The 144,179-nt window shown below is 36.3% G+C and overlaps 2 long non-coding RNA genes across 6 annotated transcripts in view; one reads left to right on the top strand and one right to left on the bottom strand.

Moving 5' to 3' along the window:
- Positions 1-1,259, bottom strand: part of LOC106019521 (uncharacterized) — a 4,485-nt gene extending 3,226 nt beyond the window's left edge. Inside the window, exon 1 of the long non-coding RNA XR_001194404.4 lies at positions 1,120-1,259. This is a non-coding gene — a long non-coding RNA (uncharacterized lncRNA). The remainder of the gene's footprint in view (positions 1-1,119) is intronic.
- A 45,603-nt stretch (positions 1,260-46,862) lies between these two features.
- Positions 46,863-98,280, top strand: LOC106019518 (uncharacterized). 5 transcript variants are annotated; one of them, XR_011809009.1, is made up of 7 exons: positions 46,863-46,878; positions 48,247-48,356; positions 50,407-52,437; positions 64,456-64,543; positions 67,447-67,530; positions 77,720-77,802; positions 81,174-83,670. It is a non-coding gene; the product is annotated as an uncharacterized lncRNA (long non-coding RNA). The 5 variants fall into 5 exon arrangements; XR_011809007.1 differs by lacking the exons at positions 46,863-46,878; positions 81,174-83,670 and adding an exon at positions 97,904-98,280 and having other exon boundaries at positions 48,210-48,356; XR_011809008.1 differs by lacking the exons at positions 46,863-46,878; positions 81,174-83,670 and adding an exon at positions 84,436-84,687 and having other exon boundaries at positions 48,210-48,356.
- Positions 98,281-144,179: the final 45,899 nt, after the last annotated feature.

Genomic DNA, 144,179 nt, shown 5'->3' with positions numbered 1-144,179 from the left:
ATTATTTTATCATATAATCTCCCCTGATCTTTTAAACATCCTTTCAATGTTTCCATGTATTTTCCTGTGAGATACATGAGATAACTGTTTATCGATACCACTGAGCACTAACAAAAAGCTCTTCAAATTCAGCTTGAATGTCAACCTAATGTGAAACCAGGGAAAAAGACAATGTGTCTTGGGATCTTTACTCTTAGTTTCTGCTTTTTTAAAAGTAAAACTTCATGGAAAAAATACATTAATCTTACAAAGATGAAATTGATATATCAAGTACAAACAGTGAGAACCAAAAAGTAGTTAAATGAAATTGGATAGTTAAGGTTAGCCAGCACAATGCAAACCTTTTCACCTCTATGTTGTTGGTCTGAATTTAGCTTGGCTGGTTTTGACTTAACTGCTCTGCAGATGCTCCTTGTTTGTCTTGCCAACCATAATCTGTATCCTGCTCAGACTCTCTGAGGAGCTGACTGTTTTTGTGTCCATGGTATTGATTTAGGACCCATCCTATTCTATCATCCTGTTTTAGGCATATTTCCTTCTCTTCAGCATCTCAGGAAATTATTTCCTTGCTTTAAGAGTGGGCAACCTTTATTCATTTTTCTAAAAGACCTAAAATTAATATTAAAGGCAAGAAAAGCAAATAAAAACAAATTATATATCTAATATTAGGTAAAGTCTCAGTAATAAAAGCAATAAGGCTTAAAGTAGGAAAAGATGGTTCAAACAACTGTTTTGTCCAGCTTCTATTGGTTACTTTTATTTCTCATTTTCTTCCAAACTGTGTCCTATGCCTTCTTAAATGTTTTTCTGGTAATATCTGAAATACACTCAAGTCAGTATTCCAGGTAGTAAAAATGCTTCCTGTCAAATGCTTTTCAATCATATTTTTCTACTAGAATCTTGATTTTGCTTTGCATCCACAATTTAATCAATTCTTTGTAGAGGAAGGAGAATTTCCACTGTAAAACAGAAGTTCCCTCTGAGTTGCTACCAGCTCAGAAAAAAAATAAAAATAAATCAATAGGTTGTTAACTTTCTCAACAGCATGTTTCAAAATTTTGAAAACATCAATCTTCTTTCATATTTTTAATGAAAATATTTTGTACATTTTAGTATTACCTGACTCCATCAGCCTGCTTTTAAAGCCTGCTGAGCCTTGCATAAAACAATACTGCAGTAAAAATGAGGACTGAAAGTGAAGGAAGGAAAAAAAACACTACTCTCCTTCTGAAAGAGACTTTCAGACCAGCAGCTTAAGCGAAATTAATGCAGAGAAGATATTTTTCCCTCTTTTGCAGCAATAACTACCCACACCTGATAAATACTCCCCCTCCCAAACCCACCTGCCAACTCTTAGTTTTGTCTTTTTTGTAGCACCTAAACTCATTTAATGAAGAAGATGAACAAAAGTGGAAAACAAATGATTACTCATGAGCCAGACCAGCTTAGTGTGCACACTTGTCTGAAAGACTGATGAGATAATACCTGCAAAAGAATGGTCTGCTCTGACAGGAAAAGGAGAACCAATGTATCCAGAACACCCAATAGCTCATCTGGCAGTAAACGAGGGGTCAAAATGTCAATCTTCCAGTCCTGCCCCTTGTGGTGTTAGAAATCTATTAAAGTACTAACATCTATTCAATCGTATTATAGGCATTTTACTAACATGGATGGAAAATTAAAAATAGATGGAGGTACAGAAAACAAACAGGTATTCTTAAAGGAAAAATGAAACACAGTTGGTGAAAGTTGGAAAAATGCACTAGAAAAAAAAGTCAGTGAGAAATATAGAAACTAACATAAGGCAGGGAGAGGTGCTTGAAGATAGATGAAGAAATAGCAAAAAAAAAAATAAAACAAGGAAGAATCATGAAGGTGTTTACTGTCTTATTTTAGTCTTTCCCTTGGAGATTGAAAAATAATTTCTTAAAAAATGTGGTAAGTGTGGCTGAGAATTGCCTGCTTGTGATTGATGATACCAGGCAGGCATGGTTTCTGTTTGGCTACAATTCTTGGGCACAGAAGAACACTGTATTATAATACCCTGCTAGATAAAGACATGCTGAAATTCGTAAGGCTGTTAGTTGAACCTAATCTCACGCTGGCAAAAGCTGTTACTACAGCAAGCCAGATTGAATCAGCTATTAATAATGCAAAGATGTCATTGCTTCCCAAAAGAGATTCTTAGCACAGCTTGTAGAAGAGATTAATAATATTCATGTTATTAGAAGCAGACCTAAACAGAGACATTGTCTACTGTGTGAGTAGAAAGGCTTTTCTATTACCTAAATGGCTTTTGAAAGACTAAAGAAAGGACCCAGGCTGTAGGAGTTAAATTACCTCATATTTTCCTCTCAATTTTCCATTAAAATTTAAAATTTGGGTTTTCATTTAGATAAAATTCTTATGGATACATCTTGGCTTTGAACAACATAGTGGAGAAGCAGGTAATTTTTTTAGAGTGAATGTTTACTTTAGGACATATTTGCTTATGCCCTGATGACACATTAATGGGCTTGTTAGAGACCCTATGACTTTAATGGGCCAGGATTGAGGCTGGTGTGTAAATATCGTCAAGCCAGGGTAAAAAACATAGTTTTCAACCTTCTGAAATAAGAGAAGACTTTTGGTGCAGATATCAAAGTTATGACTTTACATTGTTCCTTCTTATCTCCCTAGATTTTCTTTATTTATTTCCAGGGTTTATTAGTTAACCTGTGGATTTTGGAGACAGTATCTTACACTTTCTACTCTTGTGAGTGAATTTCTGCATGAAAAATTTGAACCACTGTCATAGTGTTTCTAAGTGGAAAGGGTTGAGGAAGATAGGAAGACAGCATGTTTTTATGAGCGTGATGGACCATGAGGCCAGGAAAAGGCCTCAATACCTCGAACTTGGTATTGAGATATAATCAACTATTTTCAAAACAAATGTAAATATAGCCCCTTCTTAATGTGATAATTATTAAGCAGAGTCTTAAAACTGTTGTTAGCCCTTTATGAATGAGATTAAGAAAGGTAATTTGAGTCCTCACACAAGGGCTTTTCACACAGGGCCCAAACTTGAGGCAGTCCCCTACTTACAAGTGTCTGTCTCTGTGCTTAAGAGTAACTTAAAAAAAAATAAAAAATAGTCCTTTTCCCTCATCTTCATAAAGATGAATAGAACATAGCTATGACTTTCTAAAGACTTAACAGAAACATCCTGTTGGGCGCATTGTTTCTTTAAGAGGTGCTGATATAACATAAGAAACACAATTTGCTTTTTAGTTATTTCAAAGGTTTCTGTGATAGGTATTCCTCCTGGTTTTCCTCCTGCTACTGGGTGTTGAGGAAAAAATAGGCACGTGTCCATTTGCATACAGAACAGCAGGTAGTTCCCTATAAGACGCTTCCACTGCTTTGTTACAAAAACCGTTTATTTAGAGTTGAGTTTTTTGTAAGAAACATTTCAGAGATGGCTGCCACTGAAGGGGTGCAATCACAAAAAGATTACAGGACTGCAATTTTATGATGCTGAGGGAATTTTAGTGAAGTTAAATAGAGTTCTTGGGCAAATGGAAGTCAAACTTTCAATTATTCTAAAATAGATTCTGGCTCATTCGATCTAGCTGACACTTTGATGTGTTTAAATCTTTGCAGACACTATGTAAGAACTGAAACAAGGCCAACTACACCCCCTCTGCTCTTGCAAATGTAGAAGCAGAGATATCTAAACAGTAAGAGGACCAGCTCTTTCAAGAAGGAAATTTGTAAAGATAACATGAACAGTGGCTGTCATTAAAAGTCAAATGACTACTTTTAGATGTTGTTGGTGAGGGTTATCAGAAGGCAAATATGGCACATTAGATTATGCAACTTCATTCCAGGGTTTTGCTGTGTTTTCCTGTCTTAAGAAGAGCACCTTGTGCTTCTTGATAAAACAAAGACCTGATTCAGCACAAAAAAAAAAAAAAAAAAAAAAAAAAAGAGAGAGAGAGAGAGAAAAAGGCAACACACATAGTAATAAAATGTATTTGTTTTACTGTATTGCAACAGCAATTCCATAATCAGAGGTAACTTCTAAAGCATAAACATTTATCATTCCTACAGCGAATATCTTAAAACTGAACATCCATAGCAGTACTTTTACAATAATCAATACAAATCATTTATGCATCATGGTATTTACAAGATACAAAACCAAAAATTGTGCTCTCAACAACTTTTTTTTTTTTTTTTTTTTTTTTTTTTTCCTGAACTGGGCACAGAAAACCCAGGAAACATGAGGAAACCCAAAGATAGTGTAATTGTAGCACTTGGTTTTAATTAAAAACTTTTTTAGACCTTATGCCACATGGTACTTTAATATATTATCAGAATAGAGGAACAGAGTAGAAATTTTACTACAGCTTGGTAATCCGATATTCAAGGCAGTACAGTGAAGAGGAGACCAAACAAACAATAAATAGGTGGGCTTTGAAGTTCAGGTGAGATTCCTTCAGTAAAATCAGAATGATGACAATTCATAGCATAGGATTCCAGAAACTGACATAATGCTCTGTAAGGACAATTAACCCTTTATTTTGTTTCATAACAGTATTATTCTGAGTGTATAAAACATCAGGAAGAGCTGCTTGCTACATTTAAAAGGACGTCAAGTAATGAAAAATTAAGTCTTTCCTGAAGAAAATGAAATGTTAGTTGTTTGTCAAATGAAGGTACTATATGTATCTTGCAGGTTTGTTTGTTTGTTTGTTTTCCACTTTGCATTTCCACACAGCCTGTAATGTTCTGCATTATTGTCCTAAGCAGAATTTACTGATTGCAAATAAAGCGGTAATAACAAAATCTGTGATTCACCAAGGGCTGGTGAATAGCATGAAATTCTAACTCATTCTATAAATATACCATTAAATGATAAAGGATTTTAGCCAAATAAAGTTCTGTCTGATGGATTTCCAAGTAGATAGAAAGGTGGATCAGCTGAAAAAAGTTATCTGAAAAAGGATTGACTTCCAAGGTTGCCTGTGAAATAGCTTTAGCCATGAAATATGTGCTAGAACAAGAAAGGAAAACCACCAGATGACAAAAAGGGATGGATAAAGTGTGTGACACAACAAAACAAAAAGCTTTCCTTATAACTCCATTGTCATAACATATTCTTCCACTGGGTCCGTGAACAAAACACTTCACAGGAAGTGCAATGCAAGAGCAGGAGGTCGGCGAAAGTTGTAGATGTGGAAGCAAATGCAGCTGCTGTAGATAGAAAATGAGAGGTTCAGAATGGGATATACAGCAAAGAGCTGTGCATAGGAGCAGCACTGGATAGTGTGCTGGGCATAGGAGAGAAAAGAAAATGGGAATGAGCAATTTTGGGACTAAGCTGAGCTGGGTATAATTGAATTCTAGGAAACTAACTACTTTAAGAAAAAAATGATGTCACTCTTTTTACATTGCAAAAATGTAGTCTAGCATACCCTGGTGATGGGGAGTACAGATATAGTGATAGGTCCAGGAGAGCTATGCTTGAGGTTAACTGAATGCCTAACATGTGTGTCCAAGTGGGAGGAAGCTGTGGTGAGACAAGAAATGAGAGAAATAATTCATTTAGTGTCTGGCATGATGACTGTGAATTTCTTTAAAGATGATTTCTGTATATTGTTTAGGTTTGTGTGCTTTCGTGTCTTTCTTTACTGCTGCTACAGAGAAGTACATCTCTTTGCTAGGACTAAATTATGATCACTTCAGTTTTGTGACTATTAATCAAGGGAAGGCATTTGCAAGCCTTTCCCAGCCACATATCCTTTGAGGGTTTTGAAAGCTATAGAATGCAGTTTGTTATCTGTCATTACAAGGCTGTGCCAAGTTCCATGATGCAGTGAAAGCTCAGTCATATGCTGCAGCTGACACTTTCCCACTGACCTCAGCTTGTTACACTGCATAAACAGAAGCTATTACAAGTCTATATGGTTCTTGGAGCAGTGTTATGCTGAAAGCTGAAAGCGGCACAAGAAAGTTTTTCACATTTGTGCAAGGTTCAAAGCGAACTATGTGCTTTTTTGGTCACATAAACAGATGAGACTGTCATATCCTCAGTTCACCTCATAAATAAACACCAGGCGTAGAGGATTGCTGTATAAGGCTGCAGTTCAAAAGGACTGAAATCTGACAGCAGACACTGCCTCTCCTCGACAAGCACACCTTTAACCATGCTTACTCGTTGGTATGTTTTGCTTTGATATGTGTCCATCTGCTCGGTGAATCAGCACCCAGACTTTCAGCCAAAAGCTCACAAGGGGAAGTTACTGAGGCAAAGGACAAGGAAATAATCATTGTGCATGACCTGGCAGCAACATGGCAGGTTCTGAGAGAAGATGCAGACCTAGGAGCAGGCAATGGGGGTGGAGGCCTGTCACAAACCTTGCCTGGGTTGGTGGCATAAGTCAGGGAAGGAGATTGAAAGGAACAGGTTGCAGGCTCCAGGGAGCCACCAGAGATCTGGAGGTGGCAGTGACCAAGGGGTTTGTTTTGTTTCCCACTCCACCTTGGCAGTAAATGAGAAGGACTGGAGAAATAAACCTGGGATTTATTGGGAGGGAGCAGATTTACTAGGAACTCATGGGCAGGGGCACACTAACCTTCTGCTCCTTCTTTGAGCTGATCTGATTTTGGAGTCCATGGCTCTTCTCCTCCCTGTCTGTTCACTCAGGATCTACAAAATAGATGGTGGGGCCATTGCACCCTTTGCTTCAGTTCCTCCTTGCCCCCCTATGATCTGCCAATGTAAACAACTGCTTACTTTTACCTAAACCAAAACTCAGGTCTGCCTCTAATCATGTTGGGTGACTGCTGACACGTGTAGAGTTTGATATTTTGATTATATTATATGTCCATGATAATACTTCATTACAATTATGTCCTTGGCTATAATTCTTTCAACACAGTCACTTTTGTACAGCCCTTTGAGTTACAGGATAGCCTCGTAATGCCAAGCTTTGCAGTGATGATCACATTACAATTCAGAAGATTTGGAATTAATTGCTATTTGATATACCTCCGACAAAGAGCTAGCAATACATTTATTTCTCTTGCATTTTCTTCTAGAGGAAATTGTGTGTGTGTTTCAGGGAAGTAGAGAAGACTATTTTTATTTATTTATTTATTTTTTCCTGCTCAGCTTTCCTTGTAATGTGAATCCATTACTGGATTGTTGTCTTATAATATTCTACTCCATTTTACAGACTTTCAGTTATTTTCCTAATCACTTGCCTAGCTAGAGACATTTACTTGAAGATTACTGTTCTGATCAACAGGCTGTGTTATGAATATGTAGTGTTTATTCTCTGTGTATGGAAAAATGGATAATAGATTGTGATTTTAGCTTAATTTCTGCAAAATAAACTGTCTTGTGATTTGAATAGCAGGATTTTGTTCTTACTGAATGATCAAAACAGGTATCTAACCATATCTTCTGCAAAATGTAAATGTTCTGCCTGTATCCTGTCTACAGATTGTGAATTCACAAAAGCTCCAGAGAAGACGCAATACAATATTTTATGGTCTTCTAAGACGAAAGTTTAGATCTAGTTTGAAAATCCATTTTGTGAACTACAAAATCATTAAGAATATTTCCAGGATTTTTGAAGTAACATTTTCCTTAGGATTAATCAAACTATTTTATTTGTTACATGAAATTTCATTGTAATATGATATGCATTGTGATGATGCAGACTGATTTTTAATAATCATATAAAGTAAATTTAAGGTGGCTTTAGAAATTAAGCATTCTTACACTTGAAAATATTTCTAGAATTTCTGAAAGCAGGATATTAATAATATTAGCAAAGTTGCCCAATATTTTCTAGAAGTTTCTGAGCAAACTACACCATTAAAAAATATTTCTATTCTTCAAAGAAGGTGGGGACTTAGTGTTTTTTTTGAAGATCCAAGGTGTAGTCTAGAACACAGTTTCTATAGATGCATCTAATTTCTAGGAAGAAGAAGAAAAGGAAAAAGAAATAGAAAAAGAAGAAAATAAAAAGAAAAACAAAAAGAAGACAAAGAAGAAAAAGATAGAAGAAAAAAAAAAAAAAGAAAGAGGAAGTGCTTGACATATCTCCAGTGTCCAGCATTCTCAAAAGTTGAACACTTTGAGTTTGCTAGGGCATACATCTGATACATCTCCTTCCTTGTAATTCTGAGCCTGTAGGGCAATAAAGACTCTTTTTCTTTATTTCAGCTTATAATGGGAGATGGAGGTGGACAAATCTACACAGGAGCAACTGGGATTGTGGTGACTTAATGAGAACTGTAAGAATGTATTTCTTATGCAATCTTATCATTAGACCATCATCAGTAGTCAAGACACCACTATAATCCTTTTAGAAGTAAGCATGATTATGGCCTTTCTCGGTTCATTTAGATTCACTTTACTACTGATGTTTGGCCTCAAGGCAGGGATATTTCAATGTCTCCAGATGGTACAATATCTGCCTACTAAGACCATTATTTCAAAATATTAAGCATGGGTGGTATTTTTTCTGCAGTAAGGCCTGTGTTCTCTCAAAATGCTTTCCAAGGCCTGAATGTTGCAATTTCAGTTAGAGGAGGTAGGTCCTACGTGGATGTTATGAAAGCAAACCTGCAGACCATACAGATTCAAGTATCTCCTCGTGTGCAGAGTTCAGCTTAAATCTTCATCATGCAAATATTATGCACAAACATTATGCATAAATATAATAAATTTCATGCCACTATTTTCTTGTACAATGGCTTTCCCTAACCATGTGGAGGTTTGCATCTGAATTCCCATCATAGTTGATAGGGAGATGTTCATCTCAGACCTAAAGTAGGACTGATGACACATGCCTGAACATTATCTACTGCTCCACAGTATCTCTACAAGAAGGTCACTGTAAACATCTAACATCTAACTTCATCTAATGATGAAGTGAATGCCTCTTCTCTCCACAGATCTTTTCATTTGCACCATCAAAAGCTATGAATGACTACCTGTAGGTTTGAGATTGAGCTGCAGACATCTTTTTTTTTTTCTCATATTAACCTGATCTAGCACATCTTATTATTTAAATTTATTGTTTTATGTCAGACATAAAACAATCAGGAGACAGTTGTAAAGACCAATGCTGACTCTGCGTCTTGGATGCTAAGTGGAAGACACAAAGACCGAAAGCTTGAAATGACAACATCTTCAGTCCTTCCTCTCACTGGCCATGTTAGTGTTTAACCTACTGGGAAAAGAATGACAGGAAACAACTAGAACTACTGATCTCTGTGTTCCCAGTGAGTACCCAAACCACTGAACTTTTTCTTAAAGTCTCTCTCCCATTTTGACTTTATCCAGCTCATCCATCTTGGGACATTTATTTATTTATTTACTTTTTTCCCCCAGCAGATATTAAATCAAAACCAACTTTTTCCTTGCAAGAATTTTATTTTGATGATTCAGGCTGGTCTGAAAAAGAAATGAAAACATTCCCAATTAGCTTAGTTAGACAAGCAAAAGCATAAAGTAGTGTTAGGAGAATATAATTGACATAGTATTTATCCTGGCTGATTACAATGTCAGCTGCCGTTTTTTCACTTACTAAATTAAATATTCATGATCTCTTTTTCACTTAGGTGTTCAAACTAGGGATGGATCTTTTCTTTCTCAATGAACCTTTCATCCTTTTACTGACATTTATTCTTCTTTTTATTTAATTAACCCAGAAAGAGAGCTTCTGGCAAGGCAAGTCAGCTGTTGTCTGCCAAAAAGAGACATACAAATCTTGTCACATAGCTTTTATTTTTATGGTCAGGAACCCTCAGGCCTGGTATTAAGGCAACTTAGGCTTGTGTGGAACTTTGCTGTCTCCTGCACACTCTGAAATAAGATTACATGATGGAGAAGATCAATTTACTGAGGACATTTAAACTCAGAATATTAAGCTTTTTGTGCAATCACATCTCCTTTCTATCTGTGTGGCAAAGCTAGCCACAAAATCCTTGACAAATTAGATATTACCACATCTAACTGTGTATATTTAAGCTTATCAAACTGAATCGTTGCATTGTAACTGTGCTCTTACGCAGACAAAGACTCCATTTAATAAATGCAGTGCCATTTAATAGCAATTAATCACCCAACTAAAATGTCACATTAAGGTCAAAGAGACCAGAAGACAAAAAGAAGAGAACATTAAATTCAGCTGACAAACATAGGAAAGGAGAATATAGAGCCAAAGAAAGTTCTGGGACATTGGCACTGGTAAAACATTTGATCCAAACTTCTTAACTTTCTGTTCAGTTCAGAAGTAATCACATTCACTTGGTTCAAAGCAAGGTCATTTTTGTAACTTTTTAATGAAATTTCCTCTTTGTGCGTGCATTGACAGCCCATTGCAAGCTGGAGTTGTTGGTGCATTTTACAGATGTTACATTCTCAGTATTTTCTGTTTCCTTCCTCCCGGCTTCTCTCTTCTATTTTTTTTTTTTTTTTTTTTTGTTCTTATGATGCTCTTCATTTGGGTAGAATTTTCTCAACATATTCTGAAATAGAAACATTTTGGAAATACAGCTTTTATGAGGAAGAATGAAATAAGTATGTACAAATGAGGAGAGAATAAAATACCATCTTCAGTCATGGAACTTACTTATCTGAGAAGCAATTTAGAAACAAATTGCATCCTAACATTTGCAAATTGTGGCAAAGTTCAAAAGCGTGCTGCAGAAGGTTTAGATACAACTGCTGTTGAAACCAGTGGTAATGATGAGAACCTCAGTCTTTTGGAGTATATAACACAGAAGTCTGTAAAACTTTAGCATTCAATAGCAGAAAAATAAATTACTGAGATGAATAAGAGGATTATACACAATAAATATTCTGCTTATGAACAGAAAGTCTAAACAGAGGGTTTGATTTTAGAGTGAGTGCAGAAGTACAAATTTATGGAGTTCCTTGTATTCAAAATGGAAGGTTGCAGAAAAGGTAAATATCCATTGTTAATTTCATTTCATAAAAATTATATTTATCAACTTCAGTTTAACAGCGTGAGTAGACTTTTTATATGCATATATATACATTTACATTCATTCTCACTTAGTGTCTTTTTTATTTTCCTTACTTATAAAATGCAGAAGTAAGCAAGCGTTACCCATATTCTGAAGTGCCAAGGGCTAAATATACTACTTTCTGTGAATGAAGAAATGAGCTAGCAAACAGAGCATGAGAATGTATTATTGTCAGTGGACATTACAGAACTCAGACAAACTGCTTCTAAATAGCATCTATCATTTCTATTTCTTGTTCCAGAGTTCTCAGTTTCAAGTCCAAGAATTTTTGTATTAATATGGTGAAAATGAGTAATTCTTCAAAAATTACTCTACATTTGGCAAGATCTATTTTTATAACTTCTGCTTCATTCCAAAGGATTTTGGCCTTTCCAAAGGCTAAATATTATCTTTCAAAATTGTGTAATTCCGGCTTTGTCAGGAAATGTGTCCATTTTCTCAAATAACCTCTTTTTTTTTTTTTTTTCATTAGGAAAAAAGTTCTAATCAGTCAAACAATTATGTGATTTGTTCTAATATGAGTGCCCAAAATCATTATATTAAATTATTTGGCATTAATTTCTCATATTTACCTACGTAATAATTAACTTACTATTGGTCATGACTGTGACACATTGACACATTCAGGCAACTATGCTCATGCATGAAACAGAACCTCATTTTACAGTGCTTGTTACTGTTCATAGATATACATTTCAGTCTTTGATGAAGGTTCTGAAAGAAGATTCTGGAAGATTTGAGAGTTCTGATGTTAAAATTGGAGTGAATCTAATAGGGCAGATAACAAACAAACAAACAAACAACAACAAAACAAACAAAAAAACATTTCCTTTGGTTTATCTGTACTGATTTGTACAGCACATTTTCCTTCACACAGTTCACTGTAATTTTTCTCAGCTTCTGCGGAAATCCTATAGACAAGAGTCTTCCTCTCAGCCCTGACAGTTCTCCAAGAAAAGCTCTCCTTTGCATGTTTGGCAGAATGGATTAAAAGATTATAGTCTTTATTTCATAATTCAGTGATTTCCAAATTGTGGTCTGCATTCCAACCTAGCAGGCCATTTTAGCAGTCCTTGGCTGACCGTGATCTGCAGCAAAACCTGTGCTCAGGAGGGGCTCTGTTAGGGAACACATCCTCCAGCCAGAGTGCAGCACCACAGCCTTTTCCAAAATGCGTGACCGATAGTGCCCAGCACTACAAGTGCTACATTAGACCTAGCACATGTAAGAATAAGCAAAGAATGAGCAGTCTGGGGAAAGGGGGAGGGACGGCGGGGGGGGGAGGGACGGCGGGGTAAGACACTTGCTAGTCACAAGTTGAAATGGAAGTTACCTGGATTACCTGAGTACTAGAGATTCTCAACACTGGAAAGTAACTTCTGAAACGTAATTTTTTTTTTTTTTTGCTTTGTTTATTAGAAACAACCAAAAAAACCCACCCAACCATCCAACCAAAATCACAAACGGACAAAAACAAACAAAACACAAAGTACTATCAGGTGGGAAAACGTGCAGTGCCAAAATATATTATGGGTAGTAATAAAGACTTAAAAGTAATAAAAGTCCTTAAAGCCTAGATTGTCCTTTGTTTTAACAAAAGAACATTTGGCCACATACAAATTGGTAGCTGTAATCATGGGCTATTTGCCTTGTTTAGGCTATTCTGAACAGCTACTGGAAAGTTAGTTATTTTGTAAGTGCATTTCAAAGCTTATAGCACAAGAAGTTTGGAAACTTTTGACTAAAGTAGGACATTCACCAACATTTACAACTTTTCTGCTCCTCAGCATCCCTGTAATGACTCCGCCTGTAGCCCTCTTGCTTGCTTCTGGCATTCATACTTTCATGCACCCTGGATCTGGCCCTTCTCTTTTTCTCTGGCTTCATTTTTGGTTTCTGCTAGTCCTTCCCATCCTATTTCCTGCCCTCAATCATCTTTCTGCCGTATAAACCTGATACATCCCTAAATATTCCTCTTACTTCTCTTGTGAGCCAGTCATTTTCCTCTCCTATGTCTCAGCCTGGAGCAAACAGAAAATGGAGCAGCTTTGCTCTCACCTTTGTCCTTTTTGGAGACCACTCTCTTCCTATCTGTTCCTTCAAGGAAAGCTTTATTCAGCTCCTTGGAGACTGAAATGGAAACATACTCTTCTGACAGGCTTCTCAGGAAGTAACTAATTCCTGTATGTTCACTCTGAGCATATACAACATAAAGTTTTGTACTTTGGCTAAATATGGGTGTAAGAATATTCCCGTTGCTTGGATAACATTGCCAAAGTACACTGCTAAACAAACAAGAACACAAAAAAAAGAGGAAAAAGAGGAAACCAGAAGGGGATATTTGCCATGATAAATTTTAGCTTAGCGTTTAGCAATACTATAAGCAAATGTGGTGATGGGATGCTTTTGCCCTTGCTGTATTGGTTTTAGTGATTTTGTCTGTAACATGTTTGTCTACTGGAAAGACAGAGAGCTCTCTCTATGCATGTTTATTTATTATAAATTGGCTTCCTAAGACATGCAAATCTGAACATATGACAAGGAATAAATTATTTTCTTTCTTTATATTACATATATTAGAAGAGATTTAGATTTTTTTTTCTTTGTGAAAAAGACTTATTGAGCTAAAATTTTGTTATAAAATATTTTGTTTTCTTCTGCCGGAAGGCTTGGCTGTAGTGAATATAACATTGTGCTGCATTTTCTTGCACAAAACTAACATGGACTGCAAAATGGTGTCTTTACTTTCTATGTGTGATTTGCCCGTGTTCTGCACAGCTTTTCCATGGAGCTGTTACCAGAAGCTGGGGCTTTATAAACTCAACTAGGCACAGAGTAATTTGCTCACTAAATGAAATTATGCTTGACTTCCATCTTCCTATAATCAATTGTCACTGTGAACGGAAAAAAAATACTTTTAAGATTAATTTAGTTAAACAAACAAACAACTATTGAGCTTGTATCTCTGTCTCGTATCTCTCCTGCCTGCATTCAACACTTTTTATAGTGACATAAACTGCTATAGTTACCTCACTTCAAATTCCTGAGAAGTTATCTGCTAAGCAGATCTCAGTGCAGAAATAAACCAAGATCCAAAGACTAACTTCATCTTCACTAAGTATTTGCAGGGGGTGATGATGTCAGTGCCTACCCATAGCTAGTGAATACTGGAGCACTCCCCTATCTGAACTCCCACCCTCACTATCACCACAGCCTGATTTAATTGGTTTCTATTTTCTGAGCTGAGATTAATGTGCAAATCTACCCATGATATCATGAATCTGGACAGATGCTTTTAAAATCCCTGAATGTTACACAACCTACTCATAACACAGACTGCTGCCTTACAATGTGGGATTCATATGCCCTGGATGTGGTCCTCTCTTGAGGCTTTGGTGACACTGGATTCCTTAGAAAATGTGGCCTCATGATTTCTGTGATAGGGCTCACATGGCACTGAAGGAAATGAGGTGCAGAAGAAAGTTATGGGTGCGCACCCAATGCACACATCATTCCTTTCCTTTTGAGGGGCTTTTCCAACCTCCCAAGCCCTCCCCAACCTACTAGGCCTTTATGAGGCCTTTCTGCCCTCCCCAGAGAGCAGAGCTTCATGGCCTGCCTGTGTGGGACTGTGCTGGGTGCTTTTTTATTTGTTTTCTTTCCCAGATGCATCCAATGCTACCCTTAGTGGGCCAGCGCATGAGGGAGATGGATCACACTCAGGTAACCGGCAGTTCAAGGAAGCCCATCCTGGGGTTGTTTACACCAGTGCCTTTTAGAGCAGCCATTTAGCTCCCACCCCGCCCCGCCCCACTGACCAGCTGTAAGTGTAAAGGCTGCCAGCGGGCCCACAGGTCGCTGATAAACGAAACCCCCATTTGGCAGGCAAGGAAGCCAGGACGATAAGGATGTTGATTTATGTTTTATCTGTCAGTACATTTTCAGTAAAGCTGGGCAGCCAGCCTTAACGGAGTGGAGGTTGTTATCACCTCCCCTTAGCTCTTTAAGTGCAGCAGGCTCTTTGGTTTCCCTTGCCCAGCCCCACTCTGTTAATTGCGAGGGTAAACAGGACACGAGGTGCTCAAGCCGCCCTCAATGCTAAACCAGTAACTTTGGGCAAGGGGAGGGGGTGGGTGAGCACGAATCAGCACTCATACAAGTGTTCACCGTTTCCTAGGCTTGTTTCTATCATTTAAAATGTATTACATACTTTGAAGCAAATGTAATGGCTGGCTTAATTGGAGATAACTTCACCAGAGCGAGCTGTGGCTGCCGTTTATGTCAGCGGTGAATTTGCCCTTTAGCTCTGCACACCTCAGGTATGACTAGTCAGTGGAGGAAAAATCTGACAACATTAATTACCAGAGAAATAAATGTTGTGAATTATATGTATGATTATGTACCATTTTCCCCTCATTTTGGAGGTGAGCGTTATTTTTCTGAAAGCATTGTAAGATTTTACACATTATATTTAATGGCAAACACATTTTTCATTCTGAGAAGAAACGCATGCCTTTGGAGGCCAATAGAAATGCCCACAGAGAAGAAGGTGGAAAGAACTGGGAGAAAAATGGGAGCATTAAAATACTGAGGTATTCTGACACAAACAGAATGTGGAAAATCTGAAGAAAAAATGTTAAATTGTAAACGTTAAACTATGTAAAATGTTAAAGATACAGTTCTTTCTTTTCCCCCATACCCTTCTGATCTCTTTTTCCTTTATCCCTATTTCTCTCTCTCCCCAAATATTTCATCTTGCCTTTCCAGTCCGTCATTTTATATATATATATATATATATATTTTTTTTTTTTTTCTAAACAAAACTAGTAAGAGAAAAAGAAACTAGTTCCTGCTTGAGGTCAGTGGGAACTTTGCCATTGACTTTAAATAGGTCCAGAAGCAGGCCCAGCAGAGCATTTTATAGCTTCCTTTATTTATCTTAGGTTTTATTTTGAGCAATGTGTCTTTTGTATGACTGCATTATTTCCACAATGAACACCATAATAATGGCCTCGTATACATTATTATATACACACGTACTGAACAAAGCATTATTGATAGTTATATTCCTTTAAACAAGAGTAAAAGACAGTTACGAAAGTATGACACTAGGATGCTTGTATGGTGCTGGTTCTGTACAGGATTAGTGTTCCTTAATTCTGTGCATAGGGTTATTCCTATTATGCGCCTCTGAAGAAGTACAAACAAGCATATTGTTGATTACTGAGAAATAGGTAATCCGGAAGATGGTAATTAATGGTTTACTCAAGGAGGCCCAGGCTGCAGTTTCTGCAGTATTGTTAGTGATGCCTACATCTCTTCTTAATGTGGCAGAAAGGGAGGAGTGGGTAACCACTCTCCAAACTGAAATACGTCAGGAACTGTGCCAAAATGTTTGAGCTTAATATCATTAGGTTGGTTGGCCAAGGGGAACAATACAAAGTTTGGCAGAAATTTGGCTGATATCCAGAGATGTCAGCCATGGAGTGTGCTGGTCATTTGTTACACACAATTCACAGGTACAAATGATGTAGGTTCTATTTCTGTTTCTTGCTGATGACAGTTATGAACCTTGCGTTCTTCTGAAAGCTGTGTCCAAGGAATCCCCAAAGAGCCATCTCACATATTGAGATAATTTATCACAATTACAAGTGCATCATATTAAAATAATGAGTAGAGTAACCAACAGCACAACTAAATGAAAGAGGTGAAGGCATTTCTGCAGCACAAGTGGATGCAGCCATGAGCCCAACAGCCTCTCTGTCAAAAACTAAGGTAGACTGCCAGCTGGAAAAAAGCTTCAGCTCACACGATAAGGTGACACTTCAGTTCTGGCAATAAGGATGGATCAAAGGCATATTTTTCTCTCCCAGTCCTATGTAAATGTTCTGGATGCTCTGCATCTGTAGTTCTTGGGACACACTGATCTGAGGGAGCTGCACCTTTTCTTTCAATCCAGTCAGAAGGGCCGGGTGGATTCATCTATGTGTGAATACACTGCAGAAGCAAGACAATGTCACTGTTGTACCCATTTCCTTCAGCTTAGCTGAAGTTAAAAATTAATTTTCCCAGCCTCAGTTAGTACAGTTACATTACACTACTTGTAGAGGAGCATTGATACTGCTGGGTTTGTCTTCCACAATAAATTACAGCAGCTGCTTGGAGAACATATAACCCATTTACTTCTGGTTGTCACGGAAAGAAATCCACTGATAGTTAAAACAGAAGCATTTATGGAAAACCATTGGTGAGCAGAGGCCATGGAGCCTGGGGCTTTGAACAGCTGTAGTCCTACTCTGAACGGAGGCACACAGACATTATCAGGCACCCAGGGTGAATGCTGACAAGTCATAACATCCACAGTGAGACTGGTGACACCGCTTATGTTTCTGAAGGTGAAAACAAAATGTGGTCGTTAGTTAGCATGAAAATATGCTGTGGGCAATGAAATAACACTCTAGAAACCTCCAGGAAGGGAGCAAGTTGAGGGAGCAGCCCTTGCAGCAGCATATCTCAGCAGCCTAGTATCTCTGTTAGACTAGAGTTGAGTAAGAAATTTTATGAGTATTTATTTATTTATTTATTATTATTGATAAATTTCTCACAAATCAATCACCATGGTTGATCCAGTATATTTGTTTTCCCAGGAATCTGCAAACATATCTCTGGCATTCATAAATAAATTTGTCTAAATGCATGTTTTCCTAATATTTTTATTTTTATATTTATTTATTTATTTATTTATTTTTGCAGGAACAAATGTGTCCCTTAGAATTTGGATCTTATAATAAATATATTGTCTGGAAATGTAATATATTCTTGCATAGGCTCTAGTTTCTTTTTATTATTATTATTATTTTTTTATTTTTTTTTCTGAGCTTTACTACCAGTAAACTGAATATTCATGGAAAGTAGATTGAGTAAGGGTGTCAATAACACTGAAATAAATCCAGTGCTTTATTCAGGATTATCCAGGAACATTTTTGAGGCACTTAGCCAATTTCTATTAAAAAATAAAAAAGATAAATAAGCTCTCCCATTCATTTATGAGTTAAGACATTTTTTAAGTCACTGTATTCATTACAGTCCCACACCCCAAAACGGTTTGCCCCAAAACAGTTTGCTACTAGCTGGATCCAGAGCAGCCGTCTTGCCCCAGAACAGCTGCTGGTGTTCTATATTTGCAGCTTCCTCTTGCTCTATGATACTCCATAAAACTGTTTATATTCACCGTAAAAGTATTTTCACTCTGTTTGCTTAGTGACTATGCACCACAAATATTCCCTTTAGCACCAGCAATCATGAAATGAAAATGTTTTCAAACCTTTATTTAGTGCCAGTAGATGCAGAACCTAATAAACTATATAAATGTTCAGAAGTAAATGTGTGCACACTTGGATATGGACAAAGTATTCGCCTAATTTTTCTGTGCAGCAGAAGGGTGGTGATGCACTTTTACTAGGATTACTCTGAAATTGCATGCATTTGGTGTCTGCTGCTTGGTTTTATAACTCTTTGAAGCTTATTTATGGCCTGTGGAAGAACTGACATGTGAACTAGGCAAACTATTTTTGAAGCTTTTTTGAAGCATACCTATTCAAGATCATGTGTGTATGCCTCATCAAAGTGAACATGTTGTTTCTCCTACCTCAGATCAGGTATTTTGGCGTGTTTGTCCTGCACTGTTTTAACACTAAAACATCATAAACAGTTTACACATTTCTCCCTGCATTGTAGTCTGACATGTTCTGAAGGCAGAATCAGTCCACAGCTTTTATTATGCTGACACGTTTGAAAACATTTGCTTCAATATTTGGAGTGCAAATATTTGCCTTCACAGGAATCCTGTTCCATGAAAAGGAATGATAAAGCACATATTAGTTCATTAAGGTAATTTCTACTACCTTGAGTCTGAGATAGACTGGTTTGCTATTCTGTTTGCAGCTGACTGTTCTTTCTCAGACGATACACAGGATGGCTAGGCAACACTTGGTAGCTTTCATCCATTCCTTTTCTACTTTCATTTAGTATCTCACACACAGTATGCATTTCCAATGCCAAATCCTCTTTATCACATGCACTGAAACAGGCTGTGATGTGTTGCCAGCAGGAACAATGTGCAAATGGGTAAACTTTTGGAACGGAAAGCTTTGCTGCTGCATAAAAAATATTCAGATCCAATACCAGAAAGATTTGTAAGTCAGCTGATCTGCTCTTGAGGCAGAATGGGATTTAGGCTGGAAAAAATGCGGTACCACATCTCTCTGAACTTTGAGGATTGAGAAGCTGATTGTTTTTCTTATTATTTTGGGTATTTTTTAAGCATGAGTTTTAAGCATAAGTTTGGCCTAGAATATTTATTCCTTCTCTTGTGACCCTAAAGCCTATGAATACTATCAACATAGTAACTGGAGTTTTTGGATTTTTTTTTTAATTTAAAAATAAATAAATAAATAAATAAATAAATAATTTACCATGGCTAATGCAGGGTATAGCCCAAGAGCCTTCAGTTGAATCTAGTGCTGCAGTTCCTTCTCATGCTCTCATCAAGTGCAGAAACCAACACAAGGAGAGGTGCTGTTCTCATTACAGAATGGGAAGTTTTTGTTTCACAAATACTCCTCTTGCTTCCTGCATTAGAAGAGTCTCACACTCCAAAAGGTAGAGACCTTCACCTTGCACAGCAGATAGCTGCTAGTCCTTGGAGAAGAATGATACCTGCTAGCATTGCAAGACTTTCTGTCAGTGGCACTGTCAGGCATTCTGCTCTCCTTCATGGATGTAAGAAAACCAGACCTTAATAAACTGACTCCATGGACAGACAACTTCAGACTAAGAAAGCTTATAACATGCCAGCACATTATATATATACATAAAATTATATAAATATATAAATATATATATTTATTTATTTTCCCTGGGATTTCTGTAGCAGAACTGTCCTGGAAGCTGCAAATTTTGTGTCATGACAATTTCTGAAGTTTCATGATGTGTTTGTGTTCTGTGTTGTAATGAGCATAAAATCTTTCAAAATGTCTGTGAAGATTGTCTCCAAATTCTTTGTTTTCCTGGCCATAAATACCTTGTTTAAAGGAGGCAATTTTAGTCTCTCTTGATAGTGGGGAGGTTGTTTTCTTTGAAGCATTGAAGACATTGCACCTGCTTCTATTCCTTCTTTTACACTGTACAAATAGGTGTGTGATACTCCTACCCAGTATTCTTCAGTATTCACACTGTAGCAGGTACTTCTGTAGTTCAATTAAGACACCACAGATAAATTGGCTTTTGTGCACTGAGGAGCAGGGCTTACATTCTCTATGTTTCTCTTTGTCTTTGGGAAAGTAGCCAGAGCTACCTCATGTACCCTAAATTTAGAGGGGCCTCTGTTTGGCTGAAGCAGTTCAGAATATCTGATACTATAAAATATGTGGGAGAGATGTTTTTTATCTCTTAAGCAACCCACCCATAGCTTCAGGAATAACTAACTTTTCCTTTAAACCTGTAGACTGCATATGTTTTAGATTAGTTTCATTTGTGTTTTTGTAGGCTTTATGAGTTTTTTTAAATAATTTTCCTGTTTTCTGAGTAAATTATATGAAACATCTGCCCTAAATTTAATCTATCAACCTCATAAAGGGAAAAGGCAGACGTTTTATGAGTGATATTATAAAATTTAGATAATTATCTTGTTTGTTTTAGCAGTTTCTATTTTGGTCTCTGTACAGTATTCTTCCATTAAAAGACAATTTTTATATGGTGTACTGGTTGAGGGGAACAGCCAGTGATCACGTAAAACATACGTATAATAATGCTTATGTTAATCAGTAATACTCAATGTATTTTTAACTGAGCTATATTTACTGAATAAGCATAAGCCTAATTTCAAGCCTGTTATATGCTTCTCTGTCAGATGAAAAAGAAAACAAAAGCCTCTGCATACATAGCATATAATTCCAGTAATCTTCACTAACAATGGTACTTATGAAAGTGTAAGTAGGATATATAAAATTATGCCTAGCGCAAAGAATACACGGTATATTCATGGCAGTCTTTTCCAATGCCATTTTCATCAATGCACCGAAGTTCTGCCATTTTATATCTACTGTATATAGAAATGTTTTTAATGGAAGATGGAAAAATATTCTGGAAAGACATCATATGCACGCTTGATATAGTGTTCTTTGCTAGACATCTGCCACTGTCTGCTGTCAAAGACAGCACACCCTTTGGTATGCCCTGATGTGGTTATCCTTGCTCCTTATGTGGTTATTCTTGCCTTTTTTATTGTCAAATGCAGCTCCTTCCATTAACTTTGCTAAATAGAACCAAGTATTGGAGTTAAGATCCTAAACCAATGACAACAGTATTTTATTTTGGAGAAGATACTGATGGTTTAGCTTCAAACAGAAAGACTATAGGGCTCTGTTGCCCTATCTGTGCAAATAAGCAGGAAACAAACCTTACTAGAGTTGTAAGTCATCTTCTTTCACTTACAGCAGGATCACAAACCTTCAAAGCTCATATGGATTCATAATAATGTTTTGACTGCCTTTGTCTGGTTTTGGATGGCACTTGCTCCAGCCCTTCTTAGGACTTTATGCTCTTCTAAGTGACATATCACTTGCTTGCTCTCCGTTTAGTTATTCTTTCCTGATTTCTACAATTCTTTTCCCAACCAAATAAATAAATAATAATAAAAAAACTCACACTCATGTTTTGCTGGGACATGTTCTCAGATAGTGCCCTGGGATTCTGTGATTGTCAGGAGTCCCAACATGCATTGAAGTAACTTCTGCACTAGGAAAAACTGAGCATTTCTGGCTTCAAAAGGTTCGCACAGTCTTTAAAAATGAGGCCAAAATGTAAATGAGAAACAAATGCCCAGTAAAAAATACAGCATTTTTTTTTTTTTTTGTAAAAAATGTGAAATCAATGCATTTTCCTGATGGTTATGTATGTTGCAGAGATGAGAGGAAGGTCAGAGAAGCATGTGCTTTTCAGTGCAGAGTCTCCATTCTTTTTTTTTTTTCTTTTTTTTTTTTCTTTTTTTTTTCTTTTTTTTTTCTCTTTCCTTCTTTTTTCCCCAGTATATATCAATGGATAGAGAATTCATTCATTTGGAACTTGCTAACTGGTGCCAGAAGGCAGCAGAAAATAATAGCAATGCAAAAGGCTTGGCTGTATGAATGATATGCAATTTGTGTCCAAAATCTACTATAGTGCATTGGAACTTTGTTGTCTAAGAGATAGGTTTTTCAGACTTTTGTGTTAATCTAAAGGCCAGCACAGCTCTAGGGTTATGAACTAGTTAAAATTCTTCTAACTTTGCCTTATGAGTAGAATATGCTGTAGCAGAAATTCCTAGTTTATTTTCTCACATTAGCAGTTAGGAATAACTGAAAAACTCTCAACAGATATCTGAACATTTTTTCTTGCTTTCTGTTTGAGGATTCTTGATTTCCACAGATTCATTCTTTGTACAGATTTACTGAAACATTTTTTGTATGTTTTTCTGACCACTCAATGCTTTAAAATCAGAGTTTTGTTTATTAGCTTCTCTTTGTTATCTGTGTCATTATTCCTGCTCTCCAGTTGGATAAACACAATAATTTTTAACCACCTTCCTGATCAGTAAGTTTAAATGAAAGAAGCACTGCAGACCAGAGAGGTCTGTGACCCCGTCTGAATTTCAGGCTCTCACTATGAGCTGATACCACAGCTTCATGTTGAATTTAAAATACGCAAACCAGTAATGTCAGTGAGAGATTCAGTCCTGCTCTCCCTACTTCTCCAGCATCTCCTGTCCATCACCTTGCAACCCTGGTGGCACAGCACTCTCAAAGCTGTGCAAAACCTGTGCCAGCTTCTCCTGCAACCGTACCCACTACCTGCTGTGCCACAGGCAAGGGGGACAGAGGAGGAGCAGCTGGTAGGGGCATTGAGATTTAACTTTGCAACAGCAGTGGTAGACTGTTATCTTAAGCTGATCATGAGACAGCAGGCTGAGTAACAGCAATAGTAAAATGCAGCTGTCTGCCTCAGAACATGGCTACTTGCGTTTTTTTCTCCATTACATTAATCTCTGGTAGTGGGCTTTGATATTTACATTGTATAAGTATGGCCAGTCATTTAGGCTTTGATTTTTAGAGAAGCTGCACTCCCCAGCTGTCAATGCCTACTTCCCAGCAGAGTCAGGATCCCTGAGAAATCGGTGGTCTTTTCAGTATTTCACACTGAGAAAGTCACTCTTGCAATCATATGCTGGGAATAAAAGTGTTAATTGTGCATATTGGAATTAGGAAGGGGAATTTTTACCTCAGAAGCCAGGGAAGGAATGGGAGTTTAAATAAAATGCTGGGAGATTCAGGGGCTTCAGTTATGTCACAGTGTGAATGGAGCCAGAGGGCAAATGCCTCCCTCGTCCTCAGCCTCATTATTCTGCTCTCTGTGTATCTGAGTAGCCCCTTGACATCCCAGTCATGGAAGGGAAAAAACACACTTTCAGGCGAGGTGACTGAGCTTTCTCATTCTCCAAATGTGTAAATCTGGTATAAGCCAAATCAGAGTGCAAAATTAAAATATTTTATCCTTTATATGCTTTCTATAATACCATTTCTTTGAGGATTTGAAATGCCAGAAAGGATTGCCAAGCTTTCATCTGGTTAGCTTACACACTAATTGATGAATTTGATAATATGTGTAGGTTAATGATATTTACGCTGTTTGTCCAGCAAGGTATATTAAAAGAATGTTAAGAAAATAGTAGACGTGCTAAAATCCTACGGTAACAGCTCATACATTAGTGGTGTTTCGTTGTGAACAAAGTCATTTTTCAGCCGAGTCATAAAGTAGCCTAAAAACAAGTGTGGCACTGTTTGCTTCAAATGAGACTGTTGCCATGTGACCACCATTCATCTGACATCATTACTGACATAGCTTTCGTTAGTATGATATCTGATTAAGGCTCCCAGCCATGGTGGAGCCAGACTAAGTAGTCTGAGCGAGGTGGCTGAGGAAAGTTAATGTGTCAATGTTACTATTGGGTGAGAGTGTCTGCTCAAAGTTTCCTTTGGAGAACTATGATAGAAATGGTTGATGATCTTTCTAATGGGTATCTTCTGAAAATATTTGAAGATCTGGTAGTAATTAAAGATATGCTGAACTCCAATGGGAGATGTAATCTCTTCAACAAATCATTTCTGTATGAGGAAATGTGCGTATGACTGAGAATTCAAAAACAAAAACAAAATAAAACAAAACCTGTGAGCAAGAGAAATGCAATTGATCACACAGTTGCAGAAACTAATTAATTAAATATGTCTTGCATGTGAATAAATGCCTGGCTTGTATATATACAATATACAATCATTTTTGTTTAGGTCTAGATTTCTATTTTGTATATAAAAAAAGGCTTGATGAATTCTTTTTACCTTAGAAACAAATAGTTTTCAACAACCATGGTAAGACATGCATGCAGTGTCCATCTGCAGTCAGATGAGCTTCACTGTTTCTTCACTGGTTTTTAAAATCTTCAATGATTGGTATTGTATCTAACAATTTAGAGAATATACTGACTAGCCTGTTACAGTAAAAAGAAAAGAAAAGAAAAGAAAAAAAACAACAAACAAAACAAACAAAAAAACCATTATTTTTTAATCTCTATGCAGTGGAATGACAAAAAATATATTTTGGTGATTCTATTCTAAAGTCTGATATTAAGGTGTGCTCCAATTTTATTTGGTTTTGAACAAAGTTTTTCTGCTACTGTTGTTAACATTTTCCTTTTAAAACTAGACTATATTAGGTTATTTTTCCATGCATGGATGCTATAATGCTTGATATATCTGTTATGTTTTGAACTGTTTTGGGACTAAGACCTATCCTAGATTATAATGGGACTAAGACCCATAACCCTAGAGCTAGAAGCTTTAACTTCTCATACCTGAAACTCTATGACGCTCAAGTGAATTTAGAACCTACTCCACACTGTCAGAGGTGACATACAAGCATAAAACCCAATGAGATGTATGATTGCAATTACCTATGTCCTTTTGAAAAAAATAACTTTAGATGCCAAACACAGTTAAGGATTTGGCATGGGAAAGATGTGATACTTACCAAAGTATAGTTTACATATTGTTTTAAGAAACATTTTTAGGTTAAAATAATATCTAATTCTGACTCTAAATGGGGGTCTGACCTGTAGTGTCTAAACGCTTTGTCTAGATGACCAAAAGTCAGCAGTTCAGGGGGTATACTGCATTTGTATGGCACTTTTTCTTAAAATCATGCCTGTTGCCATTAAGTGTTGCAGCCTATTAGAAATCCAAGAAGGAAAATCCCAGAGAATATGGCTCCAAGCAACATTGTTCAGATGAATGTTTTGTTTTCCTAAGAATAGATTATATCTCAAAGTACTGAAATCTTCATGGTATAGATCATTCACTCATGTTCAAAATATTTAGTTGGTTAGACCCAAATTAAGATGGCTTAGGTTAGACTCAAATTAAGATGGCCTTAAATTCTGTAATAAATTAGACTGCATCCACTAATGGAAAATACAAAGGTTTTATGTGGGATTGAATTGGTGTGATTTGGATACTACTCCTCTAATAGACCCAGTGTAATGAATGGATAGACTTAAACATTGAGCTACTCTTTATTTCTGCAAGGATGAATAGTAGAGTCTGACCTTCTATCTTCATATAGATTATAAAAAATAATAAAGGATATTTGTTTCAGCTCACAGAACTAATGACAAAGTCACTTTGAAATTGCTAGAAAAAAATTCTGAGTACTAATCTATTACAGCCTTAGAATTATTTTTCATATAAATTCAATCTTCTTTTCCTTTAATTAGAAAAGGTTGTAAAGTGATGTTATTTGACGTTAGACTCAGCAACACATTACTTAGATGAAATCACACTTAAGAGTGCTGTACACTGGATCTGAATAGCTTAGCTGATAAGGCACTGGTTTGTCATCCACAAGACAACAGTTCAAGACTTCTCTGATTTCTTAAGTCAAATTAATTTAGTTATGTCAGCTATGCTGCCATAAGATGATAATCCAAGCCATGTGGATGCCAGACATACTTTTACCTTCTTTGGCTCGATTGAAACTGTCAGAAACATTGGGGGTAGCTAGAATTCATTTCAGGTGTGATGAGAAAACTGGAACTGAATTGCATGAATCATAAAAGAAGCATATATATATATTGACTGGTCAGGGCATTTTTCCTGTAAGGCCTATTAAAACACAGAGTGAAATAGTTCAAGCCTATCTGAAGTCTGATTGAATCTAGGATATATCTATTTACTTCAAACAAACAAACAAACAAACAAGGCTAGACTGACTTCTTTGTGCAGTGTCCTCGCATGCCTTACTATCATGACTTAGAGGAGTTGGTCACTTTGTGTATTTCTAGGACTAGCCAACATCTTGCAAACCATTCCTCTGAAGACATACAGTCTCCTCTGCAAAACACTCTCTTTCCTCTATGAATTTCCACTGAACTCACTGTGACAGTAAATCTTTTCAGGAGAGATATGAGGATAACAGAGCCTAAATGCTTACAGAGAAAACACAAACATTCTTGTGCAAAAGTGACTCACTCAGTAAGAGATAAAGGGGCTGGAATTTTCCTACGGAAACGTCTTATTAACTTATGTTTTCTGTCTGTATCTCTGTCAGAAATGTAGTCATTCCCTTTACTTCCTCAATACCTTCCATTTTATTTTTTTTTTATTTTTATTTACTTATTTTTTTTTCAAAGAGAGAAAGGTCTGAGAAATGTAAAATACTTAGTTTTGTCAAAGTAGGTAGCTGGGTAGAGAAATAAAATATTTTAATTATCCCACTGATAAAAACAATTTTCAGCATGAGCCACTTTCAAAAGAATTGTTATAAAGATTCAAACTACAACAGATATGCTGACTGCCTTGCTAGAATTTTGCATAGATTGCTGTCCTGAAGTAAGAAAGTGCAGTAACTTTGTCTAGGAGAGCATGTTGACAGAAATCAGTATAGGAGAATAAAATCACATTCTGGAATGGACAACCCAGTTGTCCATTACATAGTGTTACCTGGAGATCTGGAAACCCTGGTACCATTCAGTAATATTAAACCTGGAAATAATAAAGATACAATAATAATAATAAATATTAAATAAATAATAAGTAATAAAATAATAAAGAAAAAAGAACATCACTCCCTATTTTAGTGGTAGGAGAAGTTGTTTAAACCTGTTGCAAAAGATTAAGAAATCAGGGATAGAAAGAGAAAGACAAATAGAACTTTGGAAATTGAGTTGCTTATACGGATTTTGTCAGTTTGGACTATATGCACAACTGAAAACTCAGCTTGAAAGGTAACCAATGTCCTGAAAATGTGCCATTGTAATGTAATTTCCAAGAAGCCTTGACTGCTGTGGAGGCTTGTAATTGAAATTCTCACTCACTACTAAAAACAAGTGGAATATCAGTCTTCTCATACATCTTCTACATTGATATCTCAATTATACGATTTACTTAGCTGGTAGCATCGCTTCAGTTTTTGCAATAGCCCCAGCGATGATCAAATTTCTCAGGAATGATTGTCCACAATCCATCAGAGCTTGTAAAACTTTTACATTTATCATAGAGCAAATAATCTGGTAAGCAGCCAAGCCTTCATTTTCCACCAAAGAATACTAAAAAGAATCCAATTCCTGGAAACTGATGCAAATGTGTTTTCCGTGAACTGTTCTGTATCCATACACAGTTCAGAAGACAACATCAGAGAAGTTATTTAATGAGTAAAATATTGTTGTTTCTCTCCCTCACTCCACTAGAATTCCACATATCAAGTTTTCCAAGACACATATGCTCTTTTTAATGACTTGAAATACTTTCCTAATGATTAAATTCTTCTTAGCTGTAGTAGGCTCTTCTAGACCTTTTAGAAGCCAAAATAATGTATGCAACTGATGATAGGCTATAAACTTTCATTTTAGGCAACTAAAAGGAATATTTGGAAAACTGATTGAGTTGTCCATACCAAGTTTGCTTAACAGCTTGTGTGATCATCATCCTTAAAATTATATATTGTAACTCAATAAAGCCACTTGGCAGTGCAGCTCTTCATCTACATGAAGACAAAAAGCTTAAACTGTCCAGTTGAATTTATGTAATACTTCTGAGTTATGCAGAGTATTTTTGCCTTGACTTTTAAAAGGCTCTTCAATATTTGATGAGTGGAAATAGATTACTGTATGCAATGTGAAAGTAGTATGTTGGTAGTGATTTCTGTTCTCTATACTTTTCCATGTATCTGTAACTTCCAGTTTCAAAATTGTGTCTTTTTTTTTTTTTTTTTTTTTTTTTTTTTTTTTTATATAGTGCAGCAAAAGCTGCTCTCCAGCATTTTACATCTCAAATGTTTCAGCAGGTAGCTGTTATGTGCACAGACAGGCAACTAGGTAAAGGCCAAGTTGGCCAAGGACAAGTACCCCTGTGACAACAGCCTGTCTCCAGTGCATCTCCTGTGGCAAAGCAATCAGCCTCATTTTTTTAAAGCACACAATTTTTTGTTAACATGCAAAATTGTTATCTCTGCCGCATGTGGAAATTGGCATAGACTGCTGTCCCAGTTAGCATCTTCTATGCTCTGTGATGACTCAGACGATAGTTACTGAGAAGGTGGGCATTGCTGCAAAACTAGGTATCTATTGTGTATACACAGGTACTATCTTTCTTAGTCATCTTCCTGCTGCTTCTGACAAGGAACACTAATTTATATGTAGCAAGGGAGTTTCTTTTTTACCCACCCAACACCTTATTAAATAAGTTGAAGCATTTACTGTAAAATCACCTTGTTAGTTGCATGCTTTTTTTATTCCAAGTGTTGTGAAGTAGGGACAGTTATGACATGGAAGTGATGGAGATCTCAGTATGGAGATTAAGCTGTGTGTAAACATGCATCCTTCCAAAAGCAATTTACCTCCTATGCATATCTGTTTCTGAAAGGATTAGGAGAACCTATCAGGATTTCACCTGACAGAGATGGCACAGGAATAGCACACTGATCCTGTAACCAGAGCAACCTAACTTGCCCAGGCTCCCTTTCATTCCTCTGCATTCACATCTTAGTGCTCCCAGCGTGCTCTTACCAACTCTTAATTTCAGTAATTCCTTTCATCCTTTAGGTATGCCAAGAATTCTGTAGATCAATCACATCCTGGTTTCCACCTTTGACGAGTAGGGACGTTCTGGCATTCCCCTCTTTTTCCTAGATGGAGAATTTTCTAATTCTTCTTCTGTCTTGACTCTCGATGCCTGCTTTGAAACTTGTAAAATTCTTCTAATATTTAATTAAGTTTTCCTGCTCTGTACTCTTGAGTTCTTGCCTTTTGCTCATGTTTCCAAGTTCATTTTTCACTACTTCCTCTTCATTCCACATCTGCCATTGCTCTGGTGCCTGCTGTTTCTGTCTTCCTGCACTGGAGTTTTTGCTTCTTCTCACAGGCCTCTAGAAAGCTCTTTTTTTTTTTTTTTTTTCAGTTGACTGAGCCATTATCTACTCAGTTGTAAGATTAATATGCTGCCTTTGAGGTATGCGGGCAGTAGAAGGGAGCAGTATTAGTATTAAACAGTCTGGAGAGCCTGACTGTTCTCTAAGCAAGGTTTTTCTCGTACTTTAAATTGCATGGAAATCAAAAGATTTGTGCCTATGGGTTCCTGGAACATTTTGACACTTACCAGCTGAAGCACTCTCAAGTTGCCATCTTACAAAAGAGCAACTGGGCTTGAAGTTGTTTTCCTACATCATGCCATCCAGAAGCCAATGGTGTGATATATATATATAAAAAAAAAAAAAAAAAAAAAAAAAAAAGCTTTGACTACTGTGGAACTTTTATGAAGGTTGTATTATTCTCTTGTATGACCAAAGCATTTTTTTTTTCAGACTTTTACTGAGTACTGTTTAAGTATTCATTTTATCAAACTCCAAAACAAAATGTCTGATAGTCTCTTATCAGTGTTTCAAAGTTTTTTGATTAAATTTAGTGCATTGTATCTGCAAAAGAAATAACTATGTTTATTAAGTATTAAAACAACAACAAAAATAAAATCTGGACATGATGTTTTGTTTGCAGTACAACTGTAGTTCTTTAGATCTCGATGTTGGGATGTTTTGCACACATTCTGGAAGGACACCATGAATTAAGAGCTCTGCAGATTATTTCATCTTCTTATATATCCCATTATTCTACTGTGCAAATCCAGCTGAAACCTTGAATCTCAAAGAAAGATAGAATAGATTTGAAAAGTATTCAGTGAGAGGGAACAGGGTTGACTCAAAGCAAGAAAAGGAAGAAAGGAAGAAAGGAAGCAAGCAAGGAAGGAAGGAAGGAAGGAAGGAAGGAAAAGATATAGAATAGGAGAGACAGAACATGAAAGATTACAATTAAACCGTGACTAGCATGGCATCATGCAGGACATCAGTTGTTCACTATTTTTCCAAATATTAGAAATACAAAATGTTAAAGGAAATAGAAGGAGAAGAGGTTCTCTGTGCAGTTGCATAGTTTAGCTGTGGAACTACTTGCCAAAGGATGTTGCAAATGATAAAAATGTACATGATTTATAGTAAGGTTTGATGTGTTCAAGGAGGAACAAACTATTCAGTAAGACTGTACATATAGAAATTAATTCTGGATCAGGAAATCCCTTAGCTAAAAATAAACAGATTCAGAAACACTGATTACAGTAAAGACATCCCATAAGGATTACTTTCATTTTTCATAACATTTTTTATGCATTTCAGTTTGGAGACTAGGTACTAGACTACATGTGTCATAAGTAGCATAAGTAGTGTGCACAGTACTGTTGTACTCCATCACTTCATGGAATTATCTGCCAGATGATTCTAACAACTGTGGTTCTAGCAACTGTATATCTACCCAAAATTTTTTTAAAATGTATTGTATTGCAAATATTGTAATGTGGAGGTTAAAGAGGCAAGAAAAAAAGGGGAACAAAAATGTTACAGTTTTATGGTTTTATTATTGTGTAGCAAGTGACACTTCGAAAGATCTAGGTTCCAGCTGACTGTCATCTCTTGTCTGTTTCATTTCAATAGTTTGGGGGAAATTTTGTACTTTATAGGCTCTCTTCAATAACAGATATATAACATCCATTGCTGAACTCACGCATATGAGAACCTTTTGAATAGGGGTAAAATCATGAACATGCCCCAGAATGGCAGAATATTGACTGTGACAAAAAGCTGAAGTTTAGGAATATACAGATACAGCTGCTGGGAGGGCATTTCCTGTTCCAGTTCTCAAGACAAATTTGGCAAGATGCATTAGCGGGACTCTGCTAAAGCAAATAGACTTTTCCTGCAGGCCTTTAATCTTTGCCACTCTCAAAGAACATGATCAACGAGAAAAATTACCTCTGTATATTCATTATTTATTTTACTCCTCTTTACTCCTCTGTTCAATTTTGTTTTCATGAGTACTGTTAGATAATGTGAAGTATAGGAGTAATGTTGGGTTCCTCCTGTTGAAACTTTAATATTCATTTTGATCTTTTACATTTTGCCTACTGCTATCTTCATATTTTCCATGTCTTTACAGTTCTGCTTAAGAAGAATGTAAGGAAAGTTCTGCTTAAGAAAATTCAAAAGAAACCTGCTACAAAAAAAAAAAAAAAAAAAAAAAAGGGAACCAAACAAGCAAATAAAACCCAACACTCAGAACATAACATACAAAGGTGTACTGTGAGCAAAGGAAATACCTTTACTAATAAATTTATTGCACACACTGATAATGAAACCAATTTTACCTATTTTTTTCCACTAAAAGATGTCTACATGTAGACTTTTAACTGATTGGACATTCTTCTTAATTTATGATTCAATAGCAAGCTAATAGAAAACAAAATCAAGACAACTGTAGAAATAAGAATTAGGTTGTAACTGAGAAAAATACATTTTTTTCTTTTTCTTTCCCTAGGGTTGAGAGGTATTACAAGTGATAAAGCAGTAAAGGTATCTTGAATTTGAACCAACATGGGTGCAGAATTGGGGTGCCAGCTCAAGTTTTTAGTTAGCATTAGACCCCATTACTAATCTGTCATGTGTAATTTGGTACATGCCTGAGCTAGGTCTGTGTGTAGATTGTATAGAAAGTGAACCTGGCAGAAATTTAGGTCAAGAGATGGCAAAAAGAATGTGGAATTGTCTCTAGTGCTCACAATTAATTTTCAGAACTATACAGATGAGAACATTGCAATGGCAAAGCTAGGCAGGCCCTCACGGGGTGAACAAAGCCTCAAAATGCCTATAAGGTTTGGGAGGTGAAGGTCATAGAAGCAATACTGGGCCATTCCAAGTCTATGTCATAAACTGTCAATAAAGAGCTCTTGTGCGAAGCAGACCTTATGTTTTCTCTGCCTATGTTTGTTTTTCACCAGCACCCCATCAATTCACAGTGCAGGGTTAATAAAAATCCACACAAGTCTCAAGGTGTTTCCTTTAAACTTCTTTGGAGGTTGTGTAGATGGACAATAATACACAGATAACCAAATGCTCGGACCCCTAGTGGTCTGCATTTTATACTGCAGTACATTTTAAGCTAAACTGCAAGTATCAGATATGATTAAACTGTAAGGCTGCATTTTTAAACTAAGTTTATCTGAACAAAAATTTTGTGCATAACATAAATCCAGGGAATCTGTCATGAGAGGAAGACCTGAATCATCTTGGCCACACTGCCAGCATATCTAATCCATTTTATCACTGCTCGACAAAGACTAACCTCCCAAGACTGGTTAAAGTGAAGATGAAGTTCTTCTGTCTGTTCTTCTTGGCCCTTGATTCATTTTTATTCAACTTTTTAAAAAGATATCTATGACCTTTACTCTCATTTTGTCTTCTTGAACATCTTCTGGCTGTCTTCAGATTCCATGATGTTTTACAACATTGTGTTTGGGTTGAAAATTCATATTAATAGCAAAGTTGAAAGAAGTAAAGAGTAATACCTTGGAATCGCAGCAGTTATTCATCAAGTTTAATTGCCATCAGGTCTACTTAAAAGATAGCTGATTTACCTACACTGATTTAGACAGTAAAGGAGTATTTTATGGAAAATACCAAAAGGAGACAATTATTTTAGCAGGTGCACACATATTTATGGTTGAGCTAATTTCTAAGCTAATGAGGCAAGTTCCCATGTTTTGTCTTGTTTTATTTTGTTTTTAATAACATTCTGAAAAAGATTGAGGTTTCCATAGCTTTTTTTGACTTTATATAGGGTAAAACCACAAGGGAAAAAATACTCTTTTATATGTCTGTTAATTTTATCAAGGATTTCTGTGACAATCAGAATATTATATCCATAAATAACAGAAAGACAGATTGATGCTTTTGAAACTTGACATTTTTTTTTTCTTTTAAATCCCAGTTCATTAAGGTACAGATAGAAAAACTGAAATTCATTTGATCAACTGACTGTCAGCTCCACGGAGCTTCATGATGCTTTATCTCCAATTCAAGTTACTTAAAAGGTCAAATGATTTTAAAACAAAACAAAACAAAACAAAAACAACAACAGCAACAAAACAGCTAAAGCATAGTGTCAGGAAATGAGATAAGGAAAGCCCTTTTATGTTTGAAAATATAGTCTTATCTTGAAGTTCACTATTCACTTAAAAATAAAGGCCAGCTCTGAAAAGAACTGTAAAAGAAGCAAATATGATTGGTGCATTTTTTCAGTAAGAACACAAACGTTGTTTTCTACATCTGTCAGTCCATCACCTTTCATAAGAACTGTGTTTATATATAGACACAAATACTTAATGAATCGCCTTACCTTTGTGACAAAGTGTAGCTACTGAAAGAGAAATTAGACATGAAGTTTTTGATAAAGATTTGCTGTGAACAAACCAGTTCATCATTGGTTTTGCAATATATCCTGTAGAAGAGGAAGCTTTAATAAATTGGAACTAATAAGATTAAAGCTAAGAAAATTATCTAGACCTCTTTATGATTAAGGATGTCTATTTCTCACAAATTATCATGATAATTTATTCCTAAAACAAATATAACCCTTTCTATGTCTTCTAAACAATGTCAGACCCCAACCTTCAAAAATTGACTGTACGTCACCACCCCAAGTATTACAGTTATGTATAAAGTGAAATATATATAGTATATATAAACATAAAGTGAGATAACACCAATGTGGGTAGTGAAATACCTGAATCATATGCATATTATTGAATGTACTCCCAAGCCTCACATCCTGATTAATAATGAATTACTACAGCTGCATACAGAGCTGGCAACAAAACTTAAAACCATTTGAATCTTTAAGTTTTGGAACACAAGCCTAACCAACTGAAAAGTTTTCTATATTTTTTACAAATTGTTTAACATAGGCTTCCTTTAACTGAAGTTTGGTGAACATGTAGCTGTGAAATAAAATCAGCCCAAATTATCTAGCAATACTAAACTCAGAATTGTAATTCAGCAGAAGTAAATTGGTTTTCTTTAAAATCCAGGGTTCATTTTAGACTTCAGATTTAGTATCACAGAGATGTGATGCAGCTAGTATGATGTATATCTGACTGGGGGGGAGTATGAAGATTAGTGATGAAGTTGTGCATGAGTTCATCCTGAAGTACAAAAGTACAATGCAGTTCTGAAGAGTTCTACATTTTTATAATAATCATATTTCCAGCTTTAATTTAAACTGGGCTCTGGTTGAAGATGCAAAAGTTCTGCAGGCTAGTGTAGGCTGTGAGAGGAACTCATGAATTTATACACATGAAAATATTTTTATATTGAAAGCATACCTTTTTTTTTTTTTTCCCTTTCCTTTATATCCTAAGATTCTCACCAAGGTGTTTTTTGTCTCTTAGGAAAATATTTTAATCTAATTTGGTTAATTTGATAAGCAAATCTTATACAATAATTTTCTAGAGAGCAGTGATTTCTTCAAAATATTGCCTGGGTGCAGAGTTGTTTTTACATGTTTCTGTTTATTAGTTGCTGAAACATCCTCTTTATCTACTTAAAGTTCTGTCTTGCATGGAGCTTTTGCAAGAAAGAAAGTAACAAATCCTTGCATGATCATGAGCTCAGAACCAAACAGTGCACATTTATATTGTTTCCAGATTGTTCTTCCACCGATGTTTCATGTCCTGTAGAAATCATTATATTTTTACTCATTCTGATTAAGTTAATGCATTCTATTATGATTCTAGCTGAATTGATTCCATTCTACAAAAATATTCTGCAAATGTTTGCTAGCATTTCACAAGAAATAATTCCAGCAATTTGAGACTTTTTGTGTGAAATTTTCATATACTTTTGAGAAATAACTCTTTCTGTAGACAAAAATTTATTTATTTACAGGAAAAAAATCACACTACTTGTCTGACTTTAAGATCTTAATGATTATCCATGAAGCAATAACATCAGATGTTACCAACACAGAATCATAAATAATAACTGGAGAGAATTATTTTGAATCATTCCACTGACATAAGAATAATTTTCTACTAACCTTGATAGCAAATTCCATCATCTCTTTCTGGTTCCTCTTGAGTGATATTTTCAGATGAACAACTAAACCATGCTTGTTTAATGAATAATCCATTACAAATTATTCCCGTAATTCCAGTCATCAGGTTAAACCTTTATTATTGTCTAGCAAAAATCACTTGCAATCTATCAAGCACTCAAAATGTTTACCACATGAAACAAGAAGGATTATATTTTGTTGTTGTTGTGAAAAAGCAAAAAGAAACAATTCTGCAGAAAACAACATTCAACCTTCCAAATCACCCTTCAAGTGAAAGTTAATAAGACCTATCAAAAACTTAGCTTCTTCTCTGTTTAGTGTTTTATTACAGAAAGGTGAGGTGTTTTATTGAGCTACCCCCAAAATTTAGTATTCTCTCAGAAAAGAATGAAAAGAGAATATTTGTACCTTTATATTGGCAGCAATGTCCTATTTCTCCTGTTGAAATATATGGGTAAATTAAATCCTTACTTCTATATAGATTTCCTGCTTCTTGCATTAAACATATTTTGTTAGATGCACAAGCCAGACAAGCAAACTTGCTTTTTTATTTAAAAAATAATGAGAGATTAAAATTGGCTACAATATGGTCAATGCTTTAAACTAGGTTTAGGCAAATGGTTTGGCAAAAATAAAACTGATCTAAAGCTTTATGTAAAACTGAAGTCAAACATGGTGACTTGCTAAAGTCAGGTTTAAAATAACCTATAAATTTAATATGTTAACCTTGGGAGAAAAAAAACCAACAACAACTATATTTGTGATACTGACAAGAAAAGTTGGAAGAGAGGCTTCTTCCAGGCCTACAGCCTGAATTATTCTGTAGTTGGACTCAGATCTTTGTAGGTCCCTTCCAATTGAGCAGTTCTATTCTATTCCATAACCTTATTTTGGGGGACGGGATTTGGTTCAGATAAGTATCCAGACATTTAGATGCTTATTTAATAGAACCTCTAAACCCTTTAAGGTTTGCCCATCTCCAATTTAAAATTCCCCTCTGGAGGAAAGTAATCCAGCTGTAAGTTTTACAAAAGCACACCTGGCAAAACAACATCTGCCTGACAATGACTTAGTGGGCCTCAGTAAAGGCTGACATATGTGCACATACAATTGGACCTCATAGCAACAAAGCATTTTACATATTAGTGTACACTGGGGAGTCCTGACTCCTGACAGAAAAGTATGATGGCTTTTACACTTTAAATTACAGTGAAGCTTTATCTACAGATGGCGCAGGTACAACATGTGCTCCCATACAGATGGCAGGTAACGGAGGTCATTTTCATAACTGCCTCTTTCTGATTTCCAGCGTTTGTTTCGATGTGGTTGTTGCAACTTGAGGTCAGCATTTTCAGTGGGAGTTAGTTCCAGCTGTTGATACTGTGCTGGCTTAAAGCCTGCAAGCTCCGGTACCAATGCAGATGCTTCTGTTAACACTTCAAGGTTATGAAATATCATTCCCTCTCCTCTGTTACTGTGTCTCTTTCAAAAGGTGTGGGGCACAGTTTGTTGCGGTTCAGTCAGCTAGAGGAGACAGACAGTGAGTAAGTTAACAGAGTTGATTTGAGATTACTCAGCTGGAGAGCTCACAGGACCATTATGGTGTGCCAAATGGCCAGGCTTTGAAGATAGGGAAAGTAAATCTTACATGTTCAGGTTCTTGAAAACTAACAAAGAAGCTTTAATTCTGAAGGGAAAAGGACTGATACAAAGCCTGTTTTCTTGTTCTGACCTCTGTTTTAAGATTATAACAAAAATTCCAGGAAATATTCACACATGCTAGAAGCAGAACAAGAGCCAACTGACCAGTATCTAAATGAGGGTGGGATAGAAGGAAATTTACCTCCATCAGGCCAAGTATCAGTGCTATACTGTCTGCTTTGGAGCTGCAAAGCTGCAGGAGCCCTCTGACTAAGGGAAGCTTGCCTTCCTTTTTCCTCTCCTCTCCTCTCCTCTCCTCTCCTCTCCTCTCCTCTCCTCTCCTCTCCTCTCCTCTCCTCTCCTCTCCTCTCCTCTCCTCTCCTCTCCTTTTTTCTCACCTTGCCTCGCCTCTCATTTTATTTTATTCCCCTGAGTAGTGTACTCATCTGCATACCCAGCCTCAGTCTTTCTCTTGTTCTCAGCCTGACAGAAAGCTTTATGTTTGTGAGAGGAAGGGAGAGAGTTGTATATCACAGAGGTCCGTTTAGTTTTAGAGGACCAATACTGCATTTTAGAAGAGCAGGCTGTATGCAAAATCTGAGCCATCTCCTCCAAAGCATTTCATGTGCGACCTGGTGGTGTATTAACCAGCTGCCCCTCAGCCCACTTCCATACTCCATGCTTTTCCAAAAGCATATGTGGGTTGGTGGGATGCAGGATGAGGTGTGACCAGGTATAATTCAAGTTAAACCATTGAGCAACACTGCCTGCAGTGAAGGGGTACAGCCGCCTTCTTAGTAAGAATACCACTGCTAATGATGTGCACTGTGCTCTGTCCTCTCTTTTCTATTCAAAGTAAGATTTTGTTGTTGTTTTAAAGTCCTAAAGTCTGATTTCTTTTTCTGGAAATTGATATAAGTATTGAGAAAATGCAGGCTAAAATCTGCTTCTGGATCTGGAATCAAACAGTCTCTTGGGATCTGACCTCAAAGACCAGGGCCAAAACTTTTAATAAGAACTTAGGCAGTGTCTTATAGCAACACAACTGACTTGTTGGGAGGTTTGTATAACACCTACCAAAATGAATTTCCACTGGGTTATAGTGTTTACACACTTCAGCAGTGTACCTTTTATTCCATTTAACTGTATTTCATTTAACTCTTTCTCTGCTGACAAATGTTCATTTTCCATTCACATTCAATTCTTTTTTGACCAGGTATTTTTATTTATTTATTTATTTATTTATTATTTTAATAGAAATTAAAGTAGAACAAAAGTTCTCTAAATTATCAGAAATATATAAATATTGGAAGGGAAGGGAAGGGAAGGGAAGGGAAGGGAAGGGAAGGGAAGGGAAGGGAAGGGAAGGGAAGGGAAGGGAAGGGAAGGGAAGGGAAGGGAAGGGAAGGGAAGGGAAGGGAAGGGAAGGGAAGGGAAGGGAAGGGAAGGGAAGGGAAGGGCTAGTCGAAGTGAGGCAAGACGAGGCGAGGAGAGGAGTAACCTTCAGAGTCAGGACACTGTTCATCTGCATTTATCTGATTCTTGATGTCTATAACTTTAAATCTACTAATCAGAACTCAACTAGATTCTAATTTCTAATATGTTTTAGAAATCTTATTTCTTACTTTGATTTTGCAACTTTACACACAAAGTTCAGTTTTACACAGCTCATAAGAATGCTTACTTTCTTATAAATGTATATAAATGTAGTTTGCTTATGTGTGCACCCACAAAATTTTTCAAAAAAATTAAATTACTAAAGCCAAATAGAATTTCTATAAATAAATTACTCTAGTCTAGTCTATTTTTATTTATTTATTTATTTATTTCTCTGAAGAAATCAGGATATGCTGCAGTATTTGTTGCAGGTTCCACAAGAACATAGAATTTAACTAATGGGTGCAAATTATAAAAACAGAAATAAGGGATACTGCAAATATTAATTTACAACTGATTGTAGGCTTGTCCATCTAAGCAACAGGGAGCAGTTAAGCATGTATATCCCATACTGGACCATGTCATTCAAGATAACTTCTGAACTTTCTTGTGTTCTCAACTTCTCTTATGTTGCAGGTTGTTTTGATTCCTTCTCATATAATTTTCTTGTTCAAAAAGATGATTGTTCTTAATCTAAAAAGCAAATCTTTCATAACTGATTAAGCTGACCATTGCTTGTTATTGGGATGAAATATAAGAATAGTCAGAAGAGTTCGAAACAAATTATTGTAATTGTTGATCAACATTTCATAAGGGCAAAAATGATGTGGCAAAAATGGTGTTATACAAAGCATAAAGGCACAGGAAATCAACCAATTTATCCATTACCATGATACTGAGAAGCATACTAATATAGAAAAGTACACATATTAGGATGTGCTATTCTCATTCTTAGAGCAGAGACAAGGGTATAACCAAAAGGTGGCACTAATAAGAGGGATTATTTTCCTATGCAATTAACTGTCAAGCCTTTTTGAAAGATGGCTTTATGTCCAAGAGCTTACAGAGATTTTTTTTTTTCCTTAAAAGAATTTTGATTATTTAGAACATCCTGAGTAATCAAGACTAAAATAAAATGTTTAAGATGAGTTGCAAATATCTGGCTGCAGATCTTTAGCTGACCTTTACATAATAACACAGAGAAAACACATTTCTGTAACTTTTCTTATAACTATGTTATTCTTTTGTTATTCTTTAACAGTCTTTCTACGTTTTTTTTTTTTTTCCTTCAGCATATCAGTGTTGACATTTTTAAGGAAAGTATTACAAAAATAGCTAGTCTAGAGGGGTGATAATAGCTAATCAATAGCTTTATGTAGAAAAGAAAAAAATAAGACTGTATAAGCAAAGTCTTGGATAAGGAATAGTGTTACTGCAATGATTATTAAAATTATCATATTATGCAGAGAATTAATTTTTCTGATTTTTTTTGTCAATGAATCATTTTTCCAAAGGGTTCAACAAGTGAGAGTGGGGCAAGTAGCAGACAAGCAAATTGAGACGATATGCAAGTGATTATGGTTGCTTGCAGAAGAAAATGTCTTTGCTTTGATTTACATGTGAAGTGTATTTGCTGTGGCAGTGTTTTTCTTTGTTTCCATGACAATAGAAAAGAAAATAGTTTATAAAATACTTTCTTCAAAACCTTTGCATTATTTTGTTTTGGCTTTTACTAAATAGATAACGTCAGAGAGTGGTGGTTACTTTCCATGTGGATAATCTAGGATTAGGATGAGTTTGGGAATACTGACCTATTGTTCATTCTTTTAAAAGCAACAACAGCAACAAAAGAACTTTTCTCTACAATTACATATTTATTTTCCTGAATGAATTGTTTATATGCAGTGGCTAAAACCAACCAAATAAAAGGTTGTTGAGAGAAAATGCATTTGGCAGTGTTTTAATGATACATGTTTTGATGAAGATGAACCCACACAACTCCAGCCTGAAATGGGTGTGGGGGAGGCTGTATACTCATGATTGAATCATGCAATAAGGTTAGAGCAATTAAATACCACTAAAAGGGAAACAATTCTCTTAATAGGTGTGGGAAACCAGTGCCAAATTTACAAAAACAAACAAACAAACAAACAAAAAAAAGCGGAATATGAATTGCAGTTTATATAACTTGCAGCTTGATAGTGAGGTGAGCTGTGTTAAGAGATTCACTCACCCCCTCCCCCCCCCCCCCCCCCCCCAAGGTATATCCTCCTCATCTTTTTCTCACCATCTTTTTCTCACCTTTATCCCAGGCTTTATCCCAGCACATTTCCCAGATAATCGGTTACACTAAAGACTGTAGGCTCTAGAGTAAGAGAAAGTCTTGTTTTGTCTCCCAGGTTGGCCCTTATAAAGGTTGGCTCCTGTGAGGTCATAAAATCTTTGGGATGTGGGACTTTAAAATAGTTGCCTAAAGTACAGTCAGCCAAAATAGAGTCTACTCTAAGCCCATTCTTGAAGACTGGGAGAAATTGTCACCCTCCCCTACCTGCTAATGATATTTATTAATGATGATATCTCTTGAAAGAAGATGGCATAGAATGCAGAATTGTTTATTGCTTTCATAAGTAGTATCCTTTGGTGCATATTTTTCCAATACCCGTTCTTTAGGTAACAGAATATAGTAGAATATATTTAATTTTGGAAACATTCCATATTTACTTGCCATAAGTGCCCTGGGAGACTCATTAATGCTTTAAAGCTTCCTATTAAGTGGAAACCTCACAGTACTTTCTTTTTAATAAAATAAACTCAAAGGTGAAAATATTTTGTGTTTGTTTTTTTTTTTTTTAATTATGAATGCCCATCTAAAAAAAATGCTCCTAATTTGTTATTATAGTTTTATATCCTTTCACAAGCATGCAAATGAATAATAAAAAAGGTGTAATAAAAGCAAACAACAATTATTCATATTAACCTAAGGCATTTAATGAAATAGAAGAGAGTCTAAAGAAACAGATTTCCTATAGCACCACTTTCCTGAGTATACTAAGGTAATTAGCTTTAAGAGGAGATAATTTCAGTTCACCGAGGTTGTTCTTTTAAGTCTTTCTTCGAAATTTGGATTTTCCATTGATAATAGTTTTAACATGTCACACTGGAGCCAGAGTGAATTAAAGTGAAGAGCTGCACAGTCTAAACAAACAGTTCTTCCCATTATCAGAAGCCTGACAACATAACAGCATAAACTATACCCACAAGTAATGCAGGAACAATTAAAAAAAAATAATAACAAACCCTCTCTGCAATCCATAAACAATATATGATGGTTTTTATTGAGCTAACATTTTAACTGTCTTATTTTCCAATTTAACATGCTACTTTCTTACTGATTTTAACAAAGTAAACAAGAAACATTCCCTCGGTTCTACGATCATATTCTTTCTTCTTATTAAACGGTGACATAGCATTCTCTAACAATTCCCAATGAAAAACGCTTACCAAATCCCTCAGAATGTCAATAAATTACAGAAAACCTTGACTTCTTCTTCCCTTCTTCCATTTTAAATGATAGTTAGGATGTTTTGAAAATTTCTCCTTTAATCTATAATTTACATGTCCACATTACTTTTTGTACAGATTTGTGTTTTCTGTCATCCACTAGCTTTTACCTAAAGGCACATCATCCATTCTCTTTTTTTTTTTTTTTTTTTTTTTTTTCTCCCCACTACTATTTAGAAACCTTGTTGACTGCTGTGCTCATTCTCTTGCCTGCACAGGCAGAGGTATACCTGGCTCCTTTGCCCTGCTCATGCAGAGACAACTCCAATTGGGCAGCCAAATAGCTGTGCATGACATCCCAGCCCAGCTAATGCCCAGTATCCCTCTTTGGCTGTATGCAGGATGCAGACTTCGTCACAGTTGGCCAACACCACACAGTGAGCAAGGGGATGAGGCCATCTCAGCAAAAGGTAATGAGACAGAGGATGACGTGTTTCAGTGTCCAAATGAATCCTATAGCTACTGAACTGTAGTCTGCCCCTGATTTCCCTGAGGGTAGCTGCAATACTTTGTGCCTCACACTCTGCATTGGCTAATCCTTCAGTAGTGCCTTCACCTCAACATCAGTTACAATAGGAGTAACAATAGGAATGGGAAAAAGCCCTGTCACTGTTTTTGTTTGTTTGTTTGTTTGTTTGTTTTCAAGTATACATTATTGCAGACCATTTGATGTTTAAGATGTATTCTTTCCTTGCATGTCTGACTAAATGTAAATTAAATGGTAAAGTTGATGGCACTTCCACTCATGTAACCGTTCTTTGTACATATAGACAAGATGCACTTGAGAAAGACAGTGCCTCAATGAGTTTCCTAATAAGATAGTAAACAGAGAGTTTTTCCCTACCTGAGTAGTGTTTAAAGATGACTCTGTAGCACACAGAGGAAGCATATGCTTCCCAACACAAAGTCATCTACCCTGACACTGAAGATAAAAAACAATATTAGATCTCTTCACATAACACCTTGTCATCTCCCAGCCTCAACGTGAAGAATTTAGTCCAAAGGCTGTAGAAATATGACTGGGAGCTATGTAGAGAAAGACAAAAAAGCTATGGTAAGGAGGTACTGATCCTTATAGCATTGTTTCCACCTCTACACAGGCAAAATTTAGAATTTTTTATTGATCTAATTTACTTAAGGACATATTTTACTGTGTTTCTGATATTCCTTCATTTATTTTTATATTGCATCCAACAACAACCTACACCTGCAAGAAGGTATTTTTTATGTCTTCTGATGAAAAATACCATTTGGAAAGGATAAATGAGAGACAAAGACACTCTTACAATGCATAAGAGAAAGCTCTTCAGTAGTTTCATGTTGTTTTCCCTCTCTATAAAAAACATTGTAAACATCATTAAGATAAAAGTTAGTTGTGTATTGTTATGGTTCCACACTAAACCCGACAGTCATTTTAAAAAGATACAATTAAAATATTAAAAGCCTAAGTGAATTAGGCGCCTACATCCCATTTTAGAATGACCTGAGTATTAGGAGGAAATATTTTGCCCAGACTCCTACAATCAAGACCAGATGCCTTCCTAAATACTGTGCTGTAATTCAACCATATTTTTATTGGATACAGTACAGGAATTACAGGGTGAAATTCCATGGTTTCTGTTATGTAAGAAGTCAGACTACATGATGGTATGATCCTTTATGTCACTAAAATCACTGAATAACTGAAGATGTCTTCCCATCTTATTTGCTCAAATTTCACTTCCCTGTTTTTTGTGGTGTCATAATCCCACTCAATCTCCAGCCACCGAAGCTTTTTTATAGGGAAAACTTTGTAGGCAAGATCTGGATTATTAATGTAATAAAGAGAAAAACAAACAAACAGACAAACTAATCAACATAAAAACACCTAAAACCTCAGAAAACCTTTTCTGTGGCATCTCTAGCTTGCTTTATATGTTTATTTAACTCCAGGAGCAAGCTGAAGAAAATGCACATCTCTGTTTCTGCGTTCACTTTAATGCTGTTATCATCAGGCAATATTTTGAGGAATGTATGCTTGGTTCATATCTTAAGCATCAGCTTTATCAGCAAAACAGGAATACAGATAAAAAATAAAATATATTTCTGACATAGAAATTCCCATGATTTTGAAAATGATAATGTCTATTGAAAAACAGGAGCTTTTTTTCATATTCTCAAGTTCATATCTCACAGGATTCAAAAATTTTCTCTTGAGCTTTTAAAATCTCTTCTCCTTTTCATTGGTCAGCATTCTAAAAACATGTTATTTGAAAGAGTGTACATAGTGTTAAAACACCTGAAGAACTGTAATGCCATTACAATCTTTACTTATTTGAACCACATTCAACTATAAGTAGCTCTTTGAATTTTAAACATCTTTGCTTTTTTTTTTTTCATTATGCAAGATTATTTGAATGGAAGAAAATTGGAGATCAGTCCAGCCGAATTTAATACTCAAGAAATGAAAAAAATAATAAACAAACAAACAAACAAACAAATAAAACACAACCAAAACAAAATAACCTATAGCAATTAGTGTCAGTGGGAAATGGAATAAAACAATAGGTATACTTTGACTTTAAGATTGTTTTCCTTTGGGTTTGTGAAGTCATTAGAAAACTCGAGTACCCTCTGCTGGCCAAGTAATAAATCTGTGGCCCGAGAACAGAGCTGACATTCCCATGGATACAAGCGAGCAGCCTGGAAGCAAAAGCAATGTTGACTTGCATACTGTTAAAAGAAAAATAAAAAGAAAAACCATGACCAACAACAACGAAACAGGCCACAAAACAAAACACAAAGCAGCATATAAGAAAGTGTAAAGCTAGTCAGGGAAAAGTTTCAGGCTGCACAGAGAGTGCTATAAAGAGAACATAGCTAATATATTTAATGTTATACCTTTTAAAGTTCTTTTGTTGTTTGTTTGTTTGTTTGCTTAATAGTTAGCCTGTGTGTAAGGATGTCAGCCTTTCTGACTGTATTGTAACAGTGCTGTAAAATGACTGCAAGTGTGCTTGTGCTGTTCCTCTTATAGTTCAGATTGGGACTCACCGCTGCTAAACAAGAGGAAGGTGGAATACCTAGAAAATAATTTTAACTTTTTAAAAATGCAGACGTGTATTTCTTTAAAGTGGAGCATTGCCTTCTTGCAGAGATACATGAGATCACATTTAAGCAGAAAAGAGTGAAGTTAAAATTTTGTTTTATCCATTTAAAATAATGCATATTTTGTGCCTTACAGTTCAAAAGGTTAAAGAGCTAAATGGTTTTGTGTATACCATAGGCCCCTGCTAAAAAGAGGACAATAATGATGAGCCAGCCACTTTTGCAGAGGTGGAAAGCAACTAGTTAGAATAGTTAATCTTTTGAGACACATCTCTGGCATTAAGTGGATTCTTCTAATTCAGCTGAAGGCATAACAGCTGGATTCCGTCATCCCTGACTGGGGCGGTCTTGTTAGTGTAGCATGACCTCTGGAGCACTAACACAGATAATACTGGCACCTCTCTCCACTCTAATCAACTACCAGTCTGAGCAATTCTACAGGAGATGGGGGCATTAAGGCCATATTATTCTAAACAAAATTCAGTGATGGTAGCAGAGTATTGTGACAGCAAAAGACAGATTCTACCTTTCCCACCAAAGGTTTTTAATGCTAAATTTAGGGAATGATCTGTAAAAACAACAGCTCCATATTTTCTCCTTTTCTTAAAGTCATGTTTGCAAAACTAGACTGTTTGTGTCAAGTATGTCTAAGCTAAAACTCTCACAGTTTTACTGCCATATTTAAAGCTGTTCATTGCAACCACACGCAGCTAATGTGGTCTCTCTTCATCTCTTTCCACATAGATTAGAGCTGGCAGGAAAACAAAGATTTCTGAGCATTTAGCTGGAATGTGAAAGACTCAGGTTCAAGTTAATGTTCTGTCCTGCTCTGGAGCAGGGCATTGAACTAGGGTTTCCTGTATCTGAATTGAATAATCCTGTGGCTGGACTAGGTGCTATTTTGATGATGGAAGTCTTGTATTTTGACTGTTTTCAAAGGTGCTTCATCAAAAACAACTGACCAGTTCTCATGATGTCCATGAACTTTCAATGAAAATATTTCCTATTGTAAAATGTTTGGTCATAGTTAATATTAAATGCTATAGATAAATAAATAAAAAAAAAAGATTTAAAAAAAGGCAACAAAGCTCAACAAAGATTTTGGTAGTTATGAAACTGCAATATGGGGTGTGTGTGCCACAGAAGCATCACTCTACCAAGATATTCAGAATATCTCACAGTTTTTTAGCATATCTGTTTCACATATACAGGTGTGCCATTGATAAGCATGCAGTAATGCACTGGTGCAAAACAGAAAATACACTAATTTTACAGGTAAAAGCAATGATTGATTAGAAAATAACCAAATAATTGCCATCTAATTTGGGCTTGCAAGCATAAAATGTGCATAGCTTGAGTGCCTTTGTGTACTTGGCCTTTTCTAGCTGTTACAAATGATCTCTGGATCCTTGCTACAGCAAAAGACAAGATAGAGACATTGTCTTCAGCTGTGTTTGAGGGTGTTCATCTCTTAAATTCGTCTTCTACTGTTGAAATCACAACAGCAGTAAATGTCTGCAGCTGAGGTAAGGGTGTTTACATTTATTTTATTGACAGTGGCTATAAATAGTGTGCCATTTATCCAACCAAAATATTTACTGTGCAAATGTCTAAAGCTAGATGAGAAATCCCACCTTTGATTTGCCTACCAAATGAGAAATGAGAACAACACAATAATAATCTATGAAAAACTTAGGGTGTTTAATTGCCTACAGTCTTTTTGTCAAAGATGGGAATAAAACCCATTTCTCCAAAGTGGCACTATTTAAATAGAATAAACATTATGCTCCACTCTCTGCTCATAATTTTAGTATGACAACATCAGCTTGATTTGCTATAGAGCTGTGACTTTCTATTGGGAGGGAAATATATTGTTTGATGTTCAAGACAGGAATACAGAGTGTCCATGCAATTAAGGACTGTGCCATAACGAACACAGCTGTGTAGGTCAGATGCAGTATTTCTTTGACATGGAGAGAATGTTGTAGAAGTGGGGCTGTTGTGCAATTTCTTGAGGTTTTAAAAGAGCATGAAAATTGAAAGCCTGATACTTAAGAAATTCATCAACACTACTGAACTCCTTCAGTAATGTAGTATTACTAAATCCTTTAGCCCTCAAACTAATGGTAGAAAATAGATAATAGTTGTCATCCTGTTTGTTAACAGCTAACACAGGCTTTTGAAGCTGTAGTTTTCATAGAGTTAGTTAGAGAGTAAAAGAATTTTGAGGTTCATAAACTCATTTGGTTTTTCAGTGGAGTATTTGGGAGTGGAGGGGGCAGTTGAAAGAGCATGATCAGAAGACAGCAGTATAATCCTGACAAAACTGTCGGCAGATAAGTGTAAAGAAATGTCAACAAAGACTGTATAATATAAAAGCAAAAAACAAAAACATATCAAAACCAAACTGAAGAAAACAAAAACAAAACAAGAAAAATCTCATCATCATGGAAATGACCACTAACTTCTTGGTATTGTCAGTTAGTGGGGCCTTCAGCTTCAGTCCCTTATCTGCATGATATAGACCAGGGATGCAATCCTGATCTCCTATATCTCTTGTGAGCTACCTTGCTGCAGGGAAATTCTTGTTCTTTCTTTAAGTTCTTTCAAAATAAACGTTTAAAGTGGAAAAGCAAATGAGATAAACTTCAAAACCATGACAACTTTTGCAGCCTTCCCTCTCTTTTGCTTAGGTCAGGTTTCAGTCCCAGGACATGTGAATTAGTGATTGCGGACCTTTTGCCACTCTGTTCCCTGATGTCACCCATCTCTTTCTACTTGTAATTACCTCTACTCTTTCTGTTACTTTTCCCATGAACACTGTCAAAATGGTTTCTTCTTTCCACTGTTTCCTCAAGACCTTGCAATGCATTTTCCTGATTGAATACTGTCAGCAGGGGGAGCGTCAACAGCACAGGATAGTCTCCTACAGGAGTTACTGGGTCTTCTTGGGAGGAAAAGGGACAGACCTGCTGAATCAGAAAGGCAGGATTTTGGCCAAGTTGTAAGTATGAGAAACAACGTGCTCAAAAGTTTTGACTCACATATATAAGAGAGAGAGCTCTTTATATTTAAATGGAAATGGAAAGGCACTTTACCCACATATTAGTATTGTCATAAAAAAGACAACATAACAAATGTAGCATTGTGCTTGAGGTCTTTGCCTTATATATATATTTATATATATATATATTATTTTAGATATTAACTTATTTAAATATTTAGATATTAACTTAATTAAATATTTAGATATTAACTTTTTGTTGCATTCCTTAGTCATTGACTCACTAGAGAGTGAGTTAGTTCATTGCTGGTGAATTTTAAGGCCAATATATTATGTTGAGATTGACCAAATGAAAAATAAACCAATTTTCAGTATGCTGGCATTGAAATAAAATATCTTGGGTAATCTGCACTGTCTGGACATTCTGTATTCCTGGATGATTCTTCTCTTCAGTGAGTCAGTGGCTTCTGGTAAATGGTGATTACCCCTCAGTCTACGTGAAAAGTTCAGCTAAGCTAGGCTGTTGTAATTAGTTCAGACATCAATATATTATCAACATATGACTAAAGGAAAAATGTGCACCCTGAATTCTATCTTAAGAATCTAGATGCTCTTGTATATAACACAATATATGAATATCTCTATAAAATTATCTTGCAATATTTTAACATACTCAATGAGGGATACTAGCAACTTGGAAACATATGCAAGAAAAAAATATAAAAATGAGGGCAAGTAAAACTCACTGTAAGATAGTTGCAAGGAGACGTATAGTGACAGAATGTTTGAACTACCCATATATGTGGCTGGGATGAAAAACAAGTTAATAAATAACTCAAATCTGAGTATTCGGGAGAAAAACTAAACATTAGATACAAATAAAATTTTAAGAATCTCCTACAAGAGGGGAGCTTAGGAACTCTTAGGTCTTCTGAAGTTATGCTACTTGGGTGCACAATCTTGTTAGCATTCACAGAGTTGAGCCTCTCATCTGAAGCAAGTATTTTTTTCATTGATTTCATGTCTGTGGCTATTTAGGAGTCACAGACAAAGTATTCTTATCTCTGAATTCTCTGGAGAGCCTGATGCAGTAGGCACCTTCAGAATGAGTTTAAGTCACACCTGTTGCACTGCATTCAGCCATGGTCATTATTTTGGAGGAAAATATTGTGCTGGCATATGTGGTGGTGATGGTGGTGCATATTTTTAGTATTGTTAAATGCCTAACTAGAGAGTTAGGCAACTCTCTTCAACAAGAGAATTAATTCAGAAGTTATTCTCTGAATATTATGCATTATTCTAGAAATCTCTCAAGGCTTCCTCAGCAAAGTAGGAAAAACTGTTCTTGCCATACAAAGGAGGGAGATATTGTGGGTCTTGTCATTCCTGGTTTAGAAAATGTGCAGGGGAGAATAAAGTATGTTTTTGGGACAAGCTGGTGCCAGGCTTGCTACTTCTCCTAAAGGGATTGGAAGATCCTTCCTCTCCGTAGTTATTTCTGGGTTCCCACAACGAGAACCAAACAAGACTCCCAGAGCTTTAGCATCAGCAACTCAAGCTGTGGTACTGTGATTTTTTCAGTATCAGAAGCTGTTGGCTGATGTACGTAGAGGTCTTATTTGCCTATGTTTACTTTACATCCCTCCCTGTCTAAATACTTCTTATACCACAGAATCAGAGCATGACATTAATTATATATATTCATCCATTTCATTCATTTTTCATGGATTTATATTTTTTTTTTTTCATACAGAAAAGCAAAAGCACAGAAGGACAGATTGGTATAAGATCATATAGAAAGTTTCTTGTAAAGTGGTGCCTTGAATTCACCTATTCTAAGTCCTAAAGCAGACACCTAGTTATTTTTCTTCTGCAACATATGTATGTCTTTGTATGTCATTTGTATGTCATATGTATGTCTTTGCTTCTGCAAGCTGAGTAGGTATATTTTTTAAGTCAATTGGTATATACAGGATTACTATGGTTAAAAATGTCTTTGAAAACTTCTGCAAAGCTCACTGAAGCCAATGACATCTTTGTTTATTTTCAGTGTACTGAATATCAGGATGTGGACAAAAGGAGAAGCTTTGGTCCTGCTTCTGCATTGCAAATTAAAGCAGGCACACTTGAAAGTGTAGGATATAATTTGCTTGTATATGGAATCATGAAGACTTCACAAAAGTGGCTGTTTCATACTTCCAGAAGTGTGCACTACTCTCTGAAATGGCATCCATTGAACAAAACTTTCAAAACTTTAACATACAGATGCGTATTCTGAGATTTCCCCCCCCCCATAATTTCCTCTATTATGGATACAGAAAGATCTGGGAGAAGATGTCTCACCATTTAAAATAGATCTAGGTATATGTTAAAACAAGTGAAACTAACCGCTTATATTTTGACATACATAAAAATGTTTTCATTGGGTCAATAACTACTATTTATTTTCAAAAGGTGGTTCTCAAGTTTAAGGAAGCTACAGCAAAATGAAAATCCTATTGATCCAATACAGTCAAAAATGTTCTGAAGTTCCCCAGCAGGTTTGCTAACTGTAGGAACACTATGTCTTGTTGATTAAACAGAATGACTTATTCAAACTGGAAAATCTTCGTGGGTCAGGTAAATTTCTGGACTTATTTTTGAAGAGAAATAGAGAACAAACTGTGCTTTAAAACAATAGTAGCCTGAAAAATCATAATTTGTCAGTGTGTTATCGCTAACGGAATTGATTGTATTCTTAAAACAAAACAAAACAAAAACAACCAAACAAAACCACTAGAGTGATGATGATGATGATGATAATGATTTTTTAATCTGGGAAAATGTATTGTTTCTGACAAAATATCCTTAAATTAAAACAAAGTTTGATGGTCTCCATTTCAACTTGATCACAATATTTTGTTGTTTTTATGTCAAAATATTTTGTCATAAAATTATATAATATACTGTAAATTACAATACAAGTAATAAGCTTTGACACAATCTCTTTTGATTTGACCTGAAACAGTTTTTCTGGGGACGGGAGAAAAATGTGCACCACTCTGGAGAGTGAATACATGATGGGCAACATCGAAATATGCTCTTTAAAACCACAAACCTTTCAGCTGCTGGCAGTAGTTCACTCCTGATAAATACAAGATGACTCCATTGCACCGTGAGTGCAATCATGCTGTGAGACTGCAGAGCCAGCTTTGAATTGCAGAACACTTGAATTTGAGTGAGACATTTGTTGATGAGATGTGATGAGACAGAACTGTATTATTTTTCTTGCAAGCCTTATGTACCATCTGAAATCTGTATCGTTATTGCAAACTTACCTCAGGTTAAACCGCTCTCTACTTTCACTGTAAATTTACATATGAAGATAACAGAAGTTGTAAGGAAGAGAAAGAAAAGGGATTTCTGGTAAACTACAGACTTGAAGCATTTTGTGCTGACTTCAGAACAAAAGTCCAAACTTCAGCATCTTTCTAGACCGTTAAGCCTTTTGAACATCTTTCATCTTAATTACCCATCCATCTCAGCAATCAGCCTATTGTTACTGAGGAAATACCCCTTGAGAAGAATATTAGGAAATCCATTTCAGTGATTATTTTATAAGGAATAATGACCACTTTGTTTCATTAGTGGCTTTCTGGTTCTAATCAGACATTTATTTTTCACATTCACCAAACAAGGATGTGCAGCATATGTTAAGGGAAATGTGTGTGTACCATATGGCTGAGAAGAATAAATTCTGTATAAAATAGGAAGGGTGAATGAGGAAGAGTAAGGTAATAAAATAAATAATGAATTCAGCCACATTATATGATTTTATTGTTATGGGGATGCAAAAACTAGAGTACCATGAATTTTAAACCCAGGGGACTGAGTTTTACTTCTAGTATTCTAAGCGGTGCTTTCTTTTCCCACCCCCTGATCAGATGACTCTATAGTCATGAAATGACGAAGACTGTAGGCTTAATTCTTGTATGTAGCTTTCCTGGCTAACTCCAGCTTCAGCAGAGGTACAGCCCATTAAGCCTAGACACCTGAAACTGGGATCACCCCTGAAAAAGTCCTATGATGTGTCAGTATTGAGGTAGGTTTTCTGTGTTGCAAAACAGCACTTTGATAATTTCTAAGCACCAAAAACACATATTCTGGCTTACATTAAAAAAATTACGCTCCAAAATCAATTGAAAAATTTCTTTTAGAACTTGGCTTGGCTTCAGAAAATGAATTTTCCCATTGTTCTAATCATCTGCTATAAAGATTCGGAGTCAGGAAGCATCTTGAGTTTAAATCACTAGAATGAATGACTGAAAAAAAGGTTTTGATTTCCTAACCACCAGTTTTAAGAGGTGTTCTAGAAAAAAAAATTGTCTGTTGGATGATAATATGAAATATAGATGGGACATTTTCAGCCACGGTTTAACACAAATTGTTACCTGATAGTAGGCCTCTCTTGTTATTCTTTGGAGTTTGACTGATTCTGTGGTCAAAATCCTACACATTACTTAATACTTCAGCCTTGGAATTAATAGTGAAATTTGCTTTTGGATGGGTGATTGTTTTAATTGCTATGGATAAAAATCTGAAGAAATGCACTGAATGTAATCTGTCACAGAGCTTTCTGTCTTACTCTTCATACAATCACATCTTAATAATACCACACTTCACACAAGTGCTAATTCTGAAAGAAAAAGAAACTGAATGATCACACTTTTACCTTTAGCATATGCATTAAACATTCATGTTCCTACATCATATACTGGCTATAATCTTGCTTACATAGGTTATAAATTCTGATTGTTAAAGCTATCAGTTGCTTAATGCTAATATCAAAAAAATAAAATAATATAATTAAATGAAATAAAATAATAAAATGGTGCTCATTAGGATCCTAACCTGTGTCTTTCCCTTGAGGAGCATATTGTCATGGTTGGTAATATCAAAATTTTTAATTAAAGTAAGAAACATTTCACCAACCTATTCCCCAGTTTTACAGTTTAAAGGAAGTTACTGAAAATTTCCTGTTCTTAATATATAAGTTAGGATCAGGTAGAAATAAACAAGAACCATTAATGGTAAAATAGAGTAGAAGGTGTATAAATCCATATATATATATATTTTCTTTCAAACGTTTATTTCAAGCATACCTGATAGATTTATTGCTTGACTATGCTTCAGTAGTCTGACTCCCTGTGGTGATTTCCCAAAGACTGCAGGCCAGAATATACCCCTACTGCTGCAAAAGATTATGACATCATGGATGTTAAAACGAGAATGAATGATGTGGTCAGCCATGCATTCAATATATTACTAGAGAGGGGGTTATATGGAAACATGGCCTTTCTGTCAGATAGAATAAATGAGATATATAATTTGTTTTGTCCTTCTCTGAAAAGAACAAGGGAAAGGAGATAATCTGTCTTAATAAGGGCATGCTTAGAGTATCAACCAACTAGAAAGTAATATATTTTTAAACATCCATATGTGATCCCCTTATTAAATTAGGATGTTGAGCTAAATTTAAAGTATCAATATATAAATCAGTCAGTCAGTTAAATTAGCCAATTTTATACTGATAAATGGGAGTTAATAAAGCAATTACTTCTTTCTGAACCATAAAGGCTCTGGTTTCCAAATCAGTTGTATGAGTTATGGATTACTGACATAATTTACAAGTTTTCATTTACATGACTTATATCTTTGATTTCTTAGGAATTAGTCCTTTATTGTGTTAAAGGCACAACAAAACAGCATTTGCGTAACATTAAGGTTGGGGCAAAGCAACAAAATGCACTAGCTTCTCAATTTATGGTGACACAGTATTCCTAACTCTATCTGCCATTGTTCTTTATGTACAGAGAGTTAAGGACAGAACTGTTGACTTAATATTGGAGGTCATGACTTTTCAATGTGTGTGTGATGGCCTATGTTCTGTACCTGTAGAGCTTTGCCTTTTTTTCTCTCATTTTTGTAAGCACGCACCAGTAGCAGGGAGTTCTGCACCTATGTTGGCCATTTGCTATGAAAGAGGTGGTATTAAAACTTGTCAGTGTATTGCCACATAACCTTCACATTTTCTGTTTTTATGAGGCTCAGCTTTGTATAGGTTGATGTCTTTGGGGTGTTGGAAATGGTTACAATGTGAACAAGGTCAAGCTTATATAGGGTGTGTTGTAAATAAATTCTCATTTTAATTTTTCACACGCTTTTCTCCTTGTAATGCTTACTGCCTGGTATTTATCTTATTCTGCTCAGCTGAAAATAACCTGCCTCACTAACATGGGCCACACAAGTCTTGAGGAGCTGCACAAACTAACAGAAGTTAGGTAGAATTTTGGTAAAGCCCTATTAGTTATTTGCAAGACAGTTCTAAAATCCAAGAATTAAGTAATGGTTTGCAGATTAAATTGTTTACTGTATTATCAGGTAGGAACACAGTAACATCAATAGTAATAGCCATTATGAAATAGAGTAAGAAGAACATTTCAGAACGACTTCATAATAGTTACTGATGGCATTAGTGCTGTTCAGTTCATTCAGCTTTTTAAAATAACAACAAAATAAAATCAATAAAATAATATTCTGATTGAAGATACCATGTTTCTTATGAAAAACATATTTGATTAGAAAGTGAAAAAAGGCTAGCTGAGAAATCAGACAGAACCGGCTACATAGTGTCTGAGATATTTCCAGTTAAAGTAGGGAATGAATAAGTATGCAGAAAAAAAAAAAAAAACAAAAAAAAAAAAAACAAAAAAAAAACGAGACAAGTATTAGGAAATCAACAGGATGTTCAAGTAGAATTCTTAGGGAAACTGAAGAAAAAAAACAAAGCCCACACACAACATGACAAGATTTACATGGCCAACAGTAGGGTTACTCTGGGATCTGGCCCAATTATCGGACTCCATTTCACAGACTGGCAGAGTCAACAAGAGTCTGGCAAAAAAAAAGTAATTTTAGTCTCCTTTTTTGCTTTCTTATGCTTAACTCGTGAGTAATCCAGAAACTGGATTTAGTACTTCACATGGGATGAAACTTTTGAAAGATTAGCTTCCATCTTCTCAATTTATCTCCATTCAAATAACAGCTAATATAAAGGCAAGAATTTGTCTTTCCTAATGACGAGACCAATTCTGCTGTGAAATTTGAAGCCACTTAACTTAGCCACTCACTGTAAAGAAATGTTTTCATTAAACAAAAGAAGTTTTCCCATAACAAGAATTTCAGATTTTCCCTCTGAGATAATCTGAAATACTTACCTTGAAATTTTTATACACAAGTATAAAAATTACAGTGCATTATATATTTTAAAGCTCATGGAGTCCAGGCTTCAAATACTAATGAGCCGAACAATAACTCATGACAGAGGTATTCAGGTGGTGATCTCCCTGGTATGTGTTGGAGACCAAGTATGGTTTTCAGCTGTCAAATTGTATAAATATGACTCTAAGGAAATATCATAATGTGTTTTCTGTAATTTTACCAAAGTTCACCCTCAAGCCATATGTAACTGGATAAAATCTGCTATGTCAGACAGCTTTGACCATAGCAATTTGGCCTGCACTGCTAACATTAATATTATCATAAGACAATCAGTATGTCTGCCAGTTATTGTTGGTGTTACATATCATCTGAACTTCATTCCTGCCTAACAGAAAAGTAACTGGATTTAAGTGAAACATAAACAAACTAAACATTATTGAATAGGATATAAACCCAATAAAATATTAAAGCCTCTTAATAAACTGAATTAAAAAGGCCAGTGTTTGATATGCCTAATAAGAACTGGGAAAACTGACTAAACTCTTCAGTGTTGACACAGGAGGAGCCAAAATGCTTACATTTGCGCACCGTTCTTTTTGGCCCCAACTAAAATGAAATTTATTAATCATTTATAAGAAATGGGATTTTGGCAAAACTTAATTTGCCCCTTCAGTCACTAATTTTATGGGGTTTTAGATAATAATTTCCCTAATATAACTATAGCAACCTTCCAGGATGATAAAGAAAGGCTGTTTACAGTGTATAGAGCAATGCCAGATTTGACTGGTCTGGAGGAAAGCTTTCCCAAACTTTTGATCCAAAGGCTCTCCTTTCCAGAATGTTAAGATCCATGCTAAAAATGGAAACTGGTATACAGAGTCTGTTCATCCCATTGTTACAATTATAAAACAGAACAAGACTGATAAGGGATGATTAAAATTATGAAATAGCTACTGTATGAATAGAGACTAAAAGGAGTCAGATTCTTCAGCTTTGAAACGAAACAACTGAAGGTCTGTATAGAGGAGGGATTACAAAATCAAGAAGTATGTGCAAAAGGTAAATATGTATTATTTACTATTTCTTCACACAAGAACTCAGACCATGAAAATAATGATAACATAAGGCATTTTTTACTCTCAACACATAAGTAAAAGGTGGACACAGAGTGCTACGGTATGGGGCTATTAGCCATAGGATGTTTTGGAAGGAAAAATACAAATGTATTTATATTCAAACAGTAGTAAGCCAATTGTTGAAGGATAGATCTGTCAGTGTCTTTTAACACCAGTAACCTACAAAATTGTTCAGTGATTGCTAATAGTTGAGAAATCATATCAGATTCTTTTTTTTTTTTTTTTTTTTTTTATATCCTTGTGTGTCTGCTAGTGACACTGTTGGCAGTGCGATCCTGGGCTGTGCAGACCTTTAGACTGACTCAGAATGGCTGTTATACTGTCAGAATCACGGTCTTAACAGGTTTAATTCTAAGGAAATTCCCATCAGTTATGAGTGATTGTTACCTTGTCCCCCTAAAGTGTCCTCTAGTGGAGGTCTTCCTGTTACTCTGCAGGTGCTTCCTTCCTTTTCCCTATTTCTTCACCCTTGCATGCACACAGTTTAACAATCTTTTTAGGAGGATAGAGCAGAAGGAAGGACTCTAATATTTTTGTGTTAGATATTGATGTCTGTGTCTACGAACAGTAATTATTTCTTTGGCATGACTATTAAAAGGCTAAATTGAATCAAATGATTCAGTCCTACTTTCTTCAAACTCTAAAACTTTTGCTTGAACACAATCTGTGTTCTCTCTCTCAAAGAAATACATATAATATACTGCTTAATTATTTCCCAGTCTATAACCTGAAGCCACCTGCATAATATTTCATACATTCATATGAGAGAATGGATGTAAAAATGTATAGCCTCACATAGTATTTCATTCCATGCTGGGAATGTGTTATCTATACAATTACAATAGATCACTGTATTAATCTACTGTTTGTGAGAAAATTGAAAATGTATTTGTTTTTAGGAACTATAAATTGCTGTTGTTCAGGCTTGATTTTAAATACAAGCTATATTGGCACAAAATGACACGAGGCTGGTGATATGTCTAAAGGGAAGAAAAAAAGGAAGAGCTAATTACAGTCACTCTGAAATTTTGATCCTGATTTCTAATGTAAGGGCAGAACATATTCTGGACCAGGTCACAATACTGGTCAGGCAGAAACCTCAAATACTTTTTATTATATGAACTTCTGGGTTCATCACCTCAACCAAAAAAAAACCCAACAGTTTAATAACAAATTGGTTTGCATCAGATTACTTAATTTTATTTACCTCTTTTCTTCTATTTAGCATAGAAGACAATGGTTCTAAATGCCCACATGACCGTGATAGTTAATGTAAGCAAAACCAAAAGAGTTTTGGCTTTGAAAAAAAGGAATCTGGATCAAATTCAGGTTGCATGTGCTTAACATTCTCCAAAATGTTGCAGATGGGTTGAATGGAAGGCTGAATTTGATAAATGGTTCCAACTCTGAAGCCACAATGCAATACTAGTAAATTCTTTTGAGATGATTAGACTGGTAGTTTAACATCTATCATTTGAGGTAGACTAGCATGATAATAGATACAAATAACTCATCACACATCCTTGCCATTACTCTTCCTGTGATATTGCTGATTTTCAATTGCTCATCCCAGTGAATTTGATGGAATATTTTTTTTGATTAAAAGAAGAATTGTTTTTCAGAGGAGCCTTAATTTAAGGGAGTAAATATTTCATTCTCTTGTACACTTTAAAGGACACTGTCAAATGTGGTTTCATTTTTATTTATTTGTTTATTTGTCTGATTATTATTTTTATTTATGTCTCAAGTTGTATCCTTATATCTCATGCACAAAAGTGGAAGACCTGCATAAAAACTTCCTAATCTGTAAAGAAGTAATGGAGAATGACCTTATATATTCATTCATTCTTTGGCTCAACATGAGACATTTAGTTGTGGTAAAACCTATGAAAACCATTTTGGATATTTTCAGTAACTTCCTTCTCCCCAGAGGAGTTTGGCTCTGCTGCCAGCAGCATTGCACGGCTGAAGGGTTTGCATCCTCACTCTACGGGGAGCTCATTGGCTGGTGTAAGCAGATGTCCTTCCCTTGGAAGCAACACTTGACCATGGGACTGTACACACTATGCAGGTGCCAGAGAGGTGAAGGAGCCCAAACAGGTTTTTGCTTTGCGTGCTGTTAGTGGAACCTCAGGTCCTGTTCTCATCATCTTTGCTGAATCTCCACTCTCAGGGAAAGATTTATATTCTCTTGACAAGGAAGAGTTAACCAAGGGGGAAAAGGACTTTTACACAGCCCTGTAAAAGTCATGTTTTGCTGGCAAACAGCAGCAAACTTGCTAGGCTTTCTTCATTAGAGCCTTGCCATTTAAGCCATCAGCGTCATTTTGTGAGGACATCAAACATGTGTACACCAGATGCTTGCAATGCAGAGCAGCACTAAGGACCTGACTCAACTTAACAATAATCTGTGGACAGCGGGTGTGAACCTGAGCTGGGCCAACACCTCATCAGACTGCATGGCTAATTGATTTCAAAATTAGAGTTGGTATTTCTGAACAATAATCTTAAAAGGCAGCAATAAAATACATCAGAATCCTTTGAGCTAGCCAAGCTTTCATCCAAATGGCTTATTACAAAGAGCTGGCACACCTGAACTTTGGCATAGACAAATAAATCCCAAAACAGTAAATGGAAACCACATTTGGCACTGGAGGTTTGTCAAGAGAAGTTTGTAGTCATCAGGAAACAAGATTTTGGATTTTTTTTCCTTAGTGGCAGGAAATCATTCACTGAGTGTATTTTACTTCAACTGCTGTGATTTACGCAATGAAAATATGGGTAGTGTTGAGGAGAAAGCTTTTTTTTTTTTTCTTTTTTCCTTTTTTTTAACATTTCACAATCTTCAGGATCCCAGAAGCTCTAAAAGCACAGCAAGGGTTACAGTTATCCCAACAGTGATAACTTAATTGCATGTGTCGGCCTCCCTCTTTGAACTTTGAACTGCTGGTTTGTGGCATCATGGTCAAAAAGGATTTAGATCTGACTTTTGTGTGGCTACAATAAATTATATCCAAGTATCCAAGCAATGCCTGGAATCTTATCTTAAAGACAGGATGAGGCATCTCACTTAAGGGATGGTATAAATTTGGAATACAAATCTTTCCAGGAACTATCATTTAAGACCAGGTAGAAAAGACTGCTTTTTCCTTCACTGTAGGTAGAGTTAAAAGAAACCCTGGAATATGTAAATAAGTTCATTAATTTACTAGGACAAAGTGGTCTGGAAAAATGACCATCTCCAAACTACTTACAGATAGAATTAAAGAAATCTGTGAAGACAGCAGCTGATCTGTAAAGTACCTTAAATCCATTTGGACTGTCTTGTTATTTCCATTGCCTGTAGATAGCTTTATACACTTGATTTGATGAATAAAGAAGTATGTAATAGACTAGAATCAAGTTCAGCTTTCATCATCAATAGGTGTAAGTGAAATGTTACCCACTGCTTGGTTACTAGCTTTGTGTTTAAAATTAGTGGTAAGTTTTACCATTCTGAAAGTCTCCTGGCCCGAGTTTGTGATAATAGATATAGTTCTGTTCATGGTCTTGAATTATTCTGATCTTTACTATTTATATTTGTATTGGTATGGTGTTAAGCTTAGCTCAAAAAGTGCATATTCTTGGTATACATTATATCTTCATAAACAATCCTAAGACAAGTATGACTACAGTTTTCTACATTACTTTGTCAATGGATATAAGCAGTCTTCTAGATGCACATCTAACACATGATAAGCTCTGCTTTAGACACTTCAAAATGTTTTTTTTTCTTCCTTCAGTTTATGTCTAATTACAATTTTCAGACATGGCCTGATTCTCATCTCACTTACAAAGTGATTTTCCAGATGTATCCCTGGATTTTCACTGGATTATTGGTATGAACAAAATTGGTCTGTGATATGGCAACTTTCTGATTATACAGGGCTCAATTCAGTTACACATGTTTAAAACCAACCTAATTCTATTAACTGCCAATCTGTAGTGCAATGAGAGGATAATCAGACCTTGAAGATTCATCTTGTCCTTTTGAAAAACTTTGCTACCCACAATGTTGCATTGAATATTGGATCTTGCTAATATATTATTGTGTCTCCAATGGACTAGGCATATGAGAGCTCCTACTCATACCTTCTATTTTAGTCATGATTTTTTTTAGACAGTTTATGTTCTTCAGGCACATAGGTTTGAGGTATGTGGAGAAATTTGACATTTTGACTCATTAGCTACAAATTTTGTGCTTCTCAGTATTTCAATCAAGTAAAAGATGCTGAAATAATGAAATATTTTCATAAAATTTTGAGCAGCTCTTGCTCTGATAACTTAGGTTTCTAATATATTTGCACACCACTTTAATATTAATTAGGTGTTGATGCTCATCTCCTTGTTTGTCTTTAAAATAAGGTATAAAATAACCTAAAAGTACAGCACAAACAAACAAAAAAAGAGAGAATAGATTCTGGTCTCTCTTATGTCTGTTTGGCCTGACTGATTTTAGCAGGGTTTTCATAGGCATATGTGAGGGCAAATTTCCCTCTAGATTGTTTCACTTTTCATAATGACGCTTTTGCTCATGTAGTAGAAAATAAAGGACTTGTTTTTATAAAATTAGAGAAGAGAATAGTTTGTAACTTAATTACAGCACATGGCTCTTCATGTTTTCTTCCTACCTCTACGCATATTCATATGCAAAGCAAAAGGATACATCAAAGTGACACAAACAGCATAACAAAAGCTGTATACAAAGTCCTACACCAGCTGGTACTCTTACATGTTTTAGATTAGAGTCCAGAGAGTACTAAGACTAGACCACCACAGAAGAAACAGCTAGGGGACACTGTGAATGTTCCCATGCACAGTATTATACAAACACCTGTGTCAAATTAATCAAGGCTTATCCACTGTGAAAATTCACAGGGTTTAATGGCTTTTCTTACCTGTGAAGGGGTGGTCTAATATAGGACTTCTGTACAGAGTCTGATGCAGAGGGGCAGGTTTCAGATTTTTGTGTGCTAATGTTAAAAGACAAAATAATTAGTAGATAAACAGGTGGGAGTTAACATTCAGCAGTCAGAAAGTATACAACAGGAGCATTAATTCCTCAGTTTTTATTCATTTTTGAGTATCAAAAGGTGACTCAGAAGCCACTAAACCAGTTTTCATAATGAAACTATTCTTATGGAGTCCTCTCTGAGGAAAAAAAGAAAGTGGATCCCTGCTGTATCCTGCAGAATAATTTTATTCTAGGGAAAGATAATTATATATGTGTGTTATGTCTGTATAGTTAGTTTAAAAGCTTTTTCCCTATATTATATTTCTTTCAGATTATTTTATGCAAAGACAGTTCGCTGTCAGAAGGCTCTTTATTTTCTTTGGTCACTGTAAATCTTCCTTTGTTGTTAAAATATTGAACAGCATTGTGCTGTACTTATGCTTCTTCAACTAGGAAGCTGCAGAAAAGACAGAGAGGTAACATGGACTCACCCATTTTCAAAATAAAAGCTTTGCTGTATGAAGTAGTTTTAAGAATACATTCCAAATACATCAATAGTCCCCGTAGCTGCCATGCATATAAAGAGATAATCAGTGCATTTCCTAGCTCTAATGCTGTGGTTAAAATACTTTGGGTTAGGGTTTGTTTGTTTGTTTTATCCTTGCATTAGTCTTTGACAATGCCACAAACAAGACTACGCTTGTCTTCTATATGGAGATGGATGAACTGGCTGCCTCCAAAACAAGTCTAGGAATTCGTAGAGATAACATGAGGGAAATCAGAATGTAACTGGAATTTTTACAGGGCTCCTTCTCCAGTGTTAGCATCTCCAAAGGTTATTGGACTTCTAGCTATATCAGCACCCTGACATGATGCTTACATCATTGAAAGACTACTGGGTCCCTCAGTGTTCTCAGTTAGCTTCCCCAGAAATATAAAGTGCCTTAACATGGCATGTCTCGGACAACAGCAATCTTTGCTGTGGGGTAGTACTGCTTCTTTATCTGTAGTGATAAGGCAATGGTCTTCCTACAGCAACTAGACTGTTGCCGTATCATTACATGTAAAGCAAAAGTCTTGCCAATAATGTTTAATGCCTGTTAAATAGTATACTTTATCTTATGTTTTCATACATATTCTCTGTCAGTATATCTTACAAAATGTTTGATTTTGATTTCCAGTTTTTAGTAAGCTAATCAGCAGCCTATCAATACAAAAAACTAGAAATTAGGCAGAGGGACAGTGAAATTAAGCAGTTTCAACAAAACAATTAAAATAAACTGTTGATTACATTAGATGGTAGGCAGAAAAAGCCTAAACAAATGCGTTATATTGTGAAAGCATAAAGATTGGAGTATTGTAAATTATTAAATTTAATATGATTCAAAAAGCAACTTGTATATTTACTCCTGTAATTGCATATGGAATATGCTTAACTTGGTACATAATAATGAATGCATAAGTGCCAAGAAATTGATTTCTAAAGGCAGCACTCAAGGACAGGCCCTGCAGTATAGGAAATTCTGGAGAAAGGAGATTTATATGATTCTCAGGAAGGGAAGAAAAGAAAAGAGTCCTACACCCCGATGAGCACTGCAGACCAATATGAATTCCTTTCACAGTGGCAGTCAATTAAGGTGATGTTGTGGCCCTTCAGGGAGAGAATGGAAGACCTCTGGAAATGTGTTGCTAAAAACCTCAGCAAGCTGGACTGTAGGATAATTTCTAGGTGGACTGTAGGATAATTTCTAGGTGCTGGCCCTTACAAAGTTACCTGTAACAAACAAACAGACAAACAAAAAGAAAAGAAAAAGGATTAAGGAGACTTGACAACAATTGTGGAGGATATAATTTCTAATATTCAAAATAAGGTTGGAAGGATATGATATATGGTTGTACCACATGAACAAAACATTATATTAGACTGGAGTTCATTCATTTATTTATTTAATTATATATATTTTCCATGTGTTTCTTTGCTTCATTGTAAGGGCAGTTTCAGAATAATACACAAGGCACAGTCTCTTAAAGGCAAAGATGATATAATACTAGTCCTTCTAATGTTGCTCCAGTGAGTTTGGTTGGCTCTTCTAGCCTTGTATTAGTGCTGATGGGATTCTAAAAGACATCAAGGAAAGTGACAACTGCATCTCTCTGCATCTATTACACATAAGTGTCATATATTAGTGTGATCTGACCTCTCAAAACAATGTCAGCAGCCTTCTGGCATAAAGAAAAACATACACCATACAGAAAGACACTATTAACAACAGTGTTAATTAACTTTACTTGGATCAGAAGGTCCAAATCAAACTGGGAAGCAGAATTTAGACACTTTAAAAATAATTATGTTCTACCAAACATTCCCAGCTATGGTATATAATACATCTCCACTGATTTCAAGGAAGCGGTGTTAATTTATGCCAGCTGAGGATGCTGACGACAGTGATGAAACATGACTAACAAAGATAGTATAGTTTGGAAGTGGAGTAATGCAAAAAGAGAGAATAATAAGGACACCAAGTTAATCTGATGTATGAGGACAGCAACGTCAAGATTAAACAACATGCTGATTATTCTGCCTAATTCTAAGCATATTATTTTCAGAATTGATTTAAATTTTCTAGTTACCACTTTATCTCTCTTGCTCTGGAAATCAATCTATGCCATTTTTCTCCTTTTATAGACTCATTTTTTCTTCTTTGTCCAGCATTATCAAACCATGCCACAAATTCAATTAAGCCATTGTGATGCCAAAACCTGTGGTCCTGGCAAAATGTATCATGCAGCATATCTAGGTAAGTGAATTAAAAAAGCATCTGAGCAGGTATCTGGTGTGTGTCACAGTTCATTCTTCCATAATAAACTATGTTCTCTTTCTCATTCATTTGTCAATCATAGTAACTAAAGATTATTATTTGCTGTATGTACGTGACACCAGCAATTTGCAAAGTCTGTTGGAAAGAAAATCAGGTTAGAATGACAGAGTGAGAAATTAAGCAGAAGTCTGATGTAATTAGCTACAACAATCAGTGCTCTAATTTCTGATTTATTGTTTCCTGTTTTCCTGCCGCTTTCAGTCCATGCATACTGTATGCGCTTCATATAGGTCAAACAATTGCCTTATCAGTCCTGGCAAACCAAGAGGTCAGAGTTAACAATATTTATTTAAACATGCAGGATGCTTCCCACTGCAATTAGGAAATAACTATTACTAATAGGTCTTTGGTGCTATTTCCTCATTTATACAATTTTGTAGAGATAGAGGCGATAGGGAATTCAGATTTCAGAGTTCTTCATAAATATTTCTTGCAGATAGATTTACTTAGCTAGTAGCATTTTGTTTTGTCAAACTGGTCATATTGAATTCCATCAAATGACAATCCGACAACAAGATATTAATGTGAAATGCTTCAATTTGCTTATATCAGTTTAATAACAATGGACTTGTGGCATATTTTGTATTACTTCATGCCAGATCTTAAAAAGAGACTAGCCAAGTACTAGTCCCTCTGAAATCAATGAGAATTTTGCTCCTGACTGCAGTGGGATTACAACTTGGCCCTATGAATTTGTTCTGGCTGCCATTTTCATACTGCACAGAGTTCAAGGTCTTTGGAGGAACAATTCTTTTTATTAATCCAGGACTGTACATAATTTACTCTTACACAGTTCTTTCAATTCCGGTAGGAATTTGCATGACTGCTTGTTTTGATATGAAATCCATACAATAAATTGTGCATTTCAGAAAAAATGTACATACTATGTGTATTCAACTCTTCAGATTACAGCCACATTTTCATAAAAAGTGGACCTAGAAGAGACCCTGAGAGGTCATATAGTCTGGTCTCCAAACTATTTCTAAAAATAAACAATAACTAAAACATTCCTGACAGAAGTTGGCCTAGACTATTCTTTTAAAACTCCAGAAATGGAGATCCCACAACCTGCTCATGTAATCTACCCTTACAGAGGGATAATAGGAATAAATTCCAAAGTAAATACCCTTAATGCAAATTAACCTTATTATTTATTTTCCTTCCAATTTGTAGGCATGGAAAATAATTTAATATCATCTTTGCAGTGACATTTTGCATCACTACGTCATGTCTCCTTTTAGTCTTTTTTTTTTTTTTCTTCTAAAATAATCCAGTATAGTTGTTCCATGAAATTCGCATTTCATTAGCTGCTGATCATTTTCTGGATGATGAACTTTGATTAATCTTGAGGGCAATTGCAAAGCTGTGTGCTTTACATACAACTCTTATGGTTATATTTCCCATTAAGATATTTGCTTTATTGAAATGTTAGGACAGTTTTGACTCATGTGATACACTATAACATCCAGATACATTTCTGTAGGATTGCTATCTAAACAAGTCATTTCTCATCCAGTATTTGTGAAGCGGATTGTTCCTGCTTAAATGTTTTATTTGTCTTGATTGAATTGCTTTCTATTTATTATAGCCTATTTCTCCCATTTGTCATGCTTATTTTGAATTCTAACCTTGTCCTTCAAAACGCTTACACTCCTCCCTGCTTCATATCACATAAGAATTTAATAAACTTACTGCCTGTTGTACCATCCAGGCCATAATGTAATGACTACACAGTATCAGACTCAAGACAGACTTCAGTAGAACCCTACACTGATTTCCAGCCTCTTTTGCAGTCTAGTGTTGGGTAGAAAAGATAATTTCCTTTTTTTTTTTTTTTTTTTTTTTTTTTTAAATAATAAATGTTTCTCCAGTGAGGTTATATGAAAAATGCTATTAAATGTTGTAATGAAGTGAAGACACAGAACTTCTACTCCTTCTCTATTCTATTTCTGAGGCTTGTTCCCTGTAACAGAAGGGAACTTCAATTAGCTTGCTTTGTACTAGGTACCTTATTTTTAGCCATTATGTCTCACTGATTAATCTTTTAAGTGCTTAAAAATAAATGCCTTGTTTGTTTTTCAGTGGTCTGAAGTCAGGCTAGCTCTCCTAGGGTTCCTTGACTCTCCCTTTCTCCTTTTGGGAGTAAACACCACATCTGTGTTTACATCTCTAATTTGTAATAATACTAGCATTACTTTGCCACTTCTGCAAATACCCATTGGATTTTATTCAGGCACAGACTATGTGAAGTCCTTTATAACTCAGTGCAGGTTGAGGTTCTACCCTGTCCACAGAATCTTTGTGATCTTATGTATTTTTCATGAGGCATGAGTCAAAAGAGTATTGAACCCTTCTTGACTTTATATAGTACTATTACTTTTCATTCCTATTGACTATCAGGCTGATTGTTTGTTTACATCTTCTTCTACTAATATAGATTTACAGAATAACTTATGTTCCATTTTAACACTTCATGGGCCTGGTACTGACTGTGTAATGTCTCCACCTTTATGACTTTTTTTCCCTACATTTTATTTTTGCATATTTATCATAAGAAAGAAATAAATAATAAGTAAAGAAATAAGAAATAAGTAAATAAGTAAAAGTAATTAGAAATTACTTTTTGATTTTCAGATCATTGTAAACATCATAGTTGAGACAAACTTCTTCACTGTCAGAGCTCAGAATTAAAATTGAATGTGAGTTGCTTTCTTAAGTTGCAATCTAAGATTCCTTTGCACCTTCACAATCTCAACTGTTTTCTTTTTCTTGGTAAAAAATAAGAATACATCCTCTTATGTATTCTCTATTTTCTTTTTCAGAAACTTATCCCCTGACCAAAAATCTGCACTGTGTTTCTCAAAATGTAGTTACTAAGAGGAGATCTACCTGCTTGGAACCACTGGGTAAGTCTCATCTGGGAAGACAAGTTCTGCAGTTAACTGTGCAAGTCCCAGGGAAGTGCTGGAGAGGAGTCAAGTCTACAGCATGACTACAGCATGCAATATTGGTAGATTTAGGATTCAGGCAATATCAAGGAGCTAATATTCTGCAAGCTTAATTTATATCATGCAACATCTGCTGTCCATAGATGTGAGTTCTTTAGCAAATAGTAGACCAGAATGGAGGAAAAAAAAGTAATAGAAAGGGAATTATAATGGTGGACAATAAATGTTAAAATTGGTAACAGCATGAACTGCTAAAATCATTATCTTCAGAAACTATGAAAGGAAGAATTTTCATGTCACACAAAATTTTTGTCTGGTGCACCTTAGAAATTAAAGTTTCAAAACAAATAAGGGTAGTCTATGGATAGACGGAAGATACTGTGAGTCTGAATGCAGAGTACTACTGGTTTATTAGAAGTCATTTTCTAAACAGCCTTTAAATATTTTCTGTTTTCAGCTGTTTAACAGTTTTTAGTTTTAAGTCCCACCTTTGGAGGTTTATTGCTCTTTTACATCTATTTAAGGGTTTCTTGTACTGTATGCATTGCTTCTATTACTATTAGTGGGTTAATCCATATTTCTCTGTAAAGAATCCTGTGTGGACTGAAGGCTGAACTCTCAGTGTGAAGTCTGTGTCTCTGTAGCTGAAGAAAACACATTCAATTCGGGCTTTCTAAGTATCACTTCAACTGTAATTTTTACTTTTTTTTTTTTTTCTAATTTTAATTTTCAAATCATTCACTTTTCTCATTTTTCTCAAAATTATTTTTTTTTAATTGAATTGTACTGCACAGGCTGTGTTACAAGTTTGGAAACATTATTAAAATAGATTTGTTTTATTTTTTTTTGGCCTGGTTAATATTCCCTTAGGATTTGGTCTTGTTGCTTTTGCTATCTATGAGAAATCTACTATAAAGTTAAAGGGGTGTGGAATCAGGTGTTAAAAAAATATATATATTGAAACATGACATGGTTATAAATGCTAGTAAAACTTTCAGGAGTGATCTTTCAATGGTCCTAAGAATTGAGGGCTGATCCACACCAAGATGTGGTTTCTTAAAAAAAGGTAATTTACTCAATCTTCACTTGTTCCGTAGCTTTTTAAAAGTTACAAAGAGAAGTGCAAAGCATTCCTCAGGAAACTCATGCGTTCAGGATCAATAGTTTTCTATGGAGCATATACAATTGGTTAAACTCCAGCACACATTCCAGAGTTTTCTACGTGTACCTTCAGCCAGCTCAGTCCTAGTGCTGAGGTGGACTCTAACAGCGGCCTGACTTCAGGCTGGATAAAGACCTGAGTATGCACAAAGAAATCTACACCAGCAAAGAGGGAGACATCATATCTTCTTGTCTGTTGTCATGAAGCAGGCAAGACTCCAGAGCGTAACTGGCAAGAGACACAAACATATAACAGAAGGGTAAAGCAGCGTTTAGCTGTTTTTTTGGTTGGTTGGTTGGTTGGTTGGCTGGTTTGTTTTGTTTTGTTTTTTACTTTTTGTGGATTCTAATGTGTGCTGTCTGTTAACATTCCTGGTGGCTTCTGAGATGTGTACTTATTTCTGATAAGAGTTACTATACAGAATGCTTATCATTTCAGGCATTTTTACTTTTTAGGAGTAATTTAGTAGTACTTCTCTTGCATATCAAAGTACTTCATAAATGGGAATAGCCTAATTCATCATTATTCATGCATCAAAGTTTGGGTAAAAAGGGACAGCACAACTAGAACTTAGTTGTCAAATGACTGTGTGAAGGTAGTGTAGGAAAATATCACTGTGCTCCTTTACTGCTTATCATTCAAGGATATAGGAAAATATCTTAAACCTTCCTGGGATCAGAGTATGAACCACCGTAAGAGCCAAAATACAGATAAAGAATTTTATTTTCCCGTAACTGACAGTTCAATCCAAATTAACATCTTGGCCAAATGTTCAGCTAACATCAATCATCATAGCTTCCTCAAAGTCAATTTACACCACCTTATTGTAGATGAAGATAGCTGTAGGATATCATATAGATAAAAGGCACCGTGATAGGAAAAGTTCTTTCACCATATCAGGCTGGTCAAAACATAAGGAAATGTTTTCTACAAACAGAATAGCTTCTTGATCAATAAGCACTGTTAAGAAAATCATTGCCAGAAAAAGACATCAGTTCCATTTTTTTTTTTTTTTAATTTAATTTAAATTACTTCTATAACATTTTTTAAAACCTTTCTTTTGGTTTCTTAGGATTGCAATGAATTGTGGCCACAGGGTCAGCTGTCCTTATTCCCCTAAACTGAAAACTCAGACACATTGGTTAAGAGCTCATTAAATAAAGAAATTTAAGAAAATATATTATTAAATTTAATTTCTGTGAGATATTCCTGTGGCATTTGACACTTTAAAAATATCAGGAGTTATGGAGATCAAAAACTTTAAACCCCTCTAATTGCTTCTGCTGTGTCTGATGGAGTAAGGATTAATTATTTGGACACACACAGTGCAAAGCATCTATCTATCCCGAGTAACCAGGAACTTACAGAAGCATATATTTAACATTAAGAAACAAAATTCAGGTGGAAAGAATATCTCTAATCATAAGCAGCGTTAACTGCATTGGCAGTGTCATTTTCATCTATGATTTCAAAGGACAAACACACACAAACAGTGATACCATTTGCATCTTAACACGTGACTATCCAAAGATGGCATTTTTTTCTCTGCCATAGACTATAAGAAGCAAGAATTAGTATTTTCTCTTCCAATAAAAAAAAGGAACACTTTATGACTTCTTGACTCCATTGTATTTATGTTCTTATGCTCTTACTTAAAGTTGAAGTTAAGCACATTCCTCAATATCTGAAAAATTAGTAATATATTTTTAAAGAAATAAGCATTTATTTCAGCAAAAATAACATTTTCTAAATTTCCATTCAGAGCCAGTTATTTGCTACAAATGTAAATCTAATGTGACGTTTTGAGTATAGTACTTAAATTAAAAGTTTGTGGCCAATAATCATTGCTCAGATTACTAACACTGGATATTAGCTTAATTTTCTACAATTTCAGGAAAATGTCAATCCAGCAGTATTGTGGTCTGCAACCATCCTAATATTTATGCCCTCCCCAATTTTTAGCGGACTCTTATTTTTTCCCCCCCAAAAAAGTGAATTAATCTTGCTTATTTGCTTCAAAATATTAATGCTAATTTTCTTTGCCAGTTAATTTGGAGGTAGAAAACCTAACTTGGGCTCAGTCTCCCTTGTTTTATAATTTAATACCAATATTACTTACGTTATTAGTTTCACTGGTAAATCAAGGAGCAAGTTGCCGGAATCCAGCTGTGACCCCAGGGCAGGAACTTTCTGCCTGCTGTCACCTTCTGACAGTTCGGGCTGTTAATTACCTCCAACAGTTGGAGCACAAGCACCTCTCTGTCTGCCAGCTGGCAGCCTCAGCCTCAAACTGGCAGCCTGAGAAGATTTAAAACCTGTAACAAAAGGCTGCTATGTAAACAGTTTATTGTATAATACACAATGGCAGCAGTAGACCCACATCAGGAATCAAAGGTAGCCTCTGCACTCATGAGTAGCTGAGACTGGAAATGATGCAAGCCCTTGTTTGCCTACTTTCCATCAACCAGTGGACAAAACCTGAAGCCCAAAGTGAAACTCAGCACCAGCCAAAGCTTTGCAAACTCCAACTACATGAATCTAGAGATCTGAATTTTGGAGGTTCCATTGAACTACACTGATTACTGCACCACAAGAAAATATGAAAGCAACACTTTTATTGCCTGATGACATATCAGTCACCAGTCAAGAGAAATTACAAAAATGATTATTGTTTTTTCCTTCTTGGAAAAAAAAAGAAAAAAAATAAAGCAGACTCCATGAGTTTGTTTTCAGGACCCTGCAACTCCTTAAAGCAGCACAAATGTCCTCTGACATACACCAAGGAAAGAGCTCATGGTTATACCATGACTATACATGGGTTTTTCCAAGAAGTGTTTGAGCTACTGGACCTTTACTTCAGGTCTTTGTTTGACAACCAGTGAAGTTTGGAAAACAGAATCACCAATTTCTCCTAAGGACAGATCAGAAAAGGTACCCAAACATTTTGTAAGCTGCAGCTGATTAGTTAAGGCACTTGCTGAGAGGAAGAGCTGGACTGCTGTCCACCCCAGCCTTGAGAATGTTCAAGTCCCCATCTGTCCTTTGTTTGGAGAATGGCCTGATAATCTCTAGGTGAGCATGGGCTGCTGGAGACCTAGAATTGCAAAACTGATGAAGTCCAACAGGGGGGTATTCTGGATTTGATCCTTGTTCTCTGTAATGTTTATGTATTTTATGTGTTTGTTGTTAGCTGCGATAAGCACAGGGTTTCTATATCAGAAATTTACAGATTTTTACATTTCTGAGGTAGAACTGATGGTAAAACCATAAGTTATCCCACAATTTCCAATTAGGTATTTTGAACATTGTATTGTATTTTTGTACATTTGAAGCAAATGCAAATAGGTAAGGTATATTAAGTCTATTATATTATATATTATTAGGTCTGCATATCCAACTGGGGAGTGTTCAGACATCTGCTATCTGTTTATCATATGTAGGTAACATATATTAACACTGGGGATAAGCAAGATCTTCCTGAGGACTTTAAATGATATCATTAGAACAGCTGAAATCATTCTTTAAGTGTAAGAAGTAAATGCAGTAGTACTTTGCATTTCATGATAGGAAATTGAAAAAGATATTTGTAACAAAATGATTGTTGTGGAAATATTTTTGAGTGATAATTATGACATCCTTTGTCTTGGTCTCACTAAGTTCTCACTCAGAGTCTAAGTAATCCATTCTTACCTTGGTATAAATATTATTTCTTACATGGAAATGAAATTTCTTGTCAGTGATATGTTTTCCACAGATGTCAAAATACTATTTATTAAATTTATTCTAAGAAGTATAGCAGTTTATGTCCTTTGAAATTACTTCTAGAGAAAATTAACAAATCTCATTTTATAGAAAAAAAATGTTACTATTGAACTAGCAAGACCTAGGGATTTCTACAGAGGAAGTCAGCCTGAGTTCCCTAACAGTTATTGTCCCCGCTGCTTTCAGTCATCTTTTAGATAAACTTCAGTTAAAGTAGAATTTGCTTTTGAACATTTTTCAGATCAGGCATGTGAAGAGCCCTGTATCCTCCATTTCTTGCAGAAAAGGAGAAGCCAGAATAAACATTTCAGGAAAAGTGGATGTGCTGCAAAAATTAGCAATAGCAGCCCAGGAACAACCTGAGTGGTCTGCTGATTTCGAAATGAGTCAATGCCTTCTAGGCCACAGATGTCCAAAACGTTTTTATAAATGAAACATTTGCAAGTGTCTTTTGTATCACTCTGGAACATGCAACTTCATATCTATACTTGCAATTTCTGTGTTCCTAACTGTCATTTTAAAGCTACAAGGTTAATGATAATTAATCTCACAACATCTATTTAGACCAAATGTCTCCTGAAGTAGGATGTACCAAATTCTGGTGTTGACTACAATTGAGCTTCCTAGGATCCACTGGTACAGACCAGAGCAAAGTTTGGTCCTGTGGCTTGAATTCATAATTTTGAAGGGTTTTTAAAATGTATATACATTCTGAAGTTTGAAATTTAATGTATAAGCAAGACAAAAACACCTTTAAGTCACTGTTCTCTGTGATTTATATGTATTAACCATTACTTATAAATTCTTTGCACATAAGCGTTGCAGGATGTTTTTTGAATGATGCCCTGAAATATAGTTACTTACTGATATAAAGAAAGCTCATCTTTCCCACCAGCTGAGCTAAAGCAAAGGCTATTTCTTGCCACTCCCCTCGCTAAAACTGGGGCAAACCTTCTGACAGTTCCTACTGCTGCAGGCAGTCCCCTCTCTCGTAGTTAACTGCTTCACTGCTGGCCCAGCAGCTGCAGCTGCCCCGCATTGTCACATCACACTGATGCATCCTGGAAGCCGAGGAAATGTCAGCAATACATACCTGGTATGTATCAACAGCAGCCAAGCTATCAGATAACTGACTGTAGCAAAGCCGTTTCAAAGCCATTTTATAGAAATTTCTACTTTACTTTTTTTTTTTTTTTTTTTCATAGATCAGAAGCACCCTAATAGTATTACTCTTTTTCTCTCATTTTAGTAAGCCTCAATTTTATTTGGTGTTTGTAATAGCAAACACAGAGATATGTCAAAATGGTTCTTTTTACCAATTTGTTTTCTAGAAAGGAGATTTTTTTTAGCAAATCCATTATTTTCTAGACAATTTTCTCGCAATAATTATTAAAACAATATCTTTTGTTTGAAATTTTTTTTTATTCCCACCTTCTTCCAAAAAATATATTTAATTTGATTTTCTAGTAGAATATTTGCATCTTTAGAGTCACTTAGCCTGTTTCATTATTCCATTGGAAAGGTGAGATTAATTTATTCATTACATTTTTTTACATATACTTTAAAAAAAAAATAATGGAAGAGACCAGATATCAAAATTTATTTCATTAAAACAGGGCCAGATTTTTAAGCAATTGTGGTATTCGAAACCTTTATAATTGCTTAAAATTTCATTTTTTTCCATTTTAATTCCCAGAATTTATTTTGTGTTTAATTATTTATTTATTATTGTTTTATTAATGGCAACCTTCATCTCCATCTTTTGGCCCTCTGCTCCTATAGACTGTATATTTGCACACAAAAAAAATAATAATAATAATACTCTTTCACTCTGATAGCAGAAACAGTTAGTGTGGCTAATTTTATGTACCACAAGTAGTCCCTCTGAACTCAATTGCTTCCCTGAAATTAATCACAGCAATCCTAGCTCCACAGAGCTGTTGGTGCAGGGAGTGTGTGTGTGCCTTTGCGCTCACTGTCTGAAGCTCATTGCAGCTTGCTGCGTGGCAGCCCCGTGATGTAAGCCTTGCACCCTGGCGGGCTGGTCTGATGAAGACATAAAATTCTGCACCGGGGATTGGAGGAGATTTGGCCTGTGGAGAGGGATGCCTTTGTTTCTCTTCATTTTGTGATTTCTAGCACCATAGAGAAGAGGGAAGTGGAGGAGAGGGAGGTTCAGGAGGAAGCATTGCTCAGACTTTCTTTGATCTACTCCAGGTGAAGCTTCTCTGACCCAGGCAGAGCAGATCAAAGCAAGAAGCCAGAATGCAGAGCACTTGAGTATTTCATGACTAGAAAATACTGCCACAAAAGTGCCCCTTTTGTATTTTGAAAATGTGCTCACTTTACATATAACCTGTCATGGCACTTATTACTAAAACCAGATGATCATAAACTATTTTATACATCTCCTCCATGAAGGCATTAGCTCTATAGTATCTCAGATTTCAAAACAAAACAAAAACAAACCAACAACAACAAAAAACTGTGACTGGTACATATAGAGTGCAATAAAACCTGCAGAAAATAAATGATAATTAACACATCTACTTTATTCCTAAGATTATTTTTGTTTAAAGATATACTAATTTTAAATCTTCAGTAAGCCAGTGATGAGTAGAAGACTTCCTTTGATTGTTAGTAAGCCCCAACATTTTCACAATAATTCAGCCCTTTTTTAAAGGTTGTTAGCTCTTGTAACCAGCAAATCAGAAGCTGCAAATTGCCATCTTCCTAAATTTGCATCACTCTTTAGAAAATAGAGCAGTATAACTGAATAAGGCCTGAATCCTAAGCAGTGTGTATAGGTTATACTAAGCCATGTACTGAATGCTTTATAGCCATAATTAGATTATGTTTTGCCCCAAAACATAACTTCTAGTAAGGGCTTATCCTTGTGGCTACCTTGCTGTCCTGTGAGCAGTCCCACTGATCTTTGTGGAGCTGATGGGGGTTTCTCACACTGCTTGCACATCTCACATGGGACATGCACACCCTCAGGGGTAGTTTCAGCCCTTGCTGAAAAGCCATGGTAGTCTGGCTGTGTAGCTTGCTGATTATTTCTGTTGTGCCTCAGGTACCTGCAGCAGGCTGAAGGCTGGCTCCTCTTTCAGAGAGAAGGCTGCCATCTACTGAGGCAGTGATATGCTTCTTGCCGTGCAAATGCTGCTCCTGTAAACCTCTCTGTTCTACACCAATCTGGAAAAATCATAAGACTAAAGTAAATCCAGGAATTCAGTGAAACTCATAAAAAAGAGCATTTGAGGCAGAGCTGCTTTTGTTCAAATTAATATCTCCATTTGCTGTGTACTAAGTAAAAACAAGTAGCTTTATCATGAACAGCAATCTGATGCAAAAGATGTTTTTGGCACATATGTTTTAAAATAGCTAATTTCATGATAAAAAACTTCCATCTACACTCCTACAGGATGGGATGAATTAAACTATTATCCTACAGGCTTTCCAGTTGTTAGCCCTGAATTTACTCTGTGTTGTTTTATGGAAACTGAAGTTTCTGAAGCCTTTGTTAAAATACAGTTCATGCTGATGGTTATACAGTGAATTATCATTTTATGCCATGCTTGGAACCTCAAATCCATATCCTGAAAACAGATTACAGAACTATTTCTGCTAATACTTTTATCCAATACTACAAAATCCATCATTGTGGCATTTTGTATAATGAGGGCCACAAATAAACTTTGTAATCACATCACATTTTCCTTTTGCAAGAACATTCTTGAAAGTTGTCCTCTGAGTACTTTGGTCAGTATGTTTGCTTCAAAAGCCAGATCTGTATTTTTCAGAACAGACTCGTTTCATTATCTGTTGGTATCTGTCTTCTTTAATGAGAAAAGGGCACTAAAGACACTGGAGAGGCAGAGCAAATACCTTTATATGAGACTGTGAGTAAATCACAGCCTGTGTGTAAGCCCAACACATGCTTTCTGTTCATAATCCACAGGGGAGTATACTAATCATACATTTCTACTGCAGCTCTATGTATCCAAACATTTGAACAGGTAAAATTATTAGAGATGTCAGGGAAAAAGATATATTTGCTGTTCTTACTTTCACCTCATCTTAGAACATAAAACCCTGTAAATAAAAGCTAATCTTGGCAAATCATGCTGAAAAAGTCAAAATCAAGTTGTCAAAGTAATAAACAGTCCAATACAGCTGACAGGTTTCTTTGTTGCAAAATAATATACACATATGTCAGCTGGGAAAAAAAAAAAAAAAAAAAAAAAAAAAAGGAGGCTGAGACCTTAATGTACTGTTTTTGAAACAACAGGTTTGAGGTTTGGAAAGTTCTCATTCTTGGGATCTTATACTACTGAGCTATGGTAAAGCTGAAAGGAAATTGTTGATGTCTTTTTTCTTAAACATTTTTCATCAGCCTACCCTGATCTAGCTATTTATTACAGTCTAATAGATAGTAAAAGCAGAAGGGAACGTTGGAACATTTTTTATTTTTATTTTTTCATTTACCAGTGATTTACAATTGTGATTGTGATTGGAAACGATTCAAGCTTATGCTGTTTGTGTCTTTGTCATTCTCACCACCAGATTATGAAATAAGTGTAGATTTTCAAATGCAGATGTAAATATCATGACTGTGTTTATTATCAAGAAGTATTTATTGCAGACCAAATTGTTCTCTGATGTTTTTGGACAGATTTTAAAATCAACAGGTTAAGCTAACAGGAGTTGTGGATTATATCTAAACAGCATTTATAAACAAGAGTCAAATTTATGCATTTAAGAGAATACTGAGAAGTTGAATAACACTGTCAACATGTCTGATGCCAATACAATTCTATCTTCTTCCCTGTTAGTAACTTACTGACAGGATTCTGTTTTCAAGATAGCTTATTTCCTAACCAGGTGTGTGTGCATTGATTTAAGCTTCCAAATAAAGCAAATCTGCATAATTGTTATTCCAGAGGTCACTTGCTTGTAAAAGATTATTTTGTTCTGATCTTCCTAGGGTATTGCCACTTTGATGCAGCAATAAAGTATTCAAAGCATTTCAAGCTAGCTCATGTTTCCGAATAAGTGCCTGGAGATTACCAATTTAATTTAGAAGCAGTATGGCTTAAGTGTTTCTTGGTGCTTGATATCATCACCTATGATTTTGCATTAGGTGACTGAAAGAGTTAAGAAAGCTAAAATTAAGTGTATTTTCTGTCTTTTTCCATGCTTATTTTATTATTATGGTAGTTTGCAGAGTTTCTGAGCTCACTGAGACCCTGTTGTGAGAGGCGCTAGACAGCAACGCAACACTGGCCATACTTATTCAAAAGGTATCGTATCATCATTTGTATTCTTTTAACACAGCCTTCACTGAAATTATGAAGGGTCATCACAGATTTAACACAGTCTGTCTGGGCTGCCTCTAGTGAAAGACATCGAGAAGTCATATTACCAAATGATATTTTTAATGAATTGCAATAAAGTTGTCAATAAGCAGGAACTAATCAAAATAATAGTGCCCTCACTTTTCCTAGTTAAATGTGAACAATATACATTGTGAACTTTGTGCCTATTGCATGTATAGAGGGCTATGAATCATGAACTCTGCTATTTTAACTCTGGCTTTTATATTCAGTCATTGTTTGGCTTTGGGCACAGAACTGAGGCACTCCATACTTTACTTTTTGTATATTTAAAAAAGGGAGAGATGGCAACAGTGTACTTACCCACCTCCCCTTTTAAGGGATGATCAGTTAATGCCGCTACAACACTTTGAAGATAGGCTTTCCAGAACTTAAATATGATTAGACGTTTATACAGATAATAAAACATCCATACTTACCTAGGATAAGATACAGGGGATTTAAAATACTCAGGCCTCCTGGCATAATAAACTGCTTGAGATTGGGAGGGAAACTTCTCCTGCAGGCAGATTATTATTCAGAGTATTACGTTTGGTGGTTATAGGGTAGCGTGCGTGTTCCCTTGAAGCAGCACACACTGCTGGCTGGAGCAGGATCTGAGGTCTCAGTAAGAATGGCAGGTCTTCATTTTCAGCCTAGACCCTGACTGTCTGGTGGAGATGAGCCCTCTTGTTTCTCCATGCATTAGTAAGTCTCACAACATACCTCGCTATAGCTACAACAACATACCTCTCTATAGCTACACTAGGCTAGGACATGTCCCACCCTGCCCAGCCCTTAGGCATTTCTGTATTTCATATTTGTTATATGAAATTTTAAAGCATGTGGTTCTGGTTTGCTTCAGTGGACATTGTTCAAATCAGAAGATGCTTACCTATTAAAAACTACTAAAGAACTCCAGGTGCCCTTGACTGTGCTTGGTTAGAGGGCAATTAAATCAGTAATTGTGCTGACGGATTTGAGGTTGGGTTGTCTCCACTGACAGCGCCAGAGCTGTGTCCTCCTGATACACCCAAACTACCTCCCAACCTTTGTCCACCCATTTGGGCTGCCAGGCAACAGGGGCTGGGGTGGGGGAAGCAGGTTGGCAGAGAAGATGCTGGGTGACCCTTTGTGACTCCTTGCCATGCCTGTGAGCGGGTCTCTTGCCATACTGGTGCTGGAGTAGGCATTGCAGAATCTGTTTCAAAGTATTCAGAGTATTCAAAGTGCTGAGATGTACTGAGAGAGTAGAACTGCTCCCAGAATAAAGTCATCTGTTGGAATATTTCTAGCAAAAGCAAAACTAAAGCATTAGCTATGGGCTTGCAACTTATAAATAAGAATATTCTTCTGGAGAAAATGCCCCTTTGCCCTTGTTTGCACCTTTGCCACAAAACATCATGCAGTATGTCTGTGGCATTTGTGCATGTGTTTGTGTAACAACTAGCTTAAATTCAAGCCTGATTATATTTTTAAACTTGCTTATCAGACAGTATGTCTCATTTAATTTCTATTCAGCCCATAGTTTGTATTTTACTGTCTTATTATATTTTTCAAGTTCAATGGATATTTCTCTTTCTTCACCATTTCTTTTCCTTTCTTTATAGACATTTTATATATAAATAGGTATATACATGCACACGGAGAGAGAAAAATAATTGCTTATGTGAAATCTTGAAACCCTTTCACTTCTCTAAACAGCAGATTTAGTATAAGTAGGGAACCGGGGGCAGGGAGGAAGAACATTAGCACACGACAGCAGTGAAGTTATACAGATAAATTTTGTGGTTCTTTATCTAGTAAACATCCTAATGATCAACATCAAAGGCTGGAGAGAGAAGTCATTCTCCTCTCTTGTGCCAGACTGAAAAAGAGTGGGCTCTTTTACATCTCATATGGGAGATATGAGGAGCCTTTGAATGGATCATTGCTTTTTATGAGTAGTAATGAGGTGAGAAGTATTCTAGTGTGTGGCACAGGCCTTCATTAAAAGCGTGAAAAAGAATGGCTTATGGTTAAAAGGAGTAATTTGTTCTAACATACTTGCTAAATTGTGCTGTAACCATGCCAGGTCACTGGACTACATTTTCCATAGGATTCCCAAATGCATTTGTGTGTAATTATTCTGCCTGTGCAGATTTCAGGGATTTTTTCCAATGGCTTGTGCTAACTAGTTGACAACACTCATTCCTCTACTGGAAACTTGTCTAAATGCTGTGTTATAAGAGCTGTGGAAGAACCCAGATTCTGTTGCTTGAGCCTATATTTCCTCACAAGAATAAGCAAAGCAACATAAAATCAGTGTAACTGATCTGAAGGCCTTCCTAACTTGACAAAAAAAAAAAAAAAAAAAAAAAAAAAAAGCAGAAAAACATTCCAACAGTCTCCTTCCCAGGTCTACCAGGTTTTTGGCTCCATGCAGACCAAAGGCAACTGAGTTGCTGTACCTTGATCTCAATTACAGCAGTGCTATGTTTGAGCATCCCGACTCCATAAACCGCTGCTCAGCTGCTGCTTTCATTGCTGTCAATGTTAAGCAGTGATGGTTGTCACTTTAGAAAATCAGCCACTTGTACCCTGGTGCTGCTGAGAAATAAGATAATAATTAAGCACCAGTAAAGATAACATCATGCACAAACACTTCTCCAAGTTCTCATTCCTGTCATGCTTTAGGAGAGGAAACTTAAATTATATGTGCAGCATAAAATTCTGCCTGGGTAACTTTTTTTTTTTTTGGAACAGTGAAAGAGGTATGGATCCTGGAAACCACACTCATGAACTTTGAGGGACTGGAATAAATTATACTGGCAAAGGAATAGTTTTTCCAGTGCAGGTTATATGCACAATAGGAGTCCTTTTGTCAGCAAAACACTCCTAGCATCTAGATCTGACCTTTAGGCATTAAAAACACGCAATATGCTCAGGATTATACGTCCAGCCAGTGGCAGAATAAGGAAGAGAATGCAGACTACAGACTGTTCCCTGCTGCAGTCACTGCACCACACGGACTTCCAGCTCTGTAAACATGTTTCTGCTCCCAGCACTAACAGAGAAATTGACTTTAATCCCTTCCACACAAAGAATTAGCAGGCCTGAATCTTAAACCTGATCCAAGTAGAAGTAACAGCTGACTGGGAGATTATCAGTGGATCTTCTTTAACAGGAAGTGCTAATTCATCTAAATGAAAAAAACGCAGAAATGACCAGCTGCAGTTTATGTCTTTCAAAACAAAAAGAAGTGAAAGCAAATCAAAATGGACAATATATCCAACTATCACTTTTTTGTCTCTTTTTAGGTCTCTTGTACAGAAGAAACATCAACAAATCACAACACCTAAAAGGAATTAGAACAAAACAAAACACAAAACAAATCTTACCAAAATGTTTTAATTAAGCCAAGCTTTTGTTTGGAATGCATATAGATGAAAATTTATGAGATTCCAACTTTTTGCCCTGAGTCAGAGCAGGAAAATGTTTGAAATCTCAGAGCCATTTCATTCTAGCTTTGAACTAAGGGAAGGAAGATTGTGTGTGTGTGCATGTACGTGTGTGTGTGTGTGTGTTTGGCAGCAATTAAAATATGAGAGTTCTGCTTAGAGCCATATGCTTCCTCAGAAACTGATAAAACTAGCATGTGTATAACTGCTGGAGAATTTGCCCCATAATTTTAAGACAGCTGAGTTAAGCACAGTCGTTTCTTTAAATCAGCTTACTATCTGTTCCCTTACAAATCATGACAGACTAGTCTGCCTTAAACTATTTTGATGAGTGAAAAAAAAATTGAATTTCGTGAAGAACATATGAAATCTAGTCTGGTTACCATTCATCTTCTGAGTGTTAATCACTTAGAAAACTGAGAAACAGAATGAATTAATTTCTTACTATATTTTTCCAGCTGGATTGTGAAATATAGAAAATTTCAATGGTTTATGTTCATCAGTAATTGCTCAGATCATTACTCAGAACTGTATTCACAAAGATTTATTTTAAAATGCTAATAACAGTGATTTGACTTACATATTTCAATGCTGTAAATATATATATACATAATTAAGCAGAGCACAGCCTGCTTTACTTAAAGTTAACCACTCCCCCCAAAATGTGTATATATATATATATATGTGCATATATTTATTTATAATGTATGTCTACTACTAGAAGTACAAAAACTACACAGTGTGAGCAAGCAACGAACTACAATGTCCTTCTCCTACACATTAGGTAGTTCTTCTAGTTTTTCAAGCAGGGAGGTTGTGACAGGACAAAGACTGGGTGGTATGTTAACAGACATCTGGAAATTGTAAGGGAATTGAATATATTCTCTTAAGTACAAATGAGGAAACTCATGCAAACTTTTACACACAACTGGGTGAACTCAGGTTGTTGTGTAGGTTTCAAAGACTGCCTCTGACAATACATGCTACTTGTTTATTGAGAAGATCTGAATGTCCTGGCATTGAAAGATCTGCATGGGTTGCATAACAAGATAAATATGCCTTCACACCAGACTAATTAGAAAGCTTATATTCATGCACTCTAAAGTTATGGTATTAATAGAAATTGTCACTTGTCATGTGTTATGAATCAGAACTTTTAAAATATATATTGACACTGATGCCTTCTCTGTGGTTATAAATAGGGTTTAAAATAAGATTTTTAATTTTTATTGACGCTGCAGAATTTAGGTCTGCAAAGCCACCTTTGCTTTTAATCTGGCCACCTTGCAAACTACAGTTTGTGTGACAATTAAAGAGCATTGTAAACTAAAACTGACTTGAATATAATGTAACTAAGTTGCGAGCATTGCCTGTCCTTCCCCTTTCTCCTGCTTTGAAACAATTTGTTTGAAATAGTTTATTCTGTGGGTAATTACTTAACTGCTAATTGTTTAAAAAAGGGAGAAAATAAAGCTGAGTAAATCAAAACAAATTGAGGCTGCTTGGGAAACAAGCAAATATTACACTCCATAAATATGGCTACCAGCAGACTATCTGGTCCATAGATATGGCTACCAGAGTTTGCAGCTATGGAGCTAAGTTTATCCATGGAAGATATTAAGATCTAGAAAATGGTGGTCACAGTCCTCCCCAGATCTTCCAGACGATGTTCCAATACATTTTTGTTTTACAGATACTAAGGTTTTAAATTTGCGAAAGACTCTCAGATACTGATAAAAGGACTGAAAATGTTGATATTAATGCCCTCTAAATAATAAAATTAATTGAAAAAGCAGGAATACAAGCATTATAAAAAGCATCAGTCATGCCCTGTGCCTCAGTTTCTCTTTGCAATGTCAGCAGTTCTCAGCAGTTTTCTGTATCCAAGTTTCAGAGTTCAAATGACTTGACAGTAGTCAAATCCCTTATTAACAGACAATAAGTACAAAGATACAAAAAGTATCGTTGTCTTTATGTGGCTGTTTCATCCAATAATGTTCTAAATGATTCCAAACATCTCTTGATTAATCTTGAGCTAAATTATCTTCAAAGTTTTGTCCACATATTTTTTGCCTCATGGGACATAACACTGTTAATAAAAATAAAATAAAATAAAGCAATATGAGAAGGGAAACGTTTACAATGAGTCTAGGCTTCTTGCTGGGTCAAGGTCTCTTTATCCACGTATATTTGTTGAGCATCACACAGACAAAGAACGTATATGTCCACTACATTTTTTTTTCAGACATTTCCTTTTCATAACCCAAATCCTGCTGCTTTTTTCATGTCACGAGTCCTGTGTGTGAGCCAGCAACAATCCAACATTTATGAAGAAATTATACAAGACAGAGATAGAAATCCCATTCATCCCTGCAATTTTGTACAGGACTGGATGTCTAACTCATGTAACTTTTTGCCCTGTTCAACTTTCTGAAGAAGACAGTGCAATCCTCTAAGGTGCTTGATCACATACTTCTGCTGAAAGTTTTATTTACCTTCTTCCCATGCCTCTTGCCTTTAGACAATGAGAAAATCTTCAGCTGGCAGACCAGGCTCCAGTCAGGCCTTCCAGGGCTGCATTTTGGGCCTCTTCATGTTGTGTCACAACTCCTGCCTGGAGCCACAGTCTTACTTTGCATTAACGTCTACATATTATCAGAATATTTGATTTACTCAATCAAAGTTTCCCTGCCTTCTGAAAGTCCTGAGTATGTGATGAAATGTCCAGTTTACTAGAACAGCTCTCTGCAGATATAACCAAATTTGCAGATTCATATTGGATGAAAAGTTTTATATCTTGCTCTTGTCCTTCAAGGTGTGTGTAGCAAATCTCATCCAAGCTAAGAGTCATGCAAACGCGGCACTATATGGAGTTCAGCAATCCCCTATGATTAGCTGTTGTGCCTTTACGAACATTAATGACCTGCTGAGACAGCAGGATGAAAGGATAAGGGGACACAGTAAGAATTAGCATACTGTGGTTTCAACCATAAATAAGTTATCGCTATCCTGGTATTAAACTTTTCTTTTTGGACCTTATAAATTTTGTTTGGAATAAAGAAATTCCTTCCATCACTTATGGAAAGTCTATCCTTATAGCATGTTTCTCTATTAAATGTAGGATTAAGCTTAAGCCTGTTGCTGAGTACTCAGAGGTGCCAGAGGCTAGGTTTGGGTAGACAACGGAAAGCAGCAGTCTCTGTCCAACCTACCCAGTGGGAGAGACCTCAGCTGTCCGGAATGGAAGCTGCAGGTCAGTACATCTGCTTGTCTTCTGTACTTAGAAATACAGCTAAAGCAAACAAAACTCCATGACTTCACCTTTGGATTAGTGCTGAAATTTTGCCTGTGTGTTATTCATCTAATTACAATTTCCAAAGTGTGGAATTCAATGAGAAAAATAAGCTATGTTGCTAACTACAAGTGTGAAATGGAAATATAGCTACAAGAAATGGAATTATTTCCAGAAAGAATAATTTTCCAAAGCTATTGTTCATTTAACAAATACAAGAAAAATGTGACAGTCAATGAAAGGGAAAATTACTGATGATCTTTTTTATTTTTTTAGGTCTTTTGTAATGTTTTATACCACTTTGCTGGTCTGACCTAGAGCACAGCCATATAAACAGTTACATTGGCACAACTGAGCAGGAAATAAATTGGAGATGAGGTTGAGAGAGTCAGTGGATGAAATCAAGAAAAAATAGGAGCATCTTTTTCTCATTTTGCTGCCAAATAAATCATAATCTGGGACCAAGCATTTGCTTTGTGTAGATTTAGCTTTCTGTCCCAGGTTTATGCACATCTCAAAATACCATGCAGGCAGAACCTGAGAAGAAAAGCAAGGCAGATTTCCTGGTTGTGATGGTATTGGACTAAATGTACCTGGTAGTACCAGGGGAAAGTGGGTGTACAGGGCAGAATACTGAAATATATGAAATACCACATAAAGTTGTGACTTACTGAAAATGAAATGCATGGTCCGCTGCTTAAATTGTTATTTCCCATAAAAGCTGCACTATTCTACTGTTTGCTACCATTTTCTTTTAAAATGTCTAGAAAACAAACAAACAAATAAAACAACAACAACACATTTTTATAAAAATAACAAACAGTTAAGCCTGACCCTTCATCCTTAAGTGCCTACTTGTGTCTTTGAGATCCAGCACATATGGTACAGTATGTTACAATCAGCTGCTAACTGGGCTCCCTGCAAATAAGGCTATTAAGGTCAACTGAATCAAATGAGGACAGCTCAGTCTTTAAATTCAGGGGATGCATCCCTTTCAGTTGATTACACACAGCTCATTTTGCTGTTAATAAGAGTAAAATGGATTTACACAGAAAGAATAGGCTCCTAGCCAGATTTGTTATCATTAATAACACTTCTAATATTATTACCACTTATACATTCATTTGAAACAGTACATCAGAAAGTGCAAACCCCATTCCCCAAGTACTTAGGAACAAAAGTGTATCAACTTTGGATTACATAACATGTCTGAGTTAATCTTTTAGTTCCTGTCTTGGACTTTTTTTTCCAGGATATTTAGATAAAACTTAGAAAGCTAGAAATTGTATTTTAGGATGTATAAGAATATTAGAAATCTTAGCCCTTGTGAGAACGAACATATTTCAAACTTTACAGTTTTAATCTTGTTGACTGACATATAGTAACAGAGTACTACTTTTAGCACAAGTTTAGTGAATGTGAAACAAAGCTTAATAGAATAGACAGCACTGTCTAATAACAAAAGTCTGTTAACCTACATGCAATCTTGACAGTGGCCATATAGTCTATTTGTTTTTCAGGCTGTTGTTTTGTGAGCATCCTGCCAACAGAGAGCGAACCTCTCATACATCTTAAGCATGACTATCAAAGTCAACAGAAAATCTCCCATTGTTCCCAAATGTCTATATTAATAAACTGTGTAAACAAAACATTTGTGGATACCTCACTGGGTCTGAAGCCTTATGGAACTGTTGCTGATTAAGGAGTCTCTTTACTTAGCATTTGTCTTTCACATTTATTTTTCAAAGTATTTCCGTAACAGGCCAATGTGACTGAAGTTTCCTGACCCTCTGCCAATCACAATATAACCTTCAAAGGGAAGAGATAACCTCCCACTGAAGTAAGCAACAAAGAAATGTTCTTTAGAAGAAAATCCAGTAAAATTCATATAGGGAGTGCAAAACTGGAACTGTTTTTGAGAGCCGAATACTGAGATTAATTTAACTCTTTATCTGGTTAGTGCTGTAGTGAAGGGGCTGATTTAAATCAGAGTTCCACCTACCAAACCATGCTTCAAGGAGCAAAACCAGGGCGAGATAAGGCCTTCTGAGGCAGACTCTTTGAAAGGCAGTAAGAAGGAAAGATCTTTCAGCCAGGACTGCTTGATGTTTATCAAGTGGGAAGAGCTGAGATAAGCAGATCCTGGATTCCTGTTTTCATTAGATTTGAGTGAACAGTGAAATTCTGGTCCCGAGAGGTATTCTGATATACTGATATTTATTTTCATCCCAAATCACAATGAAATGTGAAATATCACATTTTGTGGATTTTTTCATGATTTTTCATGATGGATCATTTTGACTGCATGTGCTTATAATTCTGCATTGTCTCATAAGCATGGTAACCCATATCCCTTGTGCCCAAACTCTTTTCATGGACAAGTTTTCTGGCTGAATGACATTTCTTGTCAGGCACTGGATGAATTGTATTTTAACCAAAGGAGTAATTCCAGAGAACAGGAAGTGCTACAGGAAGCGCAACTCCTCCAGGACCTGTGCCAGTGACGTGTCTGCATTCATAACTCATAAAAAAAAAAAAAAAAAAAAAAAAGGTCCCACTGATATAAGCAATCAAAACAGTGTTCTGCAGAAGAAAATTCAGTTGCTGGAAAATGAAAATACATCAGATTTTTTGGTTTATTTGTTTTGTTTTTGTTTCACAGAAAGAGTAATTTCCACTGAGCGTAGCCTCTTACCTGTGTCTTATGCCTAGATGACTAACAACAAAGGGATTCTGTCTAGCTGTTAAAAATTCAGATTATTTCAAGTGCTGTAGCCAAAAGTATTGCCAAACCATCACTAAGTGTTTTTTCTGTTTTTAGCATTAATTTTTAATTTTTTTTTTTTTTGGGGGGGGGGGGGGGGGCGAAGGCGGGGGGGGAGGAATGGCTTCATGTCACATTTTGGGCTGAAAGTAGAAATCAGAAGTAGTCTGTGTTTCATTGTGGTCAAAACTCTTTGTTGTTGTTGTTGTTATTGTTTAAATTCTGAAAGGAGACAACTCAGAATCAGGCTGTGGTTGGTCTTTGCATAAAAGAGAGACAAGAGCAACTTTTCTGCATTTGAGTAACCTACAGGAGCATGTGTCTTCATGTGAAATATGTGTCTGCAAACATTACTCATCCCCTCACTATCTTCTCTGAACGAAGGAGGATTAATTAGTCATGCCTGTGAAATGCCACAAGAACACACCATTTTTAACCAGTGCCATCCCCGATTTACCAATATGAAACCAGAGATCCAGGCACAACAGAACCTGCACTGTTGTTCTTCTTGCCTAATATTTGGTCTAGGTTTCTAAAGAAGACACTGTTCCATCTTAAGAAGCAAGTGACATTTTATCTGTGTGAGTCCAGTGCTTTCTGAATTCTAGAGGAGAAAGAATGGGGACAGAATAGGCAATAACAGTAGTTTAGAAGTTAGCCCATTGTGATCGTAGAATCATTATCATATGGATTTTTTTCAGTGGAAGTTAGTTGCCTTTATTTTGCACATTAGAAATGGCAGTTAACTCTTTTTTTTTTTTTTAAGTTTATCTACAAATTAATTTACTTACATTTACAACTTTGGAGTGGGAAGGTTGTCTCATCCTCTAACAGACATTAACAAAGCAGATTTAACCTGAGGCAACAAATACAATGTTATGACAAATGCTTAAAATTTAACATTGTCCTTGATTTTTTCTTTGCCCAGCTTTCACCAAGGCCACTTAAAGTTCTGTTTTGGTACTAAAAGCAAGGAATATGTAAGGGGAAAAGGAGAAGAAATCCCAGCTTGTATCTTTAAAGCTCTGGAATGGTGTAAATTATTACAGTGGTTTCACATTTTCATGGGATCAAGGCAACAACAGTAAGCTCATAAAACAGATACCACTAATTATGCAGAGGAGAAGTCATAAAGTCACTGGTGGAAGCATGTTTTATATTCATGAACACATCATTAAAATTTTAAGACGCACTATCAAATTCTACATTTTAATACTATACCCAACAGCATTAAACCCTCCCAACAAGAAAATCAGATTGTTTAATGATCATGTTTGTCACACAGGTTTTATATGTCTGCTGTTGAAGCAGATGTGGACTTTTCTGTTGCTGGACAGCTTTTATCACTGGACAATTAAAAATAATTTTATCCAAACTGCTTTATAGAAGAATAAATACCACAAAAAGAGAAGAAAATCAGCAAAAATTTAGGAATGTTTACTTGCAGAAATATTTAAATTTACCCAATCACATAAAAATATTTTTATAGCATTGTCAATTAGTTTTTATTTCTCTTGTATTTTCTTTTTAATTAAAAAGTCATTTTAAAGTAAAAGGATAAGGATTCAGGCAGGCTACAACCCAGCATGCAAATGTTAGTTATTATAAAGGAATCTTTAAATTAGAAGTGATTTTAACCTAGACATTTAGATCAGAGAAAATCTAATAGGAGATATTTCAAGCTCAGCTGCTCAGTGGAATCTCTTGGAAGACCTAAGAGTGTCCTGAGTGACTTTCATTACAGTCGTGAAGTGACTGAGACCACTGTGAAAAGGTGCGTATGAATTTTAGGGAGCCAAATGGTTTTATATAAGAAGAGGTGCATATATAATATATATATATGCATATATATATATATATATATATATATATATATATATATATATGCATATATATATATATATATATATGCATATAATATATATGCATATAATATATATGCATATATAATGCATATATATAATGGTTTTATATAAGAAGAGGTAGATAGATGGATTCTTGTCAAGATACAAACCCTTTCAAAGTTAATTCTTGTAACCTACAGTAAAGACTCCTGTTTGTGGGTTTGGACTAACAGATGCAATAGTTGTGCAGTTGCACATTTGCACATTGTGTCTCTCCCATATTACTGGTGTGGACAACTCCATCTTACCCCTCTGTTCCATTTCCCTTCAGAGCAAACTGTATTGTTTCTAAGGTTTGGGACTGCTAGAAATCCATCCCCTTTATAAAGGGTGAGAGCAGCCAAAAAATGAAGTCATTCTTATTTACCAGTGTCAGTAGCTAAAATCTCCAATTATTAATGCTGCACTTCAAATACGTATTTTTACCATATAACAACTGATTTTTGTAAAAACTTTATGAAAAGAATTAAAGTGGTCTATCTCAAAGAAATTATTATATGATGCCCGTGTATCAGCTAATACTATAGTTAAATATCTACCTGAAAAAAGACAAATGAGAGTTTCAAATTTTAACATAAAATTGTTGCCGTGAATTCTGTTAGGACTCAGTGAAGACTTCTGCCTAAAAAATAAAAAAATAAATAAATAAATAAATAAATAAATAAATAAGAATCAATGGCTCTGTATGGCCTGATATTAATTCTTTTCTAAACCTTTCTTTCTCCAGAGCCAATATTTGGCCTACACTATCTGCCAGCATCTTTTTAATGAGAAGCACACATCTAAAACCTCTCACAGTTCTCAAAATTTAGGAGTAAATATTTTTAAATTAAAACCGTATGCTAAGCAGTGCAGATTTGCTGGTGCAGATGTTATTTCTGGCTCATTTTCTTTAACTGATTCGTAACCAATATACTTTAGTCTACATTTCCACATTTATTATTACTCTGAATTCCACAGATCCAGCAAAATATGTTAATAACACTAATATCTCAAGATGTTTTAGGCAGTTTTCTACTTAGCAGCAAAATCAGCAATAAAATTCTATGAATAAGATGTATCCCCAGGACACTATAAATGGTGAAAATGAGGGGGAAAAAAAAAATAATTAAAAAAAAAATAAGATAAACAGGACAAGAAAGGTCATTTTTTTTTTTTTTTCAAATTCTAAGCTCCACTTCCTTCAGGAGGCACATGCAGTCTTTTGGCAATTAATTCCTGATCACACTATATAGTTCTACATGCACAGTACAGTCATCCCCACCCCCAACCTCCATTTTTTTTTCGTTCATAGTGTTTCACATTCATTCCAATTCTTTGGGATTCATAACAATGTCTATTTTGGCTGTTTACATGTGAGTTCTGTTGTTTAAGGTATCAGTCTCCTTAGAAGAAACTGAAGTCTCTGATGAAAGTCACAGTTTTCCATGCTTACTTCTCAATTCATTTTTAGGCAGAATTAATTCTCTGGTTATATGGTGGCCCCTGTTGTCAGCATGTTGGCCAATGGTTTACTAAAGAATTTATCATGCATTTTTTCCATAAATAGATCTAATTAGCCTTCTTCCTTCAAATGCTAATTGTCCTTGGGATCATGCAACCCCATTATCTTTGAAGAACATAGCTGTCCTAGCTGGCCTTTCTGGTAATAATTGGAAAAATGACAATACAATTTTGGGATTTCAAAAATTAAGATCAACTCAGGTTCCGAGTAGACAGTATGGTGATATAAGGTGTAAAGCACAGAAATGCTGTCAAAGTCATTTTGAACGGTCTATTAAGACATTTTCTTTAAACACCAAAATTGCCATTTTTTCCTTAGTTTTAATGTGAACAAATTTTCTAAGTACTTCAGCCCAAAATGTAGTTAGACAATTGTTAAGACTGAACAATTGTGACATTGGGCAAAAATATATATATATTTTTTTTTTTGTAAGCACAGAAAACAACGTGAAATTTGAGAATAAGAAGTCCCACAGACATGAAGAAAAAAAAAAAAAAAAAAGCTAAAATCAATTTATGATAGATAAGTTTATACAGGGAGTACAGGGAGTGTAAACATAGGTAGAAAAATCTTCTGGATCAAATCCATTAAAAATCTACTGATTTGGTCTAAATCTTATGATAGTAGGCCCACATCTGCTAGAGAAATGATCAAGACTGCAAACAAATGCACCTTTTGCAGCATCAGGTCATTTGGCAGCACTGCATAGGGATTGCAGAACTCCCAGTCTTATTTCATGAAATGTTTTTGTTTGAATTCTTTCTTGTTCTGTTTCAGCAATTATGTTGTAGACCTATATAAGGTACTTTTCTATTATTGATGCATTAAGTAGCACTTTGTAACTTTTCAAAATTACTTTTATTACTAGCAAACTATAAAGTAGAAAAACTAAGCTGTCTGGGCTTCTTGTATCTTTTGTTGAAAAGTTTATTTTTGTGTGTGTGTGTGTGTGTTTTTTGTTTGTTTGTTTGTTTGTTTGTTTTATTTTTTTCCCACCCCCCCAATTGTGGATGTTTTGCAGTGTCACTTTTTTTTTTTTTTTTTTAAAGAAACAAACCACAAATCTGCAGGTTATTCATTTTTATTGCCCTCTGGAACAAAACAGAAACATGCAAGTGATAGAAAATGTCAAAAACAACATTTTCACTGAATTGTTAAAGAAGTCCTGATATTTTAGTGAGAAAAAAATCAGTAAAAATAATAATAATAATAAATCTTTGGAATGACATGTTCACAGACTGTCATACCACAGCCAGAGGGATAGATATTTAAAACATATAAAATAATTCCCTTTACCAAATCTAATATTGTTTTCCTGCTACGAAGACTGGCTAATCAGTCAGCAATTAACTTTAGGCATAATTTATCAGACGAACTTCATTAAATAGCTTTTTGATTGTATATCACACAAAACCAAACTCTATGATTGGGATTAATTGCTACCTTCATCAGTTTCAGCACAGGTCAAGGATTAAGTGGGTTTGGAGTATGATCTGACCCTTCATTGCAATCCTGCTCCCACCGTAATCTTTAGCTGTCAAATTCACAGTTACAGATTTCACAGAAGATTGCCACAAATTATGTTTTGATGCTATGCATCATTTTACCTAGCCATGAAAAAGAGCTTAACAGAATAGCTGTTTTGAAAAGAAGTGTGAGAATCATATTAGTAGGCAAATGTTTTGATGTCTTTTTGTTACAGAGTGGGAACTAAGGCTGAAAAATCAACCAATTAAAAAAAAAAAAATGGAGCAAGATTCATTTTATGTTTAAAGGGAGAAAAGGCTTGAAGTCAATATGGATAGCTGAAAATTTCATATAAAAACTCTTTTTCTGTGGAAAAATAGTTTATGATTTCAACTTTTCATGAAAATGCCCCTGAACAAAACATTTTCAGCCAAAAACTTGTCTGGTTTTGGTTATTTGGGAGGGAGGAGATTGAGGAAGAATTAAAATTTTACAATACGGTTCTAGAAGGGCTCTTCTGCAGTTGGTTATGTATATTTAAGACATATCTCCCTCCTGGCATGATTTGCAACATAATAATGGAGCAATGTTGAGAAACCCACGCTATTTCTCTCTACTTAAATTCTCAGAATTGTCAATCTGGCATCTCTCACAGTACAACATTTACATAATTTTTAAATTACAGACAATTATGCAAAACCCTTTTCCATCAAAGGACCAATTTTCTTCCCCACCCTTCCCCTGAAGTCAACAGCAAAGTGTCCTTTCTCAGCAGTGGAAACAAAGTCAGTGTCTGGTGGTTATACTTATGGAAGAGCACTGTATGCTTAATATTGTTGTATATTTGCCTATGCCAAATACTATTGTATTTGAGAAAGTATGTCAGTAATGATAATGATATGAACAGTAGCTATGAATTCTTTGATGGTAAGCACTGTTCAGGGAGAGTGTATACAGTGACTATTGAGAAAGAAGTAAGCTAAGAAATAAGTAGGCAATACTGGATTTTTGAGTTTGTAAAACTGAAATACACAGTGAACTGAAACGATAAAGACTGGGAAAATTACCTTTGGGTTTTAATGTGTGTGTATATATAGATAGATAAATATACCTTAGGCTGATTTTACCTTACACTATACATATAGTGTAAGTATATATATATACACACACTATACATATATATACATATATATATACACACACTATATGTATAGTGTGTATACACTATACGTATATATATTGTTTTCCTAAGTTAGTGTAAATTGTCAGCCAAGGAAACATAATTTCCTTACTGCCTCCTTTCTATTGCCATCAACCCTTCAGCTATATGAGAATTACATTCTTTACAACTGTTAGTGTGAAACAACACAGGATTCCTCTTATCTGTCACTGGTACTGTGAATTTTTTAACTAAATCATAGACAGATGGATACACAGATGCAAATATGAATGACTTACTGCTCATTTTGTTGTAGACGGCAATGTAAGCATGTGTATGTATGTGTATATAATACATAATGTTTATGTGTAGGTTCACATACACACACATGTATTGTGACTGGTGTTTGGCATGTAACTATGAGACAAACAACTGAGAGAGAGGACTTGATTGCTTTTTCTATATTTCATATAATGATTCACAAAAGTGTTTAGTTATAAAAAGCTGACTCCAAATGCTTTTTCTTATACTAAAGCAGCTGTTCATATGAAAAAGAAAAACAAACAATCCCAACTTTTCTTTGATTTTACTGCAGGATACATGCTCAGTTGCTCTTCTTGTGATGAAAAAATAATGCCCACAGTGCAGCGTAGCAGTGGACCTTGCCCCTTTTTGTAGTTAACCAGTGAAAAAGGCTGCATCTGCTTATTCTCAGACATTAATGCAGCTAAAGGAATAAGACATCAGAGGCCTGCAAATGAGAAGGTCTTTTTAAATTTACAAAGCGTTCGCTCCTGAATCCACCTCAGCCAGTTTGGGGAAAGCGCTTTTGGCACCAAGTCACCCTTCAGGGAAAGACTGATAATGATCACTAAAGACATACTACGGGCTCCTGCCTCACTCACTTCAAAGGCCTTCTCTCTTAATCAACATTAAATCATCATTTTGCCTTGGATATAGGGACAGCTGTACACAATCTATTTGTTTTAAAACAGATTAGGAATGGTTTTTCTGCCAGAGTATAAGCTGCACGATAAATGCACTTTAAAGACACAACTAGGAAAAACATTGCTCCTTTGGTTAGCTAGATCCCGATATTAGCTGAGAACATACAGCATCTTGCTAGGATTGGATCCTTATTCAGTTGTTCAGCAACCCCCAAGGGAATTTAGGAAATACAGACATTAAAATAAATAAATAAATAAATAAATAAATAAATAAATAAAAATCAAGTATCCGTTAATCTTAGCTATGCATTCCGGTAAGTTGCCCATGAACAGCAATAGTAATGGTAATAGTAAGTAACATAAGATCTTCCAGATCTTCCACTTTCTGGTTCTTTTTATTTTATTTTACTCTTACTATTATTGTTAACCTTAGAATCAACTTGTTCCATCTACTGACATTCTCACAACTGCTAGGGTGACAACAAAGGCCTTTTATTACCCAATTAAAAGCTGATAGATAGTTGTTAAATAATTAAGTGAAGACCCCTAATATTAGGTAACACACCTCCTCTAGACTCATACTAGAGATTTTTATACAGCTGCTAAATATCTCTCTAAAGGCTGGTTTTCTTATGCAATGTGAATGTACTGACATGCACAATTTAAAAGACTACTCCAGAAACAAGGCGCATTTCCAGAATAGAACAGAATGTTTTGGAAAGTAGTGGCTCCAGGAAAAGATTTGGGAGTCAAAATAAATACCCAAATCAATGTAATTCTTGTAAAACTTTTTGGTAAAAAAAGTTACTCAGTTTTTCTATCTGTAGACAGAATACATGTATTGATACTGGAATACTGTAACAAGTCCTGTTGTTTATTTTTAGAGAGCTATTGAAAAATGAAAACGGGCAAATAAATATACTACAAATAAAATATCTTACAAAGAGAAACTTAACATTTTATCTGTTATTCTTCAAAAAAGAAAAAAAAAAAAAGAAGAAGAAGATTGACAGGTAACGTGTTTATATGTATGAGAGAAAACAGTGTTTACATGTATAATCCTTCACATATCAGAGAAACGGAATTCCAGTTTTAGAAAATGAAAGCTAAAATGAGACAAATACAAATAAAAATTGAGTTCCAATAACAAGAGAAACAACCAGAAGCATCTATAAAATGAATTGGTCCCTTCTGTTCTTGTTGCCTCCCTTCCCATCTTTTAGCCTAAATCAGCCATCCTTCTGGTGGACATATATCAATGAACCTCCAGCTGCTTTAATTCAAATGGAAGTCCATTCACAAGGAGCTGGCTGAAATATTGTGCCTTCTGAAATAAGAGTGGTCTAACTAGTTTGATGATCCAAGAGCCCATCTTGAGCTCAAGTTTTCCTATCACATTTTCGGTTGAAATACTAGTGTCACTGCATGCCTAACATCTTAATGCAGCTACCTTAACTATGAACATAAGTCACAGATGTGCAAATTAGTTGACATGTTTATTGGTATAACCAGTGACATCTGCAGTATACACAGAAGGGATTGGATGTCTACACAGAGTGAACATCATACCCATCTAGTAAGATGGTATCTTCTTTCCTAAAAGGAAAACAAGAACAAAGCTACTATTGTTATGATCCTTTTCCAAATCCAATAAAATAAATTGCTAACATTGAAAATTCAATGTTTTATTCTTTTATGATAAATCTCAGTTTTGCCTTAACCACCTCATCTCTCTGTAAATATTCATTTCAAAATGAAGAATTTTACCTGATGCCCTTATGAAAAAAAATCAGACTATTCAACTCTAAAATAACTCTATCTGATTAGTATTTCTGTCTGTTATAGACTTGACATTGCTATTTTATGATAAAGGTAATACAAGATGGTCCAGACTGCAAGAAAAGTGGAACCTAGTATAAAAAGGCAGATACTAGCACTGAATTTGGTTTTCATGGTGTGTTTATGTTCATGGTAGTAAATGAGAAAAGTAGCTTAAATTCTTTATATAGGCATTATCATAAAGAATATTAGACTTCCAAGAAGCTACTGTTAGGTATGGGAATAAAGGGAAAAGAAAGGATGAATAGATTAGATTTTAGCTAGCAAACAGGACAGAGAAACAGCTAAGCAAAGATAGAAATGGAATGAAAACTGGATAGATTTCTGGAAAAAAAAAAAAAGAAAAAGATTATAGATGAGAAAATTCTGGTACCACCAAAAAGAAGAACTACACCACATCTAGAAAAACTATCCTAGCTAGAAAAAGGCTCCACTTGATCAAGCAGTGCAGAAGTAGTATTTTGAGTAAAGGATGGCTAGTTCCTTGTCCTCCCAGAAAATCTATTTCTTGGTGGTTGAGAATGTACCAGATGATCTAGCTATGAAGCAGGATGCAAGGAAGGAAAAGGCATATAAAATGAATCATATGTATTTGAAAAACAACAGAATGCAAATCAAGGCAACATAAATTAAAGAGAGAGGGAGAGAAAGTTACTCCAGGGGCTTTATTCCCCTCCCCCCACAGGATACAAGCTATTTCCTTTGACTTTTGCAATAGTAATTTCAGAATTCTACTTCTGGCACAGTCTGAACTGATGTATTTTCAGCACTTGGCAAGAAGACATTTAGAAGATAGAGGTTGTTCTTTTACTTAAGACAGGGAATTCAACTTCTTGTGCTATGACAGTAAAAAATGCATTTCTCCACTGAGGTCATCACTGCACAGACAACAGTAAATTTTGCATTTCCTAATTTATTTATTTATTTATGTTTCACTTTACAACCTGAATAACTTTCTTCTCTTCATTGAGTAATGTCCACATGGAGTCCATTTTTATTGTGCACGTGCTCATGGCTAACTTCAGGCACAAGGAGCACATACAGTCCAAGAATGGACTACATGTGGATAACACATTTCAAAGACATACGGATTCTGAGAGGTAAGTCCTTACTAACGTACATTTTGCTGTGCAGTATTTAGTAACTGAAGATGGAGTTCTCTGACCATTGCCAATGCAAGTTGCTGATCTGTCATAATTTGCAGTGGATAGACCTGGTTCTGACTTCTCCTAAAATTTTCATTACTGAGTAATTCTACAAAGTACTTTGTAGATAAATTAATAATTCAATATGACAGAAGTATGTCTTCCCTTTACAAAGAATGTCAAGCTGATTAAAGAGTGAAAAAAATAATTTTGAATAATTGACATCAACATATTATATTTTTTAAATAACTATATGCAATGTTATATAAAAGTGCTAAACAACATGACCAGGAGTAATAGCAAAGGGAAAGGCTATAGCTTTAATTTATGAAAGCAGATATAGGATATAGGAATAGCCATACTGGCTTAGATCAAAGCCCCAGTCTGTAACAGTGACCAGTAGCAGATGTTACAGGAATATAAGAAAGAGATGGTGAGTCCTCCTTTTTTATGCAGTCAGACACTGTAAGTTTGTACAGCCAGACTCCTGAGGAGGGCCAGATATGCAATACGGTAACAACTGGCTGATATCTTTACCTGTTTCTTAACAGAATTCTTCACTTTCCAGAGTCCTGTTTTATGCTGTGAAAGATTGTATTCTCTTGACAGAAGATGAGAAGAGGTTTTATATATTGCTAATATTCACTGAGCAAGAAGTATCACCCCCTTCAGAGAAGCTACATCACACTGGATGTCAAGATCAAGCAAAAAAACTCAAAGTGTAAACCTGAGTTCATTCTTATTGTATACAACGAAACCACTGAGATTGCTGAGTGTCTGCCATCTTTCAGTGTCAGTATATAAAACTCACAGACCCAGTCAGATAACTGACCTATATTGAACTGACAAATTGCAACTTTGATTTTTAGCTTTATCTAGTATTAAAGGTAGAAGTAAAGTGCAATTTAAGAAAAATAAAATACTTAAAATGTGCATTTTAAATCACTGAATGGTGTCATTTCTTCTTTGCAAGAGAGGATGCTTGTGATAGTTATACTGTTACATAAGAAATATGTTTCCAGTAGTTTATTTATTTCGGGGCTTGCTCTGTGAGTAACTACAATTTAAAAAATATTGGTAAGTTTAAAAACTTCAGACTGTAGTTCCCCTTTTAAGTAGTGGCAAATGGCTGTCAACATGCATCATTACAGACCTTTGGAAATCAGATATATGTAGCTGTCAGATACAAAGTAGGAAAAGGGGAGAATTGAAATCAAGCCTAAACTGTACCTAGTCTGGATCTTTCTTTACAGACCTGATGAAGATAATCTAAGCCCACTTTTTTTTTTTTTTTTTTTTTTTTTTTCCCTATCTTATTAAAGCCAAAGTAGAGGTTTTACCTGTTTCTAAACAGTAGAGGTTTTACCTGGTTCTAAAATACTTCCTAAAATACTTCCCCTCATACCTGTTAAAAATGTTTTGATTAAAAGCTCTGTTTTAAGGTTATTTTTTTCTTCATTATTAAATTGAGTTGGAGTTAATCCAATGATCTTCCTGTTTGTCTACAGGATGCATACAATAAAACAAAACACATTAGTTTTGCCTTAGCAAGACATTAAGGAAAAAAAAAAAAAAAGGAATTACAGCTTTTTTCTTACACTATTATGAACAAGGTGTGGGACTTCCCACCTTTGAATCTTGCAAGGAAATAAGGCAAGGAAACTAAAGTGTTTTATTCACTCTATATTGGAAAACTGGATAAGCTCAAATAAAATGTAGCTAACAGCAAGTTCAAGGCAGGATTCATATTCCAGTAACTTTAGAAATCAAAACCCACCTTTGCATTAATCCAGTCTTGTGCCATCATGTTTCCATTGAAAATGGCAAAGTTATGCTGAAGTAAAGTTAGGGAATAGTTTAGTACTTAGCTTGGAGGTGATCATGGAACCAGAGGTAGAACTACATCTCCCAGATCTCTGTCTGCTTCCTCCTTTTTTTACCCTCTGGTTTGCAGAATACTCTTGTTTTCTGAAGCACTGTATCTGCTCTTTTTCTTTTGAGACCATAGTATCTCCTGGCTGTGATCCCTTGAACCACAATGAATCACAGATACCCTAACATCCTATACATAGTGGTCTCTTCTCTTTTCTGTTTGCCAAGAAAAACTTAAGATCTTTTTGATGGTCAAATCCACAGAAGAGTGGCAGGTCACACTGATGGGATGTGTGTTACTGCCTTTGGCACAGACCAGAATGCCATGAGAACAGATTAGACATGCTGCAGACTGAAAAATTGTCCCAGAGCAGAGAACCAGATATAGAAAAGTGTTCTCAGTATAATAGCTTTTTTTTCTTCTAGGAGTTTAATGCTGAATGATGTTTTCCAATCAAACTAATAAATAAGAGCTTGTATTTATCCCCAAAAATATGAAGAGGAGAAATACAAGAAGGAATATTCTAATTTTCTTTACTCTTCAAAGAGAAAAACAAAGATTTATTTATTCAAGAGCACAGAATGCTATATTGAAAGCTATAATGAAAAGTCAGAACTTTGAACAATACTGGGGGTGTCTGACTTCATTAGTGTCTGAATACTAGCTTGGAGGGAAAATCAGGTCTCATGTGGAAGGAGTATGGTGAAGTGAGTCAATGTTCAATTCTTTCTGCTTCCACATTTCCCCAGATGAGAAAGGGTTAAGCATGAGTTAGGGATGCATGCGAAAATATATGGATGAAGTAGGAAAAAAAAAATCTCTTCTAGTTTGAGCCACTCCATCTGTTCCCTTAATTCAGTGGCAGACCTTGACTGGACCCTGGGATCTGCTAGTCCCACACTTCACACAACTTCTCTCTGTAAATTAAGTTGTTGGCCTGTGTTGCTGAGGGTTTAGGAAGGTGAGTGATGACCTTGGTTTGAGTATGTTTGTATAGAAACATGTCACTGCAGGATGATGTCTTTCCTCCTGGGACATAGGGCCCAATACTAACCATTTGTTAAGAAAATACCAAAGCTAAACATATCCAGTGTATGAAAGGATCCAACACCCTTGCCAAGTGTAACTTTCACTCATCTTTGAAACATCAATGTACACTGTATTTTAAAGGTTATTTTTAGCACTTGTCTTTTAAACTGTTTCCCATCTGATGTTAACATCTTGCAACTTTAAAACTAATATGAGTTATTTTTATTATTAAAATGGGAAATCGCTTTAATATATTGTAGTATGGCAATATGTTTAATATATGTTTTAAAAAGGAGATCTAAAATAGTATTTATGCTCAGGAATGAGAACACATAATACCAAAGACGCCACATAATGCTTTCAAGTTCTATGTTTCTTTATATAGCAAAGATTAAAAATAAAATTTTAAGGAGGATATAGTTGTTAGCATTTTTCCCCTATTTTCCTTGCAGTATTTTCCATGCATTCATCTGTATTCCTGAGTTCTAATATAGGCATACTGATGTTTGAAGAACTCATCGTTCTTGTTTGATTTTCTGATAAATATTGCTTTTTAATTTGCAGTTGTCTTGCAGCATTAATTTTGAAACTGGATGAAGTCCTCTTGTAATTCCATGCAGGTTTGGTCAGATCAGTAGTATACCTTAACTCATGATGTCCACAAGAAAACAATGCAAGATAAATTTGCATTAGAAATATTTTTTTTTTCTAACCAGGTAGTCATAAAACTGAATTCCTAAGTGTGGCTTTAGATACCTAATTTTAGGCATCTGAGTCAGAAAATGTTGACCTTGCTTTATATTCCTATTTAAGATTGATTAATGTACAGTCAGGATGTTTTTCCATACAGCCAGCCTATAAATGTTACCTTTCTAAAGTTCAGCCCATACTTATTTGGTATATCTTTAAATAATTTATCTTCCTTTCTTACACTCTTTAAATATTTCATCCTATTTTAGGTTATGAAATGATTGTGAAAACACTGATTTGGCTCTAGAGCTTCTCCGAATTATGAGGCGTAGCTGGCGTGGGGGACAGCCCTTTGTTTAAACAGGAAAGAATGAAATCTTAGCACCATTAGAGTCAATGGGAGCTCTGCCACTGACTTCCACGTGGCCTGGATTTTACCCAGTGAACCACCTTTGCTCTTAAGTGAAGTAAATCAAGCAGGACTGCACCAAAGTCTGTGAGAGTACAAAACAAGAAACCAGTATGTGAAATCAGACAAAAAATGGCAGAAGAACAGTTAAAAGCCGGTCAAAATAAAGTACCTGTATTAAAAGAGCGTGCACTGTAACATCTTTTGCCCTGAAAATTTTTCTCTAGAACTGTATTTCAGGAAAGATGGTCTACTGCCATGTTGAACCATTCTCAATGGATACACTGTAGAAAGTAAATAAGAATGCTTTTTTTTTTTTTAATCTCCTGTAATGGAGTAAATAAATTATCTAAAACTGATCACAAACCATTTCAAAATGTCTCTTTTCCTCCACGTGTAAATCATCTTTTTTGTCATACCTGAACTTTTAAAAATATTAAAATCCTGCTCACTGCAACATAAACAGAAAAACAGCAACATGTTTTGTTCGTTCCTCTCGTGCGACTGTATCCTTAGATTTCTTCTGTTGAAAGAACTGTATTAGGAATGACTTAATGTAGAGAATGCACTCAAGCTCTTTAGCTATAAATGAATTTTATTTACAACCAGTTTTGTATGTTTTTGTGGAAGCTATCATTCCATTACTTTTCACATCATTCAAGGAAGAAAAAGAAAAGAAAAAAAAAAAGGAAGGAAGGAAGGAAGGAAGGAAGGAAGGAAGGAAGGAAAGAGAAAGAAAGAAAGAAAGAAAGAAAGAAAGAAAGAAAGAAAGAAAGAAAGAAAGAAAGAAAGAAAGAAAGAAAGAAAGAAAGAAAGAAAGAAAGAAAGAAAGAAAGAAAGAAAGAAAGAAAGAAAGAAAGAAAGAAAGAAAGAAAGAAAGAAAGAAAGAAAGAAAGAAAGAGAGAGAAGAAAGAAAGAGAAAGAAAGAGAGAAAGAAGAGAAAGAGAGAAAGAGAGAAAGAGAGAAGAGAGAAAGAGAGAAAGAGAGAAAGAGAGAAAGAGAGAAAGAGAAAAGAGAAAGAGAGAAAAAGAAAAAGGAAGAAGGAAGAGAGAAAAGAAAGGAAGGAAGGAAGGAAGGAAGGAAGGAAGGAAGGAAGGAAGGAAGGAAGGAAGGAAGGAAGGAAGGAAGGAAGGAAGGAAGGAAGGAAGGAAGGAAGGAAGAACTTGAGTAGAAAAGTGGTAAATAAAGGTCATTTCACTCAAGAGAAATCATGTTTTAGTCAGGCTAGCCCTGGAGAACAGAAATAAAGGATTGGACAGTTATCTGGAGAAATGCTCAAAATGTTTTCTGGGTGAGAAAACACTTTCAAACTAATAAATTACTAAACTGTCAAATAAACAGAATAAAATGTTAAGTGCATTTTGTTTTATACTGAACATAAAGAAAAGAATAACAAACTCTTTTAACTGCAACCAGGATAGCATTCCCAAAATAACTTCAAGAGATGCAGAAGTCTGTGTGGTAAACGGGCCACAGCTAGATGTCTTTCCGTGTAGATCGGGAATTCCCCCTCTGTGCGAATGGGGTGCAACCATCATATTTTAATGGATAGAGCTCAAAACCTTTAAAACCTTTTTGTAACTTCAGAGATGTCTCAGAATTCGAGCTTTCATTTGGAAGAGAAGTGTAAATTATGGGGCCATGTGAAATCCAGAGTGGCACCAGACAAGCTCTGGAGGTGTGTGGGGCCTTGTTATCAGCCTGATTTTACCTTTAATTTATATGTTGGACTCCGAGTTGCTGCAGTTGAAGAGGTGGATTCTACTCTGTGGAAACTTTTCAGTGAAGTGGGTGGGTGAATGAGCTGGTTGTCTGAAGTTACTTCATCTTGAGGAGTCAAAACCCAGACACAGGTGTTCTGCTGTTCCATCAGCGAGCAGAGTTCTTCATCCTCTGTTGAGTTGGCCAGAGCTCAGACTTCCCACTCTACCCTACCATGTGCTGGTTTTCTTTAGTAAAAAGTTTTGTTAGTCTTATTCTTTATAGAGGAGAGATAGACAGAAGTCTTCCATGGATTATAAAGTTCCTCTCTTTTTGGGCTAGTAGCAAATGCCATAGAAATGAAATGAGAAACAAAAACAGCAGCTATTGAATATGTGACAGATCTGTGAACATTTCAGACTTTTTCTGTGACAGAAACCCCTTAGGTGAGAATCTCCATCTACTTGGTCACCATCCCTACCCATAGAGTAAAGGTAGTTCCCCATTTTAAATCGGTCCAATTGCAACACAGGTGAAGCATTTTTCCATGGTAGCTGGAGAACAGCTGCTCCTTCTGCTTCTCTATTTCTTGCTCTGTTTCCTGCCACTGCCTCTTGCTGCCAGGTCTGAGGACGAGTGAGATCCTCCTGGCCAATGCTTAAATATAAGACATGAAGAATTACTTGAATTTATTTCCTTTTACTCCTTACTCCTGTTTCTTCAAGAATTCTGATACAGAACAGCAAATTATGCAAATTGAGTAACAGAGTTTTCAAAGAAGGACTTTGAAAAGAGACGATAGTACTAAGAGTTAGGAATATCTTGCTCCTCTTCTTTCTCCCTCTGAGTTGTATGAAGATATTCTGGCTTGTGTGGAGCTGGCACAGTTGTACCAGGTTTTTAACAGTACATTAGCTTACCTCAATTTAAGCACTCACAAGCAATGCTTCCTTTCCTTAGGGCTTGTTATAGTATTCTCCCAGATAGAGAAAAGATGCATGGACTAAACAAAACCAGTTTGTACTTGACACTTTAGGTCAATTTACAAGCCTGCTTGAAGACTTAAATGAGCTCTTGTCTTTAAGAGCTCCCTGTGTGGTGTGTTGTCTGATTGTCAAATATGTATATTTTAAAACTGACTAATTCAGAGCTAAGAAAATGCTGTTTTCTTCTTCATCTTTTTTTCTTCAGTAACCTTTCTGCAGATAAACTAGCAGCAAACAACATCTCTTAAATTTAATTTATTTCTTACTATATTTATCACTGGTATAGTAGCCTTGTTGAATTATTTTTAGCCATGATTAGTAGCAGTATCTGTAGATACTGTATATTTCCATAGCCGTAAGGCCTGAGCAACCATAGGGACTAAACAGAAGAGCAACAGCAGAGAAATATATCTTAAATGTCTTCTCTCTGTATATTTATTAATGCTGCTGTAGAGAAACAGAAGGGAAACTAGGTAAACCCTGAACACTTCAGATTTTATCTAAACATTTGGGATTAAAATGATCTGCCTGTGTTTTCTATGTCCTTTTACAGTTTTCTGTTATTTAGAAAAGACAAGTGTTTTGTTTTCAATCAGTAGATTTGCAGTTTATGCAATTATATCACCTCAGGATCCTCCCTAGAATTAATTGTTCTGCTAAAATATGAGAAGTGTGACTCTATACCACATGCAGACTAGAAAATAATGGCTTGATATTTTAAACCAGATTTTCTCCAAATATATTTTTAGTCACATTTTAGAGGAGAAGTCTGCAGATGTCAGTCAGTGTTCATGTGCATGCCTGTGACTACGTTTCTATTTTATTAAGAGTTTAATATTGCTTCTCAGTATTTCAAAGATATAGGAAAAAATGTTAATGAAAAAGATATATTTCTATGACAAGTACATGACATCGTAAACAGAAAACAGGTCTAGTTTTCAAAATCCAGATTTGGGTGCCACTTTTTTTTTTTAAAGTTGATAATTTACACTCCTCTGCTCCCTTTTTGAGATGAACTTAAAGTGTGAAATTTTGGCACAACTGGTGTCTGCATTTGTCATGCTGTTTTCCCAAACCGGGATGTTTGGATTTGTATCCTGATGGACATGTTCTGTAACAAATTATGAGGGTGTCTCTTGGCAGGCTGTCTGAGATTTTCCACTGTACGTTTAATTTTTAGTGATGTTCTTCTGTCTTTGCTAAGATTTATATCACCAAAAATAAGAAATAAGAAAACCACCCACCAGTAGAGTATCTAGAGAACATATCAATGTTTAGGACTTGAACCCCTATAGTAAGTGGTGTCTTGCACGTATACAGACAAGGAATTTTCTAATATATAAGCACTTGATCTAAATTTGAAATAATGATCCCTTAATTCAAGGTATTTTGGGTATGTTAAAACCAAATGGAAGAGAAATTTTCTTCTTAAGTCTCCTACAAGAGTCCTTTGGATTTTAGAAATTGTGAATATAATGTGTAATACAATCAGAAACTAAGTTAATAACTTATAAAATATATGTATTTTTTTTAAACTAAGAAATGTAATAATTTCAACCATCTGACTTAAGTAGTGATGGCAGACTGCTAAATATATTAAGCACAACAGAAATTATCAGAATAATTTCCAACAGTGATGGAATAATAATTTAAAATAATTTCTCTACCATGTGGCATGTTAAATAATGATCTCAGGAGAAAAAAGTAAGAGAAATTAATTTAATAGAATGCTACAGAAGTTGTTCACTATTAACCTTACAGAAAATTGTATAGAAACTCATTTCTTAGTGACCTATATTTCTTAGTGACCAAATTTTATTTGCTTCTTTTTGATTTAACACTTAGATTAGATGGATGAATATTGCAAAAACGGTGTGTAATAGGATTTTATTTTAGGGGTTTCTATTGCCACCTAGCGGCTACCCTCCTTCCTGTGCCCTAGCAGGCGTTTTCAAAAGATTTTCGGTTGTGTGGAGCAAATTATTTTACTGACAAGTGAGAGAAGGACGCAAGTGATTTAATTCTTTAAACTTATATAAAGTAGAAAGTAATTAATTTACGTTTCCTTATTATGCAGACTTCAAGAAAATTCCTAGAGCAACAAAGATATATTCCATCTCATATAAATTAAGACTCATACAATACCTTAGTAATGAATGCTAAGAAAAGGAAAACCTGTACCAACATGCATTTCTTTTTGTTTGAAACAGATGATAAGAGTTTGATGTGGTTCTGTCTTAGGTGAGTTTTCATCTCCTGAAGCATGCTCTGTTTTCACAGGAATTGATCTGTTTTTACCACTAGAGCAGAAACTCTTTGTAGTCTTCTAAAAGACTGAGAAGTTCATGTTGCTCTTGAAAAGGTATGTTGAGAAGAATCATAAGAAATATCATGTCTTCAGTTCTAGTTAATTTTCCTTGATAACAGCAATTATAAAACAATTTTCCGAGCTTTTCCACTTGCACACTGACAGTTGAGAGTTAAAATAAAAATTAATATAGTGTTCCAAAGTGAGAGTCTCAGTCACCTCTAATTTATGCCAATATAAAGTCTGAGAAAGCACTGAAATCAGTGGAGATACTCATACCTGTGGAGGTAAGATTTGCTGTACATAGAATTAGAAACAATCCCACAAACTTGAATAATGCCCAGAAGTTTTCTTTTGTATCTGGTATCACATGTATAATGTGGTACTCTAACATAGATTATACACACGTATGTAACACCTGCACTTAAGAGCTCTTTGTATTAGGGTTTTATTTGCCCACAAAATAGTTTTTTATAATATCCTTCCTTTAGAATCAAAAAGTTTCCTTCAAATAAATTGCCATTATTTTCAGTACAGGCTAAAGAAAAAAAAAAAAAAAAAGAGAGAGAGAGAGAGAAATTTTATTTCTTTAAAGTTCTATTTTAATGATAAGTAAAAATTGTAAGCATTAATTTTTCCTCCACTAGTTAAACAGAAACTAGTGGTGTGTTCTGAGTGATAACCACTCCTCCTTTTAAAATAAACCACACAGTTTTGTCTTGGCAGACATTCAGCTCTAGTAGACTTATCTGCTTGTAAAGTTTTCCTTTGCATACATGGTCACTCAGTTTAAAGACATTTTTAAAGTATGGAGCAAGCTGTAGAATGGAAAAAAAGTGTGAAAGCATTGATATATATTCTATCTTTACCACGTGTGTATAGAATTAACTCTCTCTTTTCCTGGTGAATGACTCCCCTAGATTTGGTATGCCTTTTCAGAGCCACAAGAATGGCCCATCTGAAATGCAGACTTCCTGCAGCTGGAGGCTTTGCTGGACGTTTTTAATATCAAGACTGACTGGGAGAAGGGGAACTACTAGAAGATGGGCATTGGCAGGGACATGCATTATTTTTCCCATTTGGTCAAAGTTTTCCTGTGTAACCTTTAGCAGTTCACTTAGGCTCAGATTTTCAGTCATTAAAGTACTCTAAGAGGTGCTTTTTAAACACTCAGCTTTAAAGCTCTAAAATAACATGCTCCACAGTAGCAGTTCTTTTCCCTGTCTTGTGCTAATTTATGGATATTTTTTTAGGAAGAGTAAAGCACTTACCTGGCTTTTGTCTCTGTAAATCTTTCTGAAAGAATGCAAATTCTTGGAAGTTTAGTCTGTCCTTTCACAAAAGGATCTACCTCAGTTAGGATGAGGAGGCCTCACACTTGTCTTAGACCTTAAGTCAATGATACATTTCAAGTGCTAAAATAAAACAGGAAAACAGTGTGGATGGCCATTCCTCAAACAGTATAGACTATTCACACTGAAACTTCTGATTGCAGAATGACGAATTGTAATGATTGTACCCTGAACAATGAATACAGTTGGTGGAGGAGACAGTATGCTACAGCAAGTGTTCAGGGACTATCTGTCAATCCTGCAGTGATGCTTGCTTGGTGGCTCCAGGACAGGAGCTAGGCTGAAAGACCTGGGAATAGTTATGTCTGTAGTGATTATTGATAGCAAGAGAGCCAGCAAGCACCAGCTGTGGCCTACAATTCTAGTTTTCTGATTCAAATTCCATCAACTTGGATAAGTGTGTGTATGTATATAGACATTGAATCAGAGCGTTTGAATCAAAAAATGTTAAATTCCCATTTCATAGAGAAAATATTGTCCTTTTCCATTATTTCTTGAAGTGTTTCAAAGTTCATCCTTCCTATAGGCTTTGGTAGGTCAATTGATTTAAAATTAGATTTCTCACTATTTTTATTCTCCCCGGAAGTATTTTTCAGTTGAAAGCCCCATTTTTGCTAATGCGGTAATAACCATCTTCAAAGCACACTGAAAACATTTATCTATGCCTATTGCAGGTCACTTATTGCATTGTTGACTGAGTGTATTTGTGTGTGTGTATGTTGTTGGTTTTTTTTTTGGAAACACAGCTTCCAAATATTTTTCTCAAATAACACTAGAAAATAAAAACTCTATCAGATTATATGTTCAAATTTGTCTGTTGTGTTTCAGTGTGATGAAGAGTACAAATACATGAATTTTAGGAGTGCTAGTAGCCAACTGGATAGTATCCTTGGTTCAAGGCAGGACTTAATGGAAATTTGAGGTCACATTTGCAGTGCAGTAACATGATAAGTTTCTGGAGTGCTCTGTGCTGCCAGGTTAAGACATGGTTACAGGACTAAGGCACTTTTGCTAGGTAGCCAGCATACTGCTTTCACCAGCAGTCACACACCAGCCAAATATAAACTTTCCCAGTGGGAGCATCAGAGCAACGGTGTTTAAGCTACAGAAGGAAGCCTAAGAAAGATTTTTGTAAGAACATTAACATGGAAAAACTCAGCAGCTAATTGATAGGGTGAGAAGGTCACAGGGAAATGCTGGTCACTTGGATGCCTGAGATTGTAAATATCTTTCTGAAATGTTATGGCGTTTGTGTGGCTGCCATGAGTGAGCAAAAAAAGAGAATGAGGCATGTGGGAAAAGACTGAAATGGTCAAGGCACAGAGTGCTTCTAGTTGTTCTCCAGCAAGATCAGTGATTAATGATGGGCTTTTCTGAGCCTCTGGGTTGCCCAGGATATAGAAGCTCTGCAGCAGCCCTCTGGGATGAGCAGAGGCGAGGTCAGGAACTCTGATTCCCTGCATAGCAAGACGGCTGGGTCCTGTTCAAGTCCTCACCAGAAACTCTCTGATACCTCAACCCATACCATATTGTGTGCAGCAAAGATTTTCTTTAACAAGTTAAGATGTTTTAGGCAATGGGTAAAATGATTTATTATTATTTTTTTTTTTAAAGAAACTTGGTGTGATGTTGAAATTTTGCTACATTGCTGTTTTCTGGAGGTATGAAGGCAGTACTGCAGCAGCTTCTGAGATGTCTGTGATACCAGCTGGCAGTGTGCAACTTATCTCCAAGGTAGCCACAGGCAGCACACTCTTATTACATTTTGTTTGGGTTCTGCACATTTGTGAGTGCCCATGGGTACCTCCCTGGCCTGGATGCATCTGCTCTGTGTGGATTATCCCCTACCTGAGTGACATGCCAAAAAGACGACGAGGATTTTTTGCCTGCCCACCATTACCAGGAGACGGAGCAAAAAGCTATCAAGCTTCAGGCTTCCCCCTTCCCTGTTCCAATGCAATAGTACATCGATTCTCTGATTTGGCAAAGTGGACAAGTGACTATGGCAAACCAGTAATCCTTTTCCCCTCCAGTGAGGCACAGCATGTGTTTAAATCCTATTAAAACCTGTTGGACTTAAACACATACTTAAAGTTAGGTGGAGTTGAAAGGCAGACATGGAAAATAAAATTGAAGAAATGTAATTCTGCCTGCTAGTTTAACAAAGGGCTAACTGCACACTTGGTGACTGTGGATTGCAGCAGCAGGATTTTATTGACCTTTCTGTTCATATGAAGACATTTTTGTACGATCTATTAGTGAAGATCACTCAAGCTTCACAGGTATATTAAGATTCAGTGAGATCCTAATTGTCTTTCTTCCCCAGAAGTTTTGCCAAAGTTGCATAATGGGCACAAGCGTGTGTTTTTTCTCCCACTAATTTTGAGCCCAGTAAAAGTACTTGCAGAGAGAGAGATGTCAGCCTCCTCTGAAGAGGGTTTGAATTTTGAATGGGTGTCCTCTGGAAAATTGTTCTTGTAAATTAACTTTCTTAAAAATAATTCCTGATCAAGAGATCAGGAATTGAAATGAGAATGAAAATGAAGCCTGATCCCAGTATCAAGGAAAATATTTTTTTCATTAATATCTTTATTTAAAACAAACAGACAAACACACTAAAACGTATTTTCTACTAGTTGATGATTCTGAAACCAGCAAGTCATGTTCATGGCTGAACTGCGAGGAAAGTGTACTCAGACCCCTTGAGTATTGTACTGCTTTGCTCTCTGATGGCACACAGTTTGCTTCCTGGCAGAGATGGCAGAAGAAAAAAAATAATAAAGAAAACAACCCTTAATGCTAAGGAACGAATGTGGAGCTCAACTTGAAATATAGGGAAGACAGTCTTTCAAAAGTTGTAGCTGCATTTAGCATCAGAGTTCATGAGATCCACATGTCCCATCTTCTTTTTCTACAAATCCCAGAGGGGAAAAAAAACATTTATTATGATAGCCTGAAAGGGAAAAAAAAAAAATGTCTGTTCATCAATTTCCCCCTTCTTTTAAGAGATAACCACTGACTCTACCCGTATGTTATCTTTATCCTGAGGCAGCAAATTTATCATAATTTATTCTGGTATATTCTAAATTTACCATGTTGATTACCACTGTATAAACAACGTCTGGCATTTGCCTCAGCCAAAGAATTGAGGCTGGCGCTGATTTGGAGTAGAGATCTGTGGAAGAGCTTCAATTTACTGAAGTGGCTGTAATATCAGTACAAACACCAGAGATAGATAGCAAAGGATATGATGGTTTTAAAGGGAAAAAAAATAAGGATTCTTCTCCTGTGTAATGCTAATGAGCCACTTACTGAAATGTATCTGTTTGGAGAGGGAAGTCCAAATGACACAAGGTTAAAAAACATCAGAAAGTGGTCTGCAAGTACAGTGGACTGGACTCTCTCATGGAAAAGCTGCTTTTAAGGCTTCTTAGGGATCAGTGGGTAAGGGTTAAGAAAATTGGGTTAAGAAAATCTTTTCATAATTACTGCATACAAATATAAGCAGTAACATGAAAGCATTCTCATAAGGTTGGACTGAAACCAGTCCTAATCTTAGGGACTAGAAAGGATTTAAACCAAAAAAAGAGAGGGGGTTGCCTCAACTGGAGATAAATTTATATTTACAGGAAAGAGCAAACTATTTGATGAAATGGCCCAAGCTATATATTTACTGAAATATAATTGAAACTCCACACAAGAAAATAGGTGAAGTGAATCCTGTGTCTGTCCCTTTATACAATCTCAATCTCTTTTCTTCACATCTCAACAGTAATTCTAATTTGCCTGTCAAATTCTGAAATGAGAGTCTGAATTTATGAACAAAGCTTAGAAATAATATAATGAGCTCTTTTATAGAAAAAGAATATTCAGGATTTCATTTGTTACCCTCTTTCTTGATATTCTGTTTCTCTGTTGTTTTGTGCAGTGTATTTATCTCAGAACCACCTCTTCTCCATTGGGACTGGGGGTGAGTTGCAACTAGATTTAATGAGGCCACAAATGTCTAAATGACATCCCTGACCAGGATTCCCATCTATATTTTTTTTCTTTTTCCTTTGTATGGGACATTCCCTGACAAGGTACAAAGTGTGTATATTAAATTTATTGGCCTAAAGAAAAAAAGAAAAAGAAAAGAACAGAACTAAATACATTATTCAATAGTTTATTATATGTTGCTGTTTCAGTGATGTGGTTTCCATTGTAAAAATTATTATTATTATTATTATTATTATTATTATTATTAATATTAATATTAATATTAATATATTATAATAATAATATTCTATAATGTAATATTATTAATATTAATATTAATTAATATTACTATTAATATTATTAATAATATTATGTAATAATAATTATTATTAATAATAATAATAATAATAATAAAATCTGGCAAGCTGATCATTTGTTAAATTTTATAATAATAATAATAATAATAATTTATATAATATATTATATGTATATTTATATATATTATATAATATATATAATATATTTATATATAATAATAATAATTATTATTATTATAAAATTTAACAAATGATCAGCTTGACAGATCAGAGCTATAGCTTGTGTGTTTGCTGATTAAAATGAAAAATTATCTCCTGTTATGTGCAGAGTGCACACTGTCATTATCTGTGTGAACATGAGAACTCCTGGGCAAGAACTGTGTACAAGCTTAGTGAATGCATCTCTGGAAGCATCTCTGAAAATCTGTCTCTAATATTCCTTGGTTTTGATTGGAATTTTTTTTATCTTTGCTTAATAGTGTTAAGAAAATCCAGACATGAACTATGTTTCTGATTTTCTGAGTTATGATAGACAGATAAATTCAAATTGTTTTCCTCCAGCTTGGCACTTTCTACTGATTCCATTGTACTCTGCTCTTCTTCCTGTACAGGCAATACTTAAATTTAGTATCAAAATATGATTCATTACTAAACAGCGGTAAAGGAAATGGACAAGGATATTTTAGAGTGACATCAATAAATATACTTTCATTTGTTTTCAAAGACACAGTGCATACTAATGGAAGTGAAGGTGTTAAATGTAACTTGTATATAGGAGTTACAGTGTCAGAAAATTCTGAGTATTTGTCATAAAGCCATAATTTTCCTGAAGCTCATGCTTAACTTTGATTACTCACATTGTATGAGTAGCTTCTTAAACTCATAACATTGGTTGCTTTATTTATCAAACTGGGATAAACAAAACCTTTCAGAATTAAGTATTGGAATGTATTTCTCACATATCAGTACTCAGATCTGTCACTTTCATCTCCATTTAGCATCTTTGAGGCATTATATAATACGTACATGTATATATATATATAATTATAGTTAACGCAATAAACAGCGTGATATGTCTTCCAAATAAGAAAAGGAAAATACGGGGAACTTTGTTAAAAATACATAAATAAGTAAATAAATAATAATAAATCAGAAGAATTCCAATGTGTGTTTGTGGATGTTGCCATGTGAATAGCAAGATCAAATCTCATCCATTCATCCTATATCTAGTTAAGTGCAGCAGTATGCATTAACCTTTGCACTCACCACCTCACCTCTAACATTACATGCTTGAAGGTGAGCACTTGCCTTCTGTGCTTGGCTAGTGTGGAATGTATGAAGCACAGTGATCTTCTTCTGAAATCCAAAGTTAGTAATTATGGTGTTTGGTCTTTAGGGGTTTGTATTCTGATATAGAGAACCTTTTATACTACAGTAGTATGAAATCTGTTTTTTTGTGGCTTATTTTCTATTTCCTGTCAACTAGGAAATGAGGTATTATGAGAAGAGCTGAAATTGTATGTTTTTCTGATTTTGAATTATTTGCTGGTGGGTTCAGAGGAAGCTATAAACCCCTGTAATTATAGGCAAAATCAGTCTCCCACCTCTCTACATCGGCAAGGTAAGAAAGAAAAGAGGACACCAGGACTCAGCTCCAGCAGTGAGTGGCTCCTGGATCCCTGCAGCACATTTTAAGAATCCTGGTGAGTAGAGCTACAAAAGGCATTTAGGACAGCCAAAAGCGGCTCTAGGAGAAGTTCATTAATCAGCTTTGGCAGACCTCAGTGGCAACTTTGTTAAAGTCCGTGGAGCAACAGTGCTGACTGCTTCAGTTTCGTTACTCTGCATTCTTTTTCCTGAGCATTTGGACAGTTTTCTTTGGCACACGTGTTTTTCCTATGTTTTTCTAATAAATAAATAAATGTATAATCACGGTGTAGCTTCAGGTGCATACGTGTGCAACTCCATGGTATGTAACAGATGTGTATGTGTTTAGATCATGAACCGGTCTTTTGCCTGTGAGTTTGAAGCACGAATTAAATCAAGAGCAAATCTCTGAAAAAAAAAAAAAGTTTATCTATCAAACAAAAGAAAAGCAATAAAAGGATTTACTCTTAAAGTAACAATACCCTGCATTCAGCAAATGTTGTAATATCTCGCATCTGATAAGCCATATGCTGTGATTCTTTTCCTCTCCTTCTCCATTCCTGAATCTTAAACAAGGCTTGCTGTAAAGCTAAGGGTATCTGTGAAGAATCCTTATGTGAGTTCATTTCTGTGTTGTATTATAAGTGGTTTCTTCATAAAAATCTCAAATATCAGCTTCTTTGAATGCTAAGTACATGTTTATAAGAATTGATTTTGACGGAGCAATTTAAAATGCTAAATTTCTCTTAATGCCATGACATTCTTCTGTGACTTGAAGACAGAGACATGTTCCTATTTGATAGCTTCTGAATAATCCTTGCAATGAATATTGTATTTGGGATAGCTAAGGAAAGATACAATACCCCCTTCTGAACAGTTTGGAGGGTTTTCTAGCTGGAAGACAGAGACTGAGTCTTTGTTAATGTTTCCTTTAAAGACCAATACTGTGGAATGTAATATTTAAATGGAGAGTTCATAACAAATGTGCTTTGCCAGGAAAATAAAGCTGTGCTAATCTGTTTTGTGGTGTAGCAGTCTTTTCTGTGACTTCAGCAGCTAAGCTGTATATCCATACCCCAATTTGGGAAGCACTTTGAGATCATTTAGAACAGCACGGTTAAGAATAATATGATTTAAAAAAAATAAAAAAATAAAACAAAAAAATGTTATTCTCATTCACACATTTCATGTACTGTCATGTCTCTAGTAAAGTCATGAAGATTGAAGTTCTTTCACAAAATACAATTTATCCTTAAAATACATGTAACATTGTCTTGTAATTTAGTGACTACTACCAAAATAAGCTAATCTTCATCCAAAAGAAGAGTGTCTTTTTTCCCGTAACAAGCCTGCAAGTTAGGAGACAGGCCAACAAACTACATATAAAGGGTGCGCCATTGAATTTTAGAAGTAAAATGGTGTTAGATCTCCCATTTTTGAAATGGCTAGCTAATAAGTTCTTAGAGGCATAGAGGCTACATGACAGACTTTTCGGGCCACAGACCCATACCATTCTGGGTGTGATGGAGGGGGTGATTGTTGCAGGGCAGAGAGGGGTTTTTATTGTCTCGGAGATCAGATGAATTCCTCATACATGCTCATGGCCACCTTTGGGGTTGGCACAGCCTCCTCACAGGAATGCACTGGCCAAAATCTCAGCCATGCAATACAGTATGACAGTGTCTGAGGGAAAAGGGCGCTAAGACTGTGAGATGACTGTGGGTTTCTCTTGTCATTGTGTTGGGTTTTATTCTGGGGAGGAAAGGAAGAGTGAGAAGCTGGATGGAGCAGCTTCCTAAGAATAAATGAAACCACAGGAAAAAGCCGAGCAATGTTGCCCTGGGTCCTTCAGCCTACCCAAATATACATTGAACAAAACACACTGCAGAACATAATGTTACATGAAAAACCCCTGAATGTTGTTCAGCCTGGGGGAGCCAGGTGCAAAGAGAAAAGTGCCTGTTCAAAGAATAGATTGTTTGCTGCATACACAGTTCAAACCACCATGTTCTGATGCACTGTAGAGAAAGTGGTGAAGGTGGCAATATTAGCATGTGGGGGGTGAAATTTCTTCCATAAGCAGCAGACAGGTCTCCATTTGCAACTGGTTTATGAGATTAAGGGCTGAGACACACCACAGCTGTCTTCTGGAAGACCCCTTTATAAAATTCTAAAAAACATGGTGTTGATTTCAGCATCCAAATACTTCTCTGGGTACCTCTAGAGCAAATGTGGTGGGGGAAAAAAATAAAGATGCCACAAATAGACCTGGCAGTCAAACAGCCTATATTTCCTGTGAAAATTGCTCTTCACATGAATGCTTAAGTTCCACACACCTGCTTTGCATTGTTGACTTACTTTCCTGGAAGTTTTTCTTTAAATTCTGTCACTGAAGTTTAAGCAGCTGAACTTCTCAACTGGCTTGCCAGGGCAGACACAGGAACTTGAAGGTAAAAGCTTCCTAGAATAAGACCACTGTATCTGTTTAGTTTTATCCATATATTGCAAGCTGTTTCCACTATGATGAGTCTAAACATTTTAAAAATATATATATATATATCTCAGTCTGTTTATATTTTCATCATTTAATTTAAACAAGATATTATGATGTCTTTGTATCTAAAGTAAACACTTGCTGCTTTGACACTGCAAAATGTGATGCTGTAAACTAACTGGATCTTTTCCAGCTCTACCTTGTGTGCCTTGGCTGGCCTAGGACCAGATTTTAATGTTACTATTGGGACTACATTTTCAAAGTAATAAACAATTAAACAGTAGCTATGTGGTGGTGAGGATTTTTTTTTTTTTTAACTGTAAGACTTCAGCTGGTTCAGGTTTCTGTTTCCAATGATTTTACAAGCAAACACTAAATTCCTTCTTTTATTCTTTCCTCCAAAACAGGGCAAACAAAGTTAATTTGATACATTTCATACAAGAAATTATACTTATTAATGAATTAACTCTGAAGTAATCAATTGCACAGAACCAGACTTCTAAAATCAAAAGTCTTTCTACTACTATCATACTTTCTATTGATGAAAATATAACACTGAGACTATATACTTCACAAAATCTCACTAAACAGTAAGTTGCTTTAGTTTGATTTGAGACAATGTGACTATGGCTATTTCACTGATGAAGATGAGATCAATGAGGTATTATGGGCCACAACTGATTTTTTTATTGAGTTTTTGCTTTGATTTTTTAAAGGTAAAATGACTATAGAAAGAATTAAGAAGGGAAAAATGCAACAAAGTAGCTTGTATTTTACTGGGAAGGATTGTACATTATAATGACAGCTTTGTTTTCCTCATGTTTTGTGCAACTTGTTGTGATCAGGAGGGTTATATGCATTCAAAGCAAAAGACATTATATTTTGAGGAAGTCTAAAAAGCATACTAGAAAATAAATTTAAAAGTGTGTTAAAGATGATCTATTGGTGGCTGGACATGAAGATAAAAATTCCTCAGCACGAGGATTCCAATCACAGAGGAAATGATGTAAAAATGAAGGCGAAAATAGCTTTGAGAGACACTTTGCAATGAGTATTCAATACTGAATTTTACATTGTCATAGACATAGAATAGAGAAACATATATGAAAAGCTGTTCCCATGCTGTCATTTCATACATTCTTGGGCACATATTCAAGTGTTATACCCTTTCAACACATTTATTTTCTCTTCTGCCTCTCCAATTGCAAGCTGCATATTCTCTAGTACATTTAAATGCCTAAGGGTGTGTCCCATGGAAGTGTTACACAGTGCCAGTGCTCCAGAGGTGATATTTGGACTGTGGTACTCTGGTGTGCTGAATTTAATGATAGCACAGCACTTAATATACAGCTGAAATAATGTATGAACTTGTTTGTAGTGGTAATATTTCAAAGGAACAAAAGATAAATACAAGAGCAGAAAGAAAAACAAATCTCATTGTAGAGGGAGGAAAAAGTTTACTGTCTTTAAGGTCTCATCCTACATTTTGGATACGTTTTTTAATGTTAGTAGAAGTATTAATTAATAAAGAAAATAACATTGGAAATCCTGAGAATAAGTGGCTTTCATTTGTACTACTGATTTCATTGCTCAGCAGGGGTGTCAGCGGCATGTCCTGCCCAGCCATACTCCCAGAGCTGCAGCAGCTGTGTTGCTGGCCTGACCAAACAAACGAGCAGAGGCCAAGGATACAGCCGCTCTTAGGTGTCCTTTCCCAGTTACCAGTCCATGTAAGAACTATCCAAGACATTTTATTTCCTGCTCTAGCCCTTCCTTACACTCGATACAGTGCCACAAAACTCTAGCAAGCTTCATTTTTGCATGGAGGTGAAAAAGCAATGCTTGTCCTTGTAAGCTGAGAACAAAACTGTCCCACAGGTAAAAATTGTACAAGATAATCCAGGAAGCCCTTTCCCTCTCCACTTCTAGGTAGACTTTTTTGTGCTGCTTTCCCAGATGACTTTCTAAAGCATCCAACTGTAATATCACAACTTAAATCCTAGTGAAGCTGATATTCTTTCCACTGACTTTTAAGAGCTTTGGATCAGGCCCTGAGTAAATAATGAGAATTCCACCTCAATTTACGTTTAGTTTCCAAACTAAGCAGTTATGTCTTTCATCTTTATTCTTTATATTTTTTCATGACTCTGCTTGTTATGTTAAGGAAGCAGTAATATATACAGCATCTATATACACACTGTTCAATATATATACTCCCTGAAGTCCAGTGGATTGTCTTGGTGAAGGGATGAATATATGACTGCAAAAAACTCTTTAGAGTTCATCCAGAATACATTGTTGCTCATTACTATGTAGGCTGGATTCAGTCAAAGGTGTATTTAATGGTAATTTAAGTTTTTCTTTTATACCAATACAAACCGTGATAAATGGTTCTGTAAAGATTCTCAGAGAAAAAGAAAGCTCTCTGTTAGTATCCAGCTTACTGCTTAAGCCTGCAAAAGTCAGGAAATGTTAATATATGTTCAATAACAAGTTAAAGAATAAAGCCAATTATCTCATCTACTGACCAATGCAAAGTTGTTCCCAACTGCACATTCCCTAGTGTTCAGTCCCAGAACTAAGTGCTTTTGATTTCAGTCTGGTGCATGTGTGCATTTATGCATGGGCCTTTCAGTACAAAATCACATAACACTAGAGATATTGGCTTCTCCTTTCCAGTTTCCAAATTAACTGTCGTCTATGAATGATATCATCACTGGCATGCTGTCTGCAAGCTGTTTTTACCATGACATGATGTAGTCTGCATCATACTGTACGTTCTGTCACACACTAGCTTTCATTTTCATTTCTGAGTGGAAGGATAAATATTACCTTTATAAAGGGTGGCAGTGGAGGAAGGAGAGCACCACTCAGCAGAGTTGGTTGTGGCTGTTGTACCATAATGAAACCTGCTCTAGATATTGGCCTGGATGCATCACATCTCTCTGCAGGGGTGGAAATTAAGTCCCTTAGATAAAAGAAACTTAACTGAGATTGTGTTACCTTAGTTTTGCCAGCTTTGAGATTCACAGTCAATGGCATCTCCAGGAGGGAACTGGGATGCTAGGTGCCTCTCTCCACTTATAGTAGAAGGGGCCTACCTGCTTTATGTAGATACCTCAGTGCCTGTGGTTAGGTGGACATTTAGCAGGATGAGACCTAGTAAAATCTTCTGATACTCAGAGAACAATAATGAAGATTGCAGAGAAGACTTTTCTTACAAAACCATCACCTATGTAAATATTTTTTGCCAAGGCATGCTCAGGAAAAAGAAAAGAGGATTAGACCACATGTACTGCAAGATGGTACATAAAACTTTAAGTATATAAACCTATTGGCTGTAATTTAAAGTGTTATTTTTGTTTGTTTGTTTTCATATCTGTACAAATCACACTTCTGGAATAATTTAGAACAATTTGCTAGCTTTTCCCTTTCTTTAAATGACATAGTAATTTGGCATATGAAGCTCTTTTTCAGAATGGTTTGTTCACTTAGTATGCATACACATAAAATTAATATTTTACTTAGAACTGCCAAGTATGTGTTTTCTTAGTTCTAGCAAAGCAAGGAAGAATAAGGATGGGAAAAGCTGTGGGCTAGAAGATGTGGAGAAATGATCATGGGAATGCCCGTTGCATTTCAAATTGGGTTTTTGGGATAGGAAGAGCAGGGCAGGCACCGCCTCCCTGAAAGTGGGAAGTACCACAGCAAGGACCATAACATGGAATGTTCTGCAGCTCCTGCAAATGTAAGAAACAGAGAGAAGGGGGGTGGAAGCATCATTCTTTCTCCTCATATTAGCTTTTAACATGAGCTGTGTAATGTCTGTTCATATATCTTCTTCAAGCAGATCCTAATTCAAATTAAATCACTAGAGGCTTATTATAGAAAGAAATAATGAAAAAACAAACAACAACAACCAACTCCCCAGTTGTGATGAAAGTGTTTAATTTTGAACAGAATATAATGCATGATTTAGAAGAAACCAGAGGAGGATGGGGAGGAAACCTGAACAAAAACCCCACCTTTCTATTCTGAAGAAGCATACACAGCAGCCTTTCCCTAGACGTGTCCTTTTGCACAACAAGCCTGGAACATACTCCATTGTGACAGTCTTTGTTCAGCCCCACAGTTGCACTTTGATGTCATAATTAAACCAAATTAACCAACAGCTCTGTGCAAGTACCTAGCTTGTAATTTAAACGTTTCCTTTTGGATGTCACTGTGTCCATTTTATGTATGGGCTTCAGATTTTACATGCATTTAAAGAAGGAAACAAGTTCATAGTTTTAGATTATGTATTAGTTGGCTGGGAAATGCTGTTGTTTATGCAACAGCTACCTGTTTTTATGACCCTGCTAAAATACAGCCTTATTTATAAGCAGCTCTTGCTGAAGGCCAGAAGTGTAATTTTGAGATAGTTGTTGCCTTGTGCAATGTCTTAAATGAGTTGTGATATTTGTTGTTTACAGAGAGCACTCAATTATCTGATATAAGCGATCATGTCAAGAAAACATGTTGTTTGCTTCATGTTGTGAAATTCTGGCTAGCTGTAACTATAAGAATAATTGCTTGTACAAAGTAGTTAAAACTGGACCTGGATGGTGACTACAGTATCTTAGTGAGAAGTATCAGGTTTGAACAGCAGAATTTAATTGATCTCTTTTAATGTAAAATATTTATTATCCTATTTTTGTTGTTCCTATTATAAATGAAGAAGATGGAGCTGCCTTAAGCTTTGCTATGTGTATATTCATTGCTGATTAGTTGGTGAAAACAGCTGCAGACACTGAAGATAAATTATTTTACCTGAGATATATCTATATGAGCTCATAGCCTGTAACTTTCAGTTATAGTCAATAGAGAGAGACGTTTGAAATCATACCCTACGTTGACCATTTATTTCATTAACTATAAAAAGATAACCTAGATGACAACTTCTGCTGTGGATGTAATTGTGAGCACACAAGTTTTTAAATCTAATAGGACGATTCCCATCCATGTAAGTACTGTCATGAATACAAGACTCAAATCTTTGCTGCTAGAACAAGGAGTCTGAAAGGGGTTTTCTCTGTCATGAAATATTTTAAAACTGAAGAAATGCAGATGCATTGATGTAATGAGATCCAGTTAGAAAATATCTTAAGTCTGCAAGACAGCAAAATAGCAAAAGCTATTTTGTTCTGCCCCAGGAAAAGGCATCATTGGTTTTCTGGAACATATAGTAGTTATACAAACATTCTGGAACATACAAAATGAATTTGGCCGATGGGTAGGACCATTACTGAAATGTCTTCTGTATTCTTATTTGAACTGTTACTAGAGGTGCAGTCAATTGCAGGTAACTCAGGTTGACACCAGTGAACAAGAGTTGCTAATTATTTTTAACTGTTTTGTGTACAAATTTATTTGCCCAAAATAACATCTGAGGTTATGTGCAGAGTTAAGCAACCAGGGAGAGAAGAATGATGGCAGTAAGCCCACTGTTACCTCACTTAAAACCTCACAAGGCAGAGCTATATCTGCAATAGAGCCTTTCTGTATATTGTACCAAAGAAAAAAATTATGTAGCTATATTATTGTGAGGGACAAGTTTTTAAGGTAAAACCCCAGCCATGAGAAAGCTTGGCAGAAATCTGTATCTATTTCCAAATATAAAACTTGTGCTCATGCCTTTGTCGTAAAGCATATAAGATTATTCCAATTAATTGCAGTATCCTCAGAGCTAGTTTGATCAAGCCCAGACACTGGGCACTTAGCTTTGCTTCTCTAAAGATAAAACACATTTTGTGTGCATGTGTGTGTTTGTTTTTAAAAGGGGAGGGGATAGAAAGGATATATTCCTTTATTCCTATATTCTTTAGATGTACTCCAAAAGAATAGAAACTGGGAGAGGGGAGGCAATGATAACTGATGCCAGAAAGCCAGTTCTGTGCTGTGCATCAGTACAATGCTTTGAGGTGCACAAGGCTTTTGTAGCTAGGGTGATGGCTGTTTCTAGGAATTTTCCAATATTGCATAGACAAGAAAGAGATGAAACAACAGGAATAGAGGAAAACAAACAAACAAACAAAACTTATGAGTGCTCCTGATTTGATATTTTGGTTTCTGTATGAGGATGAAAATGAAAATGTCAATAACCTCATGGATCTTAATAGTAAGGTACTATGGAAACAAATCTGCAAAACACTCCATTAAACTTGTTGTGAGGCAGACACATGGAAGTGGGTATAAAAACATGGAGTTCATAGATTTTGTATTCAAGGCAGGGCTTGGATGATATGCTTCTCTGTAATACTTAATCATACAAGGAAAGCAGACGACATAACGGAAGTGTTATGATTACACCAAATAAAACAGGAATCCTGTTGAAAATCTAAAGTGGAATCACAGAATTAAAGCTGGATAAATGTGCATTTGCACAAAGAGGTGACAACTGTGGGTAGCTTGCATGGATTCAAGCAATACCTTTCTTTCAGTTTCCAATATAATCCATTGGCCTTAATCTTCATTTTTTATAATAATCTCTATTCTTTAGAAATAAAAAAAGAATCTTTAGCATCTCTTTATGATCTAGTATTCTCTAGAGGGATTCAGGTTATACAGTGTTTTGCCATTTTGTTAAAAGTGTTGTGAAAATTTATCTTTGCTTGTAAGTAGGATAGTTTTCAGGAAACCAGAGGTGTTTTCTAACAAAAGCTGGTATATGTGATAAGAACCCCATAATTCCTTGACATCCTTTGTGGTTATAGGGTATCATTTTGCAGTCTTCTCTGACACATAAGTGCATCAAATCATTGTCAATACTGAAATGGATTATGTGGTTACTGACACTTGCAGAACAAATCTATAGACCTGTGAGATATTCTACCATCTGTGTTTTATAATAGGTCAAAAATTCAGAGCACACTGCTTGGATTTTATCCACCTCAGATTTCACATTTTCAGAGAGTATGTGCTGAATCTGAAAGATTTGATACCAATAAGGAATAAAGAGCAGTCTAAATCAGGAGACCTGAATTTCTCTGAAAGCTTCTCTTGAGTTTTCTTCTGGAGTCATTCCAGCCACATCCTAGCTCTGTATGAAAAAAGAGATTCTCCCAACCCCTCCTCCTTTCATGTCTTTTTTCCTATGGGGAGAAAATCTGTGTGCGGATTCCAGATGAGGGAGACATCATCTTCCTTACACTCTTTCTCTTGGGATGAACAGGAGCACCTGACATTTCTCACCCATGCACTATGTTAGATATAACCCGTGTACACGTTTTGTGTGGTTCTTGCCATGTAGATTAGGGAAATTGTTTGTTCGTCTTCTGTTCTCCAGAATAAGTTATTAGTATTCAGTGGGGACAAGGGTGGTACACTGCTCTTTATTTGTATTCTTATAGTGCCTTTAAATTCTAATTATTGGCCATGATCTAATGGTGCTTGCTGATCTATATGCACCATAAAAAAGGGACACTACATAAAATTATAGCTCTCGAGCAATAAATATACTGTGGTCTTGGAAATGATGTGGGTTCTTTTAGGTTGCATATCTGAGGATGTTGCCTGAGCTCTCCACTGTAGAATTTTTGGCAATTTCTTTTGTCATTTTAGAAATACCATATCTTTATAGAGTAAAAGATAGAATTACTCTGAAACGTGCATAAAGTGCTTTCCTGGCTGTGGTTTTGGCACATGATAGAGGAAGTAAGTATAATGATACAGTGTTCCTGATCCTGTGTCCTACTGAAGTCAATATAAAGCTTTTATTGATTCCAGTGCCTCGGAATCTGGATCAGAGTTTTCAAAAATTTAGTTTCAGAAAATTAAACATGTACATTTACAAGTAAAGCTTAGAGAACTGTGGGCAGTAGCATCTGTATAAATATAGATCATGTTTCATCTCTTTCAGACTCATTTCTACACATTGCATAAATAACATATTCCTTGGTAGTTGTAAACCTAAAGGCCTTTAATTTGTTGTCACTTCACTTTCTCATAAACACAAGTTTCCTTGTGAAAGCAATTAATGAAACTGAGATCATATTTCAGAATCTTAGTTGATGAAGAGATAACAAGGCTGCAATATATATATGTTGATATAATTCCCAACGCAGAATGAAAATCTCAACTTTAACAAAGTCAACAAAAACATGTTTCTTTTCAGATTTAATTTCCATGAGAAACTGTTAAATTAAAACCTTCCAGTGCAGTGTCCTTCAATTTTTTGCATTTTTACTACCTAGAGATCAAACAGTTTGACACAGCAAAAATTCTAGTGAGTTAGGAAGAAATGCTGATTGGTTTGTTGGCTGGTGGCCGGGGGAATGTTATGACCAAGTAATTATGTGTTCTGGACAGATGTATTAACCAGGCTTCGAGCTGGAGCCACTGGATATTATTTTAGTCATAAGACTAGAGGAACTGAATCATTTTCAAAGAGCTGGCTGGCTGACACTGCTTTAGTGATGCCTGTTCCAATGATTCTTTGGCAACAACTTCCAACGCTGCACTTATGACACAGTAAACAAAAACTACATTAAAGGTTTGTTTTTTAATCATAAAGAAGTTGAACATTTCCACTGAGCTTTTTTGCTATTTATCAAGAAGCACTGAAGGCTATTGTAAAGCTTCCATCCTTGTTTCTCTCACCAAAGAACTGGAGCTGTTTAGCAAAACTGTTTGAGATCTGGTGATAATAGGAATAGTTCAGAATTCAAGGTTTTTGTCAAGTCGTTGACTTCTTATCACTAAACCTGCTGTGTCATATTTATTTATTCACCCACTCTGTGAGGTGAGCAAGAATGTTTTATTTTGGTTTGGTTTTTGATGGACAAGTAGAATGAGGGAGGTTTTTATTATCAGCTTCAAGTTAAGAGGGGGTGAGATTTCTCCTGTTCTGGTAAGTAATAAAATTATTTTGCAAGATCCTGGAATATTATACTGATAGGCTAAGAAGTAGTTGGAAGGGGAAATAAATTTGTATTGAAGGCAGTCTTTACTGAAAAAAAAAATAAATAAAAATGTTTCTTTTACTAGCAAGAGGGGATAAAATCTGCATATATTAGTATTTAATCTGTTCTAAAAGTGATCCTTCAGATATTTCAGCAGGATTTGTGACCAGGATTTGTATCAGGCATTAAAAAGGCCTTTGAGCTTCAAAGAAATGTTATTTGGTTCACTTTAAGCCACTCGATTCTTGCAACTAATTTACAAATGCCTGTTGCAAGGGTTGGGTGTTTGGAGTTTTTCATAGTTTGAATTTGCACACATCCCTGATCCTTTCTCAAGGACTCTGCATGGAACAATAGCATGTCAGTAAGGAATGGGAAAGATTCTGTTGTTTTGATTTCTCTCTATGATGATGGATTATGGATGTAAACTGTTATGCAAGGTCATTTTGAACATTGCCCTGGAGGCAGTATGTCAAGTGAAGCACAGCAAACAAGTCAAAGTTTCTCCTTCTTGGAATCAAAATGAATTTGAATAAGGAAGGTGTTTTTCTGCACTCGATTTCTGAGGACACAGTACGTGGCTGGAAAAATATGGATATGTACCTAGGGTCTTGGCAGCTGGTTATAGGAGACTTGAGAAGCAGTTTTATTTTTAGGTTTCTACTTGTTTGACTGTGGTAAATGGGGGGTCTCTCCGTGCCCCAGGTTCACCATTTGTAAAACAGAGGTGATAAACTGTTGGGGCTGACAACAGCTACTATAGGGCTAAATGCCTAGGGGTTGTATTTTGTTTGGTTTGTGGGTGGTATGAATGAATGAATACTAAAAGTCAATGTGAGAACCAATGGCAAAATACTTAACAGGAGAAATCATGCAATAGAGTGAGATCAAAACTCTTCTTTCAGAATTGTGCAGGGGCAAATTCTTCTGGTCCCTGGTGACCCACAGTGTCTTTTGACAGTTCTGTGCATGTTGCAGTGCCCTGTAATTTGTAGTCCCTGACCAATTAGGAAGGAGCAATTTGGCCTGCGTGTTTGTCTTGCACTCGACTGCTGTGAGCAAAAGCGTGGTTTTGTCTGAAAACTTCCCCTCCACATGCTGAGGTATAAAACTCTGAAGTCAGAGCTTGTAAAGCAGTTACAAATTAAAAAGACACTGATTATGTATTTGTTTTCTTTTGTTATCAGGGTAGCACAGTTTCAGGAAAACCCTAAGATTCTGTAAGAGAGAGAAAAACAGGAAAGAGTTTAATTGGGCTCCTGTAAAAGTACTTATTTTCTGGTTGTTGTTGTTGTTTTATTTTTTCATTTTTCTTAATATTTTTAATAAACATCAACTTGGTGCCAGCGCTCCATGAACATTAAAAGTTGCAAAGTTCTATGTATTTCACAGTTTGATAGAAACTTAGCAAACAGCAGCCAAACAGATGCTTTTCTAGTAAGGAACTGCTGAAGGAAGAGCCAAGAGATACCTGTATGCTTCTGTTTCTTTGTCAGTTCAGTAATGAATGGGATCAAAGCTCTGTCTTCCAATAGTTTTTCTTATCTTGAGAAGACATGAGTGTTTTCATTTTTTCCTTTTTTTTTTTTTTTTCCTCCTTTTATCATGGCATAAGCATACACTTAATTTCCTAAATAAGACTTTGTGGTCTACATCTTCGTGTGCATTCATGCATGTACATCTGTCTGGGTGTGTGCTTAAGTGATGCAGATTATAATCTGCAAACCATTCATTGGAAGACTAACAGACAAAAATTAAACCCCAAGTGGCACTTTTAAATTTGATCCAAACTCCCAATAAGTCTGGCCAAGACAAGGTCTGAAAATGACTTCAAGAGCTGCTTTGGTGGGCCAATCCCAAAGCAGCTGAAGTCAATGGAAGACTCTCCTTTTGCAATCATCCGATGTGGAATAGGCCCAATGGATCTACCAGGATGATGTGACAAGACCGTAAGTGATCACATATGCATAAATGAGATCCTGAACTGTGTTCACATGTCTGAACTGTGTTCATTTAAATCCCCAGGACACATATGAGTTCTCAACAGCCATTAATTCCTTATCTGTCATAATGAGCTTAAATTGTGAGCTGATGTCCCTGGAAGTTTTATGCAAGCTTCTTCTTTTACTTAACTGGAACAAGTCAGACTTTAAAAAAAAAAATAAAAATAAAAAAAAAAAATCACAAAACCAAAAATCAACAATAGTATTAATAATAAAAAGTATCTTTCTGGGTTAGTTGTAATTTCTTTTCTGGTATTTACATCTGAGATGTTAACACTATGGCCCAGACACTGAACTCTCTTGAGGCAAATATGTTAAAGCTTTATAGATTAAAATAATTGTTCCCAGAGTAAATCAGATAATATGCGAAGAGATACAGAAATGAACATGATGAATAAATCTACTGTAACCTAAAGTAAGAGATGTTAAAGATTAAAAAGTAGAAGGGCATGGGACTTCAGGGCTTGCACTTCTTTAATAAAGCATACTGACAATAGTGTCAAGCAACTATAAACCTTATACTACAACTATATATTATCCTGAAAATTGCTGTAAATGGAAATAAACAGCGGTGCTCGGGGCAGCTGGCTTTAGTTCATACAGAGCAAAACGACCGAGAGTACGAATGAAGACCGTAACATTTCTTCTTTTAGTTAATACCACTAGAACTAAGAAATGAACATTAGAAATGCATTCTGTATGGGGTATATGAGTGTGCATGCAGAAATGGGATGGATAAATGCCTTCAAGCATAGAGATCAGCCTTACATGGTTGTGGTGTTACTTGGAATGGTAAATGGTCCACTGGCATAATTCTCAGAGCATAAAGCCAACAGCATATTTAGAGGGCAATCACTGAGAAGTGACATGTCATTGCTTCTTTGGTATTTGGAAATCAGCCGGAGGTAGGAGCTGCTACCTTGAAAGAAATGAAATCCTGCTGACCTGCAGATTAATGCCATCTTTCCTCTTTCAGCCACAGGAACTCTTGGATCCTGGATATCTTATAATTTTAGGGAGAGAGAAGAAGAAGAAGAGGGGGGGGGAAACAAACTCCCCCCCCCCCAAAAAAAAAACAAAAAAAAACCAAAGAAACAACATTTAGTACCATCTTTAAAAGGCAGATGGTTTTCCTGTCTTGCATCATATATCACTGAAGCAATGTGCCACCTCTGCTTGCCGCATTGCCTACACCAGCTATGACATACAGGTTAGTTTGAACCTTGGCTGGTGGATTGCTTTTGAGTGATCAGATTATGTGGGTGATTTAGACACTGATTTACTTTGCCTTGTTGTTTTGCTATTGGGTTTGGGGGGGGGGGGTTTACTTGAATTTTTGTATAATTATTAGTTTCAGCACAACAACAATTTGGAAGATTTTGCAGCTTTTAAACAAATACACAATGGCGGCAAAATCTAATTTACAGTTTATGGAAGTATACGCTGAGAATAAATCCATTACCAATACTGGGCACTAAATTTGTGTTTATAATGTCATGAGCATTTCTATTTTCTTACAAACTAAATCCCTTTTATCCTGGAAAAATTCTTGACACAAATATAGTATGGATACAAAGAAAAGCAGGCTACAAATTAAGATATTTTGTTTTGTTTTCAAAACCAAGAAAAATTTGAAATTCTGGTGCTAGTGGGTTAGGGTTGGGGATGTTTACATTATAATTTGAGTCAGGACTAAAACAAAAGGAACATTTTCATCCTTTCTGATTAGTAGATGTTTGTACAGCACTCTGAAGATGAGAGGCAAGTTAAGTGTTATTAATTAATATTCTTTCAAGGTATTTATAGGATATGTATAATATTTATGCATTTATGACAACAAAAATGTTTCAATATAAAAGTGAATTATCCCAGAAAAAATGCCAAGCTTTTGATCTGCTTATACATCACATCACTGCAAACCTTTTCCTTTCAACCTAGAGTTACATTCGAAAGCAGAAAGATATACAGCTGACGTTTCAAACTGAACGACACTACGATAAACTAGGGTTTCTCCAGAAGATAAAATACATCATAAATCGGTGTAACACTTACCTCATTTTAAATATTACTGTCTCCTTTTATCAGGTAACACTATATAACCTCCCTTTACCTCCTTTCTTCCCATATTTTATTTGGTATATTAATTCTGAACAATGATCACAACCAGAATTTTTTTTTAATTAAAATCAAATATATGGCTTTAGAGGCTTAGGTTATCTGATAAAAATATTTTAATTAAAATAAGATACCAACTCTTAATTCTTTGATGAATTGATAATAATTGAAATGTACAGTGTTAATTTTAATCTTCAGCCGGTTGTTTAAAGAAATAATTCTTACCCTTCCTCAAAGTCAAAAATAAATAAGTAAAAAAAAAATCCCTCAAGGAGAGAAGGAATCTCTGGCCCAATAGACTTTTTTACTGCAAATTATCACAAAATCACCATTAAAAAAATAATATATATATATATATATATTTATTTATTTATTTAAAAAGTTATTTAACTTTTTTTTTTTTTTTTTGAAGAATAAGTAATTACTTGCCAGACTACAGTAACTGACTTGTTTCTCTTTTCATAGCACTTTACCTATACAGAAAACTCTAGCTCTTACAAATGTACTTGCTTTACAAAATGCTGGCTCCATCATAATCAATTGTGAAACAGATTTCACTGCCATGAGGATTTCCCCTGGGTCTTGCCCTAAGGAAAATGCATGTAACCCAGACAAATTTCAAACCCAGAAAATTATTTGTATGATGGCTGTCATGGAGGAGCTCTGCAAAGACCCATTAGAGGAATGTTGAGAGTAGGAAATAAAACTCAAATGTTTCAAAAGCACACAAAACAGGGAAAAAGAAACTAAAGGCAGATTTTATCATTACTCTCACTGCTACTAATATTGTAAACCACTATGAGAATAAATTCTTCTTCAGGCATTTTTAAGAACTTGAAATTCACACTTACCATCAGTGAAATTTAAAATACTGTTATAAAACTCCAGGTCAAGTTTCTATTTGGAAACTAATTTAAGCATAAGTTTTTAAAAATAGATCAAATTTTTAGGAGTGGTTAATCATCTTATATGGGCATTCAGGTTAACATGAATTTGATAACCAGGACTGAAACAAAATTATAGAACTTGTTTGGCAGGTATTGTAAGAGTTTCTATAGAATTTAAGAAAACTTGGAAATATCAGATACATGTGCATGAGTTACTGAAGAAATGTTTTTCCTCCTTTGAGTCTGTTATACTTAATTAGATATTAACTCCAGGTGGGATGTCACCTGGAATTCTTTCATTTGGAATGATTGATTTTTAAGATCTAATCCATTTTGATAAATCACTGTGTGAGCATGGCTCAGTTCAGAACAGTGATTTAATTCTACTGTGACTATTCTGACCTTAAATATTAAGCAAGCATGAGATACTCAGAGAAAACTGTTATGGACTACTCTTCTGAATAGAAGCATTTGCATTTAGTTCTTTACAGAATTTTGAGATCTTTATATTTTTCATATCATTAATCAAAATTACTACAAATAAATTCTGACTAGTTCTTTTCATAATAACTTAAATTAATCTACATATGCATTCTGTTTAAGCCACTGAGAAAATAAAAAGATGAGAAATGGAGAACTGTGTGTGCCATTTAATACTCTGTAAGAGTAAAAACTGTTATTATTTATTACGCTACCCACATAAAAAAATCGCACCACCTATGCATGTTAGCAGACCAAGTATGCTGAAAGCATGGATGCAGATGTCAGGTTATGGAAAGTTATTCTCTTCTTTTAATATGCCTCCAGTCTATGCAAACACCTTACTTGGGCAGCTAAATAAGTACTGCAAGTTGTGGAAGTGCAGAACACCAGTGTTAGTGGGAATTGCTGGCCAGACTTCATTCAGCAGCTAAATGAGATCCTGAGAGTCCAACTGTCAGCATTTAATTCCTTTGTTCAGCAGCCTTAACATGTACACTTTCTTAGCATATGTATAGTTGATTGCTCACACTTCTTCCAGATCTTGCAAATATTCCTGGACTGAAGTTCATTCCTGTGTGTTGTACGGGTTGTTTAAATTTGTTCTCGTCACATCTTTTTGCCCTGATCCTGTAGTAGGGGAAGGGCTGAGGATTTATTTATGCATACTATTTATTATTTTAACTGTTATTTCAGCAAAAGTCTCATAAGATCTAATATGATTTGCCATTTTGAATATTTCCTGAACTTTTAAGTGTGTTTAGGAAATGAGGGAGAACAAAACTTGATTTGGTATATCAATAAAGTCATGGACTTGAATTTTAGAAACAGGTAAGTAACTTTTTAATTCTTTGACGTTAAATTTAAAAATGTTGTGCCTGAATTGAGGCAGCTATTTGGTCATAATTTAATGTTATGACTTGACACATTTGCCTTCCTAATATCTATTTAATAACCATTAGGTAACCATAATAACAGAATTAGAGACATTCAGTATGGATGTTTCAAATCAACACCAATCCTTGGTAAGCAGTATTCTGGCTTTAGGGTAAAATGCATTTGTTATCAACTCCCAAAAAAACGTATTATGTTGGTGATTTTTAGTCTCTTATTTCTGTCTTTTTGGTCTGTCGCAGGAAAAAATAAATAAACATCAGCATGCAAAATTACTCTTACGCTAGGTCAATGGTGTGTTTTAGAAACAGGTTTGCAGGAAGCAGACATCCAATAGCTTTTACTTCTCTTTCATCTCATGTCTATACTGTTTGCCTTCGTAAGACAACAGTAACAGACAATATGAAGAAATTTGTGTTGCTTAGAAGTTATGTCAGTCTGTGCTTTTCTTGAGCATAACTCTCGAAACAACATATTTCTTACCTTTTTTTTTTTTTTAATGAATCAATCTTTTATTATCTCCCTTCACAGAAGGGCAACATTTGTTTCTTTATTTTGTATATGATGTTACTACAATAGATAACAGGATATTGCAGTCTTTGTGATGATTTAGAACCAAGGGGGGCTTCTTTCTTTTTCTCTTTTTTTACGTGCCATTTCTTTACCTCGTTTGCTTTTGGTTTTGCTCATGCTGGATTGACCTGCACATGTGCTGTAGACAGTCTTCTGGCTTGCATGCACACACACACGTGTGGTGCATATACCAATGGGATCCACTGCCACATTCTGCATGCATTCCTGCAAACAAAATTCCTCTTTCTTTTGAAAATTTGGCTTATTGATGTGTCTTTTTACAAGGAAAAACAAACCAAAATAAAATAAAAACAGCAACTAAACCAAACAAATCCAAACAATAAAATACAACAAACAAAAAACAAACACTCTAATTCAGCATATCCTGAAAGAGGAATGCTCAAAAGTGCTCATCAAACCTGAGAGGGGCTTGGATTCAGGACTGCTTTTCACTTCCTTTTTTTTTTTTTTTTTTTTTTTTTTTTTTTTTTTTTTTTTTTTTTTTTTTCCCACAGAAGAAATCCTAGTACTGGTGAAGTCTTCTAGATTTGAAAAATATACACCCCTGTTGCAGTGGCTGCACCCAGAGCACATGATTAATACAGATTTTGTTGATTAATCAGTACATGTTGTTAAGGGTACTTCTTGTTTTTCTGGTGATAAATAAGTAGAAATAATCACACAGATCATAGAAGAATAATATTTCTAAAATTAAACATTTTTGCCAGTTAAAAATGTGTGGAATAATCTGATAAATAAGCACAATACTTAATTTTTTATTCAGTTTTTATAAATCACTTTATCATTTTGAAAGAAAATTTTCACAAAATTCCTTCAAAAATACATATATTTTACTGAGTATATGTATAACAAAATGGTAAATTCATGAGATTGTCAGTTTAAACATTTTGTTCAGAAATGATTTATATTAATGAAATAGTCTCTTTTTAAACAAAAATAATGTTTAAATATCATGAACATCACCACCACGTTTTGCATTTTATGAGTCTCTGTCATTCTTTAAATGACTTTATTCCCCAGTTAGAGAATAAAGATCCAATTTCTAACTATGCTTCACTGCTCAAGGTATGAAAATTTCTTAAAAAGGAAGTATAGGATCAATTTACTGTTAAATGTATTACAGAAGTGAAATGTTAAAACGCTACAATGGTATGTTGGAAGCATTTAATTTTGATAGGCATGATGTATAGCTAGGGAAGTAAGTGTACTCAAATAATTATGCTGTCTTTGAAAGACTAGGCAATTTAAAAGTAGATTATCCAATGAGACTGAAGTAGTAGTTGTCAAATTTTCAGGAAGTAATTAAACAAGCAGAGGTTCTCTCTTTTTTACTGGCCGTTTCTGGGTTGCATAGGGATTATGAAGAGAGACAAGAAAAATGACAGAGAAGGCTAAACAACACATCAAACTCCCCTTGAACAAAACTTTTTTTTTTTCCTTTTGAAATTACAAATAAACAAAGTAATATTTGTAATACTTTTCTTGCAGGTATTGGAGAAAATGTTGCTCTTTGGAAAAACAACAGACAATGGATTTTATTTTTTGAATACCTCACAATGAAATCTGTGTTGCCCCAGAAGACTAGTTCCCCTCTTTAGGTTTGAGCTTTTTTTTTTTTTTTTTTTTTTTTTCATTTTTTTTCAAGGGCTTTTGTTTAGAACCAGGCCATTCTGGTTGGCTGCCATCTGGCACTTGGCCTTTCCTTTCAGAAAGTGGGGCTGCAATTGTTTCTCCAGCTGCTGTCAGTGCTTCCTGAGCCTTTGCACAGCTCCACGCCGCTCACAGGGTGCCTCCATCCTCTGGTGTATGCAGCCCAGCTCTGTCACACTCTGCTTTTTTAAAGCAATAGCTGCCTCTGGTTTTCTCAGTGAGTTAATACCTCATAATGAGCAGCTCTTTGCCTGGGCCTTGGTTTAGCTGAGAACGGCTGCTGACTGCCCCTTGGACAAAAAAAGTGATGGAATATGATGATGTACATCAGCATCCCGTGGATGCGGTCCAGCACAGGTATGCAGTTAGGTGTCCAAAAAACATCCAATGGCCAGCAGAAATATAGAGGGCAGGGGCACACCTTCAGGCCCACTTCACTTTAGTGCCCTTTTCACTTGGCTTGCTTGGGGATGTGCAGAATTGCCCAATTTTTTATGATCTACAAGACAAAGTACTCCATGGAATATTCTAATACACATGTAAAGGTAACTGTATGCATCTTTTGACTTCATTTCTTAAATTTCTTTCAAACAGTAAATGTGGTTCTCCCTCCCCCCCCCAAACAAACAAGCAAATAAAAAACAACATAATAAATTTATTTATTTATAATTATTTATTTATAATATAAAATGTGTGATTGAGCCCCTACAGGTTTTAAATAGCAATGAGTCTCAGCCTCCCATTTCCTTGGCATCAGGATAAGCTGAGCAACAACACAACTGTGTCATTATTTTCATTTAAAGTAGATATGATGGCTGTTGATAAGGAACCTGATCCAGTGATTGCCAGAAGGTATTTTTAGGGGGTCATCCATTGGATGAGGAACTTCAGGAGATTTGGAGATTTCTGCAGATAAATTTATGCTTTCTAAACTCATGGCTTAATGATGATTCTGCAGAGACAAGTTCACGATACACAGGAAACTTTGAAATCAAAGGTGCACATATATGGAGTTGAAGTAGTACGGACAGAAATCGGAAGTACAAAACAGTGACTCAAATCCTAAAGCTGTTGTGTTTAATCCTTAGTGGTGGCTTTTAGTTTTTTGTCCCAAGGGCAGTTTCTAGCAGCCATAAACAAGACACACAATATTTAGTGGGTTTAAAAATTCTTATCTAACTATCCTCATAACCAATCCCTGAGTATCTAGGCACTAAGTGTTGTATCAAGCCAATGTTTTCTGACTTTAGGAAGATGAGAAAATTGATTTACCCACTGTATGTGTTCTGGAGCATCTCTAACAAAATAGTCCACTCTCCTACTTTACTGTAGGAGGAGAAAAGTTCTGTAGTTTTTCTTTCTTGTCCTCACTTCCATGACAGTGCCTTACAGCAGATAGGGTAAAATGCTACCTATCCCAGGGAAAAGAATAACCAAATTTAGGTTTGCTAAAATGGTTGAATACTTTGAACTATGGCTGAGTTTTGGATTCTGTAGCAGGATAGAAAGCCCTTAACAGCAACTCTAATTCAAGGTTGAGATTTGACACATAGACAATTTTTGAAAGGGCTTATGTATCTTACATAATTTGTTTTAAGGCAAATAGAACTGAAACATGATGCTCTTTCAAATACAGCATGCCCTTAATATTGCTTATGAATTTGTAGCAGTAAGATGGAATTCATGGTGCTTTCTTAAAAAATAAAAAATGACATACATATAATGTGGGGGAAAAAAAAAAAAGTTCTTTAAAGTGACTCCATTTCAGCTGTGCCCTGTTTTGTCCAAATGCCATCTCATCATCAAAGATATGTTAAGATATGTTCCTGAATTTGTATACACTGAGTTTCTCTTCAGGAAGGAAAATAAATAAATTAAAGCTCAACATACAACTGTGCAATTTTGTGTGTTTGTTACTGCTTTTCATTCTGTTCTTGACAGGCACATAGTGACTTCCTAAAAACATTCTAGCCAAAATTTGCAAGACAGCCAAACCAATAAGCACTGCCTGAATGTTAAGATGTAGTACTTCCACTACAGTGCTCACAAGCTATTAGGCAGGATGGATAGCTCAGGTGAATGGAGATGCACTGCTAGTTTCTAGAGCTATGCTGGTGGTACAAGCCAGCTCACATCACGGCACCATGAAGCCCAGGCTACCTATTTCTGCTTTTGGTACCAGCTCACCAACCATCTCATGTCAGCACCCTCCAAACCTATTCCAAAGCAGGAATGCCAGAATCTGGTATATGAATGTCCAGCCAAGAAAGTGGCTTTCATGCTTATTCTAAAATTTCCATCCATCTCTCTCTGTATGTTCCAGTAGAGCAGACTCCAGTGGACATATCCCACATATCCCACCCCAGGTGAGGGAGTAGATCAGATCACTCCAGCAGCTTCTTCGGACAAATGCCTCAGGAGAGGCAGTAAAAAGCTCTCTAAAAGGACCCCCTTGCCCTGCACAAGGCAGTAAGTGACACCAGAGACCACTTGGGGGGACTCTAGGTCCATGGGACTGGCCTCTAAGAAAACAGGAAAGGAAACTAAGTATGTCGGATAGACAGACCAACTCTTTAATTGCCTACAAGTAGTCCTTTCTGTCTTGACTTGTTCTAGAGGCATGACGTTTCTCCTGCCAGCAAATTGCTGACCCTGTCACTTTCAGTTGCCTAAAGAACTGGCTCTCCTCCCCTCCAGCCAGGGCTTTGGCTACTCTCTCACTTGGTGCTAGGACAAGTGTGGAAACTACCCATATTGTAGGCAGAGCCAGAAAAGGCTCTCTTCAGCTTCCTTACCCTCTCATACAACAGAATAATGCAGGATTTCTCACTAGGACATCCCGATTTATAGCTGTTTACCTCACCCTTTAAACTCCAAACTGCAGGATGTAGACCATGGATGAAAGCTGCTACCTAACAGCAGCCAAGGTGCTCGGCTGCAAGGGTTGGCAGATACCCAGGGCATCTCTTGGAGCAAAATCTCCACTTAGAAAGTCCATAGTTACCAGTCCAGCAGCTAATCCATTAACACCTCCATAATTAGCTCTTCAAAGTGAACTTGTACACTTTCTTTTCAAAAGTGGGTATCTAAGAACATCAGTAAGAAGATTTTATTTTCTTTTCAAAATTTTTGAACCGTGCACCTGGAATATTTTCTCTTCCACTCCTTGCAAATGGTTAAATTCAAAAATTAACGGGTTTTACAGTTATCTGAACAGTTTTGCATTTCTGTATCAAGTCAGCATATTCAAAACATCATTTCCAGCAGTTGAAAAATAGAGACATTAGGAAAATATAACAATAGAGGAAGGTGATAACTCTTCTGCAATTGTACTATATGCTTACATGTATGCACTGCACTGGAAGGTGTTAATAACACTAAAGAGGCACTTTTCAACCTGTCTGTTCCTGGTAAACCTAGATAGGCACCTACATATCACAAATATTATACAACAATTCTAAAGACACTCCAGTTTGCATCCACAATATACGGATATTGACAGGAGAGGTATCAGAGTAAATACTCATATTTGTGATTAGAAATACGGATATGTGCACATTAATTCAGTCTTAGGACAGGTCTGTTAACAGACTGATTTTTTTCTTAGTTGACACAGCTGATCAGAGCTGGTTGCCCTGGCTGGGAAGTCACCAGCTCGCTGCTTTTAATGGAAGTGATGCTGGAATCAATGCCCAGCGAAAGGCTGGCGGTGGTGAGGCCGAAGTGTTGCAAACTGGTCTGGGACTGGTGCGGAGGAGCAGTCCTTGATACCCTGGAGGGGGATAGGTGGAAGGTCTCACTCAGGAACGAAATGTTTGCGAGTTGCTCTTCCTACAAGTGCGGCTCTTAGCCTTGTTTCGTGTCACTGGCACAGCAGGCAGGGGGGGAGCGGAGAATACTCTCTGAGGCGAAATGGCAGCTGTTAATTGCAGCTGGTATTAATTACTGTGAGTGTAAATAGGACTGCGAGGAGTAAGACTGGCTTGCTGTCTCACACTGTGTGTCGGGACCGTCCTTTGGAACCACGCGCCCTTTGCAGCGGATGAGCAAGGAGAGGCCACCAGCGGGGCGCGGTGCCCCAAACCGCCCCGTGCCCGGTAAGGGGTCGGAGTATGGCCACATGGGGCATCGTTACACATGCGAGAGAAATGTGGGGGCATGCGAGAGGCACCAACCGGCCCGCTCTTTGGATTCGTTTTTAGTCCTGTGTCGGGCTGGCTCCTAATTGGGCGGCTTGGGAATTTTCCCCAAAGAAGTACGGGGTAACTGATTTCGGGAACCCAACTCCATGCTTTGGCTTCTGTGCAGGGAAACGTGAGTACGAACACCCTTGCCAAGGCGCTGGGTTTAAAACCCAGACCAGAAATCCCTATCAAAACGCGTCCGCCGCCCTTTCTTCCCAGATAAGGGGCCGGGTTCATGGAGCAGCGGGGGCCGCTTGCAGTCGAAATAGGTTCCACTCATCCCCTTTTCTCTGCGCCTTTTCCGCTCCGCAGCATGTCTCTCGGCCATGTGTTAGGAGGCGAGGTGTCGGCTCCCATCTCCCGTGCCGCCGCAGCATCGCCCTTCACCCCCCCCAAGCAGCCGACCTTGCTCTCTGGAAAAAGTTCTCCCTGATACGGGGCTCCTCCTGTTACATTCCCCCCCCCCTTTTTTTTTTTTTCGGGGTGGGTAGGAAGGCTGCCCTGGCGCTAGCGGCGAAGGTAAATCTCCCGGCGGCGGAGCCTCCCCGACGGCAAAGGCTGGGCGCCGCGCCCCGCCGCTTCTCTCGTGTCCCCGGTGCTCTGGTTTTCCTCTTCCTGAAGCCCTGTGTACACAAAGGGCTTGCTTCTGCCTTTCAATTAGGTAACCGAGATTTATTTACTTTTGCTCTTTCTGCCGTCCGTACACATATTTAGTGTTTGTAGCTCCTGTCAGCCTCGGGGTTGGGCTTCTTTTCTCCCCGAGAAGTTATTTATTTGTATTTCTCGGGAGGCAGTTTTAAATCAAATGCCCGTGTCACGGAGGATTCCGACATGCCTGGCCCCTAAAACAAGCCGGCGACTTTTAAGGAGTCGTCGGGGCGCCCCTTAGCACAGGGGGGGCCCGGCCGAGTGCGACCCACCTCCAGGTTCCCCCGTTGGTCAGGGCTAGGGCCGGCCGCGGTTCTCGGGGTGCCCCCGCCACCCCTCGGCTCTCGAGGAGCCCCGGGTGGGTGGATGGGCGGCTTCTTCGCCGCACGTCGGGGGGCAGGACGAGCACACCCCTCAGGAAAGACAAAACAAAGCAAAAAGAGAAGAAGAAGAAAAAAAAAAAAAACGGGTACTGCTGGAGAGCAAGGATTTCCCCGAGTTCAAGGGGCCTTGAGACGCGGTAAGGGAACCCAACAGCCTGGGGAGGATGCCCCAGCGCCACCCACGGCTGCGGGTGGGGGCCAAGGATGGGGAAGAGCGTGTGGTGGTGTGTTTTTGTGTGAGTGTGCGCGGGGGGCAGCTGCTCGGTGCTCCACGCAGCCGAGTGTCATCCTAGGTGGCAGAGGGAGCGCCTACCGGAGGAGCCGGGGATCTGCGAGGCGAGCCGGTGCCGCAGGAAAGCAGAGGGATGGCATTTACCCTCCCGGCCACCAAAGGTAAACCAGATTCGGTCACTCTCGCTTTTTTTGTTTCCTTCGCCTCGGCGCTCTGGGACCTGCCCTCGGGTCCCACGCTGGGTAGGAGACTGCCCCCGGTCTTAGAGGGGAAATAAGGGGACCGTAGGCGACCAGAGGGAACCTGAAGCGTTGCCTCCTTGCTGCTCGACTCCTCCTCGCCCCCCGGCTCCGGCCCGGGCCACCCGAGAGGCTGCTGCCCATCCTTAGCATGAGGGGTTCGAGGAGGTGGGAAGGGAGCCGGGCATGGCTGTCTTCCTGGAAGGGAAACTGGGGAAAAAATATATGCCTAAGAGATAATGCGCGACCACCTGTTCCGCACCCTCCCGCAGCTCCGCACGCCCCGAGAAGGAGCTTTTATTGTCAATAAAGAGCAAAACGGGAGCGGCCGGTAATGAGATCAGGAAAAGAGGCATTAGAAAAAATAACGCTGGGGCACCGCACACGTAAAAGGAGGGTGTTCTCCAAAGACACTTCTGGGCGAGCCGCAGTAAAGGTTTTATTGGTAATCGAGAAGCGACTCCCACCCGCAGGCTTGGCGTTGAAGGACCACCTCAGGGGGCAGAAGTGACACTGCCTGGCTCGTGGACGAGACCCGCTGGGCAAAGGGCACGGCTCGGTAATAACAAGTATTTACTAAACGAGTTACTGCCAAATGAACGCCGGGATTTAGGCTTCGATTTGCTGGATAAGCTCTTTAGTAACTACGAAAGCAGGCCAACAACTTTTATAGAGGAAAGGAAAATATTTAACGTCAGTAACTTCTCTAGTAGCTGAAAACTACCTTCTGACAACAAACGGGACTTTCCTTCCCCGTCGAATCAAAGAAACGCTTATACTTAAATTTCACCCTGAAAGATCTACTCTTTTTTTTAAAAATAACAGTATCAACAGGGCAATTTTTCAGCTTCAGAAGAACCAAACGAAAGCAAAGCGCTGCCCGCGGACAGACGCCTGGGCTCAGAGCGGCTGAGAGCAGAGCACCCGCACCGGTGCCGGGAGGGTTTCGCACACGCAGGGAGAGCAAAAATGCCATTTCCCCTACAGGTCCTGAGGTTCTTCCGAGGGGATTTTAATTAGACAAAGGAATTACCCGCCCTGGCGCCGTGCCTTTAGGTAGCTGCGGGATCTGAGTGTCCCCGGCTCATCATCCTCCTCCTCCAACACCGGGGCCGCTGGCTTTTGGGTTCCCAGCTGGGCTCCTGTGTCCCGAGGATCTCCTCGATGTTAACGTGGCTTTAAGGAGGAAAGGAGAAGAAGGAGGAAGGCATTCGTGACCGATTTTAGCCCGTGCCTTGCTGCCTTTCCTCGGTTCTCAGTCCCGAACGGTCTCGCTGCAGCTGAAATCACTGAAAATCGAGGTAAGGGGGTGTTCAGATGCGGGTCTGCAGAGGTAGCGTGAGTTTATGGATGAGCAATTTTGTCACTTGTTCAGAGCACTCTCCTTGAAAAAGAGGAGAAACCGGAGAAACGGTTATCCCTCTCCCAGATTAAAAACCATCTGCTATTTCTGAATGTTTAAAGACTTTCGTCAGGATTATGGCTTTATTCCAAATGATAAAACATAGGGATTTCACTTGTCACTGCCGCAGGAAAAGACAAAAAAATCTCCACCTTCCCTGCTCCAAAATAACATACTCAGAGCATCAGAACATTTTTGTTTTTTATTTTGCTTTCATTAGTCAACGTTGAGACATAACAAACGATTACAGATCGGAAAACACATTTGGAAAAAGCAGTAGGGTCACGTTACAACAAAGGTCTGGCCAGCATTAATCTGGAGTTTGGAAAACAGTTGACAGTTGCGAGGTTTCTTTTCTTGTGGTTGTTTTTTATTATTATTATTTTTCCTTTCCTCCTTCCCTTTAAAATAACCCTCTCCATACTAATAATAATGAAATAATATCCCGAACCCTAGTGCGATTACCATAAGCAGAGTCCCTTCTCACTTGCAACCAGCACGGCCGGGTAAATTGAAAGATCATTTAATTATTTTCATTCTAATCGCTTTAATCCCGCTTCTACTAGGAGCAAATGATGCTAATGGGATCCACATGGAGAAGCCCCGGGGTGGCGGTGGGGGGAATCCTCCCGGCCCCGCGCTCAGGCAGGTGGAGCCGAGCGGGGCGGAGCTCGGCTCGGCCCGGCCAGGAGCTTTAAAATAAATACAACTTATACAATTTGCTCTTAAAACTCCCCCACCCCCGTGTGTGTATATATATGTGTGTGTGTATGCATATATATATATATGTATGTAGACACGCTCTAAGGTGACCCTATTGTCAACCCGTGGCAACAGGGGACCCTCCTGTAAAACAGAAGGAAAGTCAAGCCCCGCTCTCGTTCCTTGGCCCCCTCCCCCCCCCCCCCCCCCCCCCGTTGTCACCCCCGCTGCAATAGGGGACTCTCCTAAAACGAGGAAGGAAAAACGAGCCCCGAGCTCTTTCCTTCTCTCTCTCTTCCCGCCCCATCCCCAGGCGCTCGGCGGCAATGCGCCAGTGCCGCCCGCTGCGCCTCCCTGGTGCCCAGGGAGGAGGAAGGGGATTAGTACACGGGATTAGTTCTAGCAGTGCTCTCGGCGGCCAGCGACTCGGCATCGGAGCCCGCAGGAATGCAGCTCACAGTGGGATCGCTTTGGTTTGCTTCGGGTGTTCGCGCACATGTTCAAATACAGTACCTGCCTATTTTTATAAACATCTCTCAGTACACAGTCAATCAATCATGCTGGCAAGCAAGCAGACCAGGAGCCTAGAGTATATACAAGACATAAATATATATACACGAAACCCTCGTCAGCGTTGTAGTATTTACACATTATTTTTCTACAACCCTTTTCTGAGGAAAACTGTATCTGGAAGATCTAAAGCTGGGAAATCAAGGTGAAAAAGTAGCAGATATTGTTGAGGAAGTTAAGTTATACCATATGTTCTAATGCCAGCAAGAGAAATGTTAGAAATAAAAAGAAAAAAAAAAAAGAATTTCCAAAGTTGAAGACTTGTAAAAAACCCTATTATGCTTACAGTCAAGGACTCAACTTAGAGAATATGTGGCTGGAAAAAAAAAAAAAAAAAAAAAAAAAAAGAAAGAAAACTGGTCGTTTAAAAATACAATGCAATAGATATATCTGGAAAAGACATGAGTTTACCAGATTTTCTAGTCAGCAGAGCATTCTTTATGTTGCAGTCATTTCTAGTCCTACTTTAATTTGAAACATATTTACATCCAGAGATAGGTCCTTGCAAATGCACTGTGTATTTTTAACGATCTTTTGATAATAAGAGCTCTGCACAGCCCCCTCTTTGTGACACTGAGCCTTTTGCTTGCAGGAGGACATGTGTGAACACAGCATCTTTAGCACGAGGTGCCCAGCAGATCTGAAGCATCCCAGCAATGCGGAGAGAATAGTCTACCTCCAAGGTAGGAGAAAATCAACTTCCAGGTTATAAAGGCAGACACCAAGGTTGGGGGAAACTAGGAGTTTCACTGAAACAGAGGTGGCTGGTGCTGCAGAAATGGCAGGGTGCAGTTCTTAAGTTGCCACAATCCTTACCTGTGCCCCCCTCCTCTGCATAGTGAGCATCAGGGAAAGCCCTGGGCTGCTTTGGCCTGGCAGGGGATGATGCCTGGGGAGCAGGAGCTGAGTTTCAGCAGAGAGTATCACAGGCAGCTTTTCCCCAGTGGTGAAAGCTGCCAAACAAGCTTGTGAAATTGGGGACCACCACATTGGTCTTGCTCAATAACGATCTTGTGACTCTGTTCTCTCTGTGGAGCCATTGTCAGGCATATTTTTCTTCTGTTGCAGCTACAGCATTTGTTGTACACATTTTCCAATCAAGAATAAACTTGATATTAAACTCACTCTCACTTTGTGGTTGTTTTTGTTAAAAAACAAATCATATAAAGAGCTTAAAACAAACATTACTGATGTCAGTGGAGTGGTTTTTGGTGCTGCCATTACAAGTCGGCTGGTAGTTAGAGACATAAATAGTAGGAAAAGTTAGTTTCATTGGCTTCTCTGAGACTTAAAAGCATATATTTAAAAATGGGTCTGTCTGCAGAACAGGGATTGGATTTTTCATCTGCTTACATCTAAGATGCCCTCCATTCTCCCTGTTAAGTACGATGTTTAAAATGGATTGGATTACTCATTTGCTTAAAGGACACTTTCATTCTTATATAACCATTTCCACTTGTCACCATATAAGTGAGTGCTTCATCTATCAAAGCTTTACTCTCATGAACTTGATGCATGATTTTCTGCAGCAATGGATTACGGAGTCCTTTGACATGTCTTGGTCTGTGGTGGATAGAAATCTTAACTGATAATTTGCAATTAAAATACATAAAGTACTGAAGAAATACTTAATAACTTTAATACAAGTGGTGTTTTATGTAAGCACTGTAGCACTGATTCCATGTTCATCTTCTCGAGTGATAATTGTAAGGAGATTTTCTTTTGCTCTCAATTAGCAGTGGATTAAATTGGGTTCGTGTGAAGTTCACCATCTTTATTCACAAAAACTATTGGCAAACATGTAAATGATGTTTTAATGTTTTGGAAATATTGTGAAAACACACTCTTTTTCACTACCAAAGATTCCCACTCTCCCTCCCCCCGAAAAATCATTATTAATAATACTATAAATAAACTGAGATCTTTGAGTTAATTCTTGTGTTCTAATCTGAAAGAAAAGCAACAGTTATGAGATGCCAGAAATGCAAACAATGTGAAGAGTTTGTCTGGTGATGTAGTAGAGGATTCTTCGTTCAGGAGAAACATGCCTAAGCTCCCTTTAGAAAGCTAGGAAAATTAAAAACAAATTTTGATGGACAAGTTTGATTTATATTTATGTGTGCATTCTGCTAGAACAA

This window comes from Anas platyrhynchos, chromosome 4 (assembly GCF_047663525.1).
Source record: "Anas platyrhynchos isolate ZD024472 breed Pekin duck chromosome 4, IASCAAS_PekinDuck_T2T, whole genome shotgun sequence".
In the NCBI taxonomy this organism is placed as follows: Eukaryota; Metazoa; Chordata; class Aves; order Anseriformes; family Anatidae; genus Anas; species Anas platyrhynchos.
Note: the sequence above shows the minus strand (reverse complement) of the source record. Positions and strands in the feature narration are given on the sequence as shown.